This window comes from Neofelis nebulosa, chromosome 1, assembly GCF_028018385.1.
Source record: "Neofelis nebulosa isolate mNeoNeb1 chromosome 1, mNeoNeb1.pri, whole genome shotgun sequence".
Taxonomy (NCBI): domain Eukaryota; kingdom Metazoa; phylum Chordata; class Mammalia; order Carnivora; family Felidae; genus Neofelis; species Neofelis nebulosa.
This window is the reverse complement of record NC_080782.1, coordinates 26,893,511-27,037,689: the sequence shown is the minus strand read 5'-3', so window position 1 is coordinate 27,037,689 and position 144,179 is coordinate 26,893,511.

Genomic DNA, 144,179 nt, shown 5'->3' with positions numbered 1-144,179 from the left:
AGAGTGTCCTGTTCCCTCTAAGGGCTCACATCTCCAAATGACACATTGTTAGTGATGACGATATTGCTTAAAAATTAAAATGAGTAAGCAACTTCAGGTAAGATTTAGTGAAATACTGTCCATCCTTTGATAACAGAGGAAACTGTGAATTAAGTACTTGAAAGAGAAATCACATATAATTTTTCAGATACCAGTGAGACCTCTGAGTATATCTGGGCGTTTTGGATGGCAGAGAGCAGCTGGTTCCATTGGGCCTCGTGAGCCTTCAAGGCAATTGTGCTTTCCAAACTTGCTTACAATCTTCTCAATGTGCCATGAAGTTACTTCACTATTGGCAAATGCAGTGGTATCAAACAAACAGCTTTGCTCTTCTACTTCTAACAGAATTTTGAAAAACTATAAATCTCCTTGCACATTTTATATTGACATCCAAAATTCTTATTATAAGGAAATGGTTACAAGTAATGCAATTGCCATTGGATTATACACATTGAAATATTAAAATAAAACTATTGTATCACTTTTTAAAATGTGTCCAAGGGCATATAAATGCAGTTATCTACTAAAATGCAATACTCTGTTTTAAAAATATGTGAATAAGCTCCTCTTAATAGTTGGAAATTTTATCTCTTTCTCCTAGAACTGTGACTTCCATTTTTCTCTCAGAAGTAGTAATGTAAATAGCTTTATACTTAATGTTGTTTATTGACTACTTATTATATATCTTTTAAAAAAAGATATGTATTCATTATCATGAAAGTTCTAAAAATTAATTTCCTGTGACCATAAGGCACAAAGTTTTTAAAAAATTTTTTTAAGTTTATTTATTTATTTTGAGAGAGACAGAGACATGCAAGTTGGGGAGGAGTAGAGGGAGAGGGGGGAGACAGAATCCCAGGCAGGCTCCATGCTGCCAGTGCAGAGCCTGTCATGGGGTTCAAACTCACAAAACCGCAAGATCAGGACCTAAGCCGAAACTAAAAGTCAGCTGCTTAACTGACTGAACCACCCGGGCGCCCCAAGGCACAAAGTATTTAAAGACATTATTCTGGATTGCATTATCAATACAATTATTTTCAGTGCATGATTAATAAGAACAAAATAAGTACATTAAAATTTTTGATAATTGCTAACAAAGAAAGCAAAATTTTATTAGAAATAACCTTACTAATGATATACATAAGGCATGTCTTTTCCCACTCAATTCATATATCTATGGGTACTGTTTCTTGCTTGGATGGAACAGGATTGGCACGAATTTTATTTTATTTTTAAAGCATAAATGCTGATAAATCTTTTTCATACAAGTAAGTATATGAGAATGGAAGAAGTTTGTTATAGCAGTATTACTCAGTGTAATGTTATAGAAATATTCACTCCGTTCTTTGATTTTTTTTGTAGTAAATGCCAAAATTCACATGGTGAACTTTTATTGAGATTAATTTTAATGATCTATCAGCTGGCAAGTTGATTTTAGTCCTCCAATTTTGCTAAAAGCAAAGCATCTGAAACTACCTGATTTACAAAAGGTTTTGTTATACTGACATTACAATATAATTCATTTTCTCAGTACTGCTGCAGATATTTGAAAAGGTTTCTTTGTATCCCAGAAGTTTTGACATTTGTGGGTCATGAACCATGACATAGTACGATTCTGGGTAGGTGAAGACTTATGTCTGTCCTTTGTAAAGAGAGAGGAGATTGTAAAAGAACACCACAGACATATTCTCAGGCAGATCAGCTTCAGTAAACAGAATGTATGGAAACTGAGAATGTAGGAATATAATTATCTGTAAAGCCATTTGAACACCACTGGATTAACAGACCAACTGTGGGAGTTGAATGAAACATCCTGATAAACAGGATCAGAAGGAGGGTGATCACAAGCTGCCACCATTCACATTGTCTTAATTATTGTTACTTGTCCCGGTTTAGAGGAAAGCTCCAAAAATGGCCAAATACAATGGCTTTTCATTGATGTCTCAGAAAATTGCTAAGTCAGTAGGAGAAAATAAGACATGTCTTCAACTTTTATCATTTGGAGATGTTTTTCTTATTTTCTGAAACTAGAAATCTATAGTGTTTGCTGAAAGCAAAAAGGTTTGCATTATTTTGCAGGGATAAATGATACGAGGTGGCAAGAATATGAGATAGGCAATGTTGATTTTGGGGATTTCTCACATCCTGTTTTAGCATATGTTTTCTTTTCCCAGATCCTTCAGTTCTTCAACTCTTGAGTTGCTACAATGACCCACACCCCCCCAAACCCTACCCCTATGTCCAAGCAACTGAATTTTAAGAGAAAATTCCTGGAGAGCCTAAAATCTTCAAGTAACAAAGAATGCAAATTAGAGAATAGTAACACACAGTTCTTTTGGACTAAAAAGTCACTACCTCAAACATATTTCATAGATAATGCTCCTTATTTCTTTCTTCCATGGGCAGCTCTGTGCAACTGAGGAAGATAAGTAAGGGGCAATATTAGTTTCTGTGTGCTGAGCCAGTGTATATTATGTATAAGTAGTATTTTTGTAAGCCAAATAGATTGATTTCCAAGACTGGGTTATTTATTTTTACGTATTTTTTTTTTAATTTAAATCTTAGTTGACATACAGTGCAATCTTGGTTTCAGGAGTAGAATTCAGTGATTCATCACTTACATATAACAACACCCAAGACTGGGTTATTTAGATCAGATTCACGTGATACAAATATTGTATATCATATAAAACTGAAGACCGTGAGCAGATACTGACCGCCGAGAATGTTGTGCCAAAAGATTAATGAATGGATGAAATTTGGGTTTCTGACATCACCTTGGCTTTTAAAAAGGAGTTGTGAGCAGTAGTAGTGATAAGCAGGCTAAAGACTGTTGCGTGTTAAGTCTGAATAAACAAAATGGTAGGAGCAGACTGAATATGAATAGATGAAGGGTTTCTTTAGGGCTAAGCTAAAGCACACAGCAAAGCAGGATCTTCATTTATGATTATATAATTTGGTTTGGGTTCATTACCCTTGAGAAGAATCAGTAAATCTGTGTATTTTCATTAATCTTCCATGCTATATTTTAAGTGAAAGCCTGTGCATCGATTTATTTTTTTTATTTATTTTTTTCACTATATGAAATTTATTGTCAAATTGGTTTCCATACAACACCCAGTGCTCATCCCAAAAGGTGCCCTCCTCAATACCCATCACCCACCTTCCCCTCCCTCCCAACCCCCATCAACCCTCAGTTTGTTCTCAGTTTTTAACAGTCTCTTATGCTTTGGCTCTTTCCCACTCTAACCTCTTTTTTTTTTCCTTCCCCTCCCCCATGGGTTTCTGTTACGTTTCTCAGGATCCACAGAAGAGTGAAACCATATGGTATCTGTCTTTCTCCGTATGGCTTATTTCACTTAGCATAACACTCTCCAGTTCCATCCACGTTGCTACAAAGGGCCATATTTCATTCTTTCTCATTGCCATGTAGTACTCCATTGTGTATATAAACCACAATTTCTTTATCCATTCATCAGTTGATGGACATTTAGGCTCTTTCCATAATTTGGCTATTGTTGAGAGTGCTGCTATAAACATTGGGGTACAAGTGCCCCTATGCATCAGTACTCCTGTATCCCTTGGGTAAATTCCTAGCAGTGCTATTGCTGGGTCATAGGGTAGGTCTATTTTTAATTTTCTGAGGAACCTCCACACTGTTTTCCAGAGTGGCTGCACCAGTTTGCATTCCCACGAACAGTTCAAGAGAGTTCCCGTTTCTCCACATCCTCTCCAGCATCTATAGTCTCCTGATTTGTTCATTTTGGCCACTCTGACTGGTGTGTAGTGATATCTGAGTGTGGTTTTGATTTGTATTTTCCTGATGAGGAGCGACGCTGAGCATCTTTTCATGTGCCTGTTGGCCATCTGGATGTCTTCTTTAGAGAAGTGTCTATTCATGTTTTCTGCCCATTTCTTCACTGGGTTATTTGCTTTTCGGGTGTGGAGTTTGGTGAGCTCTTTATAGATTTTGGATACTAGCCCTTTGTCCGATATGTCATTTGCAAATATCTTTTCCCATTCCGTTGGTTGCCTTTTAGTTTTGTTGGTTGTTTCCTTTGCTGTGCAGAAGATTTTTATCTTCATGAGGTCGCAGTAGTTCATTTTTGGTTTTAATTTCCTTGCCTTTGGGGATGTGTCGAGTAAGAGATTGCTACGGCTGAGGTCAGAGAGGACTTTTCCTGCTTTCTCCTCTAGGGTTTTGATGGTTTCCTGTCTCACATTCAGGTCCTTTATCCATTTTGAGTTTCTTTTTGTGAATGGTGTGAGAAAGTGGTTTAGTTTCAATCTTCTGCATGTTGCTGTCCAGTTCTCCCAGCACCATTTGTTAAAGAGACTGTCTTTTTTCCATTGGATGTTCTTCCCTGCTTTGTCAAAGATTAGTTGGCCATACGTTTGTGGGTCTAGTTCTGGGGTTTCTATTCTATTCCATTGCTCTATGTGTCTGTTTTTGTGCCAATACCATGCTGTCTTGATGATGACAGCTTTGTAGTAGAGGCTAAAGTCTGGGATTGTGATGCCTCCTGCTTTGGTCTTCTACTTCAAAAGTACTTTGGCTATTCGGGGTCTTTTGTGGTTCCATATGAATTTTAGAACTGCTTGTTCTAGTTTCGAGAAGAATGCTGGTGCAATTTTGATTGGGATTGCATTGAATGTGTAGATAGCTTTGGGTAGTATTGACATTTTGACAATATTTATTCTTCCAACCCATGAGCACGGAATGTTTTTCCATTTCTTTATATCTTCTTCAATTCCCTTCATAAGCTTTCTAGAGTTTTCAGCATACAGATCTTTTACATCTTTGGTTAGGTTTATTCCTAGGTATTTTATGCTTCTTGGTGCAATTGTGAATGGGATCAGTTTCTTTATTTGTCTTTCTGTTGCTTCGTTGTTAGTGTATAAGAATGCAACTGATTTCTGTACATTGATTTTGTATCCTGCGACTTTGCTGAATTCATGTATCAGTTCTAGCAGACTTTTGGTGGAGTCTATCGGATTTTCCATGTATAATATCATGTCATCTGTAAAAAGCGAAAGCTTGACTTCATCTTTGTCAATTTGGATGCCTTTGATTTCCTTTTGTTGTCTGATTGCTGATGCTAGAACTTCCAACACTATGTTAAACAACAGCGGTGAGAGTGGGCATCCCTGTCGTGTTCCTGATCTCAGGGAAAAAGCTCTCAGTTTTTCCCCATTGAGGATGATGTTAGCTGTGGGCTTTTCATAAATGGCTTTGATCATGTTTAAGTATGTTCCTTCTATCCCGACTTTCTCAAGGGTTTTTATTAAGAAAGGGTGCTGGATTTTGTCCAAGGCCTTTTCTGCATCGATTGACAGGATCATATGGTTCTTATCTTTTCTTTTATTAGTGTGATGTATCACGTTGATTGATTTGCCAATGTTGAACCAGCCCTGCCTCCCAGGAATGAATCCCACTTGATCATGGTGAATAATTCTTTTTATATGCTGTTGAATTAGATTTCCTAGTATCTTATTGAGAAGTTTTGCATCCATATTCATCAGGGATATTGGCCTGTAGTTCCCTTTTTTTACTGGGTCTTTGTCTGGTTTAGGAATCAAAGTAATACTGGCTTCATAGAATGAGTCTGGAAGTTTTCCTTCCCTTTCTATTTCTTGGAATAGCTTGAGAAGGATAGGTATTATCTCTGCTTTAAACGTCTGGTAGAACTCCCCTGGGAAGCCATCTGGTCCTGTATTCTTATTTGTTGGGAGATTTTTGATAACCGATTCAATTTCTTCGCTGGTTATGGGTCTGTTCAAGCTTTCTATTTCCTCCTGATTGAGTTTTGGAAGCGTGTGGGTGTTTAGGAATTTGTCCATTTCTTCCAGGTTGTCCAGTTTGTTGGCATATAATTTTTCATAGTATTCCCTGATAATTGTTTGTATCTCTGAGGGATTGGTTGTAATAATTCCATTTTCATTCATGATTTTATCTATTTGGGTCATCTCCCTTTTCTTTTTGAGAAGCCTGGCTAGAGGTTTGTCAATTTTGTTTATTTTTTCAAAAAACCAACTCTTGGTTTCGTTGATCTGCTCTACAGTTTTTTTAGATTCTATATTGTTTATTTCTGCTCTGATCTTTATTATTTCTCTTCTTCTGCTGGGTTTGGGGTGTGTCTGCTTTTCTGCTTCTGTTTCCTTTAGGTGTGCTGTTAGATTTTGTGTTTGGGATTTTTCTTGTTTCTTGAGATAGGCCTGGATTGCAATGTATTTTCCTCTCAGGACTGCCTTTGCTGCATCCCAAAGTGTTTGGATTGTTGTATTTTCATTTTCGTTTGTTTCCATATATTTTTTAATTTCTTCTCTAATTGCCTGGTTGACCCACTCATTCTTTAGTAGGGTGTTCTTTAACCTCCATGCTTTTGGAGGTTTTCCAGACTTTTTCCTGTGGCTGATTTCAAGCTTCATAGCATTGTGGTCTGAAAGTATGCATGGTATAATTTCAATTCTTGCATACTTATGAAGGGCTGTTTTGTGACCCAGTATATGATCTATCTTGGAGAATGTTCCATGTGCACATGAGAAGAAAGTATATTCTGTTCCTTTGGGATGCAGAGTTCTAAATATATCTGTCAAGTCCATCTGATCCAATGTATCATTCAGGGCCCTTGTTTCTTTATTGCCCGAGTGTCTGGATGATCTATGCATTTCTGTAAGTGGAGTGTTAACGTCCCCTGCAATTACCACATTCTTATCAATAAGGTTGCTTATGTTTGTGAGTAATTGTTTTATATATTTGGGGGCTCCGGTATTTGGTGCATAGACATTTATAATTGTTAGCTCTTCCTGATGGATAGACCCTGTGATTATTATATAATGCCCTTCTTCATCTCTTGTTACAGCCTTTAATTTAAAGTCTAGTGTCTGATATAAGTGTGGCTACTCCAGCTTTCTTTTGACTTCCAGTAGCATCATAGATAGTTCTCCATCCCCTCACTCTCAATCTAAAGGTGTCCTCAGATCTAAAATGAGTCTCTTGTAGACAGCAAATAGATGGCTCTTTTTTTTTTATCCATTCTGATACCCTATGTCTTTTGGTTGGCGCATTTAATCCATTTACATTCTGTGTTATTATAGAAAGATACGGGTTTAGAGTCATTGTGATGTCTGTATGTTTTATGCTTGTAGCGATGTCTCTGGTACTTTGTCTCACAGGATCCCCCTTAGGATCTCTTGTAGGGCTGGTTTAGTGGTGAAAAATTCCTTCAGTTTTTGTTTATTTGGGAAGACCTTTATCTCTCCTTCTATTCTAAATGACAGACTTGCTGGATAAAGGATTCTCGGCTGCATATTTTTTCTGTTTAGCACATTGAAGATCTTGTGCCAATCCTTTCTAGCCTACGAAGTTTCAAAAGAGAGATCAGTCACGAGTCTTATAGGTCTCCCTTTATACGTGAGGGCACGTTTATCCCTTGATGCTTTCAGAATTTTCTCTTTATCCTTGTATTTTGCCAGTTTGACTATGATACGTCGTGCAGAAGATCGATTCAAGTTACGTCTGAAGGGAGTTCTCTGTGCCTCTTGGATTTCAATGCCTTTTTCCTTCCCCAGTTCAGGGAAGTTCTCAGCTATTATTTCTTCAAGTATCCCTTCAGCACCTTTCCCTCTCTCTTCCTCCTCTGGGATACCAATTATGCGTATATTATTTCTTTTTAGTGTATCACTTGTTCTCTAATTTTCCCCTCATACTCCTGGATTTTTTTATCTCTCTTTTTCTCAGCTTCCTCTTTTTCCATAACTTTATCTTCTAGTTCACCTATTCTCTCCTCTACCTCTTCAATCCAAGCCGTCGTCGTTTCCATTTTATTTTGCATTTCATTTAAAGCGTTTTTCAGCTCCTCCTGACTGTTCCTTGGTCCCTTGATCTCTGTAGCAAGAGATTCTCTGCTGTCCTCTATACTGTTTTCAAGCCCAGCGATTAATTTTATGACTATTATTCTAAATTCACTTTCTGTTATATTATTTAAATCCTTTTTGATCTGTTCATTGGCTGTTGTTATTTCCTGGAGATTCTTTTGAGGGGAATTCTTCTGTTTGGTCATTTTGGATAGTCCCTGGAGTGGTGAGGACCTGCAGGGCACTTCCCCCGTGCTGTGGTGTATAACTGGAGTTGGTGGGCGAGCCGCAGTCAGACCTGATGTCTGCCCCCAGCCCACCGCTGGGGCCACAGTCAGACTGGTGTGTGCCTTCTCTTCCCCTCTCCTAGGGGCGGGATTCACTGTGGGGTGGTGTGGCCCGTCTGGGCTACTTGCACACTGCCAGGCTTGTGGTGCTGGGGATCTGGCGTATTAGCTGGGGTGGGTAGGCAAGGTGCATGGGGGCAGGAGGGGCAGGCTTAGCTCGCTTCTCCTTAGGTGATCTACTTCAGGAGGGGCCCTTTGGCAGCGGGAGGGAGTCAGACCCGCTGCTGGAGGGGTGGCTCCGCAGAAGCACAGCGTTGGGTGTTTGCAAGGTGCCAGCAAGTTCCCTGGGAGGAACTGGTTCCCTTTGGGATTTTGGCTGGGGGATGGGCGGGGGAGATGTTGCTGGCGAGTGCCTTTGTTCCCCGCCAAGCTGAGCTCTGTCATCCGGGGCTCAACAACTCTCCCTCCCGTTGTCCTCCAGCCTTCCCACTCTCTGAGCAGATCTGTTAACTTAGAACCTTCCAGATGTTAAGTCCCGCTTGCTGTCAGAACAACTGCGTCCGGCCCATCTGCTTCCTCTAGCCAGACTCTGGGGCTCTGCTTGGCCAGCGGGCCGCCACTCCACCCCGGCTCCCTCCCGCCAGTCCGTGGAGCGCGCACCGCCTCGCCGCCCTTCCTACCCTCTTCCGTGGGCCTCTCGCCTGTGCTTGGCTCCGGAGACTCTGTTCTGCTAGTCTTCTGGCGGTTTTCTGGGTTATTTTAGGCAGGTGTAGGTGGAATCTAAGTGATCAGCAGGACTCGGTGAGCCCAGCATCCTCCTACGCCACCATTTTCCCCCAGTACCTCCAATAAACAAATGATTCTTATTTCCTCTCAAATTTTTTTCTGTGAAGCTGGTTTGTGTTTGCAAATGGAAAAAGCAGCATTAATTGGCATGCCTCATTCCTGTAGGAATGGTGTATGATTTAGAATCCAATCTTTGGACCTTTAATTAATTGCTTGGTTCTCTATCTTCTGATGTCTTAGGATATAATGCATGAGAATGGGTTTTTTAAAAAAATAGGATCTATTCTGGAAATTCTTCATAGTAATGTAAGAATTCTTCATGTTAATGTCAGAATTTAGTGACTTCAATAATTAAAAAGATAATTCAAAATCATTTGTTTTTTCAATCAGTTATATATTTATAAAATATTTATAAATATTTATAAAATTAGATATATCTTCACTAACTTGCTTTATTTAGATTAATTTTACTTGGGGGTTATCTTACACAAGTCTCTGAGATTACAAATATATTATGAATACCCCCACACAGATACAGCATAACTTCCATATTAATTTTTCTCAATATTTGGTAAAGGAGATTGTTCTTTTCATTTTTACTACCATGAAAACATGAATGGTTTTAGCATGCTGCTTATAAGGGGTCAAAAATGTGCTAGACAGCTTCCATTCACCTCTCCAGATCTGTCTCTTCCCGTCCATATCTAGCTTCTCCCTGCTTTCACTCTTAGAGGAATGAGTGTGGTCAATAAAGTGTGGTCTTCTACCTTCTGGATACTTTTGGGGGAAGAATAAAATGGGTGAAGGGGAGTAGGAGATACATGCTTCCAGTTGTAGAATGAAAAAAGATATAGCAGACGGAATATAGTCAATGATATTATAATAGCATTGTATGGTGACAGATGGTAGTTGCATTTGTGGTGAGCATATATATGTTTAGAGAGATGTTGAATCACAGAGTTGATGCCTGAAAGTAATGTGACATTGTGTAACAACTATACTCAAATATTTTTTGCTTAAGCATTAAGAAAACCAAGAGAGAGATTTTTTAATTACTAAGGCAAATCTCTTAGGTAATTATCATTTTTTGATGAGTTCATAATGACCCTCATTCTTTTATATTCTCTTAGATTGTAGTGAGATTAGCACACATTGCTAATGACTTGAGAGAGCCAAGAGTCAATCCTGTGAAGGATGGTTTTTCATCCTTTTATGGCCACAAACTTTATTCCTAACCTGGCTGTGCACTACTAGTTATAAAGAAGACTAGACAACAAAAAATAAATCCATCACCACTAGAAGGGAAATTCTACTACTGGGATTCAAAGATACCTTAGACATAGTTCCTACCCTCTTAGAGTTCATATTCTAGTAAGTGAGAAGAACAAGTAAACACAGAATTACAATTAGTGGTATAATAAGGTATGTACCAGGCATAGAGTACATAAAAATAGATTTTTTTTTTCTGAGAGTGGTTTTGGGGTCAGGAAGAACTATTGAGTGGCGGTAACCTATGATATGAGTTCTGAAAAGTCAAGAGTAAAGAGGCAAAGGGAAGGGTAGGGAGATAGGGGGGTTGCATGGGATTATGAGGAGTGGCATATTAGAGTTGGAATTATAAGGTAGTTAGATTGCGACACAGTTGTCAACAACATCTTGTGTAAGCTTTACAGTTCTCATGCACCCTCATTCAACCCATTCTGTAGGCAAGGCAAAATATCATCTCTATTTATACTTAAAAATTATATAGTTAGATTTGAATCCAGGTCTGGTAACTCCAAGTTCTGTCTTTTCAATCTGCCATTTTGGCCAAGGCTGTACTAAAGTGAAGAGTAATTCAGACCATCTTAACTGATAAATTGTTCAATTTTTCTTTCTGAGAATTATACTTTTTTTGAGATGTACTATGTATTCCTTAACTTTGTACTGTCAGCAGTTCTTAGTGTAATTTTATACTTAAAAGAGATGGTCAATCATTGTTTTGATTTTAATTGAATTTATATATAGGTATTCTAAACTTCTCTTGAATGAAAGTCTTAGCTAGGACTTTCTGCTTTTGCAATCCTCATTTTAGTTCATTCCCGTCTATTATTACCTTTACAAGTGTTACTGTGCATTAAAATTTCACTCTCAGAGTCTAAACTTAGAACTTCAGTTCTCCTACTCTCTAATAAAATTCTCTTTTGCATGTAGTAGAGAGATCCTTTTCAAATACATTTGTGTAGAACTTATCCCACACATGTGTTCTTTTTTTCCCTCTCTCCATATTCTCCACTTCAACAAACCTAGACAAAGAAAATTATGCATTGTCTTGGCAAATGGTCTTTGTTATCAGGTTTCATTTGTTGATGTACCAATATAAAGAGTAGACACTGGGTCTTCCTGTGAAGACTTTGGAGTGACTGTATCCTGTTTCTAACACTTGCTCTTGGCTAGGGAGATGATGACATTTTTTTCAGTGGTCTTCATTTTTTACTTCTATTTGAAGTTGACAAAAAAGGAAACTATATGGTTGGTCTGGAAAGGAAATTAGAGATCATTTGATGGTGACCTGATATTAACTGAGGACAGGGCTGAATTTAAGCAGCAGAATTGGTTTATACTGATTACTCCTCAATTTCCAGGCTTTGAATTGTGTTGACATTCACAAGAACTATATGGGGCCAATTTTGTGTCAGAAAATCTTAATTTCCAAAAAATCGTACGGAGATACATCTATGGAAATAATTATATGACTCTGTGGCTCACCTTCCTCACTGTACTGTGGGAGAGCAGTCCTAAAGGACAAGCTGCATCAGTCATCACTGGAAAAGCCTGTTATACCCTTCCCTGTGTTGGAGAGGCCCCTGCTGTGTGCTTTGCCCGTATCAAATGTTCCTAGTGAGGAATCCACCATTTCTCTTGGAAGCCCTTCCAATTTTGTGTCCATCACAGCTTTTTTTCCAGACAGAGAGACTTGTTTTTTTGCAGCTGTGTTTGGCCAGATGGTCCCAGGGGGTCTTTCTCCAAGACTCATCCCCATCATGTCTGATTTTGTGCAGGCTGCAGACCTCTGTTTTGGACTGGGGAGAAGAAAATGGAAAATATTGTCAGCTTAAAGATTCATGTTTTAGTGTTACATTTTTATTCTTAGTTAAGCCTCCAGGATCCCTGTCATTTGTTCCTTACAAATGACAGATATCAAACATAGTAGCATCTAGCTCTACTTTTTATCAACACTTAGTTCCACAGTGACAAGCTGGTACCTCTAAGACCCATCCCTAAGTCCTCACCACTGTGGTTACATCATCATGGGGATCTAGTGTCATAAGTGACATGAGACATTCACTTGATCATTATACCAAATGTTCTTGGCCTCGTTTTTAAGCAGTGCTCTATTGGAAAATCATCTATAATTTTCTGGCTGCTGTCATTCTTGGGTCTCTGCTTTCCATAACTTTTCATTCCTATTGAACAGCTGTGCTTCTGATTAGTTTTCTCTAGAGGTATTAACTTTTCAGCACTCTGTACAAGGAAACTTTTGAAATGATGGGAACAATGGGCCTATCCTTGGTTTCTTAAAGCCAGTTAGTCTGCTATGATTCAGAAAAATTCTGGAAAAGATCTGAAACTAAACAAAAATAAGAATTTGCTTAGACTTTCTTAAAACAAATCTGAGTCTGGCACCATGAAAATTGTGATTATCCCTTTGGAATATGGAATAATCTCATGTTTACTTGTAGATATTTCTTTTGTCTATTTTTTCATATATTTTGAGAAATGAATATTTAGTTATCAGTAACACATGCTAGTTTTCTGAAGATTTGAGCAGAGAACCCAAGTTGCTAAGAGTAATTGTACATAACCACTTTTGACATATTTTCCTGGACCATAAAATTTAGGTCAGATTCCTTTGTTACATACTCTAATTGAATGGCATTTCCTTCATAACACTTATTGTTCATGTTATTAAAATAAAAACTGCCTTATAAATTTCTTCTTAAATAAGAGTATATCATGACTATTAATAAATGAGACTGTTTTTTAATTTTATAACTTTTATAAGTTTATTTATTTTGAGAGATAGCAAGAGAGAGAGAGCAGGTGAGGGGCAGAGAGAGGGAGAGAGAATTCCAAGGAGGCTCCTCACTGACAGTGCAGGGCTCAAACTCACCAAGTGTGAGATCATGACCTGAGCCCAAATCAAGAGTTGGACACTTAATTGACTGAGCCACACGGGTGCCCCCATAAATGAAACTGTTTTAATTTCACAAACACTACTTTCTTTCCAGGAAGCTTGATGAGGGAATATATTTCTATGATAACATATGGAATGCAAGCATAAACCACTACTTAGAGAAATGCTGACATGCAATTATAGGAAGTTATATGAATTTGCTAATAGATCTTCCTTTCTATGGATTTATACTAGGATTGAATGCTTAGCCCTTGCTTCTACAACCAACAAAATGCCAAGTTTCTTGATGAAGAAATGACTGACCCAAGATTGATTGATTACACTACATATATGTAGGTAAAAAGAAGGAGTGATGTACTTTCTAATTATCAAGAAATGTTTTGAGGAGAAAGTAGAATTTGAGGTAGACTTGGCCAGGATTTAGTATTGTATAAAGAAGGCGGTCATTACCAGTTAAAGCCCAGAGGAAGAAAAGAGCAGTATGGGTTGAGAAAAGAACAAGATTTCTGACTTTATGAGGGTTTGTGTAATGGTTGGTATCTAATACGTGGTAGGGGCTTGTTAACTATTTTTTTGAATTACTAAATGATTTCCAAATCATAAATTCCCCTTTTCCAAAATTAAATTCCATCCACTGCTTCCTGCTATAAGTATTCTTTTTGGTCAAAATTTTTTTTCCACCATGGTTATACATATCTGTGATCTATTCATTAGAGTATCTTGTCAGGTCAGCAAATTTTTATAGTCTAGTTAGGTCTTGTTTTTCCACTACAAACCCATGTTAAGACATCATTCTCCATAGTACTAGCCCAGAAATAGTCCAATTTGTCTTTACTTTTGAAGTGTGTTGTTTAGTAAGTTTAAGTTAAATTTCCTAGATCCTTCATTTTCAAATACAAACATGAATTCTGTTAACTGAGGCTATAAAGCCCCCAGTTACAAAGTGTCAGTTTGAACTAACTCTAGATTTCTGGATCATCAGTCCTGTTTCCTTCTTGCATTTCCCAGATTTTCCATTCCTTTTTGTATTAGGCTTTTTGTTGTTGTTGTTGTTGTTGTTGCTGCTGCTGTTGTTGAACACAGAGTTGTTCCTCCTGCCCCTACCACCATGCACACACAGATGCCAGGAAGAAAGAAGTATGATTGATAGGAAAATGAAGAAAAGAATGTCTAAAATATTGGGATGAGATGACTGCTCTTATCATCTAATAGAATTCACATTTCCTGCCCTGAATTATTTCTTCCCATCAAAATAGCAACAACTGTAATTCTAGCTAAGGATGTATGAGTGTGTGGGTGTGTGTGTGGAGGCAGTGGGAGATATTGGAAAGGACTAGAAAAAAAGAGGATATGAAACTTTTGTCATTTCCTGTTTGTGAATCTTTCTTTTGGTTATGGTGGCTGGAAGGGGTGAGAATCTTTGGACCTCTGTGGTGCTCGTGGTGGTGATGGGCAGTGTCGAAACCATCAACTGAGCCAGTATGGCACATTGGATCAGAATTATTTTGTGCTGGAGATAACATTAATAAATAATGGAAGGCAACCAGATGTGGAAGATGAGCAGAGTAATCATGTGTTTCACTTTCTTATCCTAGGTGACTCTTCTTTGTACATATAGTCCTGAATTTGGTCTTTTAGCTTCCATGTGAAACTAGTGAAATTTGAGAAGTTTTGATTTGTCAGAAAGGAAGTAGGGAGAGGTGAAAAAGAGATAAATGATGGGTATATCAAAATGCTATCCTAAGCACTACATTCAAGTTTTCAAAATATTTATCAATTTGCATTTAAAAGATTTATTTGTACACATATAGAAAAAAATAGTAGATCTTTGATTTGGAAGATATTTGGAAACAATAGGGATTTGTTTTTTCATGAACCAAGATAGATTTTTGGTTTTTCAAATGATTAATTGCCTTGAATTGCTTAAAAAAATTATTTTCCCACTTCTGTGATTTTCTCATGACACAATTTGAGGGAAATAGTATAAATAATATCCCTCTGCCAAATTTTAATTATTGAGTGGTACCTATTAAAAACAATTTTTTCGTGGATCTCTTCTTTCCCCTTTTCTGTAGGCATAAAAATTAAAATTTAAAAGTCGTGGCATTTTAGAATGCTAAAAATAACATCATCTCAACATTATTATATGAAACATCAAAAATTTTGGGAATATGGTATTTATAGATGTTCTGCATTTCAGTTATACGTGATCCAAATTCAGTGTTAATGCTACTCTGCTTACAGTTTGATTTTGGATTTACTTCAATTTCTTTACCTTTCGTATTTCATTAAAGATACACTCTGACTTTCTAGTCCCTAGTAGTCCCTGATAACAGTCCCTCCCTGCTCTCTAAGAAACCTAGCCCCTTATTAATGAAGTCCAGATCTGAGTTCACTAATCAATATTCCCAGAAGCCATGCCTGCAGGTGGCTCTTCATTACCCTTTACTTCTGAACCAGGATGACCAGAAGTGGAATTCTTCAAGTGAATAGGTCCTTTTAGAGAATTCTTTCAACTATAGTTATGACTTTTTTAAAAAATCTAAACATATAATGAAATCTCCTTTGGCTGTATAAAAGACCAGATTTTCAATTCAATAACAAGTAAAAGGGTTGGCATATTATGTATCAAATAAGTGCCACAGGAAAGCCTGGATTTTCTAAGATAGGAAGAAGTATGCAAATCCTTAATATCACTTGCATTAATGGGTTGCCAAGTTGTCATAAACCAATTATTCTTATTAAGTAATGAGTACATATTATGAAAATTCTTTCCCATTTTTGTCCCTTTATATAAATATCCTGTTAAAAGTTTTAGTCAAAACTGCTTTCTACCAAGTGTTTATGATGTGATATGCTTTAGAAAAGCACCTCTTACTTGTGTTATGCTTGTAGTAAGCATTTTTCTTCTCTTGTTTTATCTAATATGTTTGAAAATTTTGTCTTTAAAAACATAAGTTTTCATTACGATAGGGATACTACATTATGACTTTCTTTTAATGGTTCATTCTTTTATTGACTTTAGTATTTACAAATATAAACTAATTCATATATTACATTTTAATGAAGTATAGCTATACTAGCACAAATTTAAGATTCCTACAAGACATTTATGAAGCTTGAAATCAGTGTAAGTTTGATTCAGTTGCAAAATAGCAATTGAATACATACTATCACTGTCTGAAATTATGTAAAATAAGATCTTTATTTTATTTTTTATCACCTCCTTCTGGAGTATTGAGTTTCATGAGAGCAGAACTTTTCATTTTTCTCAACTGCTAGATTCCTAGCACTTAGTAAGCTATCTATAAATATTTGCTGAATGAGTTCACTTATTAAAAAATGTTTATTGTGGGTCTATAATGTGCCAAATATCTAGGCACTGGTGATAACGTACTGAATAGGCCAATGTCTTGGGTTTTTTGAATTTACTTTCAAGTGGGAAGAGATAGATAATAACAATTAAATATGTATATGTCTGATGTTGATAAGTACTAAGAAGAAAAATAAAGGAGGGCAAGGGGATAGAGTATAGGGTGGGGAGAGAACTGCAATCTTGGCTAGAGAAATGAAGGCCTCTCCGAGAAGGTGAGAAATGGGTGATTGTTACTGCCCTGGTGCCACTGCCACTAGAAATACTGAAAGAAAATGTGAACGACCTAGTTTTTCACCATAAGGTGGTTATAATCTGAGGCATAGTCCAGACATATTACATTTCGTATACTTAATGTACGAAGATAGTGCCATGCATACAGTGCTATGGAAACAATGCTTGGAGAATGAAACACAGCCAGATAGTTTTAGCGAATAAAGTTTATGGTGGTTGTGTGGTAGAGGAGTAGAGATAGGCTAAAAATATAGAACTGAGTCTCGGCTTTGAAGATTCTGCCAGATTAAGGACTTTGAGCTTCAGCCAGTATGTGGGGGTGGGGGGAACTGATGGTAGGTATTTAGACTTCAAAAAGGAACTCTTAGATTTGTATTCTAAAATAAAAGCTCAATGGAGGATGGACAAGGGGGCATGAGATTGGGTGAGCTGATGTTTTAACAAAATATCTGATCAAATATTACTTGAAATAACAGACTGTCAGTTGGGCTAAACCCTTTTTTCATCCAAATGAAGTATGTGTCAGAGGTGGAGGGGGGGTTACAAGATTTTTTTTTCATTTTTTTAATATGAAATTTATTGTCAAATTGGTTTCCATACAACACCCAATGCTCATCCCAAAAGATGCCCTCCTCAATACCCATCACCCACCCTACCCTACCTCCCAACCCCCATCTACCCTCAGTTTGTTCTCAGTTTTTAAGAGTCTCTTATGCTTTGGCTCTCTCCCTCTCTAACCTCTTTTTTTTTTTTTTTTCTTTAACTCCCCCGTGGACTTCTGTTAATTTTCTCAGGATCCACATAAGAGTGAAACCATATGGTATCTGTCTTTCTCTGTATGACTTATTTCACTTAGCATAACACTCTCCAGTTCCATCCACGTTGCTACAAAAGGCCATATTTCATACTTTCTCACTGCCACGTAGTATTCCATTGTGTATATAAACCACAATTTCTTAAAAAAAATTTTTTTAACATTTATTTATTTTTGAGACAGAGAGAGACAGAGCATGAACAGGGGAGAGGCAGAGAGAGAGGGAGACACAGAATCTGAAACAGGCTCCAGGCTCTGAGCGGTCAGCACAGAGACTGACGTGCGCCTCGACCTCACGGACCATGAGATCATGACCTGAGCAAAGTCTGATGCTTAACCGACGGAGCCACCCAGGCGCCCCCACAATTTCTTTATCCATTCGTCACTTGATGGACATTTAGGCTCTTTCTATAATTCGGCTATTGTTGAGAGTGCTGCTATAAACACTGGGGTACAATTGCCCCTATGCATCAGTACTCCTGTATCCCTTGGGTAAATTCCTAGCAGTGCTATTGCTGGGTCATAGGGTAGGTCTATTTTTAATTTTCTGAGGAACCTCCACACTGTTTTCCAGAGTGGCTGCACCAGTTTGCATTCCCACCAACAGGGCAGGAGGGTTCCCGTTTCTCCACATCCTCTCCAGCATCTATAGTCTCCTGATTTGTTCATTTTGGCCACTCTGACTGGCATGAGGTGATATCTGAGTGTGGTTTTGATTTATATTTCCCTGATGAGGAGCGACGTTGAGCATCTTTTCATGTGCCTGTTGGCCATCTGGATGTCTTCTTTAGAGAAGTGTCTATTCATGTTTTCTGCCCATTTCTTCACTGGATTATTTGATTTTCCGGTATGGAGTTTGGTGAGCTCTTTATAGATTTTGGATACTAGCCCTTTGTCCGATATGTCATTTGCAAATATCTTTTCCCATTCCGTTGGTTGCCTTTTAGTTTTGTTGGTTGTTTCCTTTGCTGTGCAGAAGCTTTTTATCTTCATGAGGTCCCAGTAGTTCATTTTTGCTTTTAATTCCCTTGCCTTTGGGGATGTGTCGAGTAAGAGATTGCTGCGGCTGAGGTCAGAGAGGTCTTTTCCTGCTTTCTCCTCTAGGGTTTTGATGGTTTCCTGTCTCACATTCAGGTCCTTTACCCATTTTGAGTTTGTTTTTGTGAATGGTGTAAGGAAAGTGGTCTAGTTTCATCCTTCTGCATGTTGCTGTCCAGTTCTCCCAGCACCATTTGTTAAAGAGACTGTCTTTTTTCCACTGGATATTCTTCCCTGCTTTGTCAAAGATGAGTTGGCCGTACTTTTGTGGGTCTAGTTCTGGGGTTTCTATTCTATTCCATTGCTCTATGTGTCTGTTTTTGTGCCAATACCATGCTGTCTTGGTGATTACACCTTTGTAGTAGAGGCTAAAGTCTGGGACTGTGATGCCGGCTGCTTTGGTCTTCTACTTCAAAAGTACTTTGGCTATTCGGGGCCTTTTGTGGTTCCATACAAATTTTAGGATTGCTTGTTCTAGCATCGAGAAGAATGCTGGTGCAATTTTGATTGGGATTGCATTGAATGTGTAGATAGCTTTGGGTAGTACTGACATTTTTGACAATATTTATTCTTCCAATCCATGAGCACGGAATGTTTTTCCATTTCTTTATATCTTCTTCAATTCCCTTCATAAGCTTTCTATAGTTTTCAGCATACAGATCTTTTACATCTTTGGTTAGATGTATTCCTAGGTATTTTATGCTTCTTGGTGCAATTGTGAATGGGATCAGTTTCTTTATTTGTCTTTCTGTTGCTTCATTATGAGTGTATAAGAATGCAACTGATTTCTGTACATTGATTTTGTATCCTGCGACTTTACTGAATTCATGTATCAGTTCTAACAGACTTTTGCTGGAGTCTGTTGGATTTTCCATGTATAATATCATGTCATCCTCAAAAAGTGAAAGCTTAACTTCATCTTTGCCAATTTTGATGCCTTTGATTTCCTTTTCCAGTTGCCATCCTTTGCCAATTTTGATGCCTTTGATGCCTTTTCTAGCACGTCCAACACCATGCTGATGCTAGAATGTCCAACACCATGTTCAACAACAGTGGTGAGAGTGGACATCCCTGTCGTGTTCCTGATCTCAGGGAGAAAGCTTTCAGTTTTTACCCATTGAGGATGATATTGGCTGAGGGCTTTTCATAAATGGCTTTTATGATATTTAAATATGTTCCTTCTATCCCAACTTTCTCGAGGGTTTTTACTAAGAAAGGATGCTGAATTTTGTCAAATGCCTTTTCTGCATCGATTGACAGGATCATATGGTTCTTATCTTTTCTTTTATTAATGTGATGTATCACGTTGATTTGTGAATGTTGAACCAGTCCTGCATCCCAGGAATGAATCCCACTTGATCATGGTGAATAATTCTTTTTATATGCTGTTGAATTCGATTTGCTAGTATCTTATTGAGAATTTTTGGATCCGTATTCTTCAGGGATATTGGCCTGTAGTTGTCTTTTTTTACTGGGTCTCTGGTTTAGGAATCAAAGTAATGCTGGCTTCATAGAATGAGTCTGGAAGTTTTCCTTCCCTTTCTATTTCTTGGAGTAGCTTGAGAAGGATAGGTATTATTTCTGCTTTAAATGTCTCATAGTATTCCCCAGGGAAGGCATCTGGTCCTGGACTCTTATTTGTTGGGAGATTTGTGGTAACTGATTCAATTTCTTCGCTGGTTATGGGTCTGTTCAATCTTCTATTTCTTCCTGTTTGAGTTTTGGAAGTGTGTGGGTGTTTAGGAATTTGTCCATTTCTTCCATGTTGTCCAGTTTGTTGGCATGTAATTTTTCATACTATTCCCTGATAATTGCTTGTATTTCTGAGGGATTCGTTGCAATAATTCCGTTTTCATTCATGATTGTATCAGTGTGGGTCATCTCCCTTTTCTTTTTGAGAAGCCTAGCTAGAGGTTTATCAATTTTGTTTATTTTTTCAAAAAACCAACTCTTGGTTTCATTGATCTGCTCTACAGTTTTTTTTAAATTCTATATTGTTTATTTCTGCTCTGATCTTTATTATTTCTCTTCTTCTGCTGGGTTTGGGGTGTGTCTGCTGTTCTGCTTCTGTTTCCTTTAGGTGTGCTGTTAGATTTTGTGTTTGGGATTTTTCTTGTTTCTTGAGGGAGGCCTGGATTGCAATGTATTTTCCTCTCAGGACTGCCTTCGCTGCATCCCAAAGTATTTGGGTTGTTGTATTTTCATTTTCGTTTGTTTCCATACATTTCTTAATATCTTCTCTAATTGCCTGGTTGACCCACTAATTCTTTAGTAGGGTGTTCTTTAACCTCCATGGTTTTGGAGGTTTCCAGACTTTTTCCTGTGGTTGATTTCAAGCTTCATAGCATTGTGGTCTGAAAGTATGCATGGTATGATCTCAATTCTTGTATACTTATGAAGGGCTGTTTTGTGACCCAGCATGTGATCTATCTCGGAGAATGCTCCATGTGCACTTGAGAAGAAAGTATATTCTGTTCCTTTGGGATGCAGAGTTCTAAATATATCTGTCAAGTCCATCTGATCCAATGTGTCATTCAGGGCCCTTGTTTCTTTATTGACCGTGTGTCTAGATGATCTATGCATTTCTGTAAGTGGAGTGTTAAAGTCCCCTGCAATTACCACATTCTTATCAATAAGTTTGCTTATGTTTGTGAGTAATTGTTTTATATATTTGGGGGCTCCGGTATTTGGCGCATAGACATTTATAATTGTTAGCTCTTCCTGATGGATAGACCCTGTAATTATATATAATGCCCTTCTTCATCTCTTGTTACAGCTTTTAATTTAAAGTCTAGTTTGTCTGATATAAGTGTGGCTACTCCAGCTTTCTTTTGACTTCCAGTAGCATGATAGATAGTTCTCCATCCCCTTACTTTCAATCATGAAGGTGTCCTCAGGTCTAAAATGAGTTTCTTGTAGACAGCAAATAGATGGCTCTTGTTTTTTTATCCATTCTGATACCCTATATCTTTTGGTTGGGGCATTTAGTCCATTTACATTCAGTGTTATTATAGAAAGATATGGGTTTAGGGTCATTGTGATGTCTATAGGTTTCATGCTTGTAGTGATGTCTCTGGTACTTTGTGGTCCTTGCAACATTTTACTCACAGAATCCCCTTTAGGGACCTCTTGTAGGGCTGGTTTAGTGGTGATGAATTCCTTCAGTTTTTGTTTGTTTGGGAAGACCTTTATCTCTCCTTCTATTCTAAATGACAGACTTGCTGGATAAAGGATTCTTGGCTGCCTTTTTTTTTTTTTTTCTGTTCATCACATTGAAGATTTCCTGCCATTCCTTTCTGGAGTGCCAAGTTTCAGTAGATAGATCCGTCATGAGTCTTATCAGTCTCCCTTTGTAAGTTAGAGCCTGTTTATCCCTAGCTGCTTTCAGAATTTTCTCTTTATCTTATATTTTGCCAGTGTCACTATGATATGTCGTGCAGAAGATCGATTCAAGTTACGTCTGAAGGGAGTTCTCTGTGCCTCTTGGATTTCAATGCCTTTTTCCTTCCCCAGATCAGGGAAGTTCTCAGCTATGATTTCTTCAAGTACACCTTCAGTACCTTTCCCTCTCTCTTCCTCCTCTGGAATCCCAATTATGTGTATATTATTGGGTTTAATTGTTTCACTGAGTTCTCTAATTCTCCCCTTATACTCCTGGATTTTTTTATCTCTCTTTTCTCAGTTTCCCCTTTTTCCATAATTTTATCTTCTAATTCACCTGTTCTCTCCTCTGCCTCTTCAATCTGAGCTGTGGTCACCTCCATTTCATTTTGCAGCTCATTTATAGCATTTTTTTAGCTCCTCCTGACTGTTTCTTAGTTTCTTTTGAGGATAATTCTTCCGTTTCGTCATTTTGGATACTCCCTGGTGTGGCATGGAACTGCAGGGCTCTTCTTCTGTACTGTCTGGAGTTACTTGTGTTGGTGGGTGGGGCCACAGTCAGATCTGATGTCTGCCACCAGCCCACCATTGGGGCCACAGTCAGACTGGTGTGTACCTTATCTTCCCCTCTCCCAGAAGCAGGCCTCACTGTGGAGTGGTGTGGCCCCTGTCTGGGCTACTTGCACACTGCCAGGCTTGTGGTGCTACTTCGATGGGATCTGGTGTATTAGCTGGGGTGGATCTGCAAGGTGCATAGGGGCGGGAGGGGCAGACTCAGGTCGCTTTGCCTTTGGTGGTCAGCTTTGGGAGAGGCCCCTCTTCCGTGGGTCTCTCGTCTACACTTGGCTCCAGAGAGCCCGTTTTGCTAGTCTTCTGGTGGTTTTCTGGGCTATTTAGTCAGATATGGGTGTAATCTAAGTGGTCAGCAGGACGTGGTGAGCCCAGCATCTTCCTATGCTGCCATCTTCCTCGTCCTGCAAGATTATTTTTAATTATAGTACTGTATCGTTCTATGAGTCATAAGAAATAAAGTAAATAATAGGTGATGATAAAAATTCTAGCTGAGATGCTAAAATCAAGAGAAAGATAAGAATAAAGATTTATAATCTTATAATTATAAAATTATTATAATTTGTGCAGGGGAAACAGTTTGTCTATTTACACTTGCTTTTCCTCTTTTAATCCACATGGTGTCATTTTTTACATGTGTTTTATGAGAGAAATTATTTTTCTTTCATAGGCAATAGTGATGACTCACTTTATCCCTTTTGAGTATTAGAGGCTCTGATTTCATTCAGGAGATTTTCTTATTCACCAGAGTGTATTAGACATTTTTTTCTAGTTTGAACTTGCCTGGGGAAAAAATTTCGTAAATATATTAGCATTGCTTATACTACCCTCACATACAAAATTTAGTTAGCAAAAACTCAACTTGATGAGGAATCTGTAGTAGTTTTCCTAGGGCTTTCGGAACAAATTGCCACAGACTGGGTGGCTAAAACAACAGATTTTTTTTTGTCTCACGGTTCTGGAAAGTAGACATCTAAGATCAAGGTATAGGAGAGGTTGGTTCCTTATGAGGGCAGTGAGGAAAATATCGGTCCAGCCTGTCTTCTTGGCTTGCAGATGACTGTCTTCTTCCTGTTTCTTCATAGGTCTTCCCTGTGTGTGTCTGAATTTCTTCTTCTTGCAATGAGATGGTAATATTGGATTAGGGCTTCTTCAAATGACCTTATGTTAAGTAACTTGATTACCTCTGTTAATGACCCTGTCTCCAAATATGGTCACATTCTGAGGTTTTGGGTTTAGAGTTTCAACATACAAAGTTTGGGGAGTGGAGAGGACACAATTCAGCTCATAGCAAAGTCTAAATATTTTTCTTTTTTCTCCATATCTCCAGTATCCCTAAGGTGACAATTTTAGTTTAAGTGACCTCTCTCCTTTCACAGGAACTTCTGGTTTCTTGCTTATCATCACTTTTCCTCATTAGCAAGGCCATTACATATCTGGCTGCATATTACTGAAAATTTTGGGGGGGGTAATTTGCTTATAGTCTTCACTAATTATTTTAGCTTACAGTCACGTTTCCTTCTCTGATTTTCTGTAGGACAGCCATGTATAATTTAGTACTTTAATCATGAGCTTATTTTTTAAATCGTGGGCTTTTTTTTCTTCATTGCAGATTTGTAAATGTTTTTTCAAGAGTTTGCATATCTCGAAAGCTGGTATGTTTCTGGTGTTTTTTTTCTCTGTTCCTCAAAATATTTAGCATAATTTCAGGTCCCCAGTTGGTACTTGAGGAATTTGTTTACAGACACACTGTAATGTAGTTACCCCAGATTTTTAAATGAGAGCTGTGGAATCTGAATTATGAAGCTTGTAATAGGAAAAGGCTAAACTGGGGGAGATAAATGGCATAATGTGATGGAAAATGAATAGAATATTTGTGTTTGAATACTGACTCTGCTGTTTGCCCACTTTGTGATTTTAGAAAAGTTACTTATCCTCTCTGAACCACTTCCTCATCAGTAAAATAGGGATGTTATTAACAGCTAGCTCATAAAATTACTGTGAAGATTAAATAGGATGCATGCAGTATTTGGGACAATGTTCAGCATTTGTGATTCAATCATAAAATGCATATTACTATATTCATACTTTAACATTTCTGAATTCAGAATGTACCATATAATTAGTGCCAAAGAAAATTTGCCATCCTTCAGACAGGAAATTGGGTGTAACATAGTCCTTATATCTATATCTGTGGACTTACTCATGCAGAGAATATAACTACTCACCCAGTTGTTGCTTTGTACTAATAGCATAAGCTTAAATTTGGATGTCTAATTATTGCTTCAAATGTTTTCAGAAGGATTATGTTATGATCCTTTGACATAGCTTAGACATCAATAGTTATTGTGGAGTAGAAGATCACCTATCAGACGCCATATAATTTGATTAAAGACAATAGAAGTTTTCAGATTTTTTTGAAATTAATTGTATAATTTTCAGAATTAGTAACAGTTATATTACCAGTTCAGGAATAATGAAGAACAAACACTAAAGCTAATCCTATGTAAATAGTCAACCCAAACTGCGGGACATTCTGCAAAAGAACTGCTCTTAAAATATATCAGTCTCAGGAAAAGCAAAGAAAGTTGAGAAAGTATTTAGGACTAAAGGAGGCTAAACTGTCACGACAACTAAATTGAATGTATCCTTCTGGATTGAATCCTGAATTAGAAAAAATAAAATTACTGTAAAGGATAGCACTGGGATAAATGGTAAAATTTGGTATGGACTTTTTTTCTTGATGTTTATTTATTTTAAGAGAGAGAGAGATAGAATGGGGGATGGTAGAGAGACAGGGAGAGGGAGAGGGAGAGAATCCTAAGCAGGCTCCTCACTGTCAGCATACAGCCCGATGCGGGGCTTAAACTCACAAACTGTGAGATCTTGACCTGAGCCGAAATCATGAGTTGGACACTTGTAACTGAGCCACCCAGGTGCCCCATGGTGTGGACTTTTTGATAATAATATGGTATCAATGTTAAATTTGCCATTTTTTTACTATTATACCTACTAGATTTATGTAATATTATTGAATATTGTAATTCATCTAATTATGCTGAATTATTTAAGAGTTGTCACAGATTGAGTTCCCAGAAAGTTTATGAGAGGCCATCACTTGTGTAGAGTGAGAAAGTAGAATTAGGTTGAGACTGGCACTGCAATGCTGCCATAACAGAGAACTCAGCTGATGAGACAAGTCGCTCTGAAGCTGGGATGGCCTCATTGGGCTGTCCTGAATTTGAGGCCAGAGGGAAGACGTTTATATCATTGCTTCGGCCGGTCATTGGGTATAAGATGTGCCAGGGAAGAGTGTGTGACCTTTGTCAAGGTGGGTCTCTTTAGCCAAGGATAGTTTCAGAAGGGGACTCAGTTGCAAGCTATTCATTGCCAAACTCTTGTACGTGTCAGACCACAGTGTCCACTCTGGTCATGGTATTTGCAGTTTACTCTAAAATGACTCTGCAAATGACATATGCTATAAAAATATAAATAAAAACAAGAATAGAGTATATTATGCTAAGCAAAATAAGTCAGTCAGAGAAACACAAATATCGTATGGTTTCACTCATATGTGGATTTTAAGAAACACAACAGATGAATATGAGGGAAGGAAAGGAAAAATAAGGTAAAAACAGAGAGGGAGGCAAACCATGAGACAAATACAGAGAACAAATAGAGTTGCTGGAGGGCAGGCGGGGGGATGGCTAAATGGGTGATAGGCATTAAGGAGGACACTTGTTATGATGAGCACTGGTGTTATATGTAACTGATGAATCACTGGGTTCTACTCCTGAAACGAATACTACACTGTATCTTAACTAACTTGAATTTAAATAAATTAATTTTTAAAAAGGAATGTGGAAAAGCAGGAAAGGGAAAGTTAAAATTGGCAAAATACTAAATAACTGGTAAAACTAGGTGAAGAGTATACTGTTCTCAATTTTTCTGTGGGTTTGAATTTTTTATTTGCAAGAATTCAAAAGCTTAAAAAATGAAATTCCCTGATGATTCCAATATACCACCAAACCAGGGGACTATAAGACAGAGTCATATTTAGAATTCATTTCAGCTCTAAAATGATGGGACTCTATGACATGATCAGATAACTCATGAAGCATTTGCTTGGACTCTTGATTCTACAGAACCACAGCATACTTCCTCTGTGCTTTTTTTTTTTGACATGAGTTTGCAAACTTTGATGAATATTATTCAATTAAGTTGGCTTGAGGAATTGTGACACCAAAGTGGGATTGAAAAACCAAAACTGTTCTTTTTTTCCCCATTTTGTTGATCAACAGTACACAAGTTTCTGTTAAAGATAAATCATTCCACATTTGTGGAAAAACAGAGAAGCTAAGAATATATTATGTAAATTTAAGATAAAGTTACTGGATCTTTCAGTTAGTAAAATTCTGTTGTGGTCGATACATACTGTCAATACTTTCTTGAAAGACTGCTCCAAGAGAAGCAGATATCTTTGTCTTTATTAAAAGTCAAAGGAATATGGCAGGCAGAGATAAATTTATCTCTTTAATTGTGAAATCTTTCAGATACTTGTTTATTATGAAATAGTTTTTAAAATAAACAATATCTTAAAGATTTAAAATAAACAGTATGTCTTTGTTGTCTTGTATCTTTATCTCACTGGACTGAAATGTATCTGAAATACCCCTGGTTTTAGGTTTGATGATGGTCATGTCTTCCCACTTTGTTCTCAATGTTAAATTGAAAAGAATACTAAGAACGGTTGTTTCCTTATGAAAGGTTGGGTGGCTCCTTTATTACAGGGATCTTGAATGCATTCAACAAACATTTTTTTGAGAATAGGCTCTGAAGCCAGTCTGCCTGGATCTGAATTCCAGTTTTAACACATAGCTGCATGTCCTTGGGAAAATTACTTAACTGCTGTGTGTCTCAATTTCCCCATATATAAAATACAGGTAATAATAGTACCTATATCGAGTTGTTTTGAAGATTCACTGAGTTAAAATATGTAGAATGCCTGGCATGTAAGTGCTTAATAACTATTGGATGTTATTATTGTCATCATTACTAGGTATCTACATTCTGTACTAGACTCATATATTTTAACTTATATCATTATTATTTCATTGATTTTCTAAAAATGTAGATGCAAGTTAAGTAATTTTAAACCTGAAATTATCTAGGTCTTCTAGTTAGTAAGTTGAAGAGCTGGAATTCAAAGTGCAAGCCCAGTTTCTTTTCACCATTGTGGACTCATGGGTAGGTGAATGTATTTCTCTACCATATGCTACAGATATGTGTATCTGTGTACATTGTTTCCTATCAGATTAGAAGTCATTAAGAAAGAATTCTATTTTTTATTCATATTTGTGTCCCATGCAATACCTAGTTTAGTGCCTTGAAGATAACAGTTGTTCAGTGATTATTTATCCCCCAAATTCCTAAACAAAAGTACTATTGATTCTTAAAGGATAGTTGATGCTTGTATTTTGGTTTTACATATCTCTATTCCCGCATTTAGTAAGGATGCAGCAGATCCATTTAAGCTTCTCACAGGGAATTGGCAAATCTGAACTTTGCTCTTTCCAACAATGAAGTTTAATGGTTCTTTGATTCCACTATGGTTTTGTGTGAAACAAGCCTCGTTCTTTGCCTTTACATAGATTATTGTTAAAATGTTAGTGTGACTAAGCTTGGTAATTATTTCCTGATTCATAGTTAGATCTTTTGATTTAACTAACTTTATAGCTTTGTATTATTATTGTTCTATGAATTTATTGCCATTTAGATGATATCCTGACATTTCTTTGGACTTCATTTACCTTATCTGCAATATAAAGAGGTCAGATTAAATGGACATCTAAAATATGACTATAAATTATTGCTTTTTATTAGAAAAGAACTAATGGGAACTAATTACAATGGGAACTAATTTATTTCCATACCAACCAAGGCTATTTACTTTCAGATTAACAAATCAGATGGATATTAGTTTCGCTTGGTTGTTTGAGTCCTGCTGATTGGTTTTTGTCAAGAAGTTCAGTATTCTGAATGTGTTGCTTATGGGACCATTTAGGTGAACTGGTGAGAATTGATTAATTATTGATTTTAATATGAATTATCTGAATATCTTGATCAAATTTGTCAATGTACTTCACCTTAAACACAATATAGACAGACTCATCATTAGGATCCAAGCTATGAATTGTATCCCTCTCTCTTTTCTTTCCTCATTCTTTCTCCTCACTCTTCCCTTTCTCCTCATACCCTCTTTCTGCCTTCCTTCCTTTCTCCCTCCTCTCTCTCTTTTCTTCTCCACTCCTTTATTTTCTCCTTATGCTTTCTTTTCTTCCTCCCACCCTTCCTTCCTTCATTCATTTCTTCCTTCACAAGTTTAGTGAGGACTCACTGCCAGAAACTGTGCTCAATACTTAGCGTTCAGTCCTTAAATAATAACTGCCCTTGTCCTCAAGGAGTCTAGCCCAGTAGGGCAGACACTTTTTAAAAAAAAAATGGATACTAATTGTGAAATAAGTTGGTAAGTATATCAATATCAAAAACATTGGTACATGCTGGTAGGGCTAGATAGGGTTTAGGATTAGGAAATGCATCCCAAATGAGGTGATAAGTGGATTGGAACTAGCCAGGCAAGGATGAGTCATGGTACTAGAAGGGGAAAGTGGGTACCTTAGAAGCAGAACAAGGTTGCAGTGGCACAAGGTCAAGAGACAGTGGTGTGGAAGCTAAAGTTAAACAGGGAAGTTAGGGGAGATGAGGCTGCAGAGTAGGGAAAGACAGAGATCCTTCTGTGATCTCATTTCATATAAAGTAGCTTGCACTTAATATTGTGGATGAGAGGAAACCACTGACGATAGTTTAAGCTCCATGGTGACCTAGTGAGAATCTTTTTTAGGAGCAATGAATTCCATTTGATTCAAGCACCTAGATTTATCTGATTCTCAAGTGTGACTAAAATCATGGTTTCTGATTTTATAAAAGAGGGATGCTAATTTATAATTTATAGTCCATAAAGATAATGAAATTGATCTGTGTCTCAAAAAGTACATTTATTAACATTAATAAATGGTGTTTAATGTGCATTAATTAACAATAGTGGGATGCCCTGCTTTAAGGAAATCTGATCTATATTAAGGCAAATTTGCAAATCACAAAAATTGGAGAAGTATTGATAGTACTTTTTGGTGTTTTCCCCCCCTTTAGAAAGCAGAGAAAACTTCCTCTTAAGTAGCGAGTTCCTTTTGTGCATTTTGAAAAGTAAATTTTTATACTGAATTCATTAGGAAAAATAAGTTACATAAAATGAAGTTCATTTAAAAGACTGTTAAGGATGTTTATGGAATATAAAAAGTCATAATCTCTATTTTTGAGAAGGTTACAATCTAATGATAAAACAGTCTCTTCACACCAACAGAATATCTGTTGCCTCCTTTTTTCCCTCAGTTATTCATATTTGTTCTTTTTTTTTTTTTCTGGATAGAATTGAAAAACACTGAATGGCAAAACAGAGGGCTTCTCATTTGTTAGCATTCCCTACATGTCACCCTCATTTAGAAGTCAATTTCTAATTTTTACAGAGAATCTACTGTTGCAAGAAGAATGTGTGTTCATTAGGGAACTTTTTGGGTAAGAGCAATTAGATTTAATTCTTGAACTTTAAGACATAAAGCTTGTAGAGGGCACTGAGGCAAAGCAGTGATAGGTGGTCAACATATGTAATTTATATGGCACTCAACCATCTAGAAACAATTCAACACACTAGTTAGGGTTTCACATCTGATTGGCATATACACCTTTCTCTTCTTTGAGTTTCATGATTGTTCTTTAGAACCTTAAAAAGAATACTAGGTACATTAAACAAAAATATGCCTATCCAAACATTTTTGAGAGGCCAACCCAGCCTATCAAATTAAGGTTCTTGACTTATGCTTGCTTCTCTTAGTATAACACCCATATGGTTTGAGGGAAAACCTGCCCTTTATTTTTTTTTTAATTTTTTTTTTAACATTTATTTATTTTTGAGACAGAGAGAGACAGAGCATGAACAGGGGAGGGTCAGAGAGAGAGGGAGACACAGAATCCGAAACAGGCTCCAGGCTCTGAGCTGTCAGCACAGAGCCCGACGCGGGGCTCGAACTCACGGACCGCGAGATCGTGACCTGAGCTGAAGTCGGACGTTTAATCGACTGAGCCACCCAGGCGCTCCAAACCTGCCCTTTAAAAAACAGGGAAGACTTTCATGGTTTGGTTTGTCAAACTTCTTGTAGTGCTCTGAATTCCATTAAAACCTCCCATCCAGTTTTGCTAAGTGCTCTTTTCCTCACTTAAAATGCCCACATGTTTTACTCCATGTGTTTCATATTCATTTAGACATCTCACATAGCTGGAGTCTAAGAACTACTTAGTCTCCAAAAAGACCTTTCCTACTAGCATTTGGTTCTTAGAAATAGAAAGTTAGACTTTGCCAAATGCAAATGAACTCCAGACCTTTGTTTTTCTTTTGTTTTCTTTTTTAAATATGAAATTTATTGTCAAATTGGTTTCCATACAACACCCAGTGCTCATCCCAAAAGGTGCCCTCCTGGTGCAGCTGCTCTGGAAAACAGTATGGAAGTTCCTCAAAAAATTAAAAATAGATCTACCCTATGACCCAGCAATAGCACCGCTAGGAATTTACCCAAGAGATACAGGAGTGCTGATGTATAGGGGCACTTGTACCCCAATGTTTATAACAGACCTTTATTTTTCAAAGGGGCTTTGTAAAACTGGGAAAAACCTCCATGTCCCTATTCTTATTCTTGAGATATTCAGGTATGGTAGCCTTTCTCAAAGTGTGTTCTCTTCATATCACAATCCCACAGGGTTGTTAAAAATGCCTCTTTGTGGGTCCCAACACAAATTTACTAAATTCAAATTCCTGCTTGTTTTACATAGTGTGATTCTTTGGAATGTACTAAAGACATACAGTAGCTCCTCAGTAAGTTTTAACTATCATCATCTAAATGCTTTCCAGACATCTTTTTGCTTCTTGATTTTCAGCTTTAGGTGTTAAATCCTATTATTAATCCTTGTACTACATAATCTTTAAACTCTTTGTTCTGAGAGTCTGTGATTCCATATGGAGTGGTTTTCAATGAGGAACGATTATTGGTTAAGAGTTGCATCCACTCTTGGCTGTGTTTTCTAAGAGAAACTTAGCTTCAAAAGTAGACTTTTAAAATTTATCATGGACTATTTAAATTTTTTTTTTTCAACGTTTTTTATTTATTTTTGGGACAGAGAGAGACACAGCATGAACGGGGGAGGGGCAGAGAGAGAGGGAGACACAGAATCGGAAACAGGCTCCGGGCTCTGAGCCATCAGCCCAGAGCCCAACGCGGGGCTCGAACTCACGGACCGCGAGATCGCGACCTGGCTGAAGTCGGACGCTTAACCGACTGCGCCACCCAGGCGCCCCATGGACTATTTAGTTTACTGTTGTATCTCCAGCACCAAGTATGGTACTTGGTACATAGTTGATGCTCAGTTATAATAACAGTAATATTGTTGAATGAGTAAATATTACAAAATATGCTACTTACTCATCCGCTCCTAGATCTGCTGTAATTCACAGATTAACCTCAACTGTTAAATTTTGGTCATTAGTCTTCTGAACAGTTTAACAACTTAGAAAATCAAGTTATAACTTGTATAAAAGGCTCTAACAACAGTTTTCAACTTTAGTTTACTATTTTAATAAATGTACTGAGTGAAGAAACACCTGGTTGGGTGCCATTTTTTACTTTATCAGAAATTAAAAGAGGATTGGTAGTGTATTTCATGGATAGATTTTAATATGTTTATATTGGGGGATTATGTGAATTCTTAAATTTGAATTTTTAAAAATATTGTTAAAGAAGAAGTAAGTGGAAGAGGTGATTTAAGTCTGGGTGGTTGTAGAGAGAAGGAACTGGGAATGAATATGGGGAAGGAGATTAAAGTTGCTTAAAAAAATCCCACTGCTACATAAACCCTAATAGGGTGAAAGTGCTCACAATAACTTGTTAATTTTTTTCATTAAGAAATATTTAGAGCCATGGGGTGCGTGAATGCTCAGTCAGAAGAGTGTGCAACTCTTGATCTTGGGATCATGGGTTTGAGCCCCAGGTGGGATGTAGAGATTACTTAAATAAACTTAAAAAAAAAAAGAAATATCTAGAGCCAGTTATGAATTGTTGTGACCTCTTTGTTGTATTATATGCTCAGAAGTAAATGTAGTCTTTTAAAAACTTATTTCTGGGAATCAGGAATAAGAAATCCTTTGGTTCTTTGTTGTCACAGCTACTCATCAACCACTAATTCTGGAATTAGCCTGTTTGTTATCGTGTTATGATAGTACTCAGTATTCAGAAGTTGGATGAGGTAAAGAAAATACTGCTTTCTCTTTGTTGTAAGTCATGTACCGATTTTTGATGTAACTATAAAATCAGTAAAAAATAAGAGTTTCTAGGCACAAACTAAATGTTACCATTTTTATTTGATAGTTACATCAGTTATAGGTAAGGCAATCCAACCCTGTACCTTACCTATATTTATGTTGAGTCTATATAATTCATTGAGCACAGCACAGATATACTTCTGGGAGAGGGAGGCATTAATTTTGTTGTTATTGTGGCATTAGAATGAGTTTTGACTTTGAAGAATCAGAAGTAAATATAGGACTGAAATCCAGGCTTTTTCAAATTACCTTTATACCTTGAGATTTTATTTAATCTCTTTGTGCTCTAGTCAAGTAGGAAAAATACAATGGGAATAATGCTGTCTTCCCTATTTTATAAGGTAGTATTGAAAATAAGAGTGAAGTAAAGCCTGTACTCTTTAAAAATTAAAACATTGTGTGAATCTAAGATTGTGCTATTATTAAATGTTTTGGCTAATGCTGATAGTAATTTACAACAAGCAGATCATTTATATTTTCAGTCCCCGTCATGTTTGTTAGGATTATAGAGGCACAGATGTAATAATATTGGCAAATTATAGATATTTCTCAGACGTATTTTTCAAAAGCAACTATTTCTGGAAGAAGTGTAGAAAGTGATTCATCCATACTGTGGAAAATGTATTTTTCCCTAAAAATAAGAATTCATTTGTTGGGCATGTAATCAATAAATTCTGATTAAAACCAGTTTAGCACTTTGTTTTTTAATCATCTGTTTCAGCTACTGGTTTTTGGCCACTTATTTTTTTAAGTTTATTTATTTTAGAGAGAGGAAGAGGGAGAGAGTGCACGCGAGCAAGCACCAGTGGGGAAGGGGCGGAAAGAGAGGGAGAAACAGAATCCCTAGCAGGCTCCACTCTGTCAGCACAGAGCTCAATACGAAGCTCCATCCCTTGAACCGTGAGATCGTGACCTGAGCTGAAATTAACAGTCCAATGCTTAACTGACTAAGCCACCCAGGAGTCTAGTCCGTGTCACTTATTTATTGTGTAGTTATTGTTTTTCCATGTGTGTGCTGAATTTTGTGGGGAAATATGAAAACATTAAGACACATGCTACTTATGTGGAAACAGTTTGCAACCTTATATATTTTGCATTTTTATTAAACAGTTTTTTGGAGATAGTTTTCATACTCCCACCACCCCACCACAACCACCAGGAAAAAAAAGTTTTACAAAGCCTAAGGGATCTAGTCTGTTAAAATTCCTTTGACTTGATTTCCCTGTTAGGATATTCACCAATACAAATGATACCCTCTTAATTTTCTGACTTTTTCATAAGCCAATAATTTCTATTGATGATTACTTCTCTGTTTTGCATTTAAGACAGTTGTTTCTAATACTATGGGACACTGTAAAATGTTGAAATGGTTTCTATATCATCAGAGTATGATTAATTTTGCTGAATTTAATTTTAAGGTTAAATACAGTAGTTTAAGCTTCTTATCTTCATAATTGTAATCTCCTGGAGGGAATATCTATGTGGTTTACTTTCTTGTGTACCCCAAGCATCATGTCTTGTGTATAAAATGATACTATTTTTTCTTAAAAGCTAAAGACCTTATTAGGAATTATTATATACTTACATGAAATTAACAATAGTTGGGTGAAATACAACAACATTGTTTAATTATACAAAGAAAAAACAAAATTTAAGTATTAAAATTACAATATCCATATGAAGTAAAGAATTTCAATTTATTACCTCAATAGGCAATTTTCCTTCCACCCTAGTAGCTAAAATGCTGCTTATTGTAAAAGATGTTGAAAGAGTGAATAAGTACACAAGAATATGGACTTGCTTCTTTCTAGTATTTAAAATTTGTTACTCTTTTTAGTATTGGCTGACAATTTCTATTAAGTTAAATGTTTGCTGTGTCACAGACTCTGGCACTCAACAGGCACTCAGCAAATGTTTTTATTAGTTGAGCTAAAAATTTAAGTTAATAAAGTAACGGATGAGAACAGACACACACATCACCATTACCACCAACACCTGGCACAAATCTCAATGAAGAAAAGACACAATAAAGGTGAGTTTCTTGCTTAACCACCGCCCCCCCCATCCCGTCACATGTATTCTGTGCGTCATAATTTTGCTGCAGGAATCCCCTATTGAGTTTCTTTATTTAAAACCTCAGGTTTGTTGGTAAATATGACAACAGAGGGCCTGGTTCTTGGACTAAACTGCAAGTAATTATGATTGAATGTCCATGAATGGTCTTTCACATGAGGGCCAACAGGAGGTATAATGGAGTAGGTCGAAACATGTCAGATCCAATACTTGGCACTTTTCCCATTTTGCTTTGAGATTTGCTAAAACCTTTGTCTCGGTGAACTTTCACTGAAGTGTTGCAAAAGGAAATAAAACATGTTGATGAAGAGTCTGCTCCAGTATTATGTCTTCTTTCTCAAAATACACTGTTTTTTTTTTCAGGACAAGACTAATCACAGCATGAACTTAGCCATAATTATACTGACTCCATTCACCTTGTGCAATTAACTGGATAATTGCATGAATGTGAACATTGCTTTAGCCAGCCTTTCCCCCATATAATTCTGCAGGGGATATCCTCTTCAGCTGCAATGTATTCTTCTGGGACCTAATTATGATGTCTTTTGGAATCTGGCCTGAGTATAGGAATTCAAGCTGGTTTTCCAGGACGGAGACCATGCAGAAATCCCAATTGGGTTCACTAGAATCCAGTTGTAAACATCATGCTACTCAATTGCATTGTAATGGAGTAATCCATCACAATTCTAATTTGCATACTAAAATTGACTGCTAAAATGTCTTGACTATCCAACTTCTCCTTCAGCAGACCTGAGTGTTGATACTTATTGAGTGTTGACTAATAACGTTTGTAAGGTTAATAGGCCCTATTGTGCTATTAATGAGACAAGGTAATTGCTCTTGGTATGGAGTTATAGCAAACTGGCAACAGGCTCCACCCTGGAAGAAGGACCAACATAGTTAATTTAGAGATTGAAATTACTTCTTCCCAAGGTGAGTCTTGTGGTGATAGTCTAAATTCTGAAGCACTGGTCAGAAAAATTGAAGATGTGTAAACCATTGCTTTATATTTTGACTGAGTGGAAATAAATGAAAGTACTTGTTACTTTTCATATTTCCTCTGCTTGTCTTATTAAGACTTTAGAAAGAGACCACAGATGATAGCCACAGCATCTTCTGGGGGAATTCTGCTTTCATGGATTAGAGTTTTTGAGTTCATTGAGGACAAAGTATTATCATTTCATAAATCATTCACTATCCAAATTCCTCTTCCTCTGTAAATGGTGAAATATTCACCAGAGAGAGAGGGATGTGTAGGAGTAATGTATGGAATGAACAAATATGGCTACATCGATTCCATTATGGAGTTGAGAATAAGAATCAATCTAGTTATTTAGTTGTAGTTGTATATTTGACCTTCTAGCTTAATGGAAGTTTAAGTTTGCTTTTGCTAACCCCTGAGTTACAGTCCCCAGTTTTGCTTCTCAGCCCTTCTTTCAACCTGTGTAATAGAATTCCCTCTATTATATTCCCACATCCCTGTTTCCTTGGTTGGACCCTGACTGACGGGAATAGGTTCTGTTTTATTTTATTTTTAAAAAATATTTATTTATTTTGGGGAGAGTGCAGGTGGTGGAGGGGCAGAGAAAGGGGGACAGGGGATCTTAAGCAGGCTGTGTGCTGACAGCAGCGAGCCCGATGTGGGGCATGAACTCACAAACCTCGAGATCATGACCTGAGCTGAAGTTGGACACTCAACTGACTGAACCATCCAGGTGCCCCAGTTCTGTTTTATTGATGGAAAGAAAAAGTGGGAAATAGTTGAAGAAGAGAAACATAGAGATGTAGTTTATGGATTGATAATGTTTATGTTTAGGACTGGCCTGTGAGTTGTCACCTTCTTCCTCCTGTTAATTCCCTAGTCACTGCTTACTTACAGTAGTTTGAAGGACCTGAGGTGGACACCTCAATTTGTCAAGTCTTCAGTGGTAGTTTTCATTACAGATTCTACCCCTGCTCAGTCATTTGACTCCCAATCAGTTCAGTTTTCCTCCAAGGGGATATGGAGTTTAATCATAGAGGGCTCCTATATTTTCTCTGTAAATGCAATACATGGAGAAGAAAGAAAGAATTCTTAACAGTTCAGTGTGGGAAATTAAATATTCAGTCCAAATGAATTTTCTTGTTCCTCCATAGAGCAGCATTTATGAAATTCAGACTTCATTTAGCATGGTTTTTGATTCTCCAACCAAATCATAATATCAATAATTTTTCTGCATACACTTTGGCTGAAATTTTCTCCATAAATAAAGCTCCTACTAAAATGACTTCCTTAATATGATGTTAAATGTGATTAGTTCACTGAAAAACCACAGAAAAATAATATTTATATGATCAACACTATAAAGGTAATGCCCCAAATACTGCCTGGTCAGATGCGTGCTCTATAGAAAGCAATGTAAATGCTCTTTACAACTCTGCCTTTAAAGAGATCTGAAGAAACCATGATGGTTTCAGCTTCTTTATCATAAAGGTTGATTCTGTGGTAAATCTTGTTAAAGAATGACTTACTGAATTGTGTCATAAAGAAACTGTAAAAGAAGTATGACATCCAACAATTTGCCCTCTTTATGCTTATAAAACCCCAGCATAATTGCACATCTTTAAGATGTATATTTTGTCTGTGGCTTTAAAGCATACACAGGATTAAAACATTCAGTTATTTGAGAGACAATTCAGTATCAAAGATTTTGTAGAATTTGGAGAACTGAAGGCCAAGATAGAAACCAAGATGGGTATTGTTCTTATCCTGGCAACCTAGCCCATTTCCTCTGAGACAATCTTGAATTGTTAATTGCCTTCAATTTAATGCATTTATGTTTCATATGAAAATCTCAGGCTGAATGGGACTCAGATGACCTAGGGCTCACTTTATGAACACCTTAACATGAATTAGAATTGGGATGTGCAAAGCCAAGAATAGGCGACTAAGTGAATATAGGAGCTTTCTTTGGCTCACAGAAGAACTTGGACAGCCAGGTGCATTAATGCTCTGTGGGCATACATGCATGAAAAACCTTATGTAAGTATCAGGTGCCAGCTGGTGATGATGGTGTATTAAAAATCGTCTGATAGGTGGTAACACAAATCCAGGCTCCTCGTAAAATAAGCTTACATATTTTTTTTGGTAGGAACCAACACTAGGCTGGACAGTTAATGAGCTCCAGAGTTGTTTATTGGTTACTCCTGGGAAGCCTGATGAAGTAGTTCAGTCATGCTAAGATGCTGTTTGGGTGGTGCTGGAAGCTTACCCAGCCTCAGTGCCCATTTTTTCCCACAGTATGGTGGATATTTCCATGAGCCAGATGTCTGCATTTTTTAAGGGGGCTCATTGAATGGAAATTGGTGAACTTTGTTTGTGCCTTCATTTTCTTATCATATTTTGTTGGCCAGGGAGGAGAGCGGATTTATTGGGTCAGCTGGATGGCATTAGGTCAGAGGCAGATGGGAAAAGATGGTCTTTGCTAAAGGGTCTCAGCCAACTTGCAAAAGGCTATGCTGAGAGGATGAAAGATAAGCAGACTTAGCAAGTGCAGGGAGAGGAAGCAGCACTTCCTTCAGGCAATTCTCAGAACTGTTTCTAAGCTGTTTACTTCCTATTTTGATACCTAAAGCAATAAGGAACAAGGTCTCTGGACCAGTCTTTGGTTGGCCTTGTCCTGAGCTTGTTTATCCTCTCTTTCTGTCAGGAAGCAATTGTGATAAGCCTCTGGCACTGCTCTGGAAGATTTTTTTCCATTTTGTATGTGGCTTTTGATTGATCATGTTGTGAACACAGTGCTCTATTCTTGGATTGATTTATTAACAGAGTTCAAAGAACCTCCACCATTTAGAGGGTTTTTCTCCTTTTGCTTAAAGAGAAAGGCATTATTTGCACCTCTAAATAAGGGCATTTCCAGGCTTTCAGTTCAATAACTGATGAAGATTGAATGGCTTTGTGTCTAGGGATCAATGTGTGTACATCAAAATGTATTATATGTGCATACACTTGACATCTGATTTATTGGCCTGCAGCATATTTGTTTTTGTCTGCTCGGAAATTGGAACATGAAAGACTTCTTAAAGAAAATACTGGTTTGGACAACTGATTTTGAGGCTCTAGGGTTTATTCAAAGAGTTTGTATTATTTTCTACTATAAGGGGATCCCTTCTTTTCTTCATGCTAAAGCCACTTCCCCTTCTATAGCCCTCCCTTTACAGTGGTCCTGAGCTATAACATGTTTATTTTGAATCATTGGTTATTATTGCATTGGATCTGTATATGTACTCCACCTGTTTTGGTCCAGGAATTTGATATGCTTGGCCCCACTTCAAATATTGTCAGCACCCTGTGCATTTAGAGCTCTATAAAAATATGAAATAACAACCACAACTTTATGAGCTGAAAACAGCTTTTCTCACCACACTCCTCAGTGGACAACAACAATTTCCACATTTGAAAAGCAACCAATATTAAACATCTTTCATTATCTCCATGCTACTTGCAATAAAACTGATATAATGAGAAATGGGAAGCATCTTCTTTCTGTTTTGAGAAGATATAGATCCAAAAAATACTTTTCAAAGTCAAAATAAAAAGAATATTCAATCTGCCCCGTAATGAGAATGCTTAGAAAGCTCATGTTCTGCAGCTGGTATCACTTGTCATATTTATTTTCCCTTCTATACCTTGACCAGTAACAGAGGAGTAAAGAGAACAGAACACAGATGAGATTAGTTTCTTTTAAAAAAAAAAGTGACCTTCCTACAACTCAAAGCAGCTTTGGTTTCTGGGAAAGCATCTCAAATTCTGAGGAATTATCAGATAAGGCAATTGTGACACACTGGATTAAATAAACAAATTAGACATTATACTAAACAAATTAGGGAAGTCATACAAGGATTCTGGTAATGACCAAAAAGTCTGGTAATGACTTTTATTAAGTCATTTATTCAGTATGGCCATATGTCATGTTGAGTCAACAAATGTTAGTCCAAGAACTGTTGCTGTTTTGTTGTCAAGTTCTTCCTGTTTGTAGTAAAGACAGACACAATAGTGAGTTGTTCAGAAGACTAATTATTTAAAACTTATGTCATTACTTTCTATTTTATGGGCATTAAATGCATCGTCTTTTATGAAATGTTTGTGACAGTAGGTAGTCATATGGTCTATATCTTTACAAAAAAATAAAAAAATATTACATCCCAGTGTTGGTTACCAGAATTTCTGGTGAAATGTAAAAGTCTACTATCGTCTTAGACCTTTTTCTAAGTCTATTTTCTAAGTCTAACAGGTATTTACTTGCAAGGAGACAGCAGTAGCTCTGAGCAGGCACCTGTGATGTCTCCAGTGAAATGTGGAAAAAGTGCATTGATTCATCACATATATGAACTAACACAGTGATAAACAAAAAAGGGGTGAGTTGATATACCAACTGAGTAAAACTTCACAAATATTCATTGAAGTACATCATAGATAAAGATCTGGGAACATATGCTGGGACCCCACAAAAGAAAACATTGTCCAAGCTGACAAGTAGGATTTCTGGAAGTGATAGCCTCGGTTACACGACCTCCTTACCTCTGGTGTCCATATTATAGCAGATCATCAGCTGCAGACAGAGGACAGCTGCCTGAATTCAGCAGTACACAGCCTCTGTTCTAGATTAGGCTCTATTCACAAGAGGCAGTTTCCCTAGGTCCACAAACAGCTCACTGGCTCTAAGAGCAAGGTGTTCAGATTGAACTCTGCCAGCAGGCTGTGTGAGTAATCATCCAGTATTTTGAGATGTGATGTTATTTATCAGATTATGTATTTTGTGGTGAGACTTGAGGAAGCACCTTTGAGCAACAAAATCAGGAGACGTGAGTTCTCTTTTAGGTTCTTTTTCCAAGTTGCTGGTGTAACTTCTCTGGACTTTGGTTTACTCGTTTATAAAGTGACAAAGTTGTACTAGGTCAGTGTTTCTAGTCAATGTCTGTTTACCACCGACATCAGGCTCAAAATGGTTGTACAAATGCAGATTCCTGGGCCCATCTGGCCCCCATTACATCAGAATTTTGTGGTAGCGCCCTGAAATCACCTTTGTCACACTCTCTACCTCTAGATGATTCTTTCACAAGCACAAGTTTGAGAAATACACTGTTGGACTAAATATCACTCTAAGATTCCTTAGAGCAGGTTGGCGCTTCAGAAGTAAAAATTCTCCCTGCCCCATGAGCTGAGGGATCTTCAGGGGTGTTTTGTCCAACTAAACTTTTGTAGATAAAGCATTTTGGAATTGAGTTATCTCCAGTACTTTCAGTTAGGAAGATTGCATACATTACAGAAAAAACAAACAAAAAAATGCCCTCAAGGGGGAACACCAGGTTTTGAAAGCACAAATGGCCTTGCATTGCTTTTCCCTACAGTCACCTTCAAAAGAATCCCTTATAGGTCCTGACTTCCTCTCTGTGGGCCATGGGTCAGTCTGTGCCACAACCCTGCAGCCAGGTGATTTAGCTCTTTAGGCTTTGGTTCAATGCTGGTAAGAATTCAGTTCTTCCTTGACTCCTTCAGACTAAACATTTGAGTTACAAGCCACATAAAACCATTTGGTAGGGATTATAGCTAGGGAAATTCAGTTCACAATCTGACACCTCATAAAGCTTTATTTTAGAGTTTGTGGGGTTTGTTGTATATAATTTATTTTTTTGGCCTTAAGCAAGCACCTGGATGTGGGTTTTCTTTTTCTGGATGACAAAATAAAATGGGGCTCAGTTAATTTCTCCCCTTTAAATGCTTTATGATCTCTGCCTCATTTTATGTGGACTTAATTGGGCTAGCTAGGACCATTGCAGATACAAAGCAGCTGGAGGAGCTTGGGTACAACCAGATGAATTTGAGGTTTCCTTTCTCCAGCATATAGAGTGGTATACAAGACTCTAACTTTATGTGTATATTTTGGTTCTCTAGGACTCCTTTTCCACATGATAAATATGCTGATTAAATCCATGAGATGATCTTGGTTCCAGTTTTTATAATTCTATTCTCATTATTCTAGACTGTTTGGCAGCATGACTTATAAAAACAATAAGATTGTGGAATATAAAATTGGAAAGAAAGGTATATAGGTTCTCTAGAGAAAGGAAATTTGAAATATTCAAAATATATAAAGTTAAAAGATAGATTTAATTTCTATATGGATACAAAGGGAAAAAATCAGGACAGTTGGGTAGAATTATAGGAGTTAGATCTAAGTTCAAGGAATGGAAAAACTTTTCAAATATTTGCATTGGTTCAGTAATGGAGGGGAATACATTAGCTTTCAGGGCAGTACCTTGCCCATCACTGGGATTGTTCAAGCAGACATATATTTACACATGTCTCAGGAATACTGTAAAGAATATTCCCATGATGATATGAGATTAGACATTGTCATATGATTTAATAAAATAATGGTTAGGTAAGTCACAAAAATAGATGGACTGTTCAGGAGTGTTAAAAGAACGATGATTTTTTTTTCAAGAAAAGAAGACAATGGCAACAAGAAAGAAGATATAAAGCATTATTATGTATATAAAGACCACTGTCATGTGGTCTTTTGTGTTTGCTGAGAAGTGAAAAGAATAGAAGAGAGTTTAGATTCCAGCAGCTATTTTTTGTTCTAGCTATTAGAAAGCACCCATTGGAATAGTAATTAAACAGCTCTACATCAGAGGACTTGCAATTCATTTCATAAGTGTTTACTGAACTCCTACTATATACGAAATATGTGCTGAGATGAAACAGCATGTGAGTTTTAAAAAGGCATGCTTATTTTTAGGGAGAAAAGATATAACAGTGCTGTTTTTATTAGTAGTATGTTTTAGAGGGGGGAGCCCTTGTAAAAATGGTAGTTTGGTTTTGACACCACTTCATTCCTCTTTTAGTTACTTCTCCTCCTGCCTTTAGCAACTCTTTCTCATTCATTTGACAAATATTTATTAAATATCTACTAACTTCAGATACTATTCAAGCTATAAGAATATATCAATGAACATCAGAGACAGAGTGAGTGGTGCCTTGAATCTACATTTTGTTTTTTTGATTATCGATTATCTAAATTCTAAAACGAGTTTACCTCATCAGAAGCTCAACCTCTACCTGCCCCCTGCAACACATATTAATATGTTGTCAACTCTGTTCTTCACAGTAACTGGAATAAGTGGCAGGCATGTCAGGTCTGATCAAGGGTGCAGAGACAGAGCATCAGCACTTAATATGCTGGCAACATTCACTTCCTCCACTTTAACGCTAAATAGAAATGTGATACACTTCATAAACACATTGGGTTATGGACTGGCTTGTGCCACTCCTCGATTCATGTGTTGAATTCATGAGTCCCAATATATCAGAATGTAATTGTATTTAGAGACAGGTTCTTTAAAGAGGCAATTAATGCAAAATGAGGCCATATAGGTGTTCCCTAATCCAGTATGACTGGTGTCCTTATTAGAAGAGGAGATTAGGACACAGACATATAAAGAGAGAGACCATGTGAAAACAAAGGTAGCCATCTACAGACCAAGGAAGGAAGCCTCAGAAGAAACCAATCCTACAAACACCTTGATCTTCATTCTAAATATGCAGAACTATGAGAAAATAAATTTCTGTTTAATCCATCTAGACTGTATTACTTCATTATGGCAGCCCTGGCGAACCTAGTACACACACGGTAAGGGAGAGTCAGTAGGACATGATTTCAAAATTTTTTATCATATAGAAATAAGGCTGCTGTAATTCCATCCACTGCCCCACATCTTCTTCCCCATATACTTGCTTTGACATCACTGATGTTGGAAGTCAACACCTGAAAACTTTACCCTCATTATCTCAGATTTTCCAGGGATTGGCATTGCATGCCAATCAATGTCTGTCTAGCATATCAGTGATTCCCTGAGGAAGAGGCAGGTTGGTGAGAAGGAATTTGTAATTATTATTATTTTTTAAGTTTCTGTTTAGAGGCATCCCACTGAGGTATGCACAAAAGATAGATCTGGTATGTCACTACAGGCATGTTCCAGCCTTCAGGATGCAAAAAATCCTCCTGAATCTAATTAGGTATGGAGTCAAAGTAAAGAACTTCCTTCCCCAAATTGACTGTGGGAGTTTTGTGTATTTATTTGAGTGAACTGGGTAAGTTGACAGTACCAGCCAATCTACAAACTCAAGCTGTGATTTATACTTTGGTGGGAAGGAAGAGCAGCTTTAGAAACTCAGACATCTTCTATATACGATATGACCCTGGTCCTAGTTGGCCAGCCCCTTCTGAGGCAACAGTGTACATCTGCAGTGATTTATGCAGGCAGAATCTGCGGCTTGGACATATTGGTGTGACTCCCTTCTCCCTGTCCCATGCACATCTTGAGGATTAGATGGCAGAGCCCACCCACCATAGTGGTCCCATGAAGAAGGGTTTTGTTACCTGTTCATTCAAGGTAATGAGGAGGATGTACTATTTTTTTTTGAAATAGCTGCTTTAGAAGCAGAGGAACTGCTGAGTTTTTGGTTTTGTTTTTGAGTTTAAATTGAATAATTTTTTTAAAAAAAGAAACAGAGGAAACAGCTGCAGGGAGAAGCATTTTCCAAGAAGGTTATCCTAGGTCAAATGTCATTGAGAATGTAGCATGAAGAGGAAAACCTTGAACAGATCAGGAGAGGTCTGGATTTAATCCCAACTCTAGCACAAGAACACAATGATTGGGCAGGTCATTTAGACCCAGTGTTTCTTCCTAAGAAATTTAGCCTGTGAAGAATAATAATGGTAAAAATTGACATAGTGCGTATACCTAGTCAAGGACTAAATGTTTTACATTTATTATAACTCAGTCCTTTCTAGGGTTCTGAAAGCCTGTTGTCTTAGAATTCTAAAATGCTTCCCGGGATTCCTGCCCCCTTGTATATACCTGTATACCCTGTATGATCTGTTCCCCCCTCCACACCCACTTCAGTATTAATGAGACTTATAAATATGAAGGTTATGCTCCATGATTATTTTATTTATAAGGTGAAATAATTTTGTAGATGTTACTAAGGTCCGTAATCAGCTGGCTCTGAGTTAATCAAAAGAGAGATTATCCTAGATGCGTCTGACTTAATCAGATGAGTCCTTCAAAGGGACTGGGCCCATGCTGACAGAATTGTAGTGTAAAAGGGATTCATCTACTGGTCTTGATGTAGCAAACTGCTATGTTGGGGAGAAGGCCACATGGCAGGAAGAGCAGGCAGCCTCTAAAAGCTGAGAATGGCCCTTTGATTTACAGTAAAAAAAAAAAAAAGTGGCAACCTTAGTCATGTAGTCACATGGAAATGACTCAGAAAAGTTAGAAGCAGATCTTTTTCTAGTTAAGACCCCAGACAAGGATATATCCAGTCAACACCATGATTTCAGCCTTGTGGGACTCTGAGCATAGTAAACATAGGCACTAAAATGTACTTGACTGCTCACCCACAAAAACCATGAGATATACATTTCTGTTTTAAGCCACTATATTTGTGTCCACAGAAACTGTTTATGGCACTTCGTTCTGCAACAATAGAAAATTAATACACCTGTGCATTATTACTTCCATTTTACAATAAGGAAACTGAGGTACAAGGTAGACTAAATTGCCTAAGGTTACAAAGTCAGTAAGTGGTAGAACTTGGATTTGAACCTGGATTTCTGGTTTCAAAGTGTGTGTATTTAACCACCATGTTGCATTAAGCTCCGCCACCTGCCTTCTCTTTGTTTCCCTCTCCCCGCAAGTTGCCATGGCTAGAGTAGATATAGGACACTTCCCTCTGGTATAGTTAGTTGGAAAGTCATTTTGAAAGTAGTAACTCTAGGCCCCTGGCCTCTAGCCAGTCCCCCACTCTAACAACTCCCTTTTTACATAGATGGGAAATCCTAGGCTTCATTCCCAGAGGGCCTTTTTTTTTTTTTTTAACACTTCTCTTAAAAAAAAATCTTCAGTTTTGAATTATAGCCCTGTGGTTAAGGGAAAATGACATTTACTGGGGAAGTAACTTGTTATGGTCTTAGGTACTCTGCCAGCTGCAATGAAAAGGGGGCTTTTAAATGTCATTTATACATTAAGAATGATTTAAAGAGACACTGAAGAATATACCCAGCTGGCATTGCCAAATCTGTAGGCGTTATATCTACAAGTATCTTGGGCTAAAATTTAATTTGTTCTTTTATGAGTGAATAGAGTATATTTTGCCCCATGTCTGAACTAAAATGTTTTAAAGTTACACTTCATTTAAAAGGATTCATGGAGACATGCCTGATCTACAAAGATATAAAAGAGTAGACAGAAACTTTCATTGTACACAGAGTCTCTTTTTGGGGGGAAAATAGTAGGAAAAAAAATGAAGCAATATTCTTTTAAGTATGAGGACTTAACCTGGATGAGTTTTCTTAAACTTTTAGAAAACGGAACCTCCTCTAATTTAAGTAAAAGATGACGGATGTTCAGGTAATGATAGCAGTCCAGATATCAGAAGATAACCAGGTAAGTAATCCAAATTACTCAGCAGTGGTGTTGAGTCATGATGTGGCTGGTTTGATCTGATCCCTGTAGAATGAGGGTTGCAGGAAGATTATAAAATCTTGAGGATATAATGGTACCACTGCAATGAATTTTAGCCTCTGCCAATTAATTTCACCTATGGTCATGAATATATTAGCATTATATATCTCTGTAATTTCATATTTGTCATTCACTATTTTTGCTTGTAAAATGCAACTGAGAATCCCTGTCCCATTAACCTTCAGTTATCCTAGATATAGCCTTTGTGCTTGCTTTGTAAACAATGGCAAAATACTGATACATTTTCTACACTCTGAGTTTAATGGATCACAGACACATTACAATGAAAAGGGTCTTTATAATGTAAAGTGACATAAGAGTCTTGGTATCACTGGGCTGTGTACATTGAGTTGCTTTCATTACAAATGATGAATTTGGGGCAAATCATCTAATGCATTTTAGTCTTCTCTGGGACCAAGAGCAGGCAGCACTTTGTAAGATTTTCATTAGGAGTGAGTGTGTTGTGTAATGGCTTTGGATACCATAGAATGATACCGTAGGCTTTCAGAAATAGAGTCAAAAGTGGTACAAAGGTGAAGCTATGACTAGTTGGTTAAGAAACTTGAAATGATGGTTAAGAAACTTTTTAATGATGCTAAAGATTGGACTAAAAAAACCTAATTGAATTTAGTTGTATTTCTGTGGAACAGGGCCTGCATCTTAATAATGCTGCCCCAACTCCCCACTACCCCTGACATGGCAAGCTCTCTTGAAGGCAATATCACCTACCTAGGATTATTGTGATGAATTTAGAAGGTAATTCATGAGACTACACCTAACACAATGTCTGGCACCTGTGCAGTTATTCAACTGATAGTGAAATTTAAAAAACAAACAAGATTTTATTGCATACCCATTGAATGAATAAATGCAGGTATAAAGCATTTTAGATACTTATATTGATGAGTAAGCATGGGATTTTCAGTAATGTGACTATATTACTTTTTAAAATAGAAAAACATTGTTTAAGAAAAGTCTTGCCATCACTATTTGGGGCCTTGAGACAGCCAAATCCTTCTGGATAGAAAGGAATTTACATAGAGGGAATATTGGATAATTGAAGAACCTCCTGCTAAGATAAATTGGGCTATACCAAATTAGGTAATCTTTAATCAAAATATATAATAACACAAAATAGGGCAAAATAGATGAAGGGCTTTAAGAGGTACAAAGTTCCAGTTATAAAATAAATAAGTCATGGGGATGAAAAATACAGCATCGGGAATATAGTCAATAATATTGTAATAACTTTGTATGGTGACAGATGGCAACTACACTTATTATGGTGAACATTCTGTGATGCATATAGTTGTTGGATTACCATGTTGTATACCTGAAACTAATAGAACATTGTATGCCAACTACACATCAATTAAATATTATTAAATATTAACAAATTAAATTATAATACATATGTATGTTAATTCAATTGCATATGTATATATGCTATATTCAAATTGAATATATAAATATATAATTGTGTACACATATATATAATATATATCATAAAATTGCATACATTTGTATATAATATATACAAATAAAAATAATTTCACAAAGGTGTTCCCTGGGTTGAAATATCTGGCTCAGAAGCTTAGTTAGAATGGTATCTACATGGATAATGGACAGTGTTGTTGTTGTTGTTTTTTAATTTTAATTCTGTTTAATTAACATGCAGTGCAATATTGGTTTCAGGAATAGAATTCAGTGATTCATCACATATAACACCCAGTGTGCATCACAAGTGCCCTCCATAGTATCTATCATTCCCTTCGTCTATCTTCCACCCACCTCCCTCCGTCAACCCATAGTTTGTTCTCTATCATTAAGATAGACAGTGTTTTATTATGTACATCAGTTAAAATCTAACTCAAGCAGAAGGAAAACTGGGGGAAAAAGCCCTCTTTCTCTGAGAACTCTGCCTGTGGCCCATGGTCAAGTGCACTTCTTGATATTCTTGTCTACATAAAAACAAATTAGTTGCAAGGATATTGATTCCGTCCCTCTTCTGTTTCAGGAGCCATAACCTTGCCCTAACTGGCAAACAGGTCACAGAAGGCCAGTCATATTGTGTCTAAGTTCTTATAAAATTGAACAGTTTTATTTATTTAATTATCTTCACTGGACACTTTTGATATTTTTTCTTCTTTAAATTTTCTTTTTTAATGAAAGATTACATTTGTCACTCAGGTGTTCAGGCCCTTTAACCACAAATCACTGTCATCCTCATTGTTCTGAGGAAAATGGAAACAAATATTCGGAAATGAGGGTGGGTAAGCCTGAGCCTTGGTTTAAGTAGTGGAAAGAAATGTAGTAGTTTAAGCATAGAGGAAATCTTTCTTAATGAAACTGGATTGATTCCCTTCAGAAATAAAAGCCAAAAATGCTCTGTGGGGAAGGTGAGACACTTAGTGACAGTTTGCTTAGCTTTCAGTACTGTGGTAAATGGTAGCTTGCTGGGTGAGAGCAGTCAGAAGGGACTCTATCACCAGGAGAATGAGTGGCTCAGCAGAGGGCATGCCCTGAACAAATAACAAGAAAGTTTGACTTCCACAGCTGTACCCTCACCTCCCACAGCCTCCTAATGCAACCTTTCCCTCAATTCTACAGTTTGTTTTTGCCACTTTCTTTCCAAAGACTTACAAAGTGTTGGGTTCCAAATATGTTTGTGTAGTGTTAAAAAAAATATTATTTCTCTTAAGTAGTATATGAAATAGGCTAAATTACTACCCCTGTTTTGTCTCATTTCATTTTGCATCCTTCCCAGAGGAAATTTATACCACTATAAGACTGCATGCCCTAGTGTTTGTTACACACAGAACCTACCAGTCTCCATCATTTTTTCCAAATTTTGTTTTTGTTGTTTAAATAGGACTCTGTCAAACTTAGCATTATACTGAAATGCAACAATATGACCTCTAGGGGTTGCATCTTTTTTGAAGAGATAAAGATATGTAGTAAAGAGGACAGATTACAAAGTATGGCTTCTGTCCAAGTGAAAAGTATTCCAGAATAGCTATAAACCATCAGGAAATGCAGAAGCTTCAGTCTAACCTGATGAAGAAATGCATCTCAAATAAGACTCTTTTCTAATTTGTTAAATGTTTATTTATTTATTTTTTAGAAAGTGGGGTAGAAAGAGAGAGAGAGAACTCTGCAAACGGGAAGGGCAGAGAGAGAGGGAGATAGAGAATACCAAGCAGGCTTCTCACTGTCAGTGCAGAGCTGGACACGGCACTCAAATTCACGAATCAACCTGAGCCGAAGTCAAGAGTGGGATGCTTAATCAACTGAGCCACCCAGGCACCCTGACTCTTTTCTGATTTCTAAAAATGATTACGTTTAACTCATTATTTTCCATCTGGGGTGTTATCTGAGTAGTAATTAAAGGAAGAACTTTGGATTTGTAGACCTGAAACTAGTTATTATTAGTATGCTGCTCCTCTCTACCTCTTCCAGATCACTTACACCCTCTCTGCTAAATTCTATGCCTGGGAAGCTTTTGGTTACATCATCTGGGATCTGAGATCTTTGCTTTCTAGCTTCTGGTTTATTTTGATCATTGGTAAGCATGGCAGGGAATGGGAGGGTAAGAAGAGAGAAGGATCAGGGTATTTCTTCTTTGACTTTACCTTGCTTTGCCACAGTTCTGAAAGTATCTAAATCCATCATCCTGTCAGACAGCCTCTCTTTCAAAGTGGCAGCTCTCACCAGGCTTTGGCAAACTTGTTCTCTCGTTTTCAGGCCTGGATTAGTTGTGGCTTCCTGCTTTTTAGTCTCTGTGTGCTTTACTACTCCTTTTCGGCCCCTTACCTCTGCCCTTCAATAAATTATTTTCAGTCAGACCCTGTAGATATGCCATCTGTTTCCTGTCAGGACTCTAACAGATACATTCAGGTTCTTGGACAAGTCAGATAGTCTCTTGACCTTTTATTTTCTTCATCTGTAAAATTATGTAATACCTATATTGCCTACCTTGAAGTGTTGCCAAGAGGACCAACAATGCATGTGAATTTGTAAAGTGTCATAAAAATGCAGTATATGAATATCAATTCATATGTTAATATTGAATCTCCAATCAGTTTTCCTTAGATACTTGGTATTTTTTGTAGCTTCTCACCATGGTAAACTGATACAAACTTTGGGGTTGCAATCTTGGGTTGACCAAAGGCAAACAGAAGCATTCCAAAGCTAAATATAAGCATCCCTAGGTTTACCATGTTTCTGTTCCCTCCTCAGCAGCATGTAATTCAGAACTAGGAGGACAATATAGAACATCCTAACATACCTTTGTTCCTGCCCAGCATTTCTTACCCTTGATAATGGTTTTGTCAGACATTATTTCCTCATGGTGCATCTTGTGTTTGTCTTGCCCCTCTTTGAGATTGTAAAGCTTCTTTATAATGTTCCTGAGGATAAGGATCATACCTCATATATTTTTTATGACTCATAGTAACTCACATGCTGTTATGCATATATTTGATAAAGTAGACAGTTGGGAAATAAATGGCTGAGTGTTCAGTGCACACTTGTTGATTGAGACTTCCCAAGCCTGATACCAGGCATTTACTGGTTTTATATGACAAATGTAAACTTGGTAATTACTATGACCGTCTCCTTGCATGGATGGAAAGTATTTAACAAATGAAGATTTTATGGATATCTGTTGTGTTTTATGTGTGTCTCTTATTGTGATTTGGCACATGCAGGAGTTTAAAAGTCAAGAGGAGAAACTCCTTTTCCTTGTCCCCATCTTACTAAGTTGGAGCATAGTAATATGATCTTACAAAACAAAATAAAGGTTGATAATGAAAACAACTAATGGTTTCTCAAAAGCTTTACTAAAAGTCATTAAAAAAAGTCATGCTACTCATGAAAATTTAACACACTCATATATTATGTTTTTCGCAGGTAAATCCAAACCCATGTGTTCAAGAGAAGGATTTAAAGTTTTAGAATTATAGGCCTGAGAATAGTGACTGATGGTTTATCCACTGAACTAGCTCTAGAAAGGGCATATGGACAATGGTACCAGAGGTATTTGGCTCACTGATCCTTCCTTTCTTTGTTTTCTTACTTATGAATTGACACAATGCACTCCAGAGAACCCTTGCTATTTTTTGTTCCCACATTCTCATTCCTTCAAAAATAAAAAGAAAAAATAACTTAGGTAATCAGGGACCTATTGAAGGCCCTTGGGAAGTCCAGACTGATCCTACTAATTTCTCTCACAGAGACACCATGTAAAAACAAAATTAACAACCTGATTAAAGGGATGGTATAAAAATCCCTTAACTTGCTGAGGTCACCAGGGTGCTGAGGAAAGTAAAGAAATACCTAGACCCTAAAATATCTTTGGTATGAAGAAGTGGCCAGATGCAGAAGATTGTAGGAATATATGTGTGTATGCATTGCACAAGGATAGAAGAACGTAAGAGAGATGGTCATGGTAGATTAGCACCTGACCAACAGTAACACTTTAGTGAAAAGTGAAAAATAAATATTGGGAACACATTTACAGAAGGGAGCATGGGACTTCTGGGAAGTTCCAAAGGGGAGAAAAGCATGTATAAGTGTGTTAAATTTTTAAATTATTTCTTGCAGACAATAATGCCAGAGAAGTTTAGAAAATGGAGTGATTAAAATGGAAGGAACCATCAAGGAACATTTCTTGGAGAAGATGAGCCTGAAGCTGTCCTCCAAAGGGTTAGATTGGTGAAAAGCAGAATGATGGGGATGATGAAAGGCCACATACTTTCCCAGGGAAAGATTTATACCTTAAAGAAAACTGTTTAAATAAAATGTCTAGCAAAAGGGGCTAGAGGTGATGAGGTGATGCTGGAGAGACTTCTCTCCTTTGTTCCCCTCCTGATAAACACAGACCCCTGGGCAAAGAGACTCACCCCTCAAGATGGTCAATGGTGATGAGGCAGAGGAAGCAGTCACTCAAGGTTTTCTTAATGGAGAGGGTGATGGGAGTGTCTTAGTCTGCTTGGGAAGCCATCACAATGCCATAGATGGGTGCTTTAAGCAGAAATTTATTTCTCACAGTTCTGGAGGTTGGGAAATCCACGATCAAGGTGCCAGAAAAGTAGGTTTCATTCTGAGGCCTCTTTTACTGGCTTGTAGGCTGCTGCCATCACCGTTTGTAGTCATATGACCTCTTCTTCATGCAGGTTCAGAAGGAAAGTGAGCTTAGGTCTCTTCCTTTTCTTATAAGGACACTAATCACATCATAGAGGCCTCATCACCATAACCTCATTTAAACCTAATTATCTCTCAAAGGCCATAGCTCCAAATACTATCACATTGTGGGTTAGGGCTTTACTATATGAACTGGGGGGAAATACAGACATTCAGTCCACAACAGGGAGTCAGGCAGTTCCTTGGGAGGGACCTCATTATTCTTTGAATAGCATTAGGAAAAGCTGTCCTGTGAGAGAAGGAAAAAGTAGACACAGAGTGAGGTAAATAGTATAGTCCTGAGTATATGGGTATTTAAGAAACTAGGCCCAGAAAAAATAGATGAGCAATTTTAACATATCTAAAAAGTGTAATTGATCAGCCATAGGAACTAACTAAGAAGACTGGCTAGTCAGACAAAAGAATCAGAATGTGCAAAAGGTAATTGGCTAGGGAAAAACAAAGGTGGGGTCTTATTTCTGCATCTAGAATTCAGATGGAATTAATTTCAGGGAAGGAGAAGAAAACAATCACTTCAGAATGTTTTGCTTCCCAGGAAGGACACTGTAGGGTTGCATAGGGAATGGCCTTTCTCATAAAGGTCCAGGAATTAATAGCAAAGAGATAGCTGCAGACTGAATGCAGAATGATGCAAATTCAAAAAGGCATGGGCCTGGAGTACTGGAAGGAGGCAAGTATGTTGTGATTACTGGCAATGGCAGAAATGGTAAAAGATTAACCCTGTGCTATGGATTTAGGACAAGGGTGTTTTTGTAGAGTAGACAGAGTCTTGACCTAACCATCACCCAGGCACCCCTAATACATTATTCTTTTTGAGTTAGGTTATTAGTTCAAATTCCCAGAAGCTTAAAATCACTATTTTAACTAAAAATAAAATAAAATAAAATAAAAATAAAATAAAATAAAGTAAAATAAAATAAAATAAAATAAAATAAAATAAAATAAAATAAAATTGAATTAAATTAAATTAAATTAAAATAAAAACAAAACTAAAGGTTCTTAATTTGTAATGGTGAAGTATCTCTCCTGGTCTTTGTTGTTTTCTTCTTAACACCATCTGAGCATTAGTAACTTGTTGAAAAGTACATCACCTGATTTTACCTTTTTTTTAAGTGTATTTTGTTAAGTGAGACACAGATACTGGGTTTCTTCAGTATTTTATATGGCTTTTAGAGTCCAACTGGAAATGTTAGCAGATGACAAGATAATAATAAACCTATACGTTTCTGAGAACATATAGATTCTTCTGGAAAATATGTGAGTAGTTTCACTGAAGAAGGCTACTGCTAGAAAATAAAGAAAAGAAGACTATGCTCTCATGTGGTCCTGTTGATTTAGAATATAAACAAAGCCATTAATTCTTAAGTCTAACTAGACTTACCATCTCAAGTCTGTTTTCTCCAGCTAGGAACCCAATGTCTGAGTCTAAGACTAATTGGTACAGATAGCAATGGATACAAAAGATAAACATGATTTATTCATAGTTTTAGAGCTAACAAGGACCTGAGACATCATCTGGTTGAGATGATCAGCTCATCATTCCAGACCTGACGGCTCATCAAAATCACATGGGAGCTTTTATTTTATTTTGTTTTACTTTTCAAATTTTTATTTATATTCTAGTTAGTTAACATACGGTGCAATATTGGTTTCAGGAGTAGAATTCAGTGATTCATCACATACATACAATGCCCATTACTCATCATAACAAGTGCCCTCCTAATACCCATTGCCCATCTAGCCCATCTCCCAGCCCCCTCACTTTATCAATCCTCAGTTTGTTCTCGGGCTTTAAGAGTCTCTAATGGTTTGTTTCCCTCTCTTCTTTTTTCCCCTTCCCATCTGTTTTTTTTTCTTAAATTCCACATATGAGTGAAATTATGGTATTTTTCTTCTGCCTGACTTACTTCGCTTAGCATAATACACTCTAGCTCATTCCACATCACGGCAAATGGCAAGATTTCATTCTTTTTGATGGCTGAGTAATATTCATTGTATATATATATTGAATACATACACACACACATATATATATATGTATATATATATATACGTATAGGTATATATATATATGTATATATGAATATACACCACATATTTATCCATTAACCAGTCAATGGACCTTTGGGCTCTTTCCATAGTTTGGCTATTGTTAATAATACTGCTATAAACATTGGGGCACATGTACACCCTTGAATCTGTATTTTTGTATCCTTTGAGTAAATACTTAGTAGTGAAATTGCTGGATCATAGGGTAGATCAATTTTTAACTTTTGAGGAACCTCCATACAGTTTTCCATAGTGGCTGCACCAGTTTGCATTCCCACCAAAAGTGTAAGAGGGTTCCCCCTTCTTCGTATCCTTGCCATAGCTATTGTTTCTTATGTTGTTAAGTTTAGCCATTCCGACAGGTGTGAGATGGTATCTCATCATGGCTTTGGTTCATATTTCCCTGATTATGAGTGATGTTGAGCATCTTTTCATGTGTTAGTCATCTAGAAGTCTTCTTTGGAAAAATGTCTATTCATATTTTCTGCCCATTTCTTCACTGAATAATTTGTTTTTTGACTGTTGAGTTTGATAAGTTCTTTATAGATTTTGAATACTAACCCTATGTCAGATATGTTATTTGTAAATGTCTTCTCCCATTCCTGTAGGCTGCATTTTAGGTTTGTTGATTGTTTCTGTCGCTGTACAAAAGCTTTTTATCTTGATGAAGTCCCAATAATTCACGTTTGCTTTTGTTTCCCTTGCCTTGGATGACATGTCTAGTAAGAAGTTGTTCCAGCCAAGGTCAAAGAGGTTGCTGCCTGTGTTCTCTTCTAGGATTTTGATGGTTTTCTGTCTCAAATTTAGATTTTTCATCCATTTTAATATATTTTTTGTGTATGTTGTAAGAAAGTGGTCCAATTTCATTCTTCTTCTGTATGTTGCTGTCCAGTTTTCCCAGTGCCATTTGTTGAAGAGACTGTCTTTTATCTATTGAATATTCTTTCCTTTTTGTCAAAGATTAGTTGACCATATAGTTGTGGGTCCATTTTTGGGTTTGCTATTCTTTTCCATTGATCTATGTGTCTGTTTTTGTGCCAGTAATATACTGTCTTGATGACTACAGGTTTGTAGTATAGCTTGAGGTCCAGAATTATGATGACTCTAGTTTTGCTTTCCTTTTTCATAATTGCTTTGGCTATTTGGGGTCTTTTGTGGTCCCATACAAATTTTAGGATTGCTTGTTCTAGCTCTGTGAAAAATGCTGTTGGTATTTTGATAGGGATTGCATTGAACGTGTAGATTGCTTTAGGTAGTATAGACATTTTAACAATGTTCTTCCAGTCCATGAGCATGGAATGTTTTTCCATTTCTTTGTGTCATCTTCAGTTTCCTTCAGAAGTTTTCTATAGTTTGCAAAATACAGATCTTTTACATCTTTAGTTAGGTTTATTCCTAGGTGTCTTATGGGTATTGGTGCAATTGTAAATGGGATTGATTCCTTGATTTTTCTTTCTGCTGCTTCATTATTGGTGTATAGAAATGCAGCAGATTTCTGGATGTTGATTTTATATCCTGTGGCTTTGCTGAATGCATGTATCAATTCTAACAACTTTTAGGTGGGGTCTTTTGCATTTTCTACATAGAGTATCATGCCGTCTGCCAATAATGAAAGTTTGACTTCCTCCTTGCCAATCTGGATGCCTTGTATTTTATGTTTGTTGTCTGCTTGCTGAGGCTAAGAATCCCAGTACTATGTTAAATAGTAATCATGAGAGTAAACATCCATCCCTGTCTTGTTTCTGACCATAGAAGAAAAGCTCTTAGCTTTCCTTGCTGGGTCTTTTGTATGTGGCCTTTATGATGTTGAGGTATGTTTCATCTATCCCTACTTTATTGAGGGTTTTTGTCAAGAATGCCTGCTGTATTTTGTCAGCTGCTTTTTCCTGTATCTGTTGAGAGGATCATATTGTTCTTTAGCCTTTCCTTTATTAATGTGGTGAATGATGTTGATAGATTTGTGAATATTAAACCACCCCTGCAGCCGAGGAATAAATCCCACTTGATCATGGTGAATAATTCTTTTAATGCACTTTTGGATTTGTTGAGAATTTTGTTGAGAATTTTGGCATCCATGGTTCATCAGGAACATTGGCTTGTAATTCTCCTTTTTAGTGGGGTCTTCGTCTGGTTTTGGAATCGAGGTAATAGTGGTGTCATAGAATGAGTCTGGAAGTTTTCTTTCCATTTCTATTTTTTGGAACAATTTGAGAATGATATGTATTAACTCACCTTTAAATGTCTGGTAGAATTCTCCTGGAAAGCCATTTGGCCCTGGACTTTTGTCTGTTGGGAAATTTTTGATTGCTGATTCAATTTCTTTGCTGATTATGGGTCTGTTCAAATTTTCTATTTCTTCCTGTACAGTTTTGGTAGTTTGTATGTTTCTAGGAATTTGTCCATTTTTTTGCTGATTGCCCAGTTTGTTGGCATATAATTTTTTCAGAGTAGTCTCTGATAATTGTTTATATTTCTGTGATATTGGTTATGATCTCTCCTCTTTAATTTGTTGTATCTGTTTGGATCCTTTCTCTTTTCTTTTTTATATGTCTGACTACAGGTTTATCAATTTTATTAATTCTTTCAAAGAACCTGCTTTTAATTTTGTTGATCTGTTCTACTGGCTTTTTGTTTTGTTTTGTTTCTATATTATTTATTTATGCTCTAATCTTCATTATTTCCCTTCTTCTGATGGCTTTAGGCTTTATTTGCTGTTATTTTTATAGCTCCTTTAGATGTAAAGTAGGTTGTGTTTTTGAGACTTTTCTTGCTTCTTCATGTAGACCTGTATTGCAATATACTTCCCTCTTAGGTCTGCCAAGAAAGCATCCCAAAGGTTTTGGACTGTCATGTTTTCATTTTCATTTACCTCTATGTACTTTTTAATTTATTCTTTAATTTCCTGGTCAACTCATTCATTCTTTAGGACGATGTTCTTTAACTTCCATTTGAGGGCTTTCCAAATTTTTTTCTTGTGATTAACTTCAAGTTTTATTGTGTTGTGTTCTGAAAATATGCATGGAATGATCTCAATCTTTTTGTACTTGTTATGGGCTGATTTGTGACCTAGTATGTGATCCATTTTGGAGAATGTTCCGTGTGCACCCGAGAAGAATGTGTATTCTGCTGCTTTTGGATAAAATGTTCTGAATATATCTGTAAGTCCATCTGGTCCAGTGTGTCATTCAAAAACCATTGTTTCCTTGTTGATTTTCTGCTTAAATGATCTGTCCATTGCTATAAGGGGGTGTTAAAGTCCCCTACTATTGTGTTTTATTATCAATGAGTTCCTTTATGTTTGTTATTAATTGATTTATACATTTGGGTGTTCCAAGTTGAGGGCATAAATATTTATAATTGTTAGATCTTCTCAATGGATAGACCCCTTAATTGTGATATAATGCCCTTCTTCTTCTCTTGTTACATCTTTGTTTTAAAATCTAGTTTGTCTGATGTAAGTATGGCTACTTCAGGTTTCTTTTGACATCCATTAGCATGCTAGATGGTTCCTCATCCCTTTATTTTCAATCTGCACGTTTCTTTAGGTCTAAAATGAGTCTTACAGGTAGCATGTAGATGGGTCTTGTTCTTTTATCCATTCTGATACTCTGTGTCTTTTGATTGGAACTTTTAGTCCATTTACATTTAGAATGATTATCGAAAGACATGAATTTAGTGCCATTTATTACCTGTAAAGTTGGTGTTTCTGATGATGTTCTCTGTTCCTTTCTAGTCTTTGTTGCTTTTGGTCTTTTTTTCCCCCACTCAAAGAGTCCCCTTTAGTATTTCTTACAGGGTTGGCTTAGTGATCATGAACTCGTTTTAGTTTTAGTTTTGGAAACTCTTTATCTCTCCTTCCATTCTGAATAACAGCCTTGCTGGATAAATTATTCTTGGCTGTGTATTTTTCCCATTCAGCATGTTGAATATATTATGCCATTCCCTTCTGGCCTGCCAAGTTTCTGTGGACAGATCTGCTGTGAACCTTATCTGTCTTACTTTGTAGGTTAGTTCCATTGCTGCTTTCAGGATTCTTTCCTTGTCTGTGTGTTTTGTGAATTTGACTATAATATGTCTAGGTGATGCCTGGCTTTTGTTGAATTTAATGGGAATTCTCTGTGCTTCTTGTATTTTGATGTCTTTGTCCTTCCCCAGATTAGGGAAGTTTGCAGCCATAATTTGCTCAAATAAACCTTCTGACCCTTTTTCTTTCTCTTCATCTTCTTGGGCTTCTATGATACAAACGTTATTACGTTTTAAGAAATCACTGAGTTCCCTAATTCTGCCTTTGTGATCCAATACCTTTCTTTCCCTCTTCTCTTCAGCTTCATTATCTTCCATAATTTTATCTTCTATATCACTGATTTGTTCCTCTGCTTAGTTCATCCTCATTGTTATAGCATCTATTCAAGATTATGGCATCTTGGTTATAGCATTTTTAATTTCAGCCTGACTAGATTTTAGTTCTTTTATCTCTGCAGGAAGGGGTTCTCTAGTGTCTTCTATGCTTTTATCAAGCCCCACTAGTATTCTTGTAATTGTTATTTTAAATTCTGGTTCAGACATCTTACTTATATCTGTACTGATTAAATACCTGGCTATTACTTCTACTTCCTGTTCTTTTTTTTAGGGTGAATTCCTCTGTTTTAACATTTTTCCCAGGGAAAAAAAGAAAAAAGCTTAATCCTAGGTGTGTTTTTATCTGCCTGTTAAAAGAAAGATCCAGAAAATAACAGTAAATATATATATATTATATTTTAAAAAATTTTTAAATTATAAACATAAAAAGCAAGCTAGATCCTATTTCCCATAGAACTGAAGCTTTGCAGCACTCCATGATCAGCACTCCATGATCAGTAGATTCCATGATCAGAATAACATCTGGTGAGGTGTTAGTGTTGGTCTTCTGAGCGAAGGGCCCATTGCACTGCTTCTCAGGCCCACTTGCCCTGGTAGAGATGTACCTGCAGTGTGTAGCGGGGTGGAGCTTGATGTATGCAGCTCCAGTCTCCACTTGGTGGCACTGTTTAACTCACTGAGGTAGGACAGTACAGATAGGCGGTGGAGGTGGGGGTAATGGCTTCACACTGCTCTATTCTCTGTGGAGTGGAGAGCTCCTACTCATCACTCTTCAGGAAGCCCTCACAGAGTCACCCCTCTTGTGTCCCCAGCTTCTGTCACATCCCTGCCTTCACCCTGTGTGTGAGCTGTTTTATCTCAGGTGCAGGGCTGGGTTTCTAAACTCCAAATTTTAAGGTCTCAGTGCAGCTCCTGAGCTGATCCTTTGGGGGGAGGCTCTTGATGCGCTTTTGCCAGCCAATCCCAGGAAAATGGTCACATGACCATGCAGTGGGTTGGAGTTTATGGCAAAGTGGAGCAAGAAAGCCAGTATCAAGAATTGCTGGCCACAGTCTGTGTCCTGCTCCTGTGCCTGGGAACAGTGCAGCACATTGGCATCACCTGTTCTTCTGTCCTCAGAGAAGCCTTGCCACCACTCCTAAATGTGTTCTGAGCATGGGAACCATTCCTCCCTGTGTTGACCCTGGGGATCCTGAGACCACGCTGCCTGCTCTGGGTCTCTGCTCTGCTTCCCACAGGAGCACCTCTAAGTCGGCACAATACCAACAGTGGCAGACTAATAAAACTTCAGATTTTGCTCTCTTCTGCTTATAATACCTTACAGTAGTCTCTGTAAGCAGGGCTTCCTCCCCTCTGCAGCATCTGCAGTACCCACAGTTCTTATCTCCCCCAGGTCAACTCTCCACAACTCCTACCTGCCATGATTCTACTGGTAGACTTGAGGTTTTGTTCTTTCAATCCTCAGACTGATTTCTTGGCTGTTGAGAAGGAATTGATATTTATCTAGCTGTGTTCGAGGGACGAGATAAGCCTAGGGTCACCCTAGGGGGACCCTTATATATAAGAAGGACCCTTATACTTCTGAGGTACTGTCTTCAGTGCATCTGTATTAAATCACACAAACACAGGTGGTCTTTAAGGGATCTTTCATAGCTATAGGAGACAGTAAAATAGTGAAAGATATCTAACTGAAACCAAAGACTTAAAAGACTGCTATGAGAATCTGGTGAAATGGTATTTTAATGCTTCATAGACTGTGAAGTGGTAAATCAATATACATGTAATAAGGTACATGCAGGGGAGTAAAGTTGTCATATAAAAAAAATTTAAGTAAGAGGAAAATTAGAACCCTTGAAATGAACTTAATGGTACATCAAAATTTCTCCAACCTTTTTCGATTTCAGAGAGTCACAGTGTACAGTTGAGCAGGATGATCTATAGGTGCTTTTTATCTGTAGTTTGTGTTATTCTCTGAGATTTGTGGATCAAGCATTGAAACTTTTAAGCTCTTCTAATCATTTGCTGCTTGAGTATTCTGAATCCAGGTTCTATCATTTTTTTAATTTGGTGATTAAAAAATATTACAAAATTTTGTTCTGGCTTTAATATTTTGTAATTTTTTTCTCTCTGCTGACTTTGTAAATCTCTTTATCATCTTCATTTCTCTTGTTTTCTGATTCTGCTTTGGGACTTTCCTCATTTTCATCTCTTTTCCTATTTTGTTTTTTAATTCAGTAAATATTAAGTATCTTTTTATATATATTACTCTGCTAAGTACTTGAGATATAAAAATGAAGAGTACAGTGTTTCTGACAAAGAACTCACATGGTAGGAAGGAAGAAAGCCATGTAGTAAGCACAACATTGATTGGTTGATAAAGGCTAAGGTAGTGACATAAACAAAGTGTCATGCAAGCATTTGGGAAAAAGGTTAATTATTCCATGGGGGTAGAAGATACTCGGGATATGTTGAAATTTATGGAGTTTAAGGGAGTTGAGTTGCATGTATAGAATGAGTAAGAGATACTGGGAGAGGATTTCAGGGGACATATAGATAAAAGTGTGAAAGTGCCTAGTGTATTCAGGGAATAACCACTAAAAGTAGAGTGGGGACTACAGTTTGGTATAGAGAGTGGGGTACTTGGATTAGGGAAGGAAAATTAGAAGGAAGCCTCTGAAAAGGTGAGAGAAAACATGGTAAGATGTGGATTTTAGAAAGATTACTGTGACAGCAATGTGGTTGTGTTGAGGGGCCTAAAATGGAGAGGAAAACCAGTCTAGAGGGATTGTAAATAATTCTGGCCATAGATGAAGAGAATCAGAAGACAGTGACATTATGGTTAGAAAGGAAGGGGGATATAAGAGAGATGATCTGAGAGACTGTAGCAAGTTTCTACCTGAAATGAAATTAGCATATCCATTAACAACAAAGAAACAAAGCTACCGGTAGTTTTAGGATGTTTTCCTTTCTCTTTCTTCTTGCCTCTCTTCCTCCTTTGGTTTTAATTTATTTCAAGCCTTTCCCTTTTGCAGAGGGATAATATTAATGTGAGTTTCTAAAAGATCATTCACTATGCAAGGCCCTAGACCATTTGCTTCCTGTTTCTCTTTTATTTTTCCTCCTCTCCAGCATACTGGTTCCATTGCTTTTACTTAAATGTCTTAAACATATAAGGGACTCTGCATTTGCTATTTATTCTACTTAAAATGCCCTTCCACCATGTATTTACATGACTCAGCTTTCACTTCATTCAGGCTGACCTGCAGACTACAGGATAATAAATGGGCAAATCCTCTCCCCCGCTAGAATATGAGGTACTATCCATTTTCTTTCTTCTTTAGTTATTTAATGTCATGTTGGGGTTTGAGTGTCCCTCTAGAGAGAGAGCTTGTTCTCTACTCAAATGGATTCCTAAGGGCTTTTTCAAATGAAGCAAAAGGGGCCTGGGAATGGGGGTATCTTAACATTAAGGTAACAGCAGATACTTTCTTTCCCTTTGTACATAGTATTTTCATACTTCATGCTCATCACCTCAGGCTTTATACATGGAATCCACTAAATGGAGAGAGTAAGGGTTTTCTCTTCCTTCCTAGAGTGGGTGAGGGTTGGAGAAAGTATGTTTTTAAAGAAATGTAAATTTAATAGCAAGTTTCTCTAAAATAACAACAACAACTAAAAACCTCTACAAACCTTCCCTGGCTGTTAGGTATGTTTCTTCTGTCCCCTGATCTATATTTTCCTTTCTACCTAACCTCTTAGATATATACATGATTTGTTTATTGTATATTTCCATGTATTATGGAATGTGAGCTCCAAAGGTTTTTATCTCCAACTTCTAGAATACTATGTGGTTCATAGTAAGAATTCAGTAAATATTTTATAAAGAATACCTATGTAAGATTGATTTAATTGAGAACCTGGTTAGAGTATTTATTTGTAATCATGTCTATAGGAAGACAATGTTAGTAGTACTTCCTGGAATTCCAGGTCTAGGATAGTAGGTTTTGTTTTCTTGGCCAGTTGCTGTTTTTCTTGTTGTTGTTCTTGCTATTTTCATTCTTTAAATGTATGCGTATCAGAAAGATAACATGTATCAATAAGCAACTGGGGTCTTAGTATAACTCATGAAATATTTAATTGATTTGTTTATAATTTTGCTTAGACTACAAAGTATGAATGTGTGTGTGTGTGTGTGTGTGTGTGTGTTTATTTATGAGTTTGTTGCAAGATGGGAAGAAGGAAATAGTATATGGGAAGAGCTATTGCCAAAGAAATAGCTGTGATTCTTCAAGAATTTATTGACATATTTGATGAAAAAGGTTTATAAAAGCACTTGCAAATTTTTGGTTCAGCAAGGATTTTTGAGCAGCATGCGAGACTGTGGGGAGGAGGGCACTGGATCCATTATATTAGAGGATTTACAGTCTAGTTACATATGCAGGCTATACGGTTATCCTGGGCTGTACTACAAGGCAGAGGGTATTAAGGGTTACAACAGGAAAACAAAGTGTTCTCAGAGGAAGCAGAGTGGAGAATGAAGCCCAAACTAATAGAGGTGACTATGTGATTATGTGACTTATTAGCAAAGGGATGCCAATAGAGAAGTGATAAGAACATTTTAGGTTAGTTAGGGAAGGCTTCAGAAGGGAGGGGAGGAAAATGTGGCACCCATTCAAAACATAGGGGAGAATGACTCTTTCCTGTGTGCTCTACTTCCTGTCAGACAGAGGCTTCTCTCTTTAAGCCTGCCCCTTGTCAAATGAGGAGTAACCCTAGAGGATATGCAAATGGCTCTTTAAGTTCTCTAAATTCTTCCAAGGTTTCTTGTAGTTGATTATAGGAGGAAAAGAGTTTCTAGGTTAGGATATTTGCTGTCTACTCGGGAAGTAAACTAAGAACCTGTGTAACTGTATAATAGTGTAGGGAGCTGCTTGGGTAATGTTAACATTGTTAGGCAGTTCTAGGAAGGAATTTGTGTGGGTCTGAATCCTTTTGAAGACTGGAAAGCCATAGGAAGGACTTGGATTTGTTTGCCAGTTTACCACTCCCCCAACCCCAGCCGTCAGTGTGAGAAAGGTTATCATTCCTCAGCTTTCAAGGTTTTCTCTGAGAAAGATCTTTTTCTTTGTTCTATTTATGCTACAGGCCCTAACAAAAGCACTCAGTACCACAGTTATGGAACAGTGACACTCCAGCTGCAGCACATGGGTAGCTGAGCGAGTCAGGCTGGTATGGACTAGCTTATGGCCTAATTATGGAAAATAAAACAAGATTGCTTTAGATTTATGAAAACTGGAAGGTGCTATTGCTGCACATGAACAGAAAATCCTTGCTTCCAGGAACCCGTGTTCTCATTTTAACATGAAGACAGAAAGTGAGCTTCACTATAACTTGCCTTTCTAAGGGAAATAATGCTTTCTCTCTTTAGCCTCTTGCTTCAGTGAGTTAGAGCAATGAGTGGGCAATGAGGGTATAAAAAAGAGGCTGGACACAGTGGACCTGTTCACTAAATTATCTTCTGTCTACAGGGAAGGCTGCTGCTTTCAGTATATTCCTCAAAGGAAAAAATATATTCCTCAAAGGAAAAAAAATTGTCAACTCAATCAAGTTGAAATATTACCTTGTAGTAGATTTAATAATAAGGAAGTGGACTTATTTCCAGTGGTCACAGCACTGAGGGCTTGGGCAAGGCCAGGTGTTTAGGAATGATCTGATGTATTGTGTCCTGAGTTTATCTGTGTATTTGCAGATAGAAAAGAAATGGTTGGAGAGCATGTTGGTCCTGACAGTAGTATAAAGAGGGAAGTGCATGAATAATGCAGTATGAATGTGTATGTCAGAGGCTGGCATATCTACATGTATAGGTCTGTTTAGCAGACCAGTTAGAGTATAGGTGCTAACAACAAATTCTTGAGCTCAAAATTTTTCACTTACTAGCTGTAGGCCTTAGGCAAATTACTTAGCCTGTTTAAGTTTCTCTTAGACTCTCTGAGTTTGTTATTCCTCATCTGTAAAGTTGGAATAATAACAGTACAAATCTCATAAGGGTTTTGGAGTATTAAGATAATTCATGTACTCAGCCTCAAATAAAGGCTCAATAAATAGGAATCATTATGAGGAGTAAATATACCTACTGCAGCTGACATTACTAATTACTAAGTAAGGATGTCAGTGTAATGAATGAATTTGGTGAGCAGAGCAGTGAGGATACTTATTTTCCTTTACTTTTGTCCTGTAACTCATAGCACTGTTAATGATAATACAGTTTTCAATAATTTTGAACCTACTATATGTTGGACAGAATTCTAGAATTTTTTTAATTAAACTTTTTATTTTAGGGCAGTCTTGAATTTACAGAAAAGTTGCAAAGACTGTATGGAGTTCTCCTATACCTCCCCCCACCACCACCCCTTTCCCCCTATTATTAACAGACTTCATTAATACAGTGCATTTGTCACAATTAACGAACACCGTATTGACACAATTGTTGTTAACTAAAGTCCATATTTTACTCAAGTTTTCCTTTGTTTTTACCTAATGTCCTTTTCTTTTGTTCCAGGATCCCATCCAGGATACTGCCTTACGTTTCGTCATCGTGCCTCTGTAGCCTTCTTCTTGACTCTGGCAGTGTCTCAGACCTTCCCTGTTTTTGATGACCTTGACAACTTTGAGGAGTACTGATCAGGTATTCTCTAGAATGTTTTTCTGTTTGTGTTTGCCTGATATTTCTCATGATTAGACTGGAGTTATGGGTTTTGGAAGATGACCACGGAAGTAAAGTGTCATTCTCATCATATATCAAGAGTACGTAGCAGCAACATGACTTACACTGTTGATGTTAACTTTGATTTACTAGCTTGAGGTAGTATTTGCCAGGTTTCTCCACTCTTGTTACTCCTTCCCCTTCCCCTTATTCCATTCTGTATTCTTTTTTTTTTTAATTTTTTTAATGTTTATTTTTGAGAGAAGGAGAGAGCATGAGTGGGGGAGGGGCAGAGAGAGAGAGGGAGACACAGAATCTGAAGCAGGCTCCAGGCTCTGAGCTGTCAGCACAGAGTCTGACGCAGAGCTCAAACCCACAAACCACGAGATCATGACCTGAACCGAAGTCAGACGCTTAACTGACTGAGCCACCCAGGCACCCCCCATTTTGTATTCTTTTAAATAAAGTTACTATGTGTAATTTATGCTTAAGGAATAGGGGATTAAACTCTACCTCTATGAGGATGGATTATCTACATAAATTATTTGGAAATCTATACAGGAGATTTATTTATTCTCTCCCTCCCCCATTTACTTATGTATTCAATTTTTTATATTAATATGGCTGATATGGACATTTTAACAATATTAATTCTTCTCGTCCATGAGCACAAAATATCTTTCTGTTTATTTGTGTCTTCTTTTATTTCTTTCATCACTGTCATATAGTTTTCTGTGGAAAAATCTTTCACCTCCTTGGTTAAATTTATTCTTAGTATTTTATCTTTATGATGCTGCTGTAAATGAGATTGTTTTAATTTCTCTTTCTGATAGTTCATTGTTAGTGTATAGAAATGCAACTGTTTGTTCTAAATTGATTTTGTATCTTGCAACTTAGTACTAAGTCTATTTATTAATCCTAACAGTTCTTTGGTGGAGTCGTTAGGGTTTGCTATATATAGCATCATGTCATCTGCAAATATAAACAATTTTAGTTCTTCCTTTATGATTTAGATACCTTTATTTCTTTTTCTTGCATAATCGCTCTGGCTAGGACTCCAGTAGTATGTAGAATAAAAGTGGCTAAAGTGGGAATCCTTGTCTTGTTCCTGATCTTAAAGTAAAATCTTTCAGCTTTTCATCATTGAAAGAGATATAAATTATGGGCTTGTCATATGTGGCCTTACGATACTCCCATTAAGTGCCAGGGTTCTCTAATGTTCTATCCTCAGGTCTTCTTTACTTTCTCTACATACTCCAGGGTGATTTTATGGTATCAGCAACTGTCTGAATCTTCTGGCTTTGATTTCTATTCTGAGTGTCAGATTCTGTTTATAGCTATAACTGGATAGCTTCAAATTGAATTCAGTATCTTTAAAATTGAATTAATTGTCCAAATTCTCTTCCCAATCTCTTCCTATATTTCTTATCTCATTTATGAGTTTATGTCCCATGTAGTTTCCCATATTTTAAATGTTAAATTCAGTATATATCCAACTCTTCTTATTACCTTTACCTGTTCCCAATATTTATTGCTTATAAAATCCTATAGAGTTTATACTTGGAATATTTCTCAATCCAGCCCTATTCGCTGTCCCCATGTGGGTGTATATTATAAGTGCCAGTGAAACCTAACAGATCCTAGATAAATGCTGTAGGCTTCTGAATAGAATTCCTGGGTCCAGTGTCTCCTGCTTGTAGTGTACCCTACACACTGATGCCATAGTGATTGTACTATATCAGAACTTTACATCTAACCTATATTCCTAGAACTGTTAAACAGCTTGGCTTGAGAGTTACTTCCAACTCTGGATCCCATTTGACATCTACAGATTTTTCCAATGCCATTTCTCCCTTTCCCCACATCTTAAAATTAAAGCTACACAGAACTTATTACTACTAGTGAACATATGTTCTTTTGTTATTTTGAGATATTTGGACATATATGGAAGAATTTCTGCCTGAGAAATATTCACCTTCCTCTGCCTTGGAAGACTTCGTTTCATTTTTTTTAAGACCTCACATACATATCAACTAGTGTTTACTGAGAGTCTACAATATGCAAAGAACTCTAGCAGCTAACATAATTTAATCTTTGTGCTATCAGCAAGTTTCTCTATACTAAGCATTTTACTCTTTTTACCTTTTCTAAAAATCTAAACATTCCTAGGAAAATAGAGTATTAAATATTTTATATATTAGTGCGATTTAATCCATCAAATTGTTTTCTCCAGTAACAGGAAGGTCACGAGGGAAGAAGAAATAGTGATGAGAAGGAAGAGGGTCTCAAAGAAAAAGGAAATAGGAGTCGATAGAGAGTAAATAGCCTGTTAAAATTTTGTCTAGCCTGGCAAAAATGCTATTCCATAAGTGGTGTCTACTCTTAGCTGGATGATAGCAAGAGAAGAAATTGTCAAGGCACAGATAAGGCTGATCATCCCTAAGTTGGATCTGAATGTTCTCAGAGATGTGTATAGTATGTCAAAAGTAAAGACAAATCTAGAGTTTTAAGGGAAAAAATGGCAAAAATTTCTAAAGTTTCAAACTTACAACTCTTGGAATATGGTTTTGTGGTCAAGATTTCTCTGTGTATTGGGTGCATTTTAGGATAAATTTCAAGGTTAGGGTGAAGAATCAGATAATTTGGAGGGTACCAGGTATCTCTGGACAGAGTATGCAATTACTCTGTGCTATGTAGGAAATAGGAAGATGTGGAAGGCAGACCTTCTTTTGGTTGGAATGGGCCATAGGGATAATGTAATTCAGCTCCTTCATTTTGCAGATGAAGAAACCGAGACCTTAGAATGTTATATTTCTTGAGCAGATCTCAGCCTTGCTGCTACAAGGAGATAGGGGACTCCTTCAATCTGTTCTGTTTTTCTGCAGATAAAATTAATACCAGGATATTGCATAGAAAATGATAACAATAGCTGACATTTGTGTAGAGCTTTGTTTATAAAATTCTGGGCACATTATTATCACAGAGTGCATACTGTTTCTGCTTTTGAGACACTTGCTAATGTGTGGCCATATAATGTATTATACAAACCAGTACACTTATGAGAATGAAAGGGGAAGCTATAAATAATTATGTAGGAACAACAGGCATAAACTGGGAGGGTTCCAAGAACCCCTGGATATGTGGTCACCTGATTGTTAATTCATCTAATTGCAGAATTACCAAAACCAAATTACAAGTTAGGTTAAAAAGTGAAACAGTTTGTGAGTTATAATGGGTCAAAAGATCAAAGTCTTAAAGATGGCAACAGCTAGAGTTGTGGTTGTACAGGAGGACCAAGGATTAATTGCCTCTAAAATCAGTGGGACCGAAGATTTATGGTTCTCCAAATGAAGTGGATAATACAAAGACACAGAACCTGTAAAATCAAATCAAACATCTGGAAGAGAAGAGAAAGACAAAAAATTGAACTGTGTATGTTAACTTAATACTATTATTAAAAACAATACATAGGTATAAACAAAAACTACACCTATCCTTTTCAGAATATGTTTCTTAAAGCATCTTAACCAAGGTGAAGATAATGTGCATGCACATATATCCACAAAATCTCAAATGAGGTAACTAAATCATAAGTGTAAAAAATACTGTATGTTAACGGGGTTAAATGAACACAGAATACACTCCAAATTCTGCATTTCCTAAAGTTTTCTAACTGTGATGTTTCTTTCTTACTCTGAGGTTAACTAGAAAGTCAGGAAATCACAGCAGATCATATTTATTTTGTGCGTAACATTACATTTAGGTTTCCTTGGTTCTCATCTCTTTTGGCTTAATACTCTGCTCACATTGTTCATTGTGGAGAAATGTAATTTTGTATTAGTTTCTTGTAGTTGTATTTTACTGTGAGGACAAATGATCAAAAAATGTATGTGTTGTTAAGAATGAACAGTTCTATGTCTATTATCATTAATAGTATCTTACATATGTGTAGCATTTTATATTATAAATGCTTTCATATACATTAGCTTATTCAAATGGCACACAGAAATCCTTTGAGAGAGGCTATATTATCCCCCTTTTAGGGAGAAAGAATCTTAGGCTGAGAGCTTATTGACCCGGTTGGAACCAGGGTATATCTCTCATCTTATATGTTTACAGTAGGATTTCCAGAGAAGACTATGTCTGTCTCATGGTTCCAGTTTCTTCCAGAAATCTCCAGCTCATAGGCTTTGTTAAAACTTCTTCCTCTCTTTGCCTTCCAATCCTATGGAGTGATAAAGGCTTCCTGTTCTTGTTAATCTCTGGATTGCTTCATGGTCCCTGTTTAACCTTTCAGCACTTCCAACATATTTGAGAATAGAGTTCCAGAGTTTGATTTCTGTGCCTGCATCCTGATTATTCTAAGTACTTTTACATATATTAACTCTCTAATCTATATATCAGTTCTATGAAGTAGATAGTATTATTTTACCCTTTTTAGAAATGAAGGCACTAAGACATTGTTTGTTCAGAGTTCAACAGAAAGTAGTGGCCTGAACCTAAACTCTTAAACACTAAATCACATTAGCTCTCATTAAAATCAAGCCATTCACCCTTGACTCCAAACATTTCTAACTGAAGAATTCTTTCCTGAACTCTGAGCTCAAGGTCATTGACATCCTTCCAAATGTATCTGGTGATGCTTCTATTTTTAGCAGGGCAAGTGGCCAAAGGACTGCTTACATTACCTTCATGAACCCCTGAGATCCATTTTGCTGTCTCCTTTTTATGATTTTTTTCTTCTCCTCCTACAGACCCCCTACTAGAGTCACTCACTGGTTTCTCTTGGTCCTGTTAGTATACTCAGGGTATCCACAGGTTGTCACCCATTTTGGTTTTGCTCCCTATTTCATAGCTGCCCTCTGTCAGTTCCACCGGTGCAAAAGGACAGGTCAGAGATACATTGCATAAGAACACATTAATGATTCTAATGATGAATTGAATACTTCAAGAATAAGAGAATATCTCTGCCATCTTTCCTAGTACATTTTAATAAATATGTACTGGCTTTTCACTTAAGAGTCTATGAATATACTGTGTAATTTTAGATTTATTATAAATATTTATATTAATTTCTGTTTTTTTCCTTACTGTCTTGTTTTAAATGTCCTTTCTTTCATTCTCCTTCAGGTGAACTCTTACTTCTCTTGAAAGGCAAGGTCTTGCTTAAATGCTATCTATTCTGGTAATCTTCTGTGACTCCACTACCCACTCCCTTATCTCTGTCGTAGATATAATAAATCATCTCTCACCGTTTGGTTCCATATCACCCTGTTCACCCCTCAAATCCAGTTCTCAGTGAGTGCGTGTCTGTGTCCCAAATAAACTTGACAGTAGAGAGTACATCTTTGCTTTTGTGTTTCCAGTCATCTAATACATATTCAGCAAATTTTGGAATTGAGTCAGAGCAAGCAATTCTGTTGACTTCTGCCCTAACAAATCTATATTTGTTGATGACAAGTAAGCAACATTTAGTGAATGCTAAGCAGGTGAAACTATCTTTCTTGTAAATTTGGTTTGTGCTATTTTAATCTGATATGTTATAAAATGGGAGATTTGGTTATTTCATAACTAATTTGTATCCAAGACCCTAAGTTCTAACCCAAAATTGTGAGGTGGGCAATGGACAAATTTAATTGAATTAATCTTTTTCTAATTTCTTGGTTTTTTTACATTAAAAAATTACAGTTTAATCAAATTACAGTTATCCAGTTGTAAGAAATAATACAGAGTTCACATTTTTAGATTCCACAGTATAAGATCCATTCCACTGTATGAGATTATATAGTATTTGCTTCCTGTATGTTTGGATTATTTTACTGAGCATAATGTCCTGTAGATTCATCACGTTGTCACAAGTTATAGACTATTTTCTAAGGCTGGATAATATTCTATTGTGTAAACATACCACATTTTCTTTATCCATTCGTCCATTGACTGACACTTAGATTGTTCCTGTAACTTTGCTATTATAAATAATGCAACCATGAACATGGGGGGTGGTGCAGATACTTCTCCAAGACACTGGTTTATTTCCTTTTTCTATTTCTTGTAGACAACCGCCTCACAATATTATTGTGAGGAAAGATGACTGAATGATAGCAGAATATTGTTTTGGAAATATAACTAAATTCCTATGAATTATTCAGTAATGGAGGATAGGCATTACTGAGTCAGCAGTGGGTTATAAATTGGTTTATGTTTAATTAGTACTATTTAATGTGGGAAGAGTTTACTGTTTTGGTGACAGGGAAAAGTAATCAACATGTACAATCTTAGTGTATGCACACACAGGTTGGGTATTACATGTGTCACGTACTGCAAGATGGTTAATTACTTATGTGTATATTATAAAGACCATTTGCCAAATAGTTAAATGGTTTATGGATGGGCTAATATGAGTTAATCATTGAGAAGTTTGCAATTTCCAGACCAATATATTCCCAGTCTTACTACCTTTGAATAGTTTATGTTGTTTATCATTTACCAAAGTGTTTTAGTAGCTAGACAGATCCATTGTAGTAGTACCAAAAAAGAACTATTTATTTGTTGACTTGCTTATTTACTTATGGTGTGTCATCCAGGTAATTCAGAAAACACAATCAGAGGATTATAGACAATAATAGTGACTGGTCCATATTGTTCTCTAATTTTAGGCCCATAAATAGCAGTGTTCTTTTTCATGCTTTCTGTAGCTTACATGATGGCCAGTGAGCCAGTTCTTTTCCTTTTTAAATTTTCAAACCTATTTATTTATCCCAACGTGGTCTGTGGTCTCTCTGCCATTAATTTGTGTTAAGGTGAAAAGTTTAGGCCCATGATGCCTTTTAAAAAGCATCCAAGTGATTCGGCTAAGAGTACAGCAAGAGTGCTAAAGAAGAATTTCTTAATTTGTGAAAATGAAGATTTTCATTGGCTGGAAGTGAGAGAGCACTCAAAAGGAAATGTATGAGAGATCAAATTATAAAGCTCAGCAGGACTTTAGACATGGGTGGAGGCCTTTTGCAAAGGACATTATAAAGGACAGTGTAAACATTGCTACAGCTGGGAAGAAGTCACCACCAATTGTACAAACGGAGGCTACACTGATATGATCAGTACATCATGGGACTTTACAATATCTGAATAGAATGAAATAACAGCCAGGGTAAATAAATAAGGAAGGAAGAAATGCATCTCCATAGAGACTAAAAATGAAGCATGCTCAAACATACATATAAATACAAATACAAATTTATACATACATAATTACTGTTTGTTTTTATTAAAATGAATACACACTATGTGCATTGCTTTGTAACTTGTTTTCCTCACTTAATAGCCCCACACTCTTTAGGGCTGTGTTGCTACTCACAGAGGACAGCAGCGTCTCCTCAGGTCTGACTGTCTCAGTTTCAGCTACTTTCATACAATCCAAATGTGGTAGGCAGAATACTGGCCCCTAAAATTTGTTTACATCGTAATCTCTGGCACCTGTGAAAAAGATACTCCATGTCCAATAACAGTGACTTCTTATTTCTCTACAATTCTCTCTGTCTTTGGAAACCAGTAATCTACTTTCTGTCTGTATGGAGTTGCCTATACTGGACTTACATATAAGTGAAATGTCTTATGGAATGTCTTTTTTGACTGTTTTTTTTTTCATGTAGCATAATGTTTTCAACATTTATCCACATTGTAGCATGTATCAGTACTTCATTCCTTTTTATTGCTAAATAATATTCATTGTTTGGTCATACCATATTTTATTTATCCATTTATCAGTTGATAGAGACTTAAATTGTTTCCACTTCATAGCTATAATGACTAATGCTGTTATGAACATTCATGAACAATTTTTTTTTTTAATTTTTTTAATGTTTATTTTTGAGAGAGAGAGAGAGAGAGAGAGAGAAAGAGACAGAGCTCAAGAGGGGAAGGGCCAGAGAGAAAGACATACACAGAATCTGAAGCCGGCTCCAGGCTCTGAGCTGTCAGCACAGAGCCCGATGCGGGGCTCGAACTCACAAACTGCAAGATCATGACCTGAGCCAAAGTCGGATGCTCAACCAACTGAGCCACCCAGGCGCCCCTCATGAACAAGTTTTTGTGTGATAGTTATTTCTCCAGGTTTAACCTAAGTACACAATTGCTGAGTCATATCATACTCATGTTTATGCCAAACTGTTTTCCAAAGAGGCTGCACCATTCACATTATCGCCAGCAAAGTATGAATTAACTAGACATTTCCTCAGTCTGAGGACTCCTTTCTGAGAAATGATAACATCTTGAACTGAAATGAGGAGTAGCATAAAGCATTTAACGGAGATTCCATTTAGGGAAATGTACCACTGACAGTAAATACATTTTGAAGCCTGATTTTATTACATGCTTAGTATAGATGAAAGACTATGGAATAATGATGCAGTTGTTCCTCAAAACTGCTATGTCTGTTTCTACACAGATCATAGAAAAGTAGCATGTAGACAAAATATTTCATTTTAGTTAGTGTTTAAAGGCAGCTTGACATTTTTTCCAAGTTTAACACCAGTTTTTTAATATTAGATAACTCTTCCCCCAGTCATAAACATAAGTTCTCACCTTCTTCTAGTTGATTTTGTAGAACAGCCAAACGATCTTTAATTTGCCCAATAGTGACTCTAACACATGCACCCCATTCATGGGATTATTTTATGAATATTCTAAACTTATTAAAATGTTTTTGCATGAACTTACGTATTTAATATATGTTTCTGATGTGAAAAATCTCAAATTCTTGCCACAAAAATCAAATATTATTTTTTATATTATTTTTCTAGAAGTACTTTTATAACTGTTTATTGCACATGGTAATAATATAGCTCATTAATTATCTGTTATGGACGTTCATGGAAAGAATGATACTGTGTTGAGTTCTATTTGCTCACTCAGAGATTTGTGTGAATGTTAAATTTTGCTACTTTTTAAACTGTAGCTAGGAAAATGAGTGCTGTTTTGCAAACAAATTTGTAAGGTTAGAACTGTTGATATTTTGATGCACACTGGTCAAGCAGAATAGTGTTGAAATTTGATTGCCTTATAACTATACAAACATGACATAAACACAAACACAAAAATTAAGTAATTGACTTTTTTCATAAAATTCAATAAAATGAGTCAATATGAATAGAGATTTATTAGGACTATGAAGTCCTTAGGCCAGTTTTAGCATTGTTCAATCTCATTGTGCTCTGGTTATGTCATGTATATATAAATTCAGTGTGAACTTAAACCTTCCTAGAAAAATGTATCCAGAAACATACTCACTAATGAACTAAGCTATTCCATTGTACTGAAGGTGTAGTTTTATTTTCAGATTTCACTAAATCTAAGATTCTTTCCAGTGGAAGATATACCTTATAGAAGACCAAGAGAGAAAAATATGCTAACTAAACTATGCTTTAATGCTTTATTAATGCTTAGAATTTTAATTTTATGTATAATAAAAGAGCTATTTTAGGCTCATTCGTATATATTTTAAAAATTATTTTGGGGGGCGCCTGGGTGGCTGTTGGTTAAGCATCTGACTCTTGGTTTCGCCTTTGGTCATGATCTTACAGTTTGTGAATTCTAGCCCTGTGTTAGATTCCATGCTGACAGTGCAGCACCTGCTTGAGATTCTCTCTCTCCCTCTCTCTCTCTGCTCCTCTGCTCACATGTGCTCTCTCTCAAAATAAATAAACTTAAAAAATTACTCTTGAACATTCATGTAAAAAGAAAATGTAAACAAAGTACGGTTATTGTACTCCTCAAATATCTTTGCATTCAAAGTTCAATTCCTCTGAATCACTTAAAATTCAGAGTTGTCACACATATCATTTTTTGTGTCATCGATAATATGGGTATTATTGCCTTTCTTCAAACAGTGTTCTAGCATCCTCTCCAGTATTTTCTTCCTAATTGTGGACCCTCAATATGCCAGTTTTGAAGTTGGCACATTCTTGTCTTGCAGATTTCAGTAAAAGGTATATACTTAGACAACAAACAGCCCCTATCTGGCAGAGTTTATAAGATGCCACCTGTAAGAACAGATCTTGATTTCTGAAATGTTAAAATATGGGAAAAGGTGTGTTTTAGAATCAATGAAGTATTGTATTAATATTACTAAGTTACATTATAATTGCAATTATTTATTTTTTAGTAGTTAGTACATTTTATTTATTTATTTATTTATTTATTTATTTATTTATTTAGAGAGGATGAGTGAGCGAGTGGCAGAGAGAGAGAGAGGGAGAGAGACGGGGCTCAAGCTCACCTATAATAGGGCTCATGCTCATTCGGGGCTTGAGTTCACCCAATGCAGGGCTCAAAATTACAAACTGTGAAATCATGACCTAAGCCAAAGTTGGACACTCAGCTGACTGAGCCACCCAGGCACCCCTATAATTGCAATAACTTAAAAATTGTGGCTTCACTGCATGCCACATTTATTACCATACTATCTAGATCTCCTATGAGTAAGACCCTGCCATATAAACATAAAGAAATGCCCATGCAAGAAGAAGCTTATTTGCAAAACAACCTGCATTTTAGAGTTTCATCTTGTGACTTATTGAGGCTCATGGCACAGATCCTTATGGGGAACTGCTGACCTATAAAAGCAAAGCAGTGGGAGGGAGTTCTAGGGATTCAGAGACATTCAGGAATAAGTAAGAAATTTTCCTTTCTTGTACTCCATTGAAGAATCTAATTATAGGGTTTTATGTTATTTTTAAATACCTAAATTCTGGATTTTGTCGCATTAGTAAAAAATTTCAATGGTTCTGACATGATTTAACAATGGAATTGCATGTAATCTTAGGTTCACTGTTATATTTTAGGTATTGACAAAAGAAATTTCCATATGTTCAACAGATTTTGAATTTCTTCAGCATACCTAATTTGAAGCCATTATTTTCAAATCATGTCTTGCTTTGTCTATAACATTTTAGTGCTTAATGACATGTGTCTTTATTTTTTTGATTTTTTTAATGTTTATTTATTCTTGAGAGAGAGAGTACGTGAGCAGGGGAGGGACAGAGAGAGAGAGGAAAACACAGAATCTGAAGCAACCTCCAAGCTCCGAGCTGTCAGCACAGAGCCCTACGTGGTGCTTGAACTCACAAACCGTGAGATCAGGACCTGAGCTGAAGTCAGACACTTAACCAACTGAGCCACCCAAGTGCCCCAGTGGCATGTGTCTTTAAATTGCCAAATGTACCGTGAGCTAGGCTTTGGCTTCAAGTGCCTCTGCAAAGGCAGTCATAGCATACTATACCTTGGTTATAGATGTTTTTAAAAATTACTGTATTTTTTTGGTTACTCAAATATTTTTCACATTGGTTCTTAATCTTGTTTGCCCTTAAGAGAGTGTAGTTCTCTCAATGGGCCCCCAAGTGTTCTTCACAAAGGACAGCGTTATAGCTGGCTCCTAAAAGAGACTGCCTCTTTAGACTGATTTTCAAATAATTATCTCCTTTAGAGAGATTTTTAGACTCTTCATTCCTCTCTTCCCTTAATGTTTAGCTCTTACTCATATGAAGCTAAGTCTTGTGTATCCTTGGATGGCATTCACTTTGTGAGGGATTCAGATTTATAAAATTAAAGCAGAATTCAAACAATAGAATTTTCTGAGTGTAACATTAGCATCCTTAAAATGATGTGCCACTCTGCTTTTTATGAAAGAAAAAAAATGGCCAAACTTAGTCAGTTTTATTAATTTGAGTCAGACTAACAGCCCAAAATCTCATTGACATATCACGCACAAAAAATCTTATTTCTTGCTTATATAAATTCTTAGGGTTTGCCCGCTCTTTGTTTTATGGCTCATGGAAGCCAGGCTCCTTCCATCTTGTGGCTATATTTCTCTCTCATTCCTCGGAATCCTGTTCATTCAGACCATGCATGGGAGAATAGAGAGTCTCACATGAGATAGGATTTTATAAGCAAAGCCTAGAGGTGTGTACATCTCTTTCATTCACATTCCAGTGATCTGAAGTCAGTCACATCATTACACCTCACTGCATTGGAGAGTGGAAAATGTATTTTAGTTGCGTGCCCTAGAATAAGAGAACACTATGTGTAATGGTGAGCACCACCTAACAATACCCTAGTCATACCCCCCAAATTTGTTGAAAACATCCAAATAAAATATATTATTTATCATATATTAATAAATATGAACATAGATTCAATATCTGAGGGGAAATTAGAATTAGATTGATAATCCTTTTCTCATTTGAAAATAAAGGTCAACATAAAATATCTTGAGAGGATTTCACGTAGTAAATGTATCACTAAGGTAATATGTGGTTTTGTTTATTATGTAGATTCATATTTAAAAACTTTTAAAAAGGAAAAACCATTTGAGAACAGATTTAAGAGAAACAAATCTAGGGAAAATGGTTTTTAAAAATCAACTTTGTGTTATTTAATACCGGATTACCTGGTTGGGGGATTCCAGAATACTTGATTTTCATCATATTTGCTATAATGCCTCCAATAGACATGTGTGGATTACACATGCATCCCCTGGAAGAGAGAAGTGACAGAAATATCAAATATCTAACGTAGTTAAAAAAGTCTTAAAAATGTTTTAAAATAGCAAAATACTTCTTATCAAATTTACTCTGCTCTCCCTGACATGACTAATTAAATATTGGCTATAGTTTTCAATACCCTGTTGTTAATGAACTGTGAATGAAAACCCATGGTAGGTATTGTCCCCAGCACTACATCCTCATACATCAGGATAGACCTGATTTTCCCAATCATTAGTTCAAGGAAGCCCACCATAGGGTTCACAGAGCCCACCATAGGGTTCAAACCACAAACCGTGAGATCATGACATGATGCAAAGTTGGACGCTTAACCAACTGAGCCACCCAGGTGGCCCCAAACCACAGAGATTTTAAAACAGAGTGAACAGGGGCGCCTGGGTGGCACAGTCGGTTAAGCGTCCGACTTCAGCCAGGTCACGATCTCATGGTCCGTGAGTTCGAGCCCCGCGTCAGGCTCTGGGCTGATGGCTCGGAGCCTGGAGCCTGTTTCCGATTCTGTGTCTCCCTCTCTCTCTGTCCCTCCCCCGTTCATGCTCTGTCTCTCTCTGTCCCAAAAATAAATAAACGTTGAAAAAAAAATTTTTTTTTAAAAATAAATTAAAAATAAATAAATAAATAAAAATAAAATAAAACAGAGTGAACAGGGCACCTGGGTGGCTCAGTGGTTAAGCGGCCGACTTCAGCCCAGGTCATGATCTCATGTTTCATGGGTTTGAGCCCCGCTTCGGGCCCTGTGCTGATAGCTGAGAGCCTAGAGCCTGCTTCAGATTCTGTGTCTCCCTTTCTCTCTGCCCCTCCCCTGCTCATTCTCTGTCTCTCAAAAATAAATAAACGTTAATTTTTTTTTTAAACAGAGTGAACAATGTGGAAATTACATAATTTGGAGACACCTGAGTAGACAATTATAACCAAAGTGGAAGCATTAGTAATTGGGAATAGAATATTAAAAAGTTCAGAAAAAATAAAAATAAGACCAGATATTGGACCATTAGAATGCCTAGCTAAAGAGTATGGAGCACAGACTATTCAGAAATTCTTAGAGGCTTTTGAGCAAAGACATGACAATAATTAAAAATTATACCCCCAAATTACTAATGTGCACTTGATAGGAAGGGCTCAGAATTTCATTGTTTTTGATATAAGAGTCAAAAGGTAGCATCAGAATCTAAAAAAAATTTAAACTGAATTTCTTTTATCTATTGCATTATTTTATACATAATATTTATGAGAAATAAAGTTGAAGGGTAGACTATATAAACGATAACTTTCCCATTTTATAGAAGTAAAACTTACACACACATATGCATGTGTATATATATGTATATAGAGAGACAGATTAAAAGATTAAATGAGCTCTATATCACACATTTAAGTCATAAAAGCACACAATTCAGTTATAAAAGAGCGTTTTGCCTGAAACCCAGGTTTCTACATAATCTCCCAGATATCTCTTTCTGGATTTAAATTGTGTAGGCGTTGGATCGGGACTTAAAATTCATTATTACTCATGCTATTAGACCCAGAATCTTTAATTTTCTGTCCACCTGGCTCAGTGGGTAGTAAAACCTGGGAATAGAAAATTGAATAATTGTAACCACCATTCCTAACCACATGTGCCTAACCACATGAGAAACTTAGAAAGTTTCTCTGACCAAAAATAAACTCGCCAACTGTTTATTTAGAAGACAAAGTGTTAGTGTCTTTATGTTTCTCAACATTTTTGTGAGTAGCACAGTAAGAGAGCCCAAGGGCAAGAACAGAATATCTTGCATCATGGAGAGAGAGTTCTAGCCTATGAAAATGTTCTGGAGAGGGAGGAGTTTCTCATCTTCCTGGACCCAAGAAATTAGGATTTCTTTAAAGGTAGGATGAGCCTTCTGTTCTCCCCAAGACTGATAGAGTACACTGGTTTTTGTGGCCAAGAGGCTTGGGAACGAAGACACTTCCTCCGGGAGCCCAGACAGGGAACTGAAAACTTGCCATGTAGCAATATTTTGCTGTATCGGTGCCACTTAAACATACATTAATGGCTGGACCTGAGTCTTAAGGTTTATACAGTCTTGAGGGAAGTATACAAAGAAAAATAGTAACATAAGTAAGGGACATAGCAGCCAGAAAGAAAAGAGAAGAAAACCCAGAAAAGGCAACTTCTTTTTAACAGGATTGTAAGAGGAGATAGCTCTATTTGAGTAATAGGTCTGATGGATAATTTTATGTGTCATCTTGACTGGGCCATGAGGTCCTCAGATATTTGCTTAATTATTCTGGGTACCCCAATGAGGTTGTTTTTGGATAAGATTAATACTTAGATCAGTAAACTGAGTGAACCAGATTGCCCTCCTTCATGTAGGTGGACCTCATACAATCGTTTGAAGGCCTGAATAGCACAAAAGACTAATCCTCCCCTGAGTAAGAGGGAATTCTTCCTGACTGAATGCTTTCAAACTGGGATATTGACTTTTTTTTATGCTTTTAGACTAGAACTGAAACATTGGCTCTCCCTGGGTCTTAAGACTGCCAGCCTTCCCACTTGAAACTATACCATCAGGTCTCCTGGTTTTGTATCTGTGTGTGTGTGTGTGTGTGTGTGTGTGTGTGTGTGTGTGTGTATCTTTGTACATCCTATTGTTTCTGTTTCTCTGGAGAACCTGGATCAATACAATAAATAGCACATGTTAAAAAAAAGAAACTAAAATGCACAGGTTTTTTATTTTAAATTTTGAGTAATTGAGTTGGAAAGGTGGTGACTATTGATAACTTAAGTTAAATTAAGTGGCCTTAATTATTGATCTAAAGGGTGAAACATCTCAAAACTACAGTGAAAAATATAAAAAGAAGCAAATTATGAGGAAAAAGATAAGAATATTAGAGGATGTGTCCATGACACTTAATAAGTAGAAGTTGAAGGAGAAAAAAACAGCAATAAAAGTAAAATAAAATGATACTGGATTGAAGAAAGACTTGAGTTAGCAAACTGAAATAGCTCAATGCATTCTGGGAATATCTGATAAGAAAAGTCATACATAGGGACATATGCCTGTAAAATTCCAAGAGTCTAAAATTTAAGAAAAATACCATAAAAGCTTTCAGATAGAATGTCTGAATAATTCACAAAGGAAGAAGAATCCAGTTAGAATCAGGCCTTTTATCTCCAATATGAGAAGCTACATAGTGGTGATGCTTTCTACAGGCTGCTCAGAGAAAAGAACTATAACTTAAGAATCCTATACCTTGGTAAGATATCATAAACATGTTGGAATAAATATATTCCAGCTAAGAAAATACTTGAGAAAATAACTGAAACCAAATAATAAAACAAAAGAGACATTAAGATAGGTGTAAATAAAAAAGAAAGGAAAATGGTAAGCAAAATATTTTAAAGGAAAATATAACAATAATCTGGAACTAAACACTAAATAATTTCAACAAAACAGAGAGAGTTGGTTGGGGGTGGAAAGAAGGTTAGTATCATCCCAAAGTTCTCGCCTGGATCAGACTACAATGAGGAAGCAAAAGCATAAAATCTCGGTTTATTGGATTGGAGAAAAAGCAGTAAAGAGAAATAGGTTTTTGCTTGTTTTTGCATAAAATTAGAGAAACCTATTTGTTATGGGGTTAAAAAAGAAAGATATACACCAATAAATTGAGAATATTTGATCAAGTGATCAGAAATAAGAAACAAGAAGGGGAAAGTAAATAGTAAACATAAAGTAAAATGGAAGAAAGAAATCAAATACACTACTTGTTAGTGCTAATTAAGAATGAGCATACTTGTGCGTACCAAACAACAGAGCAACTAAATATATAAAGCAAAACACTCAGAATGTATGAAGTAGATACAATTGTAGTGATATATATATGTGTATATGTATACATATATCTTCAGAATTAGCAATGAGAAAATGATAAATAAGGACATAGGAGAATTATATAATCAAAAATTCAAATTCATTTATAAATTAAAACATTTACTCAAAAAGCAAAGATAGATTTGTTGTCATATCCAAAACAAAAAATTACCTCAATCAGTGATCATGTGTTTGGCCACAGATAAAAACCTTAGTAATATTATATCAAAGCAGAGAATTTTATTGCCACATTTTCTGGTCCTAACATAGTAAAATTATAAATAAATAATAAAAAAGTGATCTAAAAGCTTAACTACTGGGAAATAGAATAAGACTCCTAAATATCTTTTGTTTAAAAAAGAAAATGAGATTATGGAATGAACATGAGATTACTTTAGAATTAAACCCATGGGATACAGCTAAAGCTGGACTCAGAGGAAAATTTAGTTTCAAATGCATTAATTAGTAGAGAAAAAAGAGTAAAATACAGAGACTTAGTAATAATCAAAGGAAATCATGAATGCAAAAATAAAACCAAAAATAAATTTGGAGAGCAATGATATATATATATATATATATATATATATATATATATATATATAAGCTGAAAAGATACAACATGTAATAGCAAGAATGGATAAATATATTCAAAACCAGCTTTTCAATAAAGCTGATAAACTCATTAACATTATAATTAAGAAGAAAAAGAGCTAGCAAACAAATACAAAGCTAGAAATGAAAAATAGGATCACGATTACAGATATAAAAGAATTATATAGGGGCGCCTGGGTGGCGCAGTCGGTTAAGCGTCCGACTTCAGCCAGGTCACGATCTCGCGGTCCGTGAGTTCGAGCCCCGCGTCAGGCTCTGGGCTGATGGCTCGGAGCCTGGAGCCTGTTTCCGATTCTGTGTCTCCCTCTCTCTCTGCCCCTCCCCCGTTCATGCTCTGTCTCTCTCTGTCCCAAAAATAAATAAAAAAAATAAATAAATAAAATAAAAGAATTATATAAGAGAATATATATGTGCCTCTGTGGTAACAAGTTTGAAAATCTAGAGAAATGAGTGATTTTCTAGTAATTGCTATTGGATAAGTTTAATCAAAGAAGTAGAAAACCTGAGTTGATGATTTAGGTAGGACAGATTGAAAAGCTGTTTAAAGGTCTTCCAATGCAAAATACCCATGGAAAACTTTTTTCAGAATTGATTTTTATTTAACCTTTAAAGATTAGAAGTTCCATTGTAATATAAACTATTTCCAATCATGGAAAAAGAAAGCACAACCTAATACAAAACCATGCTGCCTTGGTACCCAAGAAAAGGTAAGTAAAGAAAATTATAAATAAAAGTTATATGAGATTTTGTGTACATACACGCACACACACACACACACACACACACACACTTCAGGATCTTATCAAAAGAAGACAGCATGACTAAATAGAATTTATTCTATAACTGTAAATATAGTTCAGTGTTAGATATTTTGTCAACATAAACAATTATATCAAAAAATTTAAATAGAAATTATAGAAATATATCAATAGGGACTGAGAAGGCTTTCTTTACCTTTTGAGAAGTTAAGTATTCTTCAACATGTTTATCAAAACCCACCAACCAACATGATCCTCTCTAGTGGAACCTAAAGAATTTTTCATTACAATTAGCAGTAATATAGGGATGCTTGCTGTCAACATTTTTCAAAATTAATTTAAAGCTTCTAGTACATGCAATGAAAAAAGTAATGAGATAATTAGTATGATTAATAACAAGAACAGATAAAATGTCTTGCTGATGACCTGAGTTAATATCCAGAATCTAGCTAAAAGAAGAAGAAAAACAAGGGGCGCCTGGGTGGCTCAGTCGGTTCAGCATCTGAAGTCAGCGCAGGTCATGATCTCGCGGTTCCTGAGTTCACAGTCCTGCATCGAGTCCTGAGCTAATAGCTCAGAGCCTGGAACCTGCTTCAGATTCTGTGTCTCCCTCTCTCTGACCCTCTCCCACTCACACTCTGTCTCTCTCACAAATAAATAAACATTAAAAAATTTTTTAAAAAAAGAAGCAAAACAACTACTGTACTAGAATTGAAAAGAAAATTTTCTAAGATGTTAGAGCACAAGAGAAACATTAATTAACATTAATGAAAATTAACAATTATCTAATTAATATCAATATTAATAAAATTAATTATCTTTTAAAATATTAAAATAGAAGCAATATTTAGCATATAAAATATAAATATATATAGCATAAAATATATAGCAATATTTAAGTATATAAGCTAGTATGTACAAAATTTAATTTTATAAAAGATGATATTTTAGTTCAGTGGAAAGAGAATAATTTATTTAATAAATAAAGAATGTACAACTGACTCTGCATTTGGAAGTCACTACCTAAAACACACATATATAAAAATAAATGCAGAGTTTCCACTTTCAGCATGATAGTGTGAAAACCTCCAAGGACCTGCTCATTAGGTGCCTGTGAAACTTGTGAAAAGTATTTTTTAATTTAAATTCCAGTTAGTTAACATACAGTGAAATATTAGTTTCAAGTGTATAATGCAGTGATTCAACACTTCCATACAACACCTGGTGCTCATCACAAGTGCACTCCTTAATTCTCATCATCTATTTAACCCAATCCCCCACCTATCTCCCCTCTGGTATGCTAAGTAAAATAAGTCAGTCAGAGAAAGACAAATACCATATGATTTCACTCATATGTGGAATTTAAGAAACAAAACAAATGAGCAAAGTTACAAGAGTGAAAATTATTTTTTAAAAGAACAGTTTAATATGTTTCTGAAAATGGCCCTAAGGGTATACTGCAAATGAAGAAACATTTATTCGCAAAAATGTACTAAAACTTGATAAGAACTCCAAAAGTTTGTGATATTTGAACAAAGAACCATGCCCTCTCCTAACTCTCCCAGCTCAGTAAGACAGAAACTATTTTTGAGACTGGTACAACCAAGAACACAAGGCTCTCTCTCCTCTAAACTCCCAGCCAGAGGTCTGCCTCCCTGGAAAAGTCAGGATTTAAGTATTTTTTATTTCTTACCCCACCTGCTTGTTGCTGAGGCTAAGTTCTAGCTGAGTGCAGCTGAAAAATGGGGAGGCTCTCTTTTTCCACTCAACTCCCACTAATGAGACAGAGTTCTCTACTTTGGGTATGGTTCTGGGGAGAATACTGGGACCCACCATTTCATGGGCTGGGGGGTTCCACACTGAGAGAGCCCAGCACAAGAGATTTTTGATTCCTGCGTGCTTCCTTGGTGAATTTCACCAAACATTTAAAGAAGGGTTAATACCTATTCTTCTCAAACTATTCCAAAACACAGAAGAGTAAGAAAAGCTTCCAAATCTATTCTATGAGGCCCATGATACCCTCATAGACCACTTATGATACCAAAACCGATAAAGATACCATAAAAAAAGAGAACTATAGGCCAATATCCCTGATAAACATGGATGCAAAAATCCTCAACAAAATATATGCAAAATGAATCCAACAATACATTAAAAAAGTCATTCACCAACATCAAGTGGGATTTATTCATGGGATACAGGAGTGGTTCAATATTTGCATATCACTCAACATGCCCTATCACATCAACAAGAGAAAGCATAAGAACCAAATTATCATTTCAATAGATGCAAAAAAGCATTTGACAAAGTACAACATCCATTCATGGTAAAAACCCTCAACAAAGTAGGTTTAGAGGGAACATACCTCAACATAATAAAGGCCATATATGGAAAACCCACAGCTAACATCGTACTCAATGGTGACAAACAGAGCTTTTCCTCTAAGATCAGGAACAAGACAAGGATGTCCACTCTCACCACTGTTATTCAACTTAGTATTGGAAGTCCCAGCTACAGCAATCAGGCAAGAAAAAGAAATAAAAGGCATCCAAATTAATAAGGAAGAAGTAAAACTGACACTTTTTGCAGATGGCATGATATTATTCCAAAAGACTCCTAAAGACTCCACCAAAAAAACTGCTAGAAGTGATAAATGAATTTAGTAAGGTCACAGGACACAAAATCAATATACGGAAATCCGTTGCATTTCTATACACTAATAATGAAGCTGCACACAAAAAAAATAAGAAAACAATCCCATTTACAACTGCACCAAAATTAATAAGATATCTAGGAATGAACTTTTAAGCTTGGCTGAAAAATATAAGACATTGAAAGAAATTGAAGACGACACAAACAAATGGAAAGATATTCCATGCTTATGGATTGGAAGAACAAATGTTAAAATGTCCATACCTCCAAGGCAATTGACATACTTAAAGCAATCCCTATCAAAATAGCAACAGCACTTTTCACAGAACTAGAACAAATAATCCTAAGATTTGAATAGAACCACAAAAGACCCTGAATAGACAAAGCGATCTTGAAAAGGAACAAAAACTAGATGTATCAGAATTCTAGATTTCAGGATCTACAAAGCTGGAATAATCAATCAGCAAGGTACTAGCACAAAAATAGACACATAGAGCAATGGAACAGGAAAGAGAGTCCCAAAATGAACCCATTTCATTTGGGTCAATTAATGGTTAATGGTCAATTAAACTTTGACAAAGGAGACAAGAACATGCGATGGGGAAAAGACAGTCTCTTCAAAAAATAGTGGTGGGAAAACTGAATAGCTACATGCAAAAGAATGATGCTGGACCACTTTCTCACATCATACACAATAGTAAACTCAAAATGAATTGCAGACCTAAATGTGAGACTGGACACCGTAAAAATCCTAGAAGAGAGCTCAGGCAGTAATTTCTCTGACATCAGTTAATTTCTCTGACATCAGTTGTAGCAATATTCCTCTAGATATGTCTTGAGACAAGGGAAACAAAGCAAAAATAAAGTATTGGGACTACATCAAAATAAAAAGGCTCTGTTACAGCAAAGGAAACAATCAACAAAATTAAAAGGGAACCTCAGTAGGTTCCATAAAAGAAGATATTTATAAATGATCTCCAAGGAAGATATCCAGATGGCCAACACTCACATGAAAAAGATGCTCAACATCTCTCATTATAAGGGAAATGCAAATCAAAACCACAATGAGATATTGCTTTACATCTGTAGCTATTCAGTTTTCCCACCACTATTTTTTGAAGAGACTGTCTTTTCCCCATCGCATGTTCTTGTCTCCTTTGTCAAAGTTTAATTGACCATTAAACATTAATTGACCCAAATGAAATGGGTTCATTTTGGGACTCTCTTTCCTGTTCCATTGCTCTATGTGTCTATTTTTGTGCTAGTACCTTGCTGATTGATTATTCCAGCTTTGTAGATCCTGAAATGTAGAATTCTGATACATCTAGTTACATTGCATTTACATCTGTTACATTGCTATACATCTGGTTGAAATAATAAAAAAAAAAGCAAACACAAAAAACAACAGGTGTTAGAGAGGATGTGGAGAAAAAGAAACCCTCACCTCATCCACTGTTGGTAGGAATGCAAACTGGTAGTCACTGGGGAAGAGAGTATGGAAGTTCCTCAGAAAATTAAAAATAGAACTACTCCATGATCCAGTAATCAGACTACTGGGTATTTACCCAAAGAATACAAAAAATCCTAATTCAAAAGGATATATATATTCCTGTGTTTACTGCAGCATTATTTACAATAGCAAACTAAGGAGGCAGTCCAAGTGTCCATGTATTGATGAACAGATAAAGAAGATGTAGTATATGTATACCATGGAATTATTTAGCCACAAAAAAGAATGAAATCTTGCCATTTGCACATGGATGGAGCTAGAGAGTATAATGCTAAGTGAAAGAAGTCAAAGACAAATACCATACGATTTCATGTGGTACCATATGATTAAATGTGGAATTTAAGGAACAAAACAAATGAACAAAAAAGACAGAGATAAACCAAGAAACATATTCTTAATTATAGAGAACAAACCAGTGGTTACCAGAGGGTGTTGGGTGGGTGAGGGAGGGTGTGGGAAAAATGGGTAATGGGGATTAAAGAGATCCCTTATCACGATAGGCACTGAATAATGCATAGATTTATTGAATCACTATATTGTACACCTGAAACTCTATAGCACTGTATGTTAACTCTACTGGAATTAAAATTAAAAACTTTTAAAAAATAAATAAAAATTTTTAAAAAATGTATAGGGGCTCCTGGGTGGCTCAGTTGGTTAAGTGTCCAACTTCAGCTCAGGTCATGATCTCATGGTCCATGAATTCAAGCCCCACATCAGGCCCTGTGTTGACAACTCAGAGCCTGGAGCCTACTTGGGATTCTGTGTCTCCCTCGCTCTCTGCCCGTCCCCCACTCCTTCTCTGCCTCTGTCTCTCAAAAAATAAATAAACATTAAAAAAATTTTCTTTAATGTATAAAAGATGAAGATGTGGTACCCAATACCAGTACTGAAAACTGGGTGTTGTGTATTCTGTGCTATTTCATCTTAGTGGTAGTAGTAGTGACAGAGAGGCCTGGTGAACACCATGATAATGACCATAGTTTACAGTACACCATAACTTCGTTTTCCTTCATAGTCTGCTAGTAGTTGGAGGAAACACTGAATTTGCAACAGAAACATTTGTTCTGTGATTTTCTTTTAGTTAGAAGATATTCTCCCCCTGCCATTATCTTTAGAATTGGAAAATAGGAGACAAAAGGATCATTTTGGAAAAGTCTGCGCTAAACTTTGAAGTTTTTTTTTAATGTTTATTTATTTTGATAGAGAGAGAGCACTTGTACACGTGCAAGCAGGGGAGAGAGAGAGAGAGAGAGAGAGAGAGAATCCCAAGCAGTCTCTGCACTGTCAGCATGGAGCCTGACATGGGGCTTGTTCCCATGAGCTGTGAGATCATGAGCTGAGCCAAAATCAAGAGTCAGACACTTAACTGACTCAGTCACCCATGTGACCTTAAACTTTAAAGTTTAGTTGAAAATATTTGAGAAGTGGACCCATGACAGTGACTATGCCCTCAGTTAATTTGGACAATTTCAGGAGTAAAAGGTTTAATCAAACCATAATTAAATTTTAAACTTTTAATGGTTTCATACATTTAAGGTATAAATTCCGTATAGCTATGGATAATTTGTTGTCTTTTTCCTTAGTAGGATTCATTATTGATTTTAGGACCTAAATTGGATTGAAGAATGAGTACAAATTAATTGTTCCAGCTTGAGAAGAATGACAAATATTGTGGAATGATATTTTTAAATGTATACTACAAGTGATCATAATTTTTCTTTATAATAAAGAAAATAAATAACAACAATAGTAATTGTTATAGTATTATTACATATGAATAATACAGTTAGGTTGAACACAATTTGTTAATCTTTGTGTCATACAGTATTTGTAAAATTGCTTTTTTTTTTGTTTGTTTGTTTTTTTAACGTTTATTTATTTTTCAGACAGAGAGAGACAGAGCATGAATGGGGGAGGGTCAGAGAGAGGGAGACACAGAATCTGAAACAGGCTCCAGGCTCTGAGCTGTCAGCACAGAGCCCGACGTGGGGCTCAAACTCACAGACGGTGAGATCATGACCTGAGCCAAAGCCGGCCGCTCAACTGACTGAGCCACCCAGGCGCCCCGTAAAATTGCTTTTTTATTCTCAGTAAGAATGTGTCTAATTTTTAAACGTCAGATAAATTTTCTAATTTTAGTGATGATCAGAGGAAATTAATGAGAAGTATTTGATTTTGTATCTCATGCAAACCATACAGGTTTTGTTTTGGTTTTGATACCTGATGTACTCTAGAAAACAGTTGTTCAATAACCCAAATTGTACTTACTGCTTAAGTGTGCCTAACCAAGAGATGGAGTAGATTAAAAGGGGAGAGGAAGAGAGAAATCTCAAAGGGATATTTTGATCTTTACAATGAAATAGCGGATTACTATTGCTTTACTATCAAATAGATACGAATAAATGACAACCAGGCAGCCTGGTATCATATGGGAGCTTTCTAGAAATGAAGTATCTCAGACACCACCCCAGACCAAATGAATCAGAATGCGCATTTTTTTTTAGGTTTATTTATTAGGGCGCCTGGGTGGGTCAGTTGGTTAAATGTAGGACTCTTGATTTCTGCTCAGGTCATGATCTCACAGTCATGAGATTGAGCCAGTGTCAGTCTCCAAGGGGCAGAGAGAGAGAGAGAGAGAGAGAGAGAGAGAGAATCCCAGACAGGCTCCATGCTGTCAGCACAGAGCCTGATGTGAGGCTTGAACTCAGGAACCACGAGATCATGATCTGAGCTGAAATCAGGAGTTGGAAGCTTAACTGACTGGACCATCCAGGTCCTCCAAGATGATATGATTCTTATGTATTATTAAGATTTGAGTAGCTCTGGTTAAGGTACCTCTACTCCGCAGTATTTACAAGTGCTTTCTACATTCTTGGTATTTTGCTAGCTAAGGGATTCTACTCCATTTAAAGCCTAAGAGCCCAGCACTTGCATGCATGCATGCATTTATTTATTTATTTATTTATTTATTTTATTTTATTTTTTTTTAATTTTTTTTTGACGTTTATTTATTTTTGAGACAGAGAGAGACAGAGCATGAACAGGGGAGGAGCAGAGAGAGAGGGAGACATAGAATTTGAAACAGGCTCCAGGCTCTGAGCTGTCAGCACAGAGCCCGACGCGGGGCTCGAACTCACGGACCATGAGATCATGACCTGAGCCGAAGTTGGACGCTTAACCGACCAAGCCACCCAGGCGCCCCTAATTTTTAATTTTTTAGTTAATTAATTTATTTTTTAATTTACATCCAAGTTAGTTAGCATATGGTGCAACAATGATTTCAAGAATAGATTCTTTAATGCTCCATACGCATTTAGCCCATACTCCCTGACACAACCTCTTCAGCAACCCTCTATTTGTTCTTTGTGTTTAAGAGTCTCTTATGTTTTGTCCCCCTCCCTGTTTTTATATTATTTTTGCTTCCCTTCCCTTATGTTCATCTGTTTTGTATCTTAAAGTCCTCATATGAGTAAAGTCATATATTTGTCTTTCTCTGACTAATTTCACTTAGCATAATACCCTTTAGTTCTATCCACATAGTTGCAAATGGCAAGATTTCATTTTTTTTGATTGTTGAGTAATACTCCATTGTATATATATGCCACATCTTCTTTATCCATTCATCCATCGATGGACATTTGGGCTCTTTCCATACTTTGGCTATTGTTGAGAGTGCTGCTATAAACATGGGGGTGCATGTGTCCCTTCGAAATAGCACACCTGTATCCCGTGGATAAATGCCTAGTAGTGCAATTGCTGGGTGTAGGATAGTTCTATTTTTAGTTTTTTGAGAAACCTCCATACTATTCTCCAGAGTGGCTGCACCAGCTTGCATTCCCACCAGCAGCGCAAAAGAGATCCTCTTTCTCCGCATCCTCGCCAACATCTGTTGTTGCCTGAGTTGTTAATGTTAGCCATTCTGACAGGTGTGAGGTGGTATCTCATTGTGGTTTTGATTTGTATTTCCCTGATGATGAGTGATGTTGAGCAGTTTTTCATGTGTCTGTTAGCCATCTGGATGTCTTCTTTGGAGAAGTGTCTATTCATGTCTTTTGCCCATTTCTTTACTAGATTATTTGTTTTTTGGGTGTTAAGTTTGATAAGTTCTCTATAGATTCTGGACACTAACCCTTTATCTGGTATGTAGTTTGCAAATATCTTCTCCCATTCCACTGGCTGCCTTTTAGTTTTGTTGATTTTTTCCTTCACTGGGCAGGAGCTTTTTATTTTGATGAGATCCCAGTAGTTCATTTTCACTTTTGTTTCCATTGCCTCCAGAGATGTGTTGAGTAAGAAGTTGCTGCAGCCAAGATCAAAGAGGTTTTTGCCTGCTTTCTCCTCGAGGATTTTGATGGCTTCCTGTGTTACATTGAGGTCTTACATCCATTTTGAGCTTATTTTTGTGTATGGTGTAAGAAAGTGGTCCAGGTTCATTTTTCTGCATGTCCCAGCACTTGCATTTAGATAAAAGGCTTTAAGTCTGGGGCACCTGGGTGGCTCAGTTAGTTAATTGTCTGACTTTGGCTCAGGTCATGATCTCACAGTTCATGGGTTCAAACCCCGCATTGGCTCTGTGCTGATATTCAGAGCCTGGAGCCTGCTTCGGATTCTGTGCCCCCTATCTTTCTGCTCCTAAGCTCTGTCTCTCTCTGTCTCTCTCAAAAATAAACATTAAAAACAAAATTAAAAAACCAAAAGACTGTAAGTCTTAAGGAACAAAAACACAGGGCTTCTGTGTAATCTAAGGCATTATTGAATAAAAGAGAAAGATGTATGCACCAGGACCTCTATTTCCTTTAAAACTGAGCCATAGAAGTGACAATTATCCCACATGTAATTAAGCCAGTTTCTTCAGTAATACAGAGCAAAGTAATTTAAATTTGTTGAGTGTTGTATTTAACTTATGGCTGGAAGTTCTAGGCATAAAAGTCATTATGCAGTTTTGAATGGATCTTATGGGTGATGTCAGTTTTTATAGACACCTGTCTCCCAAGAAGGAGTGCTGTGTCTGCCTGGCATACTTCTGAAATCCCGGCTTCTTTGGCTGAAAGGAATGTTTGTGGTGAGACTATGTTTATTCAGACTGCCTGAGGTTACTCTGCTAGTTCTTTGTTTTAAACTCATGATAGAAAAGATAAATTTTAAGGAAAATCTTTAAAGTATGCATATATGGGCTTGAGAATTAAGTATTTCATTATCATTATGTGAGGACATTTGAAGAACTGGTGATATGTTAAAAGGGTCTTACAGTTACTAAATGCAAGACAATAGAGGGTGTATTAGCTTAAATATTCTAGACAAATACTAGCAGATCAAATTATGTTACTGTGAGCCAGGTAGCAAACAACTTGAAATCTATTGATGCAATTTGTGGTTACATTAAGTTATTAATTAAATAGGAATTTCATCCTCCAAAATTCCATATCATCTGTGGTATGTATGATGCAAGTCGGTACTGCAAATGCCAAGGTGTTGATCTTAATAGTGCAATTTAAGCAATTTTTTTCAACAGGGTAGTTTAATTTTCTTCCAAGAAATATCTACTTTCTGCTAAAAATCTTTCTACCTGCCTAATATTTTAAACTTAATGAAACTAATTGGCAGCAATTTTTGTAAAAAGCAGTATTTTCTAATGTAAATGCCATCCAGCTAAAGACCACCAGGAATAGGTCTTTAATTGAACAAGTTTGCTTTATTACTTGATACAGTAAGAAAAGATGCACACCATGGAATCACTGGGTGTCTCAGTAAGCAGACTGTTATAGATTAAATGTTTGTGTCCCCTCACCAATTTCATGTTATGAAATCCTAACCCCCAACATGTTGGTATTTGAAGATGAGGCCTTTAGGAAGTAATCAGGGTTAGATGAGGTCATGAGGGTGGGGTCCTCATGATGGGATTAGTGCCGTTATAAGAAGAGACACCAGAAAGCTTGCTCTCTCTCTCTCCCTCCACCATGTTAGGACACCATGAGAAGGCAGCCATCTGCAAGTCAGGAACACAGTTCTCACTAGAAACCAATCAGGCTGACACCCTGTTCTTAGACTTCTAGTCCCCAGGACCACAAGGAAATAAATTTCTGTTGTTTAAGCTATCCACTCTATGGTATTTTGTTATGGTAGCCTGAGCAGAATAATACAAACGTGTTTGAAAGAATCTAATATAGCATTTGGGCATTGGTTGGGTGATTTGAAGGAGGAGAGGTTTGCTCTGCATAGGGTACTGTCAGAAAGTGGGGACAATTCCATAACTGGTTTTCTCAATAAGTGGATAGGGCAGACAAGAGAGTAGGTAAAGCTGTAAGTGGTAAAGAAGCAGCAATCATTCAAATTAGCCAGGGTAGAGGGATGTTTGATATTTTATGAGTGTCACAGTGGCTGTGATTTGTCTGTGCTTAGATTGAATTATAAAGTGACATCATTTTGTCTCACACTGTCATGACCTCAGAGTGACCTTGTCTGATATTGGTATCATGTGAGATTTTTTATGTCCAGCAGGGGAATACATGGCATAGTTGTGAGCACAGGGCCAGCTTCTTAACAAGCTTATTAGCTGTACATGCCAAACCATTTGCCTGATTCTGATTCCTAGTTTCTTCTTTTTCACTGACCAGAAAGTTTGTTTCTAGATGTTTTAGAAGATTTATTTCTTCCAATAGTAAAGATATTTTATTTTTAAAAAGACATTTTTAAATTTCTTTTATACATTTCTTTATACATAAAGTAAATATTAAATAGGTAATAAGGTCATATTTTTAGAATCTTAAATTTCTTTCTTATGAAAGAAAACTTAAATAACATGTAAATCAATGACTCATTTGATGCTGGTGTCCTCTCTTTGACATACTTGCTTAGGAGTTGCCCAAAATATACTGAAATATTTCCAATACAGTGAAACACTTGGATGCCTGAGACAGTGCATTCCATAAATCAGACAGTTCAGCTACTCCTTGATTCCTAATATCTTCTATCCATGGGCTGTTCTTATACCCCTTCAAGCAATAAAGAATAAAACTAATGTTATTCATAGGAAAAGTATTTTCATCAAGAAAAAGAAAACCACATAAGTTCAAATTAAGAAATCTTTTTTGAAAGGCTACAACATGCCATCTCAAAGACATTGATAAAAAGAAAATCCCCATTGCATTCTGGCAAGTTAAGCCTCTTCCTCACATCTTCCAGAAATTCATATCATCTCTCTTTTCTACTTCTCGTGGAGTATCTTTCTTATTTTTTAAAATTCTTGCCCATGAGCTTTCTCTATTTCTGTTTCACTCATAACTTCAGCCAGCAGATCACTTTGGCTTATCCTGGTACCAGCTCAGAAGAAACTGGCATCCTCAATCCATGGTATATTTTATCTTAAGGAATTATGAACATCTAAGTGACTCAGCCTTGGGCCAGTTCAAATTTTGAGATGAGGGAATCTGCTTGGATCAGTTCAGCATATGAATGTCCTTGCTCCAAGTCTCATCTAATCATTGTCCTCATTCAAACTTGTAGTGAAGGGCCAGGCTTGTATTCATTACAGAAACCTAATTCAGGCTCAAATAATTATTTATATACCAGATTAGGATAAAGACTATGAAAATACAGTTTACAGAAAAGGAAATGTAAACAGTTCCTAAATCTATGAAAATGCTTAACTTACTCATGATATAAAAGAAAACTACACTGTAATGCCATTTTTTACCTGTAGAATTATTAAGAATTGAAATGCTAGATGTGTTAGATAATATACTATATTAGTGAGGCTGGGAGAAAGTAAACCTTTTCATACATTGCTGGTAGGAGTGTATATTAATACAGTTTCTATGGAAATTAATTTGGCAAAATGTATTCAATTTTCATCAGTAGGAACTGATTAAGTACACTGAGATGCATAAAATGAAATGAAAAACTGTGTAAAGAATAATAAAGGACACACTTCATCTACTGAAATGTAAAGATTTACAAGATGTATTGCTAAGTGAAAAAAATCCAATTGCAAAGCATTACATATAGTAGTCTACCATTTATATAAAAACAAGGAGTGGACAAATAACTATATATGTGTGTGTGTGTGTGTGTGTGTGTATGTATCTGTATATATATATATGTATACATATATATGTGTATATGTGTGTATATATATATATATATATATATATACACATATATATATTACATTAAAATTTCTGGAAGGACATACAAGAACTAAATATTAGTAAGAAGTGACAGAAGATAAAAGTAGGTGGGAATGAATATATCACTCATTCAAAAATTAGCTAACAAATAATTTTATAATAGAATAAATAGAGCTTCTGGTCACTACAAAAATTGCACTTGTTTTAATGTGTATCTCCCCATATTCCTTCAAATATAATACAGAACAACAAAAAAACAAACAAACTACACATAACTACACTCCAAGCATAACTGGAAGACAGGGGACATTCAAAGTCCAAATTACTTTTACATGTATATAATATATATTATACATATACATTTACATATATGTACATATATGTATATTTAAATGAGCTGTCTCTCATGCTCTTCCTGTAAGTCTACAAGCCTTCTTGTAGACTTGTACACTTACACTACAGGAAAAACTGCTGGAAAGAGAGTAGAAGAAAGCTAGTGATGGGTCAAAGATCGATAGAAAACCAATACCAGATAGGATAAAGTTCACCCTTATGTTGAAATGATTGGAAAAATATGCTGGTAGATAAGAGCACTGACCACGTTAAAGAGATTTAACCACACAACTCCAGGTGGCAGTCTTTGTAAGACATTGCTTCTGGGGGAGAAAAAAACAAAAAGATAAGGGAAAGGTACTTTTGGAGATTGGGTAATGAAGTATAAAGGAAGCAAAAAGAAATGTTAGGGTCTTACAATCCAAAAAGTAATCCAAAACTGGAGGACACACCATCCCTCCCCCACCTTACTCAGCAACCCCCCCACAAAATTCATTAAACAAGGTGGGTTCTGCTGCACTGACAGAAGAGGGCACCATTGAACTAAAAATATTGGAAGCCACCACAGATTCACAAAATAAATAAGAGAACAGTGAATAAATCTATCCAAAGCTGCTATAAGATAATAAAATAAGAATAAAAATATCTCATTTGATGAGAAGTTGTCCCAGAGAGCATGAAGAAGATAAATTGCAATAAGAGAACTCCAAATTGAACTTAGAATTCTAAACAAGTACTTACAGATATGAAAACATTAAAGACAGAAATAGACAAAAAGTAGTTAAAAGGAATTGACTAAACTCAATAAAGAAATAAAGAAAAAGAAAATTATCATAAATATGATTATACAGGATACTCAAGGGAAAACAGACTGAAGTGAAATTTTTATGACACATTGAAATAGGAAAAAAAAAATGAAAAGTGACACACAAAAATAAAAAGGAACAGAGAGAAAGTGGTTGAAATGGAAGACAGGCAAAGAAGAGAGAGAGAGAGTGTATAAATTGGAGTCCTTAAAACAGAAAAAGGAAACAATGGGATAGAATTAACTCACAACTGTAATCCAAAATTTTTTTCTAGTTACAAATGAAGATCTGAGCTAATATATTGAAAAGATTCAGTGTGTACTTGAGAAAATGGGCCCGGAATGGCCAGCTTTGAGACAGTCCGAGTAAACTTTTAGATTCTAAGATCTAGAAAAAAATTTTCTTAAAGGCACTTTTTCAAAAATATCAAATGACTTGTAAGGAGGGAAAAATAGCCTGGAGTCAGACTTCTCCAAAACAACTTACAAAATAATAAAGATCTACAGCATAAAAATGAAACAAAACAAAAAACTAGGAAGAAATTGTAAACCAAAGATTTTGTATTCAGATCTTAAAAAAATAGAAAAACAATCTGCCGGAGGCAGGGTTTATTCAAATAAAGAGATAACTGAGAAAACTTCAGCAAAGTGGTTTATGGTAAACATTTAATATATTTTATTGTACATCTAAGACTAAAACAAATATAGGTACAGGGATGGATGTATAATTAGAAATATTATAATTCTGACAATGTAGAAATGATGTAAATAAAATATGGGAGGATTAAAGAGAGTTAAAAATAAATAGGAAAGAAGAATAAGGTCTTGGTAGTATATTCTCTATATGGGAGTTTAATGAACCATTAAATCCTAACAAATCAGATAATAACAGGCAACTAAAAAACTAAAAAGTTTTTTGCTATATATAGCCAGATAAATGGCTAATATCCTGAATGTATAAAAAAACTCTTAAAAATTGAGAGGGAAGAAACACCAAAATGCCTGATAGAAAAGTAGGTAAAAGATAATTAACAATTTACAAAAAGAGATATAAAAATCACCCTAATTAAAAGCCACTCAACCTCATTCCTAAATAGAAGAGATATAAATTGAAATTACACAAACATACCATTTTCATCTTTCAGATTGGCAAAATTAAAAACTATGAAAACATATTTGTTGGGAAAGCTGTCTGCAATCCAGCACTCTCATATATTGCTAGTGAGACAACTTCAAACATGCAAATCAGTACAACCTGTGGAGAAGGGGATTTGGCAATAGGTAACAAAAGCACTTATGCATTTATCTTTCAACCCACATAGCCCTTTATAGGAATCTATCCTTAACGTATACACCCAACAATTTGAAAATATATATGCACAAGGTTATTCACTACAACATTGTTTGTAATTACAAAATATGAGAAACAACCTAAATGCCCCTATATAGAGGAGAGGTTGAACAAATTATGGTATTTCTCTCCAAAAGAATACTATGCAGCTGTAAAAAGAAAGATGAAAATCTTCAAGCTCATAGAGAATGATTTGGAGTATACATGATTTTTTGAAAAGCAAAATATTAAAGAGTGTCTGGCATTTACTGAATTGTGTAAGAAAAAAAATATTTGCTTATTCAAGTATTGCAAAACACAGGAAGCATAACCAAAGACTGTGATAGTTACCACCAGGGCTTGTTAAGAATGGGGTAGAAAAGAATGGGAGCTATACAAATGGAATAGAATGTATGGGTTAGGGGAGAGACAGTTCTCTAATTTGCACTATGTCATAGTTCTGAATTTCAGTACCAAGATGATGTTTCACATTCTAGAATGAATGAATGAATGAATGAATGAAATCAATAAGGGTTGGGCAGGGGAGACCAAAATGTATCCAACAGAAACAAATGAGAGCCTAATTGTATTCCAAATGAGTAATTTACACTGAGTGGGAGAGAGATGGATTAATTCTGGGAACTTTTGTGCACTATATTTTGATTATATACCATAAGGTTACATAAAAAATAACTATAAACAAATATTGATTCTAGTTACTAGGTTTGTTTTTCATAGGTGTTTAGGTTAACAATTATGAAATATTTGAAGTATATTCTAGTACTGAGCAAATAGGTAAATATATTGTGGGTTATAAGAGCCAGCTTTCTAATTGTCACAGAAGCAAATTACAGAAATGGAAAGGGAGAAGACTGAAGCTTTTGATGTTATATTGGAATTGGAGGTGTCAGTGTGAACTCATGGTTTTAAAATATAATGATAGATATAGAAATAGTTATCGATGCATATATGTATTTAGATATTTTCTATCTCTGTGCACTGACATGACCTCAACATAATACACTCTAGTACTAATAAGCATCCCTAGCACCCAGATACTGGTTTCAAAATACCATTCTTCACTAAAAAGAACCAGGGATTGTTAGAAAAATAACTGATTCCAGAGGTAGTGTAGCAAAAGTTGAAGTTGAGATTAGAATAACTTTTTTGTGTGGGTGCCAGTAGGTAAAGAAGTGTTCAAATAGTGATAGACACATAGCATAAAGGCACAGGAACTAGTTTGAAGAGCTCTCACTGGCCAAATCTTGGACAATTGAGCATCAAAATGTATTAAAATCCATAAATTTTTACATATATAAATACATAAATGAATATATAAATAAAAGGAGGATACAATAACTTCCTTTCCAATTGTAAAATATCAAATAGTAAATATAGAAGAGTGATGGAATTGTAAAAAAAAATGAATCAACCATGGTAATAAATGTTTCCATTAAGAACCATCAATAGGGGGAGCCAAGATGGCAGAACAGCATGGAAGTGTTTTGGGTGTCTCACGTCCATGAAATACAGCCAGACCAATACTAAACCATCCTGTAAACCTAGAAAACTGATCTGAGGATTAACACAACGGTCCGCACAACCTGAACCACAGAATTCAGCAGGTGTGTGGCAAGGAGAGGTGAACTTGGGGAGAGAGAAGGGAGGGCAGGGAGCCACTTTTGTGTGTGGTGAGAGGATGGAGACGGGGGTGTGTGTGTGGGGTGTGTGGGGGGATAATATGGGAAAAGCACCCCTCCCCAAAAGCAGCTGGAGACAAAGTGTAAAATTGGAAACAGCTGCAGGGACTGAACTAAAAAGAGAGACAGGAGAAAGGAGAGGTTTTAAATTCCATTAAGACTGTAAACAGGGGGAGCACAGAGTGTGAAACTCCACAGCTTGATACCTGGTGGTGCTCTGGTGGGAAGGGCGAATCCCCAGAAGCAGAGTGGGGTACAGAAGGTTCTCGGGCCACATGCAGAGAAGTGGTTCCACTGCTGGAAGGACATTTGGTAGAGACTGTGAGACCACCAGGTCCCAACAGACCCCAGAGAACAGCCACATTTGCTGGTGCTGAAACAAGGTCATTAAGGGTGAAGCCTGGTGCCAGATGTATGTTGTGATTTTCCATAATCTATGAAGCTGCTGCTGCACTATCTCGCAAACTTTTTCTGTGGCAGCCTGGCACCTGACCACAGTCTCTGGGCATTGGCAGCAGCATGGTACCGTGAACATTCCTGGGTGTGGCCGGCACCCCGCCATTGCTCAGTAAGACCCTCCACAGGGGGCGGAACTGGTCAAAGCCACAGTCCCTCAGAAGTAAGGGGCTGGGGAAGACAGCCGCATCTGAGACAAAGCTCAGGAGAGAGGTACTACCTGGGGCTCAGTCATGGACAGTGTAAAAGCGGGGAGTGGATGAAAGCCGAAGACAAAGGATTGGTGCACAATTGCTGATGGGGAGAACAGAGTTCCCATATTACACACTGGGTAGCTGGGTGGCGCCATTTTCACTGCTCCCGCACATGTGCATACACCTACAAGCGCCACAACAATCCACTCCAGTAGGCTAGCAGCACCATCTAGAGGAGAATGGGCCATTATGCCAAGCCCCGCCCAACTGGGCCAACCTCGCTCTTCAAGAACACAAGTCTCTCCAACTGCTTAGTGTATGGACTATAAAGCGCTTCATAGTTTGACTTGTAGGGGAAAACGAAATAATTTTAGTAGTATTTCAGTCTGTTAGCAGGTCCATCTATTCAATTTTCTTTCTTTCTTTTTCTTTCCTCTTTTTCATTTCTTTTTTTGAATACAGAAAGAGAAAAAATTCATTTTTATTTTCAATTTTTATTAAAAATATTTTTCTTTAAGTTTTTTTACTATATTTTTTACTTTGTGTAAATTTTTTCAAATTCTGTTTTATTTCCATCATTTCATTTCAGTCTACTTCAGTGTATTGATTTTTTCAAATTTTCAAATGACTTACTTTTTTTCTTTCTTTTTTCTCTTTTCTTTTTCTTGAATACATAAAGAGACAAAATTCATTTCTATTTTCAATTTTTATTTAAAACATTTTTCTTTAGGGTGGCCGGTTAGCTCAGTTGGTTAGAGCATGGTGCTAATAAACATTTTTCTTTAATATTTTTCTACTATATTTTCTACTTTCCTGTAAATTTTTTCAAATTCTATTTTACTTTCATCATTTCATTTTAGTCTACTGCAGTGTATTCATTTTTGTCAAATTTTCAAATGATTTCCTTTTTTTTTCTTTTTTCCCCACTTTTCTCTCTAATCTATCAAGCCACTTTCAACACTCAGAACAAAACACATGTAGGATCTAGCATCATTTATTCTATTTTTTGTGTGTATTTTTAATTTTTTAATTTTAATATTTTTTCAAATTTTAATGTTTTTATTTTAATTTTTTCTGCCTCATTAATTCCTTTTCTGCCTTCAAAAGGGCAAAACAAATGAATTAACCCCAAAAGAAAGAGCAGGAAGAAATGACAGCCAGGGACTTAACCAACACAGATACAAGCAAGATGTCTGAACCAGAATTTAGAATCATGATAATAAGAATACTATCTGGAGATGAAAATAGATTACAGTCCCTCTCTGTGGAGATAAAAGAAGTAAAAACTAGTCAGGATGAAATAAAAAATGCTATAACTGAGCTGCAATCACAAATGGATGCTGCAGCAGCAAGGATGGATGAGGTAGAACAGAGAATCCGTGATATACAGGACAAACTTACGGAGAATAATGAAGCAGGAAAAAAAAGGGGAGATTAAGGCAAAGGAGTATGATTTAATAATTAGAGAAATCAGTGACTCATTAAAAAGGAACAACATCAGAATAATAGGGGTCCGAGAAGAGGAAGAGAGAGAAATAGGGGTAGAATGGTTATGTGAGCAAATCATAGTGGAAAACTTTCCTAACCTAGGGAAAGACACAGACAAAAAAATCCTGGAAGCACAGAGTATTCCCATTAGGTTCAACAAAAACCAACCATCAATAAGGCATATCAAAGTTAAATTCACAAAATACTCAGGCAAGGAAAGAATCATGAAAGCAGCAAGGGAAAAAAAGCCCTTAACCTACAAGGGAAGACAGATTAGGTTTGAAGCAGACCTATCCACAGAATCTTGGCAGGCCAGAAAAGACTGACATGATATATTCAATGTGCTGAATCAGAAAAACATGCAGCCAAGAATTCTTTATCCAGAAAGGCTGTCACTCAAACTAGAAACTAAAAGTTTCTGAGACAAAAAGGAGTTTGTGACCACTAAACCAGCCCTGCAAGAAATTTTAAGGAGGACTCTCTGAGGGGAGGAAAGATGAAAATTAAATAAATAAATAAATAAATAAATAAATAAATAAATATCAAAAGCAGCAAAGATTAGAAAGGACCAGAGAACACCACCAAAAACTCCAACTCTACAAGCAACATAATGGCAATAAATTCATATCTTTCAATACTCACTCTAAACGTCAATGGACTCAATGCTCCAATCAAAAGACATAGGGTAACAGAATGGATAAGAAAACAAGATCCATCTATATGCTGTTTACAAGAGACCCACTTTAGACCTAAAGACACCTTCAGATTGAAAATAAGGGGATGGAGAACCATCTATCATGCTAATGGTCAACAAAAGAAAGCCAGGGGGTGCCTGGGTGGCGCAGTCGGTTAAGCGTCCGACTTCAGCCAGGTCACGATCTCGCGGTCCGGTCCGTGAGTTCGAGCCCCGCGTCAGGCTCTGGGCTGATGGCTCGGAGCCTGGAGCCTGTTTCCGATTCTGTGTCTCCCTCTCTCTCTACCCCTCCCCTGTTCATGCTCTGTCTCTCTCTGTCCCAAAAATAAATTTAAAAAAAACGTTGAAAAAAAAAAAAAGAAAGCCAGAGTAGCCATACTTATATCATACAATCTAGACTGTAAAATAAAGACTGTATCAAGAGATGCAGAAGGGCATTATATCATAATCAAAGGGGTATATCCACCAAGAAGACCTAACAATTGTAAACATTTATGCGCCAAATGTGAGAGCACCCAAATACATAAATCAATTAATCACAAACATAAAGAAATTCATCAATAGTAATACCATAATATTAGGAGACCTTGACACCTCACTCGCAGCAATGGACAAAACATCTAGTCAAAAAATCAACAAGGAAACAATGGCTTTGAATGGCACACTGGACCAGATGGACTTAACAGATATATTCAGAACATTTCATCCTAAAGCAGAGGAATATACATTCTTCTCCAGTGCACATGGAACGTTCTCCAGAATAGATCACATACTGGGACACAAATCAGCCCTCAGAGTACAAAGATATTGAGATCATACCATGCATATTTTCAGACCACAATGCTATGAAATTCAAAATCAACCACAAGAAAAAAAATTGGAAAGTAACAAATACTTGGAGACTGAAGAACATCCTACTAAGGAATGAATGGGCTAACCAAGCAGTTAAAGAGGAAATTAAAAAATACATGGAAGCCAATGAAAAAGATAACATCATGACCCAAAATCTCTGGGACGCAGCAAAGGTGGTCACAAGAGGAAAGTATATAGCAATCCAGGCCTTCCTAAAGAAGGAAGAAAGATCTCAGATACACAACCTAACCTTACGCCTTAAGGAGCTGGAAAAACAACAGCAAATAAAACACAAAACCAGCAGAAGACAGGAAATAATAAAGATTAGAGCAGAAGTTAATGCTATCGAAACCAAAAAAAAAAAAAAAAAAAGTAGTACAGATGAATGAAACCAGAAGCTGGTTCTTTGAAAGAATTAACAAAATTGATAAACCACTAGCCAGTTTGATCAAGAAGAAAAAGGAAAGGACCCAAACAAATAAAATCAAGAATGAAAGAGGAGAGATCACAACCAACCCAGCAGAAATAAAAACAATAATAAGAGATTATTATGAGCAATCATATGCCAATGAAATGGACAATCTGGAAGAAATGGACAAATTCCTAGAAACATACACACTACCAAAACTGAAACAGAAGAAATAGAAAATTTGAACAGACCCATAACCAGTAAGGACATCAAACCAGTAACCAAAAATCTGCCAAAAAACAAGAGTCCAGGGCCAGATGGCTTTCCAGGGGAATTCTACCAAACATTTAAGGAAGAGTTAACACCTATTCTCTTGAAGCTGTTCCAAAAAATAGAAATGGAAGGAAAACTTCCAAACTCTCTGTATGAAGCCAGCATTACCTTGATTCCAAAACCAGACAGAGACCCCACTAAAAAGCAGAACTATAGACCACTTTCCCTGATGAACATGTATGCAAAAATACTCAACAAGATGTTAGCCAATCAGATCCAATAATACACTAAAAAAAAAAATTATCCACCGTGACCAAGTGGGATTTATACGTGGGATGGAGGGCTGGTTCAATATCTGCAAAACACTTAACATGATTCATCACATCAATAAAAGAAAGGACAAGAACCATCTCAATAGTTGCAGAGAAAGCATTTGAAAAATTCAACATCCTTTCTTGATAAAAGCCCTCAAGAAAGTAGGGATAGGAGGAGCATACTTTGAGATCATAAAAGCCATATATGAATGACCCAACGCTAATATCATCCTCAATGGGGAAAAACTGAGAGCTTTCCCCCTAAGGTCAGGAACAAGACAGGGGTGTCCACTGTCGCCACTATTATTCAACATGGTATTGGAAGTCTTAGCCTCTGGAATCAGACAACACAAAGAAATAAAAGGCATCTAAATCAGCCAGGAGGAGGTCAAACTTTCACTCTTCACAGATGACATGATACTACATATGGAAAACCCAAAAGATTCCACCAAAAAACTGCTAGAATTGATTCAGAATAGCTAACATTAACAACTCAGGCAACAACTGATGTTGGTGAGGATGCGGAGAAAGAGGATCTCTTTTGCACTGCTGGTGGGAATGCAAGCTGGTGCAGCCACTCTGGAGAACAGTATGGAGGTTCCTCAAAAACTAAAAATAGGACTATCCTACGACCCAGCAATTGCACTATTAGGCATTTATCCATGGGATACAGGTGTGCTGTTTCGAAGGGACACATGCACCCCCGTGTTTATAGCAGCACTCTCAACAATAGCCAATGTATGGAAAGAGCCCAAATGTCCATCGATGGATGAATGGATAAAGAAGATGTGGTATATGTATATACAATGGAGTATTACCCGGCAATCAAAAAGAATGAAGTCTTGCCATTTGCAACTACATGGATGGAACTGGAGGGTATTATGCTAAGTGAAATTAGTCAGAGAAAGACAAAAATCATATGATTGCACTCATATGAGGACTTTAAGAGACAAAACAGATGAACATAAGGGAAGGGAAACAAAAACAATATAAAAACAAGGAGGGGGGACAAAACAGAAGAGACTCATAAATATGGAGAACAAACTGTGGGCTACAGGAGGGGTTGTGGGAGGGGGGATGGGCTAAATTGGTAAGAGACATTAAAGAATATACTCCTGAAATCATTGTTGCACTATATGCTAACTAATTTGGATGTAAATTTATGAAAATAAAAAATAAAACAAGTTAACAAAAAATAAAATGATTGCTTTTTAAAAAGAAATAAATAAAAACTTAAGAAAAACAAACGGTAAAATTTGAGCAAAAAATATGAAGACACTTTAGCAAGGAAGGAAGATATGCATATAATAAATGAGTACAAGAAAAGATTCTGAACATCATCAGTCACTAGGCAGTTATCAAATGAAACCCCACTGAAACACCACTAGCTAAAATTAAAGAGACTGGCCATACCAAATTTTGGTGATGATATGGAGTAACCGGAATTCTCATTTCCTAACGCTAGTAATTTTCAATAGTACAGGCACTTTGGAAAACACTTTGAAAGTTTTTTTTGGTTTGTTTGTTTTACATTGAGGTGAAATTCATATAACAACATTAATGCATTTAAGAGTCCAATCCAATAGGATATTCGTTTTTCTTAATTTTTTCATTTGAGTATAGTTGACACACAGTGTTACATTAATGTCAGGTGTATAGGATTGTCATTCAACTTCTCTGTACATTATGCTATATTCACCACAAGGGTAGCTACCATCTGTCACTATACAACACTATTGCAGTGTCATTGACCATATTCCTTATGCTGTGCCTTGTATTCCACAGTGGCTGCAGCATTTTATGATCCTTCCAACAATGTATTAGGGTTCCAGTTTCTCCTTATCATCATAAAAACTTATTTTCCATTTTTTAAATTATAGCTATCCTGTTGGATAAGAAGTGGCATCTCATTGTGGATCTGTTGTGCCAGCATTAAAAAAAAAATTACACATACACCTACCATACCCTCTAGCCATTTGCAATATTATAAATTTCCCCAAAAGAAATGAAAGCATTTATTCACAGAAAAACTTGTATAAGAATGTTTGTGGCAGTTTTATTTGCTATAGACCAAACCTACAAGCAACCCAAATGTCCACCAATAGGTGAATGGATAAGCAAATTACAGTATATCCATATATTGGGATACTAATGAGCAACATGGATGTATTTTTAAAATGCTGATAGAAAAAAAAAAAAGGGGGGGCGCCTGGGTGGCGCAGTCGGTTAAGCGTCCGACTTCAGCCAGGTCACGATCTCGCGGTCCGTGAGTTCGAGCCCCGCGTCAGGCTCTGGGCTGATGGCTCGGAGCCTGGAGCCTGTTTCCGATTCTGTGTCTCCCTCTCTCTCTGCCCCTCCCCCGTTCATGCTCTGTCTCTCTCTGTCCCAAAAATAAATTAAAAACGTTGAAAAAAAAATAAAAAAAAAAAATGCTGATAGAAGGAAACCAGTGTATTTCATTTACATAATGGGCTAAGAAAGCACATCAGGTGTTCCCTGTAGTTGTAGATTTAGGGGTGAAGAGAGGAAGGCATTACAAAGGGACTTGAGGAAGTGAAGGATAGGTTCATTATCTTGATTATGATGATGATTTTACAGGAGTAAACATATATCAAAACTCATAAAATTTTCCACTTTTAATAAGTGCAATTTATTCCAAATAAATTATTATAAAAAATGCAGACACCAGATTAAATCATGTATTCTTTCCTTTCTCCCCTTCTTACTTGTTCTGTATTCTAGTGAAGATACTCTATCCTTTCTAGCAGAGCATTCCAAGTCTTTCCTAGAATAGTTCTGATCTAGAGTTTTAAGCTTAAACATTCTTTATATCCCTTTAAAGATTTTATACTCTATCCCATATGAGGATGCCCATCTAATGCTATGCTCTCCTGCTTATTTTTGTTCCTTCAGTGTTTTCTTTTGAAATCCTCCCAGATTAATCACAAATGTCTTTTTCATACAGGCAGTGCAGTTTTAAGAAAGGGGAAGATGCTGTGATAAGAAAGACTGGTTCAAATTCCAATCTACCACTTGTTAGCTTTTGGGAAAATTACATAAACCTCTCTCAGTTTCAGTTTCTCAACATGGAAAATTGAGAGGATGTCATTTTTTTAACTTTTCTGTAGGCCAAATGGAAATAATATTGAGAGTTTTAATTCTTTTCCCTCCTTTCTGTTTCTCCGAATTTATTTGATACTTTCTCTGTGATTCTACAAAGGGAGACTTCTAAATGTTTGTTTCAGATAAGGAATTAAAGGAAGTTTGTGGATCCTGCCCAAATGTAGGTCTGAATTTATGAATGAAAACTAGAACTCCCATAAACCAACCAGTCATTAAAGAGACAGAAAAACTACTGGCTTTTAACATTTCTTAAAGCATTTTATGTACGCCCTTATGCTACTGTAAGCACACAGAAGTTACTTAATTGATGAGCTTGAGTGAGTGAGAGAATGAAAATTGAATGACATATTGATGAATAGATTCAGGATAGAAACCTTTATCTGTGTAGTTTCTGGGTCAAATAGAAAAGCAGACTGCTCATTATTTTACATTAGAACTCTTGCAGTATATAGAAACATTTTTCTTAGGTATTTCAACACCTTTCACAGAGTTAACTATTGAATATAGATGTCAATAAAACAAGTGGTTACATTTTTAAACAAGTTAATTAGATTTCATCAATATTTCATCAGTATTTTCATAGCAATGAAAGGTTATTTAATTTTATTGGTGGGGAGTCTATTTAAATTAACACAAAGTAATAAAATTTTTGTTCATGAAATACTTGCACTCTGACAAAGAACTGTGAAAACAGATGAACTCTGAAGTCTCAGTGGCTAAACACAATAGAATTCTATTTCTCACTCAAGTTACATATCTAACACTGGTCAGCAGAGCAGCTCTGATCCACATAGTCACTCAGAGTCTGAGGATGACACACTCTAGCATCTCAGTACAGGACCTCCATATTTTTACATTAGATGTGAGAGAACAGAGAACCCATGCCCTCTCTTGTTTGCTCTTAGAAGTGTTAAAGATCATTTCTACTCTATAGTCCCTTGGACAGAATATTGTTGGCACACAGTTCTCCTTGGGTATCTTATGTTTCTGCACATCTTGCAAACAGAATTGACTTCTTTTGTCCTGGACTATCTCTCCAAAGATATTTGTACAGTGAATAGCTTTAGAAAGATACATTTCTCACTCTGGAGTGAGGCGCAGACATGCTTACATCCCAGTATAAAAACTTTGGGTTTCCTAAATTCAGGGTTTCCCTCCTTGTAATACAACCTATGGGCATCCATCAGGGACCATTTGTAGTGCCCTTATGGGACTTGAGGTAAGGGAAATTAATGCAAAAAAATGCTGGTACTCTGGCTCTTGCTATTGCTGCAATAATCTTCACTTCTCTGCTCTGGAGTCTTGTTTTCTTCCACCAGCATCTGTGAGACTGGTGATTGAACTTACTACCTTGTGGGTAGGGTAAAATTTCAGACCCATCTTGATTCCTGACAAATGTATATAATAAACATATCTTATACACAACTGAAAATGGTTAATAAGAACTCTAAAGATTCATTATTTAATAGATGTATGTACCTAGTATAGTGAGATATGATACCAGGTATTAGAGAATGTGAAGATAAAAAGAATGCCTTTGTACTTGGGTTTCTTATTGTCTATTTGGAAGACATATATGGAAACAACTATTACAATACAGTATCAGAACCATTTTAATAGAGTGATGTGCAAAATAAAGTGAGATTTTAAGAGTTAAGAGTGTCTCAGTCCCCTGGGAGGAGGCTTTACATTGAGGAGACAGTATTTTAACTGAAGTGTGAGATGTATATAAGTTCACCAGATAGTCAAGGAAAAGGATAAGACTTCTATACTGAGGAAAAATTATGACTAAAATCCCTGAGGTATGTCCTGTTTGGGGAACTGCAAGTTGTTCAGCATGGATGAAGTTTTAAGTGCAAGGAAACAGAGGAAGAATATGAAAAGTGTGGCTTGAGAGGTAAGCAGACTGGACTATGAAGGTTTTTATATGCCACACAGAAGACTTTGGTCATGGTCCTTTAGGCCATGCAGAACTATTTAGTTGCACTTTAAAAATAATAATAAAAGGAATTTGCGGTAATAAGACTTTCAAGAGGATTTTAAGGAGCAAATCTTATTCTTTCTAGAATAATAATTTACTAAATTACTATGCTCACCTTCCTTTTCATATAAGGTCATTCTTTTATTGATGTTCTGAGTTTCTTTCTACTTGTAATTAAATAACTTTTCTGTAATATTGAATATTGCCTTAAAGTGGACATGTAAACCTGTTTTGAAATAGCAACTACATAGCCAAGCTATGACACAGCTGTATCCTCAGAAGTGAGTTATATTCATTATATCCTAATGCTAGTGAGAAAAGGTTGTGACATTTTATTAAACAAAATTATATTAACTCCTTTTTCAAAGGAGGCACTGTCTTTACTAATTCTATGATTGTTTTTTCTCTTTTGGAAGGCTGATCTTTTAATTTTTATATACTATTGTGATAAAATGTATTTGGATTTCTTCTAATAATATTTCTGAAAAGACTTAAGATGAAATATAGTTGGCATTCATCTGTATATGTTAAATAGGTTAAATTCAACTTGGTGTTTCAAAAAATAATGTTTACGTTTTCCTTCAAGATATACTGGGGGCTTTTCTCTTGAAGAATACAGTTTTATGGGGTGCCTGGGTGGCTCAGTTGGTTAAGCATTTGATTCTTGATTTTGGCTCAGGTCATGATCTTACAGTTCATGGGATCTAGCCCCGCATTGGACTCTGCACTGAGAGTGTGGAGCCTGCTTGCAATTACCTCTCTCTTTCCCTCTCTCTCTGCCACTCTTTCGTTCTCTCTCTCTCTTTTAAAATAAATAAATAAACTTAAAAAAAAAAGAAGAGAGTTTTCCTTGTAGTAAAGTCAAACAGGTGCTGGAAACCCAGGGCATGCATATATTCCTGGTATTTGTTCAGGCACTTGCCAAGTCCATTCAAGAGTGACATACTGTCCTTTGCTGTTATTAGAATTTACAAATGTAAGGTAGATACCATTCTACATAGCTGCTGACCTTTTGGCTCTTTTTGTTACTGTGGGAAAAAAGAAGTAAAGGAAAAAAATCTATGAGAAGGCAGGACAAGGTATATCTTACAAAATTAGACTGGAGAGCCATGTTGGAGTCATAGAGGTGATGTCATAATATAGTCTCTTATTATAGTGTGAAATACTCTATTGACTCTCAAATGATGATTCATCCTGGAGCTTTACTTACATCCCATTAGAAGACTGTCTACCTGTTATGATTTTAAGAACACTACATGGGCTCCTGGGTGGCTCAGTTGGTTAAGCATTGGACTTCGGCTCAGGTCATGATCTCCCGGTTTGTGAGTTCGAGCCCTGCGTCAGACTCTGTGCTGACAGCTCAGAGCCTGGAGCCTGCTTCCGATTCTGTGTCTCCCTCTCTCTCTGCCCCTCCCCCACTCATGTGCTGTCTCTTTCTGTCTCAAAAATAAATAAAACATTAAAAAAAATTTTTTTAAAAAGAATGCTACAAAGGACTTCCTGCCCAGCGATATAGTTTCCTAACTATTCATTGCTATATGTTGGTAAACAAATCATTCCACAATTAGTGATGAAGTTTAAGGTACAGATATCCCTAGGTGAGGCATTTCATACCTAATATGTACCTAGGTAAGGCATTTTGTACTTAATGTGTCCCTAGGTGAGGCACTGTATACTTACATTGTACTATAAGTGCATTGTAAATGCAAATTTTGTTCATTATGGTAAGGATAAATTACTTGGGCACCAGTTATTGAAGAGAGAGGGGATTTGGAAGATGCAATAAAGGGAAGATGGAGATTCCAAAGACAAAATGATATTAGCTAATATTTTTGAAGTTTTAAGGACGTTTAAATGAGTTATCTCCTTTAACCCACCTCAACAACACTGTGAGGTGGTTACTATTCTTACCCCCACTTTAAAAATGTGGCAACTGAAGTACAGGGAAATCAAGTAACTTTTCCAAGGTTACATAATTGGTAAGTTGTTGACATTCTAGTCCAGACTGACACAAGTGCCTGCACTCTTAACCACCATCTTGTACTTCATTTATGTCACAATTTTGTGCACGTATCCTGTGATTGAGAGCTCCCTGCATGGCACAGAGTGGTTAGCCCAGCAAGCTACAGTCAATTTACCAAAGGAGTGGTGGGGTATGTATAATAAACATATAAAATAATGTGAGATGATAGAGAAATTCCTTTGTCCCTTCACCAGCTTTCTAAGTTCTTCCTTCATTACTGTAAATAAAAAAAGATTCAGTAAATGTTTGAGTAAATAAATAACTTAAGAATCAAGGTTTTAGTTTGTGTTATAAGATATTGCCAACATACTTATTAAATTTCTAACTTCCTAGAGAAGAGCAGTACCTTAAGCTAGTATTCATATATTTCTCATTGAAAGAAGTAAGGGAAGCTTGATGGAAAAGGCTTTGCATATATGAAAAGAAAGCACTCTGGGGTAGAGGAGATATTCCTCTATTCATTTTTATCTCTTTTTTCCTTTTATGTGGGCCAAAAGCAAACTTGGTTATTACATTGAGTTTTCCATTCTTCTATTCTTAAATTTTCCCTTTCTGTGCCAAGAAGATTCTTTTTCTCTAACCTAGGAACAGACCTGCCTTCTACTTTGCCCCCTTTCAAGCTAAAGAGTGAGGAAAAAAGTGCTGATATGTCAAGATGTTTAAGAAGCCAAGCTTTAAAGTCAAACTTGATTTGGAATCCTGAGTCAACCATTTGCATGACCTTGGGCAAGTTATTAATGATTTGGAAACTTAATTTCCTCTTCTATGAAATAGGTGTATCAAATGTGAGTACTTACAGCTTTATGTAACAAAACTTTCAACTGTCAATGGGTTCATTTTCCCCACTCATCAATAAGCAGCTGCTGATTTGGGTGCACAAGCTTGAGGATGTCAGGGCCAGCTTCTCGGCCATTCTCTAGGCTGCTCCCCAATTCTTTCACCTCAAGGCAATAAATTGCTGCAATTCGAGGCATTTCATTGTGTTCAAAGCAGGAAGAAGATAGGAGTGGTAGTAATAGTATTGCTGTCTTTCTTTTTATGTTATTAGAAAAGCAAAATTACCTCTAGGAACCCAAATTTCTACTGCCAGAACTGTGTCATGTGGTCACTTCTACCTAAGGAATTTGAGAAAACAAGTATTTGACCCTCCCAATGGGATTCAAAAGTTGACGAGTGAGTCAAACATTTATGTTACAAAGGACAATAATAGAGTATACCTGATTGGTTAAATATTAAATTAGATGTTATATAAAGTGCTAATTCTATGCCTATTGCATAGAAGGTACTAAATAACAGACATCTTTAATTATCATTGTCATTTCTTATATTATTTTTTTTTACCATTACCAGGAAAGGTAACACAAACCCTCCATAGACTCTCCTCTAGATAAAATCCAAAGTCACAGATTCTGCCATGTCACAGGCTTTTTCATTTTCTGTCCAGGCTCATCTCTGGCAGCTGTTTCACACTTGGTACAGTAATACTAACTGCTTTAGTAAAAACTAACTGCTTGGAATTCTTTCCCATACAGACCATTCTGGTTCCTCTGCTCATTTGTGTCCCAATTCCTTTCCATTCTTATTGGCTTATTTTGCACTGACTCATCCTTTAAAACTTGTATAGGTTTTACCTCTCTGATGACTCCCAGCCACACCCAAAGCGAGATGAGTGCCCCTCTTCAATACTTTCTAGTACACTGATTGCATCACTATCACAGACTTTACAAGAGAATAGGAATTTTCTTTTGATGGCCTCTTGTGTCCTTAGTACATGATTCTTAAACTCAAATAAGTTCTATTGAATTTTCTTTAATCTTCATTGCCTTCTGCCCAGAACTCTTTATAAACATCTCTCTCATCTCTCCCCTTCTCCCCTCTCTCAAGGGTAATGATCACCTTTTCAAAAAATAATAACTGGATCATGATTTATTTCTTGGTGTTTTAGAAAATAAACATTTACTTTTTTTTTTTTTTTCCCTTCCCCTCCCCCATGGGTTTCTGTTAAGTTTCTCAGGATCCACATAAGAGTGAAACCATATGGTATCTGTCTTTCTCTGTATGGCTTATTTCACTTAGCATCACACTCTCCAGTTCCATCCACGTTGCTACAAAAGGCCATATTTCATTTTTTCTCATTGCCATGTAGTATTCCATTGTGTATATAAACCACAATTTCTTTATCCATTCATCAGTTGATGGACATTTAGGCTCTTTCCATAATTTGGCTATTGTTGAGAGTGCTGCTATAAACATTGGGGTACAAGTGCCTCTATGCATCAGTACTCCTGTATCCCTTGGATAAATTCCTAGCAGTGCTATTGCTGGGTCATAGGGTAGGTCTATTTTTAATTTTCTGAGGAACCTCCACACTGCTTTCCAGAGCGGCTGCACCAATTTGCATTCCCACCAACAGTGCAAGAGGGTTCCCGTCTCTCCACATCCTCTCCAGCATCTATAGTCTCCTGATTTCTTCATTTTGGCCACTCTGACTGGCGTGAGAAAAAAGAGGTTAGAGTGGGAGAGAGCCAAAGCATAAGAGACTGTTAAAAACTGAGAACAAACTGAGGGTTGATCGGGGGTGGGAGGGAGGGCAGGGTGGGTGATGGGTATTGAGGAGGGCACCTTTTGGGATGAGCACTGGGTGTTGTATGGAAACCAATTTGACAGTAAATTTCATATATTAAAAAATTAAAAAAAAAAAAAAAAAAAAAAAGAAAATAAACATTTACTTGGCTAGCCTGAGCTCCTGTTGATTCTGACTGCCAGTAGCAAAGAGTTAAAAATGGAACTACCTAAACTAGCTAGAGAGAGAATCTCTGTTCTTTGAGCTTTCTGATAGTTCAATTGCCATGGAAACAGCCTTTCCCCTGTGTTAGTTCATTAGGATTTCTTTTTTCCTTAAGTACGGCCATGTTCTACAGTAGACTACTTCGTGGGAAAGATCATACTTGACATCCCTTTCCTTATGCTAAACTCTGCAGCAAACAGAAAAGCAGCATTCCTTCAACATACTACACTCCATTTTAAGGCTGAATTATTATATCAGGTAATTCATTTGACTAAAAAAATAATTCGTGCTGGAGTGTGTATATGAAGTAAGAACAGGAATAAATTTCTAAATCAAAATCATTCTAATAGCTTTTATTAATCTATGTAGCTAGGCTACAGTCTTACTTTATATTTATATCAGATACAAGTACCATATCCTCTTACAGAGAGTGAATCAGCCTTCCATGATACTGTCCAGGGAAGGAATTCTCTGTCCCTTGAGAATCTCTGAGATGAAATACAGATAAGGTAAAGCTTTTTGTAGATGACTGAAGTTATGTTTTCAACTAGTTTGAGGGACTTTTTCTCCTGAAATAGGAAGAGTCACAGGACTGTGTTAAAAGTTTTCACCTGATTTTGATCAGGGCAGAATGGCCATAATGGATTCATTTAAATTACAAACTTTGTTTCTATGGAGAAAGCTCTAGAATACTATGGTATATGCCTGAGTTTGCTAACAAAGGAATTAGAAAAATTAATCCCTCTCATTTTGTGAGACAGAGATCAGTAATAACTTGATTACAGCTGATTTAAAATGTGACTATTGGACTTTGAAGTTCAGCCTGCCATAGACAAACCTGCAGATTTGGCAAAGTGGGCCTCTGCTTCTGTAATTTCCATAGATTGAATAATTAGGGCCTAATCATTTCTTTCTCTGTTAAAACTTATTTTTAGGAAATTATCTGAAACTTCATAATTTGAAGTCCAGATTATTGCTTATAGCTAGAGCATTGTCACTTGAAAAGAAGTCAACATTTTTAGTTTAAACTGAAGTAAAATTTAGGTAGGAGAGAAGCAGCTATACTCTCCCTTAGCTATAGGTGATAATCATTCCTCTAAATTTGTGATGTTTAGAAATAGAAATAGACATGATTTATTATTAATTAATTAATTATTTTTAAACATTAATTATTCTAAATTCACGTCACTCCAAAGGAAGTTTGGATTCTCATAGAAATGTGATAGCTTTTCTGGTCAATAACCCTTCTCTAAACAACAGATGGATTATTAAGAAAAAGGAGCTTATGGGGTTGATTAGAACAACTTTGACCACATATTTTGACAAATGAACCTATGGAGACATATTATAATGAGTGGTTTAGAAAGAATCTTCAGAGCTGAAATTCAACACTGGATGTAAAAACAGTCCATTTATCAAAGACTAAGTTTATCAATTACTAAATTAATTCTATAACAATTGCTAAAACATTGATTTTTTTCCAGCTTTGAGACATAATTGACATATTACATAGAAAACATTAATTTAACTTTTCAAAACAAGTGTCATTCATTCAGCATTCAAAAAAAAAAAAAAAAAAAACCTTTGCTTTTACGCTTACTATGGTCCAGGTACTCTGCTAAATGTTAGGAAATAAATATGAATGCCTTACAGAGCCCATAGTCTAAGAGAGGAAACAGAAAAGGAAATAGTTGCAATAAAATACAGTGAGAGTCTTGCCCAGAAGACTAAAGGCCAAAGTTCATTTTACACAAAAGAATCAGTCCAGGAAGAGATTCTTCTTTATAATGTATCTTATCTACAGAAAATAGTCAGTAAATGTTTTTATAGATGCTTATGATATTAGAACTAAGCACTAGTTTAAATCTGTTATTCTTTTTTTGTTCTTTCTTACATTTCCAGGCTTAAAATAAAAAATTGTTTTGAGGGATATGAAATACATACATAAGTGCTTTATAATTTGTAAACCATGATGCAAATATATGGCATAATTACAAACATTATTTGTCATATCTTTGAATGCAACCGTGCTAGACTGATTTTGGAGACTTGCCTACAATGATCGCTTTTTCTGGAGATATACAACAGGGACCAAAACTATTAGACACAATCAGGCAAGAGAAAGTATTTATGTAATAAATATAAATACATTTCTGGGAATCCCCTGCTTTTTGAACTGTTTTGTTTTTTTTTCTGAGATAGCCAGTATGCTTGTTTTTCCATAGCAAGGAGACTACTTCACCTCATCAATACCCAGCTTCTGTCTCTCCCTGTCTATTTCCCTCCCCCACCTGTGCACACTCTCCCCACCAAAATACATAAACTTTAAAAAAACAAATAAATAAGTAAATTTGTTGTCTCTAAATCACAAACTTCATAATCTTTAGATTCAAATCTTTGTAGTTGCAGAATACCCTGCTGATAATTTTTTCTGTGAACATTATCTAATATTAATTTCCCTTTTCCAAGAGTAGCACCAACTCAATCCCTCCTGACTTTATCATTTATGGACTTTAAACTTCATTGTGCACTTCTTGTTGAGTTCAGCTGCCTCATCTTACCCTTTGCATAGGGTAGCCAACCGAAATAAGTAACATTATTTTTGCTTTGAGAATATGTTAGAAAAGTGTTTGTCTCAAGACTGTTAGCTAGGTAGTCACTTCTATATCTAGTTATATAGCAGCCTTCTTAACCATTTAAGTGAATAGAATAAAAAAGCAGCCTCCTTTTATAAAGTGATCTGAATGATGTGATTACTGACAATAAATATAAAAGGAATAAGGTAGGTTGGAATAACTGTGGAAAGCTTCACAAGGGAGAACAAATTTGAGATACACTTTGGAGTATGTTGTGTTCTTCATTCACAACTCTTCCTTCTTTCCTCCCTTCCTGTAGCCATGATCCTGCCCTCCTTTATGACAGGATTGATGTTGGGCTTAGTTATGTTAATTGCTTTCACTCTGAAATGTAGGCGGAAATGGTTGATTTAGTGCTAGTTCTGAACTAGGCCTAAAGAGAAATCATGTGTTTCTTCTTACTTTTTTGTGTCTCTGCCAGTGCCATGAGAAGAGCATGTCCCAGTTCACTGAAGGCTATAGAGTGAGTCATCTAGGACAGACTTGAACCTCTGGCAACTTGAAGCCAAACCCACCTGAGCCCAGCAGAGATCAGCCAAATCCAATTGACGTATAGACTTGTGAGAAAAAAAATAAGTATTTGTTGGTATAAGCCACTGAATTTGAGGGCTGTTACTTGATATTATGGCAGCACCACCTGACTAATGCTAACATATTGTAAGAAATGGTTAGGTCATGAACTAGTAGCCTCTTCCTTTCTGTTTCCACTGTTACTGCCTCCATTCAAGCTTTTATCCTGCCTCTTTGGATTGTTTTAAAAGCTTCCTATTTTTTCCCACCTGCATTAGTTAGGGTAGCCCAATAGCTATTAGAAGTTGATCTAAAATTTATAGTGTTTCAAACACAATACAGGTTTACTTCTTGCTCACATTTGTACACTATTATCATAGGCACATGGTTTCCTCCTTCCACACAGTCTTTCAGGGGCCCAGACTGATGGAAGCTTGTCTGTTTTGTGTTGTTTTGTTTCACATTTATCTTACAAGATACATGCAAGAAAGCCAAGAAAATGTAGCTTTAACTGTGGGGACAAGAAAAAAAAATATTAACATTCATTATTATGAGCAATTTATTATCTCTGCTATGTCATCACTTATTTAACATGCTTTAATCTAGAGTTATTAGTCCTAAAAATTCAATGTGGTATTAATTATCTGCTTAAAATCTATGGTCTTAGTTGCCTTGCAGTTTCAGCATCAAATTTAGCATATTATTTCCATATAAACAGTTTCTGTTTTCATCTAGTACTAACACTGAAGAACACATGAAGCTGGCATCTGTTTGATTAATACAGTACATAGTCCTGTCATACCAAAACATTAACAAGCAATCTAGAAGTTACCCATAGTTTCATGGGAGACTGAATGGCAAACAACTCGATAAATACCCATCACAGTTTTCATTCTCTTCTAGTCTTTTGTCAGCTGTGTGACCATTTATGGGCTTTTTTATTTTTTAATCCCTCCCAGCATGAAGGACCTATAACTTCCCAGTTCCTCTGTTCTATGCCTATAAGTCTCTTTATCCATTCCCTTTCTTATTTATTTATACTAAACTAAATATACCAAACATGCATGGTCATACTCATCAACCCATTCAAGAAAATAATAAAGACTTTTCAGTTGCTGTTTCCACCATCCTCAGAAAGCAGTGAGGGATCACAAATTATATTTTCCCATGATACAAGCAAGACCTCTGTGTTTGGCTCATTTCCCCTTTTAAAAATTTTATCTCCATCTTTTTCCCTTCATGCCTCCTATATTCCAGTCATGCTGACCTCCTCACCATGTCTTGAACACATTTTGGTTTCTTCCTATTTCTGGAGCCTTTATAGAGAGCACATTTTCTGCCCAGAAGTCTTTTTTTTCTACTCTGCATGTCAAGATCCCATAAATATGTTAAGGGCTACTTCAAGTATCTCCTTCACTGGGGAGTCTTCCCTACCTTTATTCCACTGCCCAACCTTCATAGAATTCGCTGTTTTTCTGTGCTCTTGTAAAATTCTGTACACGCTTCTGCTGTAGTATTACATTGTTTAATATGTTATGTATCTAGTTCACCAGAATAGAGACCTTGTCATCTTTGAATTCTTAGCATAGTACCTAACATGTAGCTTGAAACACAGTTTCTCAGTAAATGTTTGTTGATGCAAGAAAAACTTGTCCGAGAGCTGGAAACCTGGCCAAGAGACAGGAGGCTCTTAGTTCATGACCAAAGGTTTAGTAACTAGTCTGGAACGCAGAGCTCTCCCATGAGGCAAGCCCTCAGAGTAACTTTAATTCTTTGCCCCAAAGTGCTATCATTGAAGGGAAAAAAATTTGGAGCATTTTAATATGCTAGTTTCCAACAACTTCTTAAATTACACTTTCTGTGAAGAGAAAGCTGAAGGGACGAGGAGATTGAGAGAAAGGAGAATACTGAGCCAGAAGCTAAGGACATTCCAGAAATGTTACAAGAGTTAAAATGTGTAACTTTCCCTCTCACTTATGGATTTACATGCATTTAATATAGCTTGACCTATTGAACCTATCTTGGGTTTCCCTGTGGAGGCTGTCTCTTTCAGGCCAAATTGTCTGCCTAATGTAGCAGATAGAGAAATAATCATATATCCCTACCAGTTCAATGAACATTTTTGAATTAATAAAATAATCCAGGACCTAAATTTTCTAGTGTAACAGTAACAGACAGCAGCATGAATCTTTTCACAGAAGAACACTTTGAATGTGTTGTCAGTGTCTCAAGTTCCTTTCTTATCATTTTGGCCTTAATATTGAAGCTGACCAGAAATAGGTGAGTAAAATAATATCCCCTAAGTCTCTACAGAGCAATTATGATACATCCTCCAGAGAATTAGGCAATAGAGACATAGACAGGATATGAGGAAGCCCTGTTAGGCTAACTGGAATGGGAGTTAGTCAGAATATTACTTAATGTAGCTTTTGCTGCTGTATACAAATAAATTTCCAAATCTTAATTGTTGAACACAAAAGTGTATTTTTTCATCATGTTGGGCAGTTCACCTCCAAATAATGATTAAGGGATAATGTTGTCCTGACTTTCTTTCAATGGCTTCTCCCATCCTGTGACTCTGGAAAATTTAACATAGGATTCCCAACATTGCCCTGGGGTTGCCTCCATCCAGAAGTGAGAAAGGGAAAAGTTCATAGGGAATCTCGTATGGCGGTTCTTACAGGCCAAGTCTGGAAAGGGTGCATATTACTTTTGTGTCCATTCCTTTGGCAAGGAGGTTTACACAAGGCCATGCCTAAGTCCTAGTAAAGCTAGAAATGTGGTCAAAGACTATCCTTTCAGGAATAATTTTTATAGTGTGTTATGAGAAATGTAGTTGAACTATTGTAAGGAGAAGGAAATAAGTATGGCAGACAATGTATAATCCATTGATAAAATAAACATGGTGTAAAAAAAAAGAATAAGAAAAACCTAGCCAATCCTCATTTATGTGGACTACAGATTTATAAATTTGCCTACTTACTGAAATTTGTATGCAACCCCCAAATCAGACTTTCAGTGCTTTCACAGTTATTTGTCGATATGCACACAGCGGCACAATGTTTGAATCACCCAACCGTGCACATTACTAGCTGAGGTTGCATAAGGTGATGACCTGCTGTCATGTTTCAGCCCTCATATTATAAACAAGTGTGCTTTTCACAGTCTATTTAGTGCCATATTGTTTCTTTCTTTTTTTTTTTTTTTTTTGTTAATTTTGTTGGTGATTTCACCTGTTAAAATGGCCCTAAAGCATAGTTCTGAAGTGCTACTTAGTGTTCTAAGCACAGGAAGGCTATGATGTGCCTTGAGGAGAAAATACATGTATTAGGTAAGCTTTGTTTAGGCACAAATTACAGTGCTGTTGGCTGTGAGTTCAATGTTAATGAGTCAACAATAAAATAAGTCATCAGCAAGTAAATAAGATATCTTTAGACAGAAACTCACATAAAACAAGATTGCATATAGACTGTTTGACCTGAGGCTCACAAAACCTAACTTTGTATTTCTTCTAGGGGCAGTGGTTCAGTATTTGTGAATTCAACATTGAATTCATGTTCATGGTGACTTTATATAACATAAGTGTCATAAATAACAAGAATCAGCTCTGTGTGTGTGTGTATTTTCTTTCCCTCTTATATTTTTTTGGTCAGCCACTGCCTGTTGCCTATCTCAAAAGGCATTCCCTACTTCCCCCTGATGTCATGGTTTTGTATACTAACAAGACCCTGATTTTGTTCACATATCAGGCAGAGTAACTTGATCATAGCTACAATTAGCCCAGTACTGAGTTTTACTTAACACACAATTATAGCTGACAAAATATAAGGAGTCTGTTTTGCACTGCCTTCCATTTTCTTCTACCTCCCATATTGTATGAGGAAGTGTTCCAACCATTTTGCAACCATGAGATAAAGGCCAAGAGAACTCTCCAGATATTAGCTTAATTGAGCTTCTAGATCAATAACAGCAACTGCTTCATATTTGTGCAGAAGTTAAGTCCCTATTTTTAAACTATTATCAGTTTCTTCTTTTCTTACTTACCAGAGTGCTTATGGCCAAAAGTATTGCTACTTACTCACATAATATTTAATCCATTCAACAAATGCTTGCTAAGTGTTTACCATATGCAAGCACTGTTAAAATCGTAGGTATTCAATAATGAACAAAACATATAAATTTATACCACATGAATAGGAAAAGATTTTTTAAAAGGATGAATTTATTTCATATGCTTATTGGCTATTTTTATATCTTCACTACAAACATCTGTATTCAGAATATTTGTCCATTTTAATTGGTTCTTTGTCTTTTTAAATTACTGAGTAAGACATGTTGTATATTCTAAATAGAAAACCCATCCCAAACATACGATTTGCAAACTTCTTCTTTCATTCTGTGAGTTGCATTTCTTGAGAGGCATTCTTTGAACTCCAGTAAAATGTTGAATAGAAGTAGGGAGAGCTGACATCCTTGTCTTGTTCTTCATCTTAAGGAGAAGGATTTAGTTTTCACCATTTAGTATGTTATTAGCTATAGGTTTTTATTTTTCTATGTTCATAAGTGATATTAAGGTTAGTAGTTTATGAAACTATAATATTTATAGTCATGTAAAAGGTCAGTAGTTTTCTTATCTTGTGATGTTTTTGATTAGATTTCATACCAAGTTGAGAGCAACCTCAAAGAGTGAATTGGAAAGTATCCCTCCTCTTTTTTAATTTTTGAAGAATTTGTGAAAATCATTATTAAAATGTTTCTTCAAATGTTTGGTAGAATTTACTAGTGAAGTAATCGGAGCCTGGCCATTTCTCTATAATAGGTTTTTATATTATTAAATCAATCTCTTTACTTGTTCTAGATCTATTTAGAATTTTTCTTTTCTTCTGGAGTCAGTTAGAGTACTTTATGTCTTTTAAGAATTCACCCATTTCACCTAAGTCATCTTATTTATTTGGCATGTAACTATTCATAGTATTTCTTGATAATCTTGTTATTTCTGAAAGGTCAGTTTAATAATATTTTCTTTATTTTTATTTTTATTATTGAAGTGTAGTTGACATAAATATTATATTAGTTTCAGGCATAAACATAGCAATTCAGTAATTATGTACATTACTCAATACTCATCATGATGAGTAGTCACCATCTGTCACCATACAATGTTACTACAATATTATTGACTATATTCCTATGCTATACTTTTCATCTTTGTGACTTATTTATTTTATAACTGGAAGTTTATAATACTTAATCCCTTTCATCTATTTTGCCCATTCCTCCAATCCCTTTCCTTTTGCAAACCAACAGTAGTGGTCCACATTCCAAGCACCATTTATTGAAGAGACTGTCTTTTCCCTTTTGTATATTTTTGTATCTTTTGTCACAGATTAATCATGAGTTTATTTCTGGGCCCTCTATCTTGTTCTGTAGATCTATGTATCTATTTTTGTGTAGTACCATACTGTTTTTATTACTATAGCTTTGTAGTATATCTTGAAATCTGGGATTGTGATACCTCTAGCTTTATTCTTTTTTCTCAGGATTGCTTTGGCTATTTTAAGGGTCTTTTGTTATTCCATTCAAACTTTAGGATTATTTGTTCTAGTTCTGTGAAAAATACTATTGGTATTTTGATGGGGATTACATTAAATCTGTATTCTCTTTGGGTAATATGGACACTTTGACAATATTAAATATTCCATTCCATTAAAGAAATTGTGGTTTATATACACAATTGAATACTACATGGCAATGAGAAAGAATGAAATATGGCTTTTGTAGCAACATGGATGGAACTGGAGAGTGTTATGCTAAGTGAAATAAGTCATAGAGAGAAAGACAGATACCATATGTTTTCACTCTTATGTGGATCCTGAGTAACTTAACAGAAGACCATGGGGGAGGGGAAGGAAAAAAAAAGGTTAGAGAGGGAGGGAGGCAAACCTTAAGAGACTCTTAAAAACTGAGAATAAACTGAGCGTTGATGGGGGTTGGGAGGGAAGGGAAAGTGGGTGATGGGCATTGAGGAGGGCACCTGTTGGGATGAGCACTGGGTGTGCTCATTTATTTGACAATAAATTTCATATTAAAAAAAAATAAAGTATAGTCAAATACAAAAAAAAATATTCCATTCCATGAGCATGGTGTGTCTTTCCATTTGTTTGTGTTGTCATTAGTTTCTTTCGTCAATGTCTTATGGTTTCTGGAATATAGCTTTTTCACCTCCTTTGTTAAATTTAGTCCTGATTATTTTATTCTTTTTGGTACAATTGTTAATGGGGTTGTTTTCTGATTTCTCTTTTTGCTACTTCATTATTAGTATACTAAAAATGCAACATATTTCTGTATATTAATTTTGTATTCCACAACTTTAAATTCATTTATCAGTTCTAATAGTTTTTTTGGTGGCATTTATAGGATTTTCTATATATTGTATCATGTTGTCTGCAAATAGTGACAGTTTTATTTTTTCCTTACCAATTTGGATGCCTTTTATTTTTTTCTCTTGTCTGATTGCTGCAGCTAGGTCTTCCAGTACTATGTTGAATAAAAGTAATCAGTGTAGATATCCTTATCTTGTTCCTGATCTTAGAGGGAAAGTTTTCAGTTCACACCATTGAGTATGATGTTAGCTGTGAGTTTTTCATAGATGGCCTTATTATATTCAGGTATTTTGCCTCTAAAATCACTTTGTTGAGAGTTGAGAGTTTTTATCATGAATAGATGTTGTATTTTGTCAGATGCTTTTTCTGCATTTATTGAGAAGATCATATGGTTTTTATCCTTTCTCTTGTTGATGTGATATATCACATTGATCGATTTGTGAATATTTAATCATCTTGCCTCACTGGAATAAGTCTCACTTGATTGTGGTGAATTATCCTTTTTTATGTTTATTTATTTTTGAGTGAGAGGGACAGAGAGCGAGCAGGGGAGGGGCAGAGAGAGAGGGAGATAGAGAATCTCAAGCAGGCTCTGCTCTGTTAAGTGCAGAGCTTGGTGTGGGACTGGAACTCATGAACCATGAGACCATGACCTGAACTGAAATCAAGAGCCAGATGCTTAACTGACTGAGCCACTTAGGCACCCCAATTTGTGGTGAATGATCCTTTTAATGCATTGTTGAATTTGATTTGCTAATATTTTGTTGAGAATTTTTGCATCTATATTCAAGGATTTAGGCCACTAGTTTTATTTTTATCTATTATTATTTTTTGTAGTGTCTTTGTCTAGTTTTGGTATCAGGGTAATGCGAACTTGTACAAGAAATTTGGAAATTTTCCTTTTTCCTGTAGTTTTTGGAATAGTTTGAAAGGAATAGGTATTACATCCTCTTTAAAAGTTTTGTAGAATTTTCCCATGAAGCAATCTAATCCTGGACTTTTGTTGTTCGGAGTTATTTTATCACTGTTTCAATCTCGTTACTAGTAATTGCTCTGTTCAAGTTTTATATTTATTCCTGATTAGTTTTGTAAGATTATATGTTTCTAGGAATTTATCCATTTCTTCCAGATTGTCCAATTCGTTGGCACATAATTTTTCATAGTATTCCCTTATAATTCTTTGTGTTTCTGCATTTTGGTTGTTATTTTCATCTTTCATTTCTGAATTTATTTATTTATTTGAGTCTTTCTTTTGTTCTTTATGAATCTGGCAGATGGTTTGTCATTTTGTTTATCTTTTCAAAGAACCAGCTCTTGGCTTCATTGATCTTTTCTATTGATTTTTAGTCTCTATTTCATTTATTTCTGCCTTAATCTTTATTATATCCTTCCTTCTACCAATTTGGGGCTTTGTTTTTTTGTTTTTTTTTCTAGCTTCTTTAGGTATAAGGTTAGATTGTTTCTTGAGCTTTTTCTTTTTTTTCAGTTAGGCCTGTCTTGCTATAACATCCCTCTGAGAAATGCTTTTGCTGCAACCTAAAGATTTTGGGCTACTGTGTTTTTACTTTTGTCTCCATATACATTTTAATATCCTCTTTGATTTCTTTGTTGACTTATTGGTTGTTCAGTATCACGTTGTTTCACTTCCATATGTTTGTGCTTTTTCAGTTTTTCTTGTAATTGATTTCTAGTTTCATACTGTTGCAGTGAGAAAAGAAGCTTGATATGATTTCAAACTTCTTAAAATTATTGACACTTGTTTTGTGCCCTAACATCTGATCTGTCCTGGAGAAAGTTCCATGTTCACTTGAAAATCATGTTTATTATGCTATTGTTAGATGGAATGTTATGTATATATCTGTTAGGTTCATTTGGTCTAATGTGTTGTTCAAAGCCACTGTTTTCTTACTGGTTTTCTGTCTCAATGATCTATGCATTGATGTAAGTGGGATGCTAAAGTTCCCTACTGTTATTGTATTATTATATTCTCCCTTTCTGTTTGTTAATGTTTATATATTTAGGTGTTCCTATGTTGGGAGCATAGATATTTATCCTCTCCTTAGATTGATACCTTTGTCATTATTACACAATGTCCTTTTTTGTCTCCCGCTACAGTCTTTGTTTTATACTCTGTTTTGTCTGATATAAACATTGCTACCTTGCCTTTTGTTGTTGTCTCTCATTCAGCAGGCTGCCTTTTAGTTTTTTTATTGTCTCCTAATTTGACCTCTGTGGGCTCACTTTTCATGGGGCTCTCTGTGATTCTTGGACCTGGATTTCTATTTCCTTCCCCAGAGTAAGGAAGTTTTCAGCTATTATTTCTTCAAATAAGTTTTCTGCCCCTTCTCTCTCTCTTCCCTTCCTGGGATCCCTGTAATGCAAATGTTATTCATTTGATGTTGCAGAGTTTTCTTAAGCCATTCTCCTTGTTTATTATTCTTTTTTTTCCCCTTTTTATTATTCTTTTTTTCTTTTTGCTGTCTGGCTTGGTTGCTTTTTGTTACCTTGTCTTCCAGATCACTGATCCATTTTTCTAATCTACTATTTTCTAATCTACTATTGATTCTTTCTAGTGTATTTTTTATTTCAGTTACTGTATTCTTCAGCTCTGGCTGGTTTTTTATATTTTCTATCTCTTTGTTGATGTTCTTGTTGAATTTGTCCACTCTTTTCTCAAAAGTGGTGTGTATCTTTATAATCATTACTTTGAACTCTATCAAGCATATTGCTTATCTCCATTTCATTTAGCTCTTTTTCTGTGACTTTGTCTTCTTTGTTCATTTGGGATACACTCCTCTGTCTCCTCATTTTGTCTAACACTCTGTGTTTGTTTCTTTGTATTAGGTAGTTCAAATATGTCTCCTAGTCATGAAAGTAGTGGCCTTGTGTCAAAGAGTTCCTGTGATGCCCTGTAATCCAATGCCTCCTGGTCACCATACCAGACACTCAAAGGGGTGTCTCCTGTGTGGGCTTCATGAGCCCTCCTGTTGTGGCTGAAGCATGATTGCTTTGGGATCACTGGTGGGTGAGGCAGGCACTTTGCCTAGCTGTCTGCAGTTAGCCTCTGTGACAGCTGCAGGCACACCAATTATCAGGGCTTGCTCCCTCGGAAGTTCCTGGCTGCAGGAACTCTAGGCATGCTGGTGTGTGGGGTTATTTCCTCCTCTCCATGGCAGAAGTCACGTAGGAGGAATAATGGTCCTAGTCCTGGCCAGGGCTTCCTGCTGTTGTGGAAGGCAGGGACCACTTTGGGGGTGCCTGCTGCCTGCTGTAGGTTGGGTGGGGAGGGTATGCAGAGGAACAACAGAGTGGGGCATGTCATACTAGCAAGGTTGATGGAGAATGTTAGAACTGGTTCCCATAAACATCCCATTTTCTAAACTGTGAGAAGGCAAGAAAAATGGTACCTACCAGCAATTTTGTTTCTGGAGAAATATGCACATCCTTGGTCCTCTAGCATACATCCTGACTAGTTAATAAATGTCCCATGTGCTTTTTTTTTTATTATTAAATTTTTTTAACATTTATCTATTTTTTGAGAGACAGAGCATGAGCGGGAAAGGGGCAGAGAGAGAGGGAGTCACAGATTCTGAAGCAGGCTCCAGGCTCTGAGCTGTCAGCACAGAGCCCGATGCGGGGCTCGAACTCATGAATAGTGAGATCATAACCTGAACAGAAGTTGTACGCTTAACTGACTGAGCCACCCAGGTGCCCTTGCTTTTCTTTATTTAAAAAAATTATTTTTTAAGTTTTTATTTTGTTTTAGTTCTAGTACAATTGACAAAGTATTAAATTCATTTCAGGTGTACAATATAGTGATTTGACAATTCTATACATTACTAAGTCTTAATTACAATAAGTGTACTCAATCCTCTTCACCTATTTCATCCATCACCCCACCCACCTCCCCTCTGATAACCAACGGTTTGTTCTCCATATACCCCAGGTGCTTTTCAAACTGCTTCTTCTGTGCTGTGTTTCAGGCAAGGTCATTTGGTGTGCTGGCCCTTTAAGGGCAGAGGTTAGGTTTTCTATCACCCTTCAGGTCTCCCAGAGTTAAGCCCTGCTGATTTTTAAAGCTCCTAGAGTTAAGCACCACTGACATTCAAAGCCAGACTCTATGGGGTCTCATCTTCCCAGTGTGGGTCCCCAGGGCCCAGGGTGTCAGGTGTGGATCTGATCCCCTGGCTCCTCCATGCTTGTGATGGCCCTCCCATTTGTGGTTAGTTGACTAGGGGTCATCTCCACCCCACCTATCCTTTTTGATGTGACTTTCTCCCTGTAACTAGCTGTGAGTGATCTGTTCTGCCGTTCTTCAGGTTGTTTTCAGAATTCACTTCAATAAATGTAGATGTTACCTCAGTATGTCCACGAGATCCTCCTACTCTGCCATTTTATTCATTACTTATTTTTGTTTTGGCTTTAGTTTGCTCTTCTTTTCCAGTGTCTTCAGTGAAAATTTATTTTATATAATTTAGATCTTCTTTTAAATGTAGGCATTAACCACTAAAAATGTACCTAAATATTGTTTAGGTGTGTCTCTTGAGTTTTGGTGTGTTTTGTCTTCATTTTAATTCATCTTAAAATATTTTTAATTATCAGTGTAATTTATTCTTTGACCTGTTGGTTATTTAGGAGTGTGTTGTTTAATTTGCACATATTTGTGGATTTCCCAAATTTCTTTCTGCTCCTGATTTCTAATTTTATCTCCTTGTACTCGAATGCACTTCATATAATTTCAGCCTTTTTAATCCTTTTAAACTTGAGGCATATTTTATGGGCTAGTGTACGGTCTATTCTAGAGAATGTTCCATGTGCACTTGAGAAGAATGTTTATTCTGCTGTTGTTGGGTGGAATGTTCTGTAGGTATCTAAGTCTAGTTAATACACAGTGTTGTTTAAGTCTTTTATTTCCTTGTTGGTTATCTATCTAGTTGTTCCATCCATTATTGAAAGTTAATACCCAGCTATTGTTGAATTTTCTACTTCTTCCTTCAGTTTTGTCCCATTTTTGCTTCACATGTATTATGGCTCCTTGTGCATATCTGATGCATGTTTCATTATATATGGTTATAATTGTTATCTAATCCTGTATAATTGACCCTTTTTATCATTACAAGATGCTTCCTCCTCTCTCTAGTAACATTTTTTTAATTTTAAAGCCTTTTTTTCCTGATATTAGTGTATACATTGCAGCTTTCTTGTGGCTCCTGTTTGCATGATACATCCTTTCCCATTCTTTTACTGTCAATCTATTTGTATCTTTTAATCTAAAATGTCTCTTGTAGAGAAGAGTTAAGAGGAGAAGTAGGGAGACTATGGGTTTTCCTTCTCCCTCAAACACAACTGTATTGAGGTCAGATTACTTAGAACACCCAGTAAATAGATCTGCGGAGCCACAAAAGGATCTTCACAACTGGAGGAAGACAGCTTGGCAGATGTGAAGTGCATGCATCTTTCAGAGCTCAAACCCTGAGGTTTTGGAAGTGTGTCTTCTCTTAGCAGAGCTAGGCACCCACTAAGCAGACCGTTGTACCCACTCCTGGGGAGGAGAGACCTGGCCCTAGAGTGCATAGCTTGGTGTAATGATCTCCAGGGCACACTAGGAGAGAGCAGTCCCCTTCCTGGAGGACTTCTGGAAGAGGGTTTATTGCCTCCCCAGGGACAAAAGACCCTGCAGGTGCCAGCCAAAGGCCTTTCATCAGCAAGGTGGAGAAACTTTACTCCGGAAGAGGGGAGCAGATCCGTGCCTTGCTGACCCTTTGAGACTTTGAGTTTTGAATCCCAGCCATACACCAAAAAAAAAAAAAAAAAAAAAAAAAACAAAACACAAGAGAGTTGTGGCACAAGTTGAGCTGGCTTCCCTTGCTAACCTGTGAACAGTTGGTGTTGAGATCACTAGTCTGAGAACAAGAGATTGGGGTGTCAACATTTTCCCTCCAACATGGTAGGACTTCAGAGAATAACACAATGACCCCCAGCGGAGGCAAGACCCACTTACACCAAACCTGCCCCTCCATGCCTAGCAATTGCTTCTTTACTGGGGCAAGACTGACACTTAGCCAATGCGGCTAGCCTCTCCTCCAGACCAGCACAGCCCCCAGCCCCCAGACACCAATAGAAAACTTTTTTTTTAACCTCCTTTTTTTTTCTTTTGGAATCAGGCTCATAGTTTCTGATTTTTTTTTGTCATTTCCTGTTATCTTCATTTTTTTCTTTGATCAGGCTTTTTTATTGTTGTTTTCATTTTCCTTCTTTTCTCTTTTCTTCTGCTTTTTCTTTTTTCCCCTCCTTTTTTTCCCCATCAGCCTGATAGTTTTTTGATTCTGTGTTTGATTGTTTGTTTGTTTGTTTGTTTTGTTTCTGTTCCTTTTTCTCTTTTTATGGGATCAGCACCCCCCCCTTTTTTTCCAGGATTACTTCAACTAATGAATTAATAAAGCACACCTAGTTAAAGGTCCAAACACTTCAACGCTGCAGTCAGGGAGGAGCTCTGCAGAGGACTGACCAGTGGGAAAGAACAGCCAGAACACAACAGCAGAGCGCACACAACATACACCAGAAATACCTCCTGGAATGCCAGGCCCTGGGCAATGTATGACCCATTTTTAATATAGTAGTGCTGTCAGATGCAGGAAATGTAACAAGCTTTTAAAACATGCAAAAGACAGAAACTTAGCTAAAATGACAAGATGGAGGAATTCTCCCCAAAAGAAAGGTCAAGAAGAAATCACAGCCACAGACCTGCTCAAAATACGTATAACCAACATATCTGAACAAGAATTTAGAACAACAGTCATAAGACCACTAGCTGGACTTCAAAAAAAAAGCATAGGAGACACCAGAAAAACCCTTTCTGTAGGGATCAAAGACCTAAGAACTAGTCGGGATGAATGAAAACAATGCTATAACTGAGATGCAAAATAAAGTAGATGTAGTGATAGGATTGAAGAAGCAGAGGAGAGAATAGGTAAAATAGAAGATAAAATTATGGAAAATAAGGAAGCTGGAAAAAAGAGGGAAAGGAAGTTACTAAATAATGAAGGGAGGCTTAGAGAACGAAGTGATTTCATGAAACAAAATAATATTTGAACCATAGGAGTCTGAGAAGAAAAGTGATAAAAAGGGGCAGAAGGATTATTTGAACAAATTATAGCTGAGAACTTCCCTAATCTGAGAAAGGAAACAGGCATCCAAGAGGCACAGAGAACTCCCTTCAAAATCAACAATAACAGGTCAACACCGTGACATACCATAGTGAAATTGGCAAAATACAAGGATAAAGAGAGAATTCTGATGGCATCTAGGGACAAAAAGGTCCTTAACCTACAAGGTTAAACCCATAATGTTAGTAGAAGATCTGTCCACTGAAACTTGGCAGGCCAGAAGGAAGTAGCAGGAAATATTCAATGTGCTGAACAGGAAAAATAGGCAGCCAAGAATACCTTATCCAGCAAGGTTGTCATTCAGAATAGAAGGAAAGATAAAGATTTTCCCAGACAAACAAAAACTAAAGTAGTTCATGACCACTAAATCAGCCCTACAAGAAATATTAAGGGGGACTCTGAGTGGAGAAAAACAGGCGCAAAGACTACAAAGGACCAGACAGCAGCACAAGGAACACCAAATCCACAGAAAACACAATGGCATTACATTCATATCTTTCAATAATCACTCTGAGTGTAAATGGACTAAATGTAAATGGACTAAATGGACTAAATGGACCAAAAGACTTAGGGTATCAGAATGGACTAGAAAAAAAAAAGATCCATCTATATGCTGCCTAAAAGAGACTCATTTTAGACCTAAGGACACTGGCAGATTGAAACTCAGGGGATAGAGAAACATTTGTCATGCTAATGGAGGTAAAAAGAAAGCCAGAGTAGCCAAACATATGTCAGACAACTAGATTTTAAAACAAAGACTGTAATAAGAGATGAAGAAGGGCATTATATCATAATTCAGGGGTGTACCCATCAAATAGAGCTAACAATTATAAATATTTATGCCCCTGATATAGGAGAACCCAAATATATATCAACTAATCACAAACAAAAGAAACTCATTGATAATAATACCATAATAGTAGGAGACTTTACTACCCCACAGACAACAATGGACAGATCATCTAAGCAGAATATCAAAAAGGAAATAATGGCTTTGAATGACATACTGGACTAGATGGACTTAACAGATATATTCAGAATATTTCATTCTTAAGCAACAGAATACACATTTTTCTCCAAGGCACATGGAACATTCTCCAGCATAGATCAGATACTGGGTCACAAATCAGCCCTCAACAGGTACAAAAAGATCCAGATCATACCATGTATATTTTCAGATCACAACACTATGAAACTTGAAATCAACCACAAAAAACATTTGGAAAGCTCTCAAATACATGGAGGTTAAAGAACATCCTGGGGCGCCTGGGTGGCACAGTCGGTTAAGCGTCCGACTTCAGCTCAGGTCACCATCTCGCGATCCGTGAGTTCGAGTCCTGCGTTGGGCTCTAGGCTGATGGCTCAGAGCCTGGAGCCTGCTTCTGATTCTGTGTCTCCTTCTCTGTCTGCCCCTCCCCCCTTCATGCTCTGTCCCTTCATGCTCTGTCTCTCTCTGTCTCAAAAAAAAAAAATAAATAAAAGAACATCCTACAACAGATGAAGGGGTCAACCAGGAAATTAAAGAAGAAATTAAAAAATACATGGAAGCAAATGAAAGTGAAAACACAACAGTATCTTTGAGATGCAGCAAAGGCAGTCCAAACAGAAAGTACACTGCAATTCAGGCCTATTTCAAGAAGTAAGAAAGGTCCCAAATACACAACCTAACCTTACACCTAAAGGAGATAGAAAAGGAGCAGCAAATGAAGCACAAAGACAACAGAAGAAGGGAAATAATAAATGTTAGAGCAGAAATAAAAGATATAGAAATAAAAGAAATGTATATATATATATATATATATATATATATACATGTATAGAATGGGATACTACTCAGCAATGAAAAAGAATTAAATATTGCCATGTGCAACAATGTGAATGGAACTAGAGTGTATGATGATAACCAAAATAAGTCAGTCAGAGAAAGACAAATATATGATTTCACTCATATGTGGAATTTAAGAAACAAACAAGATGAACATAGGGGAAGAGAAGGAAAAATTAGATAAAAACAGAGAGGGAAGACAACCAAAAGAGACTCTTAAATAGAGAGTACAAACTGGGGTTGCTGGTGGGGAGGTGGGTAGGGGGATGGACTAAATGGGTGATGGGCATTGAGGGGGGCACTTGTTGGGATCAGCACTGGGTGTTATATGGAAGTGACGAATCCCTGGGTTCTACTTTTGAAATCAACACTGCACTGTATGTTAACTAACTTGAATTAAAAAAAATAAATTTAAAGTATTAATGAATTAATTAGATGTCTCTTGTAGACAGCATATAGTAGGATCTTGTTTATTTATTCAGTCTATGCATTTTGATTAGAGTATTTTATCTATTCATATTTAATACTATTATTGATATAGTTGCCTGAACATTGATATAGATGTCTAAAGTGATTTTTTTTTTTTTTTTTTTGCTTTTTGTCTGATTCTTTTTTCCTGGTCCTTTTTATCCTTTATTGCTTTTCTTGCATGAAATCAGTGTTTCTAGTATAACATTTTAATTCCTTTCATTATTTTTTACTCTATGAGTTTTTTTCTTTTTTAGTGATTTCTCTAAGGCTTGCCATATATATGTTAACTTATCAGAATCTACTTCAGATTTATACTAAACTAATTCCAGTGGAGTAGAGAAACATTATTTATATATAGCTCTAGTCCTTTTTCCCCTTTTGCTGCCATTATGGTTGTACATATTACACCTATATATGTTACCAATCCTAAAATGCTTTCTTACAATTATTACTTTAAGTGTGTCCATTACAGAAGCTGAGAAAAGAAAGAAGAGAAAGTACATATTTATAGAATTTATAATGTTGACCTTTGTTTACCATTTGTTCCTATGAATTCAAGTTACCATCTGGTTTTATTTCCTTACTTCAATACAACTTTGGTTCTACCTACATCCTTTTAGCTGTTATTGTCAACAGTTGCATTTCTATATGTTATAGGCTCAACAATATACATATTCATTTATAAAGTTGCTTTTTAAGTTAGTTAAAAAGTACTTTTTTATAGCTTCATTATTACCTTTACCAGCACTCTTTGTTTTTCCATATGAAATCTTGCCATTTGCAACCATGTTGATTGAACTAGAGGATATTATGCCAAGCAAAATTAGAGAAAGACAAATATATCACTTCACATATGAGGACTTTAAGATACAAAACAGATGAACATAATGGAAGGGAAGCAAAATTAATATAAAACAGGGAGGGGAATGAAACATAAGAAAGTCTTAAATATGGAGAACAGAGGGTTACTGGAGGGATTGTGGAGGGGAAATAGGCTAAATGGGTAGGGGGCATTAAGTAATCTACTCCTGAAATCATTGTTGCACTATATGCTAACTAACTTGGATGTAAATTAAAAAATAAATTAAAAACTGCAAAAAAAAAAAAAAAGAAAGAAATCAAATGAATTACTACCTGGGGTCACTTTCCTTCAGCATGAAGAACTTCCTTTAGTATTTTTTGTGAGAGGGGTCTGCTATCATCAAATTCTGTCAGTTGTTGTTTATGTGGGAATGTATTTATTTTGCTTTAATTTTTGAAAGATCATTTTGCTGGATGTTAAATTATTGGTTTACTTTTTTTTTTCTTTCTTCTCGTTTAATATATCTTCCACTGCCTTCTGACCTCCATTATTTCTGATAAGAAGTCATCTGTCATTCATATTGAGGTTCCCTTTTGTGGATTAACTCTTGTGTTCCTTCAAGATTTTCTCTTTGTTTTTACATAGTTTGATTTTGATGTGTCTGCATGTGGATCTTTTTCATTTTATCTGACTTAGAGTTTTTTAAATTTCTTGGATGTTTAAATTAATATTTTTCAATGAATTTGGGGAGTTTTAAACTATAATTTCCTTGACTATTCTGCTCCATTCTCTCTCTCCTCTCTTTCTGGTACTGTCATTATGCATATGTTGATGTGCTCAATGGTGTCCCATATTTATCAGAAGCTCTATTCATTTTTCTTCATTATTCTTCAGACTGCATAATATCTATTAATCTCACTTCAGGTTCACCAGTTCTTTCACCTCCCAGTTCAAATCTACTTTTCAGTCTCTTTCAAGAATTTCTCATGATAGTTGTACTTAAGACTTTAGTCTTCCTATTTGGTTCTTTTGTTGAAGCTACACCTTTTATTGAATTCTTTATTTAATAAAACATTGTCACTATAACTCACTATAACTTTACCTCTTTGAGGATGATTTCCTTTAGTTCTTCAAAAATAGTTATAGTGATTGTCTTGAAGTCTTTGTTATGTTTAACATCTGGACTCTGTCATAAGTATTTCTCTTGCCTGCTTTTTCCTATATATGAATCATACTTTCCTGTTTCTTTTAATGTCTCAATTTTTATTGAAGGTGGACATTTTAGGTAATATATTGTAGCAATTCAGACATGATTTCCCTCCATCCTCTTTTTGGGCTTCTTTATGTTGATTTTTTTTTTTTTTCATTTACTTGTTTAGGGACTTGGCTAAACTATTTCAGTGAATTCTATTTACCCTGCAGTGTGAAACTTCTAATGACATTCCACAGAGGGTACAGCCTTGGGCATAAGCACAGTCACCCTGAGATGACAGTGGCTTTGGAGGTTTCTCTTTGACTATCTCTTTCCATGATCTTTATTGTTAAGTTGTCTGTTTCATATGATATGATATCACATTCAGCTATTTGGTTCCATTAATTTCAGGCAGATTGCTCTATTTTTTTCCAAGAGAATTTCTAGGCCATAAATTGCTCCATAGTTAGATTAAATTACATTTGGGGAAGGGTAGTTTTTGAGACCAGTGTGAGGTTTTTTCTGCCCAAAGAAGGTTCTTATCTGTCTCTTTTCCTAGTTCTCTCTGGTAAACTAGCTGGTGTAATGTTTACTTTGTTGCTTTTATAAAACTATCAGCCTCCTCTTAACTTCTTACCATCAAAATTCCCATTGTTTTCAAGAGTTCCCTTAGGCTTGAATTTCCCCATACTGTTTCCAATAAAGCCAAATATTTTGGTGATAGCTTTAGAGCTCACTGCCTCTCCCATTAAGAAAAATTTCTGACCCACTATTTCATGTATGCTCTACTGTGACAGTGTATTCATTTCCTAGGGCTGTTATAAGAAAGTATCATAAACTGGGCAAACAACAGAAAATTATTGTTTCACAGTTCTGAATATCAGAAGTCTGAAATCAAGTTGTCATTAGGGTCTGTGAAGGTTCTAGGGAAGAATTTGTTCTGGGCCTCTCAGCTAGCTTGTACCTTGGCTTGTGGTAACATAATTCTAATCTTTATACAGTATTCATTCTGTGTGCCTATGTGTCTGTCTCTTCATATGGCATTTTTTTATAAGGACACAAGATATTTTGTATCGGGGACACCCTAATCTCATCTTAACTTGATTATGTGTACAAAAACCCTATTTACAAATAAAGTCATATTCATAGATACAAGGGGTTAGGACTTCAGTATATCTTTTGGGGGGATGAAAAACCCATAAAGCAAGAGAATTTAGGCAATACAGTCTATAGGGATCAGCATCTTAGGGCACAAAGCAACAAGAGAAAGGTAGAGAATGGACCTGGTGGAGGAGGATAATGGTTGATGCAAATGGAGACTAACCAGCCTGTCTTCTCTAAGAAATTGTTCTTATTCCTATTATAAATTGGCATTTTGTGTGCTTATTCTTCTGGATGTGAAAAGCTGAGGACAATATTGTCTCTTTAATCAAATTTCTACCCTACAGGTTACTGCTAAAGTGGCTAACTAGCTTATCGAAATGACACCTCTGCCTCTTCACTTTACAATTATAATAATTAGTTATTGCATGACTACTCACTAAAGAACTAAAATTTATTGAGTACTTACTATGTGCAATGGAATACAAGGCTCACTTATTCAATTCTCTTAATAATCCTGTGAAATATCCCCATTTTACAGCTAAAGAAACTAAAGCAAAGAGAGAACAACTTCAGTGTCCCCCAGTTAGTAAGTTGTACAGCTGAGATTTGAACTGTGGTCTTTATGGTGCCAGAGTCTATTCTATTTCCTATAAACATGCTGCCTTTCTGATTGTTGATCTCATAGAGCAATGACCAAAGGATGTTCATGATAATTCAGTTAATAGGTCTTTGGTTAGAACCTTATTATATTTTATATGTTGATAGCCATTGTGGAGAACATAAAAGAATTTACCAAAAATAACTCATTGCTTCTGGAGGCGTGTAATCTAATTTTTAAAAATAACTTAAATAATAATGTAACACTACATAATTAATCCCAGAATAACATTTTTGAGTTATAAATGCTGCTAGAATTAGAAATCAGTAAGGACTTTATATAGATGTAGATGGCTTCATGGAGATTGAATAAGTTATACAGAGGAACATTTTAGGCAAGAGATCTACCATTAGTGAGCATATTCAGGCAGGAATGAGTGTAATATATGTAGGGATAGAGAGAAGACAGTCTTGTGTAGAAGAGAGAAGTGGAATGAAAGAAAATAGTGGCAATAAGTACTCAGGAAAGACCTCAGACCTCAAACAGCTGATTAATATGTCTGAACTTGGTTTGTTAGGCATTACAGAAATATGGAAGGTATTGTATAATACTGACTTTAAAAAAAGTGATTTACTTAAAATAAATTTGCCAAGGCCATGTGGAAAACCAGAATCAAATATAGGGGTTCATTTCTTTGGTTCAGAGATGCTAGCCAAGGGTTATCAGTATGCATTCCCTAGCTAGGTCAGTGCTACAGACCTTGAGAGCAGCACTTGCTGTAGGCAGCCTTTATGCTTCTACTTACGAGTTGGAAATACCCTGTCTTTGGCCACTTCCTGGATCTATGATACTAACCTGTGTAAGCCATAATGAGAGTGGTAGAATTTACAGATGCACATTTTCAGGGATTTTATCACTCTTAAGCAAACAGTTTAAGTGAATTTTGGCATGGACTTGTGAAGAGCCAGGCTCTCTTTTAATGTTTAAAGTATTAATTTTTAGCATTTTGGAGGAAAAGGTGCTTTGCAATTTGGATTGATTCTGTTTATGACTGCTTTGGTTTTATTCTAAGTGTCTGGAATACCTGCTCAGAGATTACCATCTTGAGGGCTCAAAAGGCCCAAAAGACCTTACCACAACTGGCAGCTCTATCAACATCCAGTTGTGGAAAACATAACAGGATTCTGTCACTATTAGAAGAGCTAGTGCTGTTTATATCACGTGAAAAGGTAGCCCAAAGTTATCACTCATACAGCATTGGTAAATTCGTCACCATATGTGGTTTTCCTCAATTGCTGATGAAGTACCTCCTTTAGTGACAACAGCAAAGGATAAAGTTCAGACTCTTAAACTTGTATTCAACATCCTTTATAATGCTTTTCTTGCTTTCTTTTTACTACTTACCTACAGGATTCCCTGCTCTGATCAAACAGCCCCATTGCCCAAACTTTTTACTTTCTCACCATTTAGAGATGGTATTTATTCTATCCTTCTATTTAAATGCTACATAACCTTTAAGAGACAGTATAAATTCTGGTCCTCCTTGAGGACAGCTTCATAGAGATTGTGGGCAGTCTACTGTGTATTCCTATGGTGGTGTTCTCAATATAGGATCTATTTTACATGTTGATCCAGGTTCCCCTGAAGAATCTGTGTAGTGTGTGACATTTATGACTTTACTACAGTACTTCATCATGAGTGGCTGGTGTTGTAGGAGGGGAGTGAAGCTAACTAGGTTAGGCTAGCTGACCAAGATTCTCAAACTAAACTTTTTTGATCTTTGCCCTGGCCATAGAAAAATGAGCTTCTCCAAGTAAACATAACTTTTCCACAAATGCCTAGTCTTTCTAGAAAGCTGCAGGGAGCTAGCAATATGCTCCTGTTTTTCTGCCTGATATTGTAGTTTCTGCCAGATAGTATAATCTATCCTAACGACTGTGCCAGCATCATGATTACTATTATAGTACTCTTCTTGGTGATCCAGATTTCTTTCAGCAGGAATGGAAGATGCTCCCACTCTAACCAAGAATAATAAGCAAGAGGTACATATGCTGACCTAAGGCCAGTAAAAACTAGAAACTTCCATCAGTCATTTAATCTCCATGATGACTTAAGGGGATATTCAACTTTTATTTCCTATCTTTTCTCCCCTCACACCCTATTATTTACTCCATACTTTTGGTTATGACTCAGAATTGCACTACACATAGAAAGAAATGGGATGCTGCTGTTTTTATGAATGCTTCTGGGTGAAATAGGTTTGGCGTGTGTCTTGCCATGTGACGTGTCTTGCCACCTGATGTTGTAACTGGTTTATAGGAGATGCTGCTTCTGAGATTGAAATCATTACAGTCTTTTTCCTATGGCCTATACAGACAGCGAATCCAGTACCTTAATGAATGAGACACAAGTATCTAAAAGACCTCAAAAGCCAAATGCCATATAGTCCCATCTTTACCAACTAATAAGCTAAAATGTCGATATAACATTTTTCTGATTTAAAATTTTTTTTTTCTGTCTTGTGACAATATGCTGTTAGGATGGGTAGAAACACATGCACATTCAACTCTAAACTCTCAGGGAGGTTTGATACTTAGTTTTGGAAAAGGCCCATCAAACAATCACCACCAGCTCATCATGTGCTATGAAGCATCAGGCCTGGTAATTGGAAAACACTCGAAGAGGTTAGACTATACATAAATATTTGTAGCCTGCTGGGGTGTTTTCCCAATTGTAAAAATGTTAGAGAAAATATGAAGAAAATGTGCACCATTTGCTTAGAGAAAGAATGCTTTATATTCTATGCCAATGTCTCTTTCTTTTACTTTCTTACTTTTTTTTTTTAGTACTAGGAATTAAAAATATTTGGTGCGGCCTTAGGTAGAATATGATCCAGTGACAAAATATAATTGTGAATTTGTTTAGCTTCTAATCTGTTTTAACTATTTTCTTTACCTCTGTGCACAATTGGCTCCTGGGTGAAGAACCTCACTTGTTACCACCCACCTTCTTGATTGGTATTGACTAAATCATAATATGGGTCCTCCTGGGGGATCTTCTGTTGAGTAAAGTTATTTCCTTTACTGGATTCTTCCCAGTATGGTGTCTGTAAAACATTCTGAATTTTTTGGTTGTTATCAAAACAGTCTCCTAAGCCCACGGTCTGGGTTCTGATTTGGATTGGAGAGTTGCAGTTTCATAAGGATCAAATGAATGTGCATTTCTGGAAGGAAGGAACATTTTTTGTGGTCACGGCAAATGCCACTGGACATCACCAGTCTTAGACTTAGGGGCATCTGAGAAGAATGTGATATTTTTCCATATTTTAGCTTCTTACTTTTTAAAGCTAGGTTCCTTGAGTCAGTGGCATGTTCTTATGCTGGAATGATTTTTTGCTTAGTGTGCTTATAGATATACTTGGTCATACTTCAGCCCCCAGTATTTGGGAGTTCCCTGAATTAACTGGGTATACTGAATCTGGCCTATGTAATTGTTGAAAATGAGAAATTGGATGCAGATGTATTGCAGTCTGAGCTCAGATTCAGGCACTACTCTCAAAGTTAAGAAAAGGACAAAGGGAGGGTATGCATAAAGACAGTTCACCAAGGATCAGGCTGCATCATTTTTTCTGTGTCTGGTTTAATGAATCTCAGGATTTTCTTGAAAGAAATAAATGGAAATTGTGGGGGAAAGCATGGATGATTTGGTGGTGGAATAAGGAGAAAGGAATAAAAATAAATGAGGATGTAGATTAATTTGGTAGTGGATCAGGAAACTTTGGTGGAAGATACACATTTCTAAGAACCTCTTTTTATGTTATTTGTTTTGAAACAATTTCAAACTGGGAGAAAAATTACAAAAATAAAAAACTTCTATATTTCCCTCATCCAAGTTCTCCAAATGTTAACATTCTACCACATTTGTTCTCTCTCTCTCTCTCTCTCTCTCATCCTCCAGTGTGTATTTTTCAAAAAAACAAGAATACTCTCCTACATAACTAAATGCCAACATCCAAAGAAATCAGTAGTCATACAACACTGTCATCCAACCTACAGACTATTTGGATTTTGCCAACTGTACCAATTGTATCTCTTGTTCCTTTCTGGTCCAGTGTTTCTATGGTTTTAATGATCTTGACTTTTAAAATAGTAAGGACTTTCATTTTGAAGGGTATTGCTCAACCTGGGTCCATCTGATGTTTCCTTGGGACCAGTGTCGAGTCCTGCTTTCTTGGCAGAAATATTACAGAACTGATGCTGTGCTCTTCGCAATGTGTGACATTAAGGGTGTGCACAGTATCTACCCATCCCTCTACAAGTGAGGCTAACCTGATCACCAGACAAGTTATTGTCTGCCAGTTTGCTCCACTGTAAAGTCACTATTTCCCTTGTTGGTAATACCCCAAGTATTTGGGGTAGGAGGAGGTATTCTAAGTTTATGCTAATATCTTTACTACAGCAAAGCTTCATCTAGAAGCCTTAGTATCCATTCAAGAATCTCTTCTGAATAAACCACCACTGTGTTGCCAAATCTATCTTTATTATTTGGCACCCAAAATAAGGTATCCCTTTGTATTAGTCTGGCTTCTTCAGAGAAACAAAGCTTCTGTAAACTGAATATTTGTTTCCCCCCAAAATTCATATCTTGGAACCCTAATCCTCAGTGTGATAGTATTTGGAGTTGGGACCTTATGGAAGTAATTACAGTTATATTAGGTCATAAGGGTAGGGCCTTCATGATGTTATTATTGCCCTTATAAAAAGAGAAGGGTACATGGGATCTCTCTCTCTCTCTCTCTCTCTCTCTCTCTCTCTCTCTCTCTCTCTCTGTACATACCAAGGAAGGTCATGTGAGGACATTACCAGGAAGAATCCCTAAGCATGAACCCAGCCATGCAGGCATCCTTATCTCAGATTCCTAACCTCCAGTATTTGTTATATCAGCCCAAACTGATTAAGACAAGAGCAAATATATGTAAAGAGGCTCATGTGGTTATGAAGGCTGAGGAGTTGACTCACGTGGTTGGTTATGAAGGCTGAGAATCTGCCTGATGATCTGCAGTCAGCAAGCTGGATACCCAGAAGAGCCAATGGTATAAGTTCCAGGCTGATTTCTAAGTCCTTATAACCAGAAGAGCCAATAGTATAGTTTATAGTCTAAGTCTGAATCCAAAATCAGGAGAAGACCAATGTCCCAGCTCAAAGACAGGCAGAGAAAGTGAACCCTCTCTATTCTGCCGTTTTTATTCTAGTTAGAATAACAAAGTGGAAAAAGCCAATCCACATTAGGGAGGGCAATTTGCTTTACTCATTCTGCTTATTCACATGTTCATCTCATCCAGTAACACCCTCACAGACACACCCAGAATAATGTTTAACCAAATATCTGGGTACACCATGGCCAAGTCAAGTTGACATATAAAATTAACCATTGTAAGTTCAACCCTTGTCAACTTGGAACCCATGAACATCTTAAACCATATTGAATCCCCAAATAAAGACAATAAAATTCCAGCTAACATAGTACACCTGTCCTGCATACAGCCAAAACCACACTAACCCCTTACTCAGAAGAGGAGGTAAAGTCCTTGAGTGATGTTAACTCTTCTCCTTGATAACTATTAATTTAAATACAATACTTAACAAAGTATTGCTATGCAAAGTTAACAATATTTAATTGCTATGATATAAACCCAATAAATCTTCTGAGGGCCTAAGAGAAGGAAGAAAAGAAAGATTTTATATACAAACATATTCATAACAACATAAGGAAAAACTTATGACAAGTCCTCATTTCTATAACTGTCCTCGTGGTTGTGGTTGATATTTACAACTAACTTCTTTCACTATGCAGTTTGTATTACCTTTGCTATCAACAAGCACCTCAACTGGTTATGGTTCACTACCTGATGGAGTGACTCAAACCTTCATCCCAAAGAGTCAAGTTTATTAGTAAGTCCTCCCTGGATTGGGTTGTAGTTTTCCAGTGACCTTAATCACAGGTAATGGTAATACTTAGAAATGCCCTGATGTATCTTGCATTACTGCAAACATACTCTTGCTTATCTCCATTGTGTATTAACAGTCCAATTTTTCTTTGGTAATCAGGATTAGTCACCCCAGACAGCACAGTAACTGCCTATTCTTTACCTGTTGATTCACAGGCATGCGAAAACCCAAAAGGGCTAGATGATAGTCTTCACTTCCAGTTCAGTGGAATCATTATTGTGTCCCTTGGTAGAAGCATCTCTCCCTTTGTAACTATGACCTCTAGACTAGCAAAGGATAATATCATGGGAAGAAGAAGCAAAAATTTTGGTAGTAGGTCACTTGAGGTGACAGAAGTGTGACTCTAACTTCCAACTCTTGACTCTTGGACCCATGTACTGCGGTGCTGACTCAGAGTGTGTGTGTGTGTGTGTGTGTGTGTGTGTGTGTGTGTGTGTGTATCCTTCTGGAGAACCTTGCCCCAGCCCTGCAAGTATTGTCTGGTGTTGTAACTGAGTCTTCAAAAAGCCATTTCACCATTCTATCAAAACAGCTGTTCAGAATAGTGAGAAAGATGGTAAGGACAGTGAATTCCATGAACATGGGCCTATTGGCACACTTATTTTTCTTTGAAGTGAGTTCTTTGATCAGAAGCTTGCTATGTGGAATACCATG